At 33.6% G+C, this 144,179-nt stretch overlaps 1 protein-coding gene across 6 annotated transcripts; it reads left to right on the plus strand.

Moving 5' to 3' along the window:
* The first annotated feature begins 3,881 nt into the window (after positions 1 to 3,881).
* Positions 3,882 to 119,121, plus strand: LOC138309869 (uncharacterized). 6 transcript variants are annotated; one of them, XM_069251114.1, is made up of 5 exons: positions 3,882 to 4,070; positions 108,474 to 108,630; positions 114,532 to 114,675; positions 115,408 to 115,689; positions 116,377 to 119,121. In XM_069251114.1, exons 1-5 carry the CDS (start codon positions 4,062 to 4,064, stop codon positions 116,418 to 116,420), a joined length of 636 nt encoding a protein of 211 aa, XP_069107215.1. In that variant the 5' UTR covers positions 3,882 to 4,061; the 3' UTR covers positions 116,421 to 119,121. The 6 variants fall into 6 exon arrangements, with proteins under 6 accessions (XP_069107215.1, XP_069107213.1, XP_069107217.1 ...); XM_069251112.1 differs by lacking the exon at positions 3,882 to 4,070 and adding an exon at positions 19,388 to 19,423; XM_069251116.1 differs by lacking the exon at positions 3,882 to 4,070 and adding an exon at positions 54,805 to 54,940.
* Positions 119,122 to 144,179: the final 25,058 nt, after the last annotated feature.

Below are 144,179 nucleotides of genomic sequence, written 5' to 3' on the forward strand. Positions count from 1 at the left end.
CACAGTTTTATACGTTTAGTAATGATCTTAAGAGTCACCTTTAGAATGCGAGATTTCCGCACTTTCAATGATACATGATCCTGAAACCCCTGACGTCATAAAGGAAGTTTATTTTATGTGTGTGTTTTTTTATTGAGTTACAAAAATGTATAAGGAACAGTGAGGGAGCCGTTTCAGTCGATACAAAAACCCTTTTGTTGACATACGCGGTATACATTACCATAATACGGGTAATGTATTCGTGTCGGGTATTGATTTCACAAGCCTCCTACGTCATAGGCTAATTCAATTTCATATATTTATAGATGCTTTAGAAATCTCCTACTTTATTTTTGAATGGCGTGACCTGCTGTGATACATTTCAGGGTGTACTGACAGTTGTACATGTGTGGTAATGCTATATTATATTGATATAGTAAACAACTTTACAAAGTTATCAGACTTTCTGTTCGTATCGATGTATTTTACCCTTACACAACGAAATGCAAGTCATATAGAATACATTTTTGAATTATTCGAGTCAGAGTTAACGAAAGCATTAGGACAAAAAGAGTAAACCAATTTTCTTTCGCATACGATTTACTTTCGCGAATTACTTGGAGCGCAAAATCATATCCGCAAATTACCATTTACATCGTATTTATTGAAAGGAACTTCTATTCAATTATTCAATACGCGAATTTTGATATTTCGCACTTGTTTTGTTGTGAATATCGCGAAATTTAAAAGCCGCGAAAGTTGGTTTACAGAAGTCCGGAGTGCCATAATGTGAATAGTTTACTTTTGTTTGGAAATGTTTTTAATTACAGGTTTTTGGGACTCATGTTCAAATTATAGACGTGACTACTACCAAGAATGATAGAATGAATAGGATGTGGAGTTATCGATAGGAAAATACATACACACCTTTTGTATTCCTGTAATTTTAATCTTACTTAAGTATTTGGACACATTTTCTGCGCCCTCAGTTATTATTTAAGTGACTTTTCCCGATGAATTAAGTATATCTCACAGTTTAGAGGTGGTCCGCACCACGCTTTATATCATACTGAAAATTTATAGATATGCTGGGATATTATTAATATTTTAATATTGCTTATATAATATATTACAAAACCCATGTTTTCCGTTGGCTACAAAAACTCTTCATTCTAAGTATATGGTTATCTATTTAAAAGCATTTCGTCAGCGTCAGAGTAGGTTAGATGCGTTTAGAAATAATTAATTTTAACAACCCACTTTTTATGTCCTTTATTGTCTTCATGTATTGTTGTGAATTTACCCCAGTGACTCAATCTGACCTAAATCTATCCACAGACGTCAAGATGTTTTTTACAAAAATGTTTACTGGTCGTAAGGAAAACAGAGAAACACATACCATTGATAGATATCTACATTCATAGCTTTGGGAACATACATGTATTAGACCGTATATTATTTCAATGTCATCTATTTACGGTATACCGAAGTCAAATAGAATCACATTTGTTTTATTACGATGAATTGTTTATATAACATTATGTGACGTATGCGACATATTTGATACATGACCTTTGCAACTTGATACATAAACTTGTGACGATGACTATACAGATGTCGTGCATTAGAAATGGTGATAATTGTACAGTGCACGCAAACTTTGCAAAAGAGATTCTGTATTGTGTTTTATTTACTAGTGTATACTAGTAAATGTTTCAACAACCAGGGTCATGCATTTAAGGGTATGTGATGTTGAAAAGGTGGGGTAAGGTTTTTAACCTGGGGAAAACCATTTACCTATAGTTATTATCCTGTCTCTTGCTCTCGTCGGGTAGTATTGGTAGAATGTCGAACAAGCCATACTAGTACTATTTGCGCGATTTGGGGTACATGACTTAGCAAAGTAAGCTTTTGATGTATGAAATGAACTTTAGATCCTTCAATAGTTGTAATGAAGACTACCTATGTTTGATTGTATGTTTATACATTATTAAACACATAAGTATCAGTGACAGAATGTGTTCACAAACGTCTTCATGCTTCATCAATGATAATATTAATGTTTGGGAATTAATCAGGTAGTTACTCTCAGTGTATCACCTTTGACATAAAGTAGCCAGCTAACTACAAACTCACACTGTAACGTGTGAATACTAGAAATGAGGGAAATCCTTATCTTTTCTCTTTATATTATCCAGTTTAATTTAACATTCATCAACAAACTTAGCACAAACATACGAAACAATCGACTTTGTCAAGAGTATAATGAAACGTTTGATATCATTATATCTCAACTGACAGGATTATGTGTCATTAGGTGTGGTAAAGTGGCGATCCACCTTCAATAGTTGTCAGCCAATGTTTACCTAAAAATGAAGGTTAATTTATATGAACATGTATATGTGGTCTATTAAGATCCGATTTGTACATGAAACGAAAGGCACAGATAGGAAGTTCTTCTACATGGATATAGGAACACATGAGCTTCCAGGCATATGATATACGTAGATTTGTTTTATTTTTCGAATCTAGATAAACTTCGTGAAATAAGGGACTCATGTTGTAGTTTTACCCTGACCAAACAAAAATTCAATTATGATATGCAATAATAACCAAAATGATAAACAATCAAATCGAGCGCTCTTCTAAACACCAGTTTTGATGTTACAGATAGTCATATTCTGACTAAAATTAGAAACACAAAACTTATTAGTCAGTATATTTTGCCTGAACCGAATACTAAGTCTGCAATTCGTATTTTAGTATACGCCGTTTTGGAAATGTGTAATGTCGATATATCGTTACACTTTACTTTTATTCACTTTAACGACATTAGTGAAATTAGCTAATGTATGATTTGGTTTGCTACAGGTATTTGTGACCCATGGTTTTAAAAGATATTCGCCAATCGTTACCACAAATATAGAATGTTCTGAATGAAGCTTGGAAACATTAGACTAAATATAAATTGTTCTGAATGAAGATTGAAAACATTAGACCAGACTCCACAGGTCACTATTACTGTAACAGGTACCGAGAGGTGTACACAGCATTTGTTGTACATGTAACTATAACTAGAGTCCGCTGTAAATGAATTATGACAGTTCATGTTTTAGGAAATCATTGCTACATATACATGTATTTGTATATTACTGATATGGTGACGTCATATGATTGTTACATACGAATACAATTGTGTATAGTTACGATTCAAATTCAAATGTGTATTATCATCTTAGCCTTATAAACTCAGTGTCGATGTACTGAAAACTCAGTAGTAAGATTACTTTAGCGCTTTCCACGTCAGTATCATTACGCTAAAGTATAATTGTGATTATTGCATTTCTGTATGCTGTCTACATAGCCGTCCACATAGTTATTCCTCATTGAGGTTATCTGTTGAAGAAAACATTTTAGTTAAAATTTGATTGCGCCAAAACAAGAACGTTCTCTGTATAACAACCCCGTTCAATATATAAACAGTCCATTTAACTTCAAGCACATGCAGGCAGAGGTAAATGTTTTTTGCCTTTGAGTGTTTTTGTATATTTATAAGCCTTGTCTTATTTGTGTTTTTGTGATTAACCTTTATTTTCTTGATTATCCAAACCAAATCTCAACAAAAACTTTGGATCAAATAAATTGAAACTATTAATATATCTTTATAAAAAGAACATTTCTGAAGCATGGGCACTGTACATAATTATACAACCGTACTGACTAGCCGTTTGTTTTATTTCCACAAACAATAACGGCCTGCGATGAAAAGGCAATGTTGGCAGCGTGCCATTAAAAGACCTAGTCATTATGGCTGTAACATTGGTAGGTACGCACACATAACATTAAGTTTAACAACTTCTACATCTCTCCTTAAAATCCCGACCAGCCCGTCTCTGTAGCCCGTTCCTCGCGCTCCGTCCTGACGTTTACCTCTGTATTGAAGTCTGTAGTTTACTTTGGGCGCCGTTATATGGATTTACCGACTCACCTACCATCGGGGGAAATATGAAATTTAAGTGACCATTAAGAGTGATTACGAAACAGTATTGACTGATTTCATCTTGTACCGAAGATCAACCATAATGTCTTTCGTAAGTACAATTTTATCTTAATCATGCAAGACAGATGCTATGTACTGCATGCACATTCATTTCTAATTGACGAAATATGGAGTTATAATATAGCTCTTTTTGATACAGACATTCAGGTTGAATTTTCAGTGGATACTTGCACTTAGGGATGACCTTTATTTCCCAACGAGAGCACATATTTCGTTGAACTATCTTTACATGATGTATACATGCGTATTCGATTAGAAACATTGCATAATAATGTTTTCTCAAAAACGCAATAATATTGAAATCGCCTTTAATTGTTACAATATACCGTGGGTGTTGGAAACGTTAGAGAAAATAGTTATGATTAGGAAAGAGTCATGCACACATCGTGAACAAATACCTTGATCAATCAATCATCATCATCCGATATGGCTCTCTCTTTTACTATAGAACATAACGTAATGTGATGCGCATTTCGGAAGACATATGAAAAGTCTGTTGTTTGTTGGAGAACTAAACTTTTAATCAAGAATTGTTACCATGTCTGATGTTCGTTATAATGCGAAACGTAATTTTCGTACAAATATAATGCAAGATTCCGGAATCACCACTAATAATTAAAAACAGGTAAACTACACTATGCACACAGCGAGAATTCATGGGTTAAATTGAAGCTGGAGAAGATATCGATGGATTTGTATGTTTGGACATTCTGGATTCAGTGGAAATGGAGTTTAGTTTGGGGGATATAATGGAGTTAAGTTGATGTAAAATGGAGTTGATGTGAATATATATGAAGTGGTATTGGTGGATGGAGTTGGGTTGGGGTGAAATGGAGTTAATTTGAGTGGATATGGAATGGTCTTTTGGGATATGTTTGGTTGGGGCGAAGTGGAGTTAATGTAGGTGGATATGAACTTGCGTTTGGAGAATGGAGTTGGGTTGGGGTGAAATGGAGTTGATGTGGATGGATATGAAGTGGTGTTTGGAGGAAGGAATTGGGTTGGGGTGGAGTGGAGTTAATTTGAGTTGATATGGAGTGTGTTGTTTGGGGGATGGAGATGGGTTGGGTTGGGGCGGAGTGGAATTAATATGGATGTTTATGAAGTGGTGTTTGGGGGATGGGGATGGCTTTGGGTTAAATGGGATAAATATGGATGGATATGAAGCGGTGTTAGGGGGATGGAGTTGGGTTGGGGTGGAGTGGAGCTGATTTGAGTGGATATAGAGAGGTGTTCTGGCAATGGAGTTAGGTTGGGGTGGAATGGAGCTGATTTGAATGGAAATGGATTGGTGTTTTGGGGATGGGGATAGGTTGGGGTGGGGATGGATGGCGGTGGAGACGTTGATGATTTAGAAATTTAAAGTTCATGGCAGTGAAAGTGGGTTTGGATGGGATTTATATTATTGTACTTCAGCGGGGAAGATGTAGATTTTGATAAAGCTGGTAGACGTAGGTGAGGACATATTTAAGCAAAGTTAGTTGGAACAAAGATAGAGTTGGTTTGGAAGGGGTTAGTGTAGCAAAAAGGGAGCGCGGGTAGCGATGGAGATATGGCTGTGGGTAGGATGGATATAGATACAAGAAGGTAATATAGAACTTAACACTTAACACAAAGTAAATATAACTTGTATATTGTACACGAAATAGGATACTTCTGTGTAACTTGCACAATACTGTATTGATGTTTATAAAGCTTTTTGAAATATTTCTTTACCATAACTTAATACCTTGAAAGTCTGGTTTTCGATAACGTTGTTCCTTGTTAAAGCCATAGATAACAGAGGATATAGACATCGTTTAAGGAATATACTATTCTATACAGATAATCAAAATCATTTCAAGTTCCTCCGTATACTGACATTTTCTGTAAAAAAGTACAAAACTGAACTTCAAACGAACATTATGATAAATGGTTGTGATATCTATGAGATGATGTATAAGACCACTTGTTTACTGTTGAGGAAGTGAGCCTGGGAGATGTTGATATCATGATACTACCATGCACCTGTCTGTGTTCTGTTACATACGGGCTAGGTAATGCACGCGCGCAAACTTAAAGGCGTCCTGTGACGTCATGGCTCATATCTAAACCACACGCAGGGTAAATATCTCACAAAATATTACAGATGATGAATTTCAAGTATTCGTCTAAACATAATGTATTGGAGAATCGCACCAGACATAAAGGCCCAATCGCGTGTATTTAGAAAACTGTTGTATACATTATTTATTATCCGATGCAAATAGTCTTAAAGACATTTTATCGACATATTCTTTGAATGTGGACACGGATGTCAGATCCGCACGGGTGATCGGCACGGGTATATGGTGTTGTAAAACGGCATTAGTTTTGTTGTGGTATAGATCAATCGACCAGCTTTATTGAGAATTTAAGAAACTAACGACAGATCGATAGCGTCACGGAACAACCGAATCTCATGAACATATAACGCCATATTATCATTCTACAATACGATATACATCCAATCATGTTACATACTGCGGTAATGTTCTCTGCGCGTGAACCTGTTAGAATTTTATGGTTTTTTTCACGTAGACTTTAGACCGTATGTTGCCATGGACGATAACCTATCCAGTTATACCAGTACCAGTTTATCGATATATACCAGTTATATAACGTTTTCAAAAATGTTTAGAGATAGATATTTGTTAAACTGTCAGAGATAAACCACTATTAAATCTAGACACGTGCGTAGTATTTAGTCGTATGGGGCTCACCTAGGGAAAATATTGTTATCTGAAGTCAGATGTACTGGAGCTGATCCCTCAGTCATCCATCAACTTCTAACCTTTGATGATGATCCACCGCCGACAGAACATAAACAATACCCATCATTTGAACAATAACTGTGATGTTTAATGCTATATATTATAATAATTTGTTTTGCTGTTGGTACATGTGCAATCAGTACTTCATTCCATGTAGGGCATAGTGACATGCATTTTGTTCGGGGCCCAAATAATTATTTTTATAATTTTTGTCTTAAAGTTTATGTAAAATAAGAAGTTAAAACTTTTCAATTATATTAATGATGTACAGTAAGTAACTGAAGAAAAAAACCTAATTCGTCTACTACTGTTTTTGATAGAGATAAAAATACTATTCGTCAGCGGTGGAGCATCTTTAACAAATTTTCAACATTCGTGGATTTGGCATTATGTATATACGTTTGACGTTATATTAACGGAATGTGTCATTTATAAGGAATTTTTTAATACAGAAGACGACGTTTAGTTGGATTAACCGGATATAACAATCGACATGTGAATGTGATATTTTATATGGTTATTATTTTACAATAGTTTCCCTTTTACAACACAAGTATTTGGATAGCGCTATAGACTAGAAAGTTACTCGTTGTCGCGTATGGGCTAGTCTTTACCATAGTGTAATACAATGTAATCATATTAACACTGCGCAGTCTAGTTGGCTATGGACGTTAAGCAGATTCAGGAATTAAATATTAATTTCTCAGAAATCTGAAGAGTCAAAACAGATGACAAATAGACATGTACTTCAAACTCAAGAGTCAAATACGATTTTTAGGAGTCAAAACATACTCTAGAGGGTCTACTGGATGCCCTGACTGTGGTAACCAAACTCTGTGACCTAGTTATCTAAATGTTGGGGATTTTTGGACAAAAGTTAAAACTCAATGTGATGCACAGATGCATTCAACTTATGATTAGATACGGAACTGAGATATAGAGTATATAATCAAAATGTTCTACAAACATTTCAATAAATCAATATTAGTTATATAAACCAGATTGCATTGTAGAAAATATTGCATGCTGTTGTTTTCAAAATTGAAAATTCACATCAAAAGCGAAATTGAATGACAGCACTAATCAAATTTTATTGAAATGGTTTGTAATACAAGAATGCCTTTGATGCAGTCATAACAGTGGTGATCAATATCATGCAAACGCTTGGAGTTTGCATGATATGGCTTCGGTTTTAGTGCAAGTGTACGCAGTAATCTGAGACAAGAGATGTGATAATGTTTGTGCACGCACATATATGTAAATAATATATAGTTATGTGCCATTATAGAGAATATAAATAATACATTTTCTATCAGATAAGTTCACTCCAACCTTCGAACACAATCTCTAACTGATTTTACATCACCTCGTTGAAACTATGTTAAATAAATCATTCTACCGTGTATTCACTTTGCATACAGGTATAAGCTGTCATTTTCAATGCATATATGTATATATATCAAATATCGGTTTATCTGTATTTGATTCCAATTGATGTAATATTACCATATTTATAAGTCTATGTACATAAAGTCCAGCGTATGCGCGGATATACTATATCATAATGTGGAATAAAAAAATCTTCAAATCCAGTGTAACAAAGCAATGGAGGTCGGTGAAACATATATGTCAAATCCAGTGTAACATACAAATAAAAGTCTGTATCAAATCCAGTGTAACATACAAATGAAAGTCTGTATCAAATCCAGTGTAACATACAAATGAAAGTCTGTATCAAATCCAGTGTAACATACAAATGAAAGTCTGTATCAAATCCAGTGTAACATACAAATAAAAGTCTGTATCAAATCCAGTGTAACATACAAATGAAAGTCAGTATCAAATCCAGTGTAACATACAAATAAAAGTCTGTATCAAATCCAGTGTAACATACAAATGAAAGTCAGTATCAAATCCAGTGTAACATACAAATGAAAGTCAGTATCAAATCCAGTGTAACATACAAATAAAAGTCTGTATCAAATCCAGTGTAACATACAAATGAAAGTCAGTATCAAATCCAGTGTAACATACAAATGAAAGTCTGTATCAAATCCAGTGTAACATACAAATGAAAGTCTGTATCAAATCCAGTGTAACATACAAATAAAAGTCTGTATCAAATCCAGTGTAACATACAAATGAAAGTCTGTATCAAATCCAGTGTAACATACAAATGAAAGTCTGTATCAAATCCAGTGTAACATACAAATGAAAGTCTGTATCAAATCCAGTGTAACATACAAATGAAAGTCTGTATCAAATCCAGTGTAACATACAAATGAAAGTCTGTATCAAATCCAGTGTAACATACAAATGAAAGTCTGTATCAAATCCAGTGTAACATACAAATGAAAGTCTGTATCAAATCCAGTGTAACATACAAATAAAAGTCTGTATCAAATCCAGTGTAACATACAAATGAAAGTCTGTATCAAATCCAGTGTAACATACAAATAAAAGTCTGTATCAAATCCAGTGTAACATATAAATGAAAGTATGTATAGCATCTACGTGTAACATACAAATGAAAGTCTGTATCAAATCCAGTGTAACATACAAATGAAAGTCTGTATCAAATCCAGTGTAACATACAAATAAAAGTCTGTATCAAATCCAGTGTAACATACAAATGAAAGTCTGTATCAAATCCAGTGTAACATACAAATGAAAGTCTGTATCAAATCCAGTGTAACATACAAATGAAAGTCTGTATCAAATCCAGAGTAACATATAAATAAAAGTCTGTATCAAATCCAGTGTAACATACAAATGAAAGTCTGTATCAAATCCAGTGTAACATACAAATGAAAGTCTGTATCAAATCCAGTGTAACATACAAATGAAAGTCTGTATCAAATCCAGTGTAACATACAAATGAAAGTCTGTATCAAATCCAGTGTAACATATAAATAAAAGTCTGTATCAAATCCAGTGTAACATATAAATAAAATTCTGTATCAAATCCAGTGTAACATACAAATGAAAGTCTGTATCAAATCCAGTGTAACATACAAATAAAAGTCTGTATCAAATCCAGTGTAACATACAAATAAAAGTCTGTATCAAATCCAGTGTAACATACAAATAAAAGTCTGTATCAAATCCAGTGTAACATACAAATAAAAGTCTGTATCAAATCCAGTGTAACATACAAATAAAAGTCTGTATCAAATCCAGTGTAACATACAAATAAAAGTCTGTATCAAATCCAGTGTAACATACAAATGAAAGTCTGTATCAAATCCAGTGTAACATACAAATAAAAGTCTGTATCAAATCCAGTGTAACATACAAATGAAAGTCTGTATCAAATCCAGTGTAACATACAAATGAAAGTCTGTATCAAATCCAGTGTAACATACAAATAAAAGTCTGTATCAAATCCAGTGTAACATACAAATGAAAGTCTGTATCAAATCCAGTGTAACATACAAATAAAAGTCTGTATCAAATCCAGTGTAACATATAAATGAAAGTATGTATAGCATCTACGTCAAATCCTGGATAATATACATTTGCAAGTCGGGATAGTTGTCTGGTTTATCTAACGTTTGAAGCGTGGTTCCATTTGTGATATAAAACCTAATTAGGATATCCTTAAGTTAGTGATTTAATCTGACAGCAATCTTAATAATCTCTTGTTCTAGAAAATTACTAATGTGTTAGAAAAACGTTACAAAAATGTTTAGATCCGCATCGATTGACAAAAATAGGCTATTAAAGTTGGATACAATAACGACAATGATATTTGTCGAGATCAACAGAGTAGGCTCATCTGAGTAAACAAGCAACCCAAGCTGGATCTAGCCACAGGTTGATTGCACTTACTGCCCTGTTGTAGAACCTTGGTCAGAAAACACGTTTCTGCCTCAGGACCAAATATGAGCGGAATATTATCCTACGTGACATTATATTGTCCTAATACACTACAAAACTAATCAGCTCTTTGTCCCTGTACTCTCCGCATTAAACTTAGAACATGTTATGATCCTATTAGCTATTATTGAATACACTAAATCTTTAATCACCTATACGACATTACAGAATCATTCGATTTTCATTATAATGAGTATTTTCATTGGCTAAAAAATACTTTTTTCATCATTAAGGAAAAATGGTGTCGCCATTTGTAACAGCGATTCTGATTGGCTGAATTAACTGCATAACGATTTCATAGAAAGAAAACTATCATAAAATGAATATGAAGAATACTAAAGAGATCAGCTGTAGTACATTGAATTATAAAATAAATCTACTTTGTCCGACAGAGTCACGACAGTGATAGTAACCCCTGAAGTATAGTCACGACAGTGATAGTAAATCCTGAAATATCGAGTAAGTCATGACAGTGATAGTAACTCATGTACTACTTCAGCGCAATTGTAATCAGATAAATAAATCCGATTATTTGTAAGGATGGTAGTTCGTCATATAGCAACCTAGAGTGATTTATCATACTCCACATTAGTGTAGTCGGAGTTCTGTTACGTTGTCTAGCAATAGTGATGATACTAGTTGTATCTGTAGGAGATAGGATTGCTATCTATTTGGCAAAGTGATACACCTTATTGATTTCGACATTCGATTGAAAGCTAGCGAGTTTGCCCTTTTCTCTAAAAACTAAAACCACGTCCGATAAAAGAGTTTCGGAACCAAATTAATAAACAAAATGTCAGTGCCCCCACAATTTTCTTTATACAGCTTCAGTTTCAAAATAATGTAACTTACTAAGTTTGAATAATTTTATTCATCGCCTTTGGCAGTATGATTTAGATGTCGGTAGAGCAAAAATACAAAAATATCACAACGGGACACAATTCTGAACTTGTATTTTAAATAGTTATTTACCCTTGCGTGTAGGTGTTGATTGTTACGTAATGTGTTTGTGACCGTATCATCATTCTGTTGTGATTTTCGAGAAAATGACGCTAGTTTCGCTTACAAAATGATGATATCACAATCGATATCTACCCGCAAATGAAGTCTGTAATGTGCAAACACGGAATGCACACACACACCGAAGTATTCCAAAGTATCAATTATACTGTGCACTTCAGACGTATTATTTTGGCGGAAATCTAATATTAGGTCAAATGTAATCTTAAACAGGTTATCACATCAATGAATTGATTTATTCAGCATAATGGTTAAAATATACATTGAATAGTACAGCTATATCGTCTAGCCCGAAAATAAGAATACCGCTAAAACGTGCACATTTACAGTAGTTAAGTTATTAGCGACTTCATTGTTTAACTGTTTTCACAGTTAGCGATAAACAATGGTTCTTATAAACATTAATCTGGGATTTAGCAACACGTACATGTATTGTTCAACTAAGTTTTAATTTTTGATGATCTAATATTTGCGATTACTTACATGCTGCGCGAAATATTGTGAATATGGCGGAAATAACAGGAGATACAGTAATTTTCGTTTTGTAAAAAACAATTAAACAACATTTTATAAGAAATAAGCTCTTTACTAATCAGTTAATACGAGACAGAAACATTCACCACAAGACTCTCTTCGTCAACAAACGACATGCTACATGTCCAGCGTCACACTTTGACATCCACAAAGCTTATTACTATAATCTGCTGACACACTAACGTATTGTGCGAGTCAGACATCACCAATCACAACCAGGCGACGGCATCTAGGGAGATTCATGATTGATAGAACCAGGACACTAGACAATTCAACCGTAATTACTGTCATTTTATCAATTTGTGATAAAAAAACGAGAGCTCCCAAATCCCAAACCGACAATTAGTTTAGGATCACACCAAATAAAAAAACCTGACAATCAAGACTGGAAATATCATTCATAATTTCGGCCGAAAGGGATTCAACCTTCACTTTGGATTTCTACGGGAACATTTCACGAATTTCTCAGAGAAATATGCGTCATTATTGGATTTAAATTCTGCATAAATATTTAAGTACAGCCATTAGTTTCCACTTGTATTTGTCTTGTTGTCTTGCTAAATTATATGTTTTCTACACTGTTCTACAAATGATGTACGCATTATACTACCTTTTACTGATTTTTGTTTTCTATTAAAAACAAACTCGCACCATTGCAAATCATATATTATTATTCTTGCGATGATTTAAGCACAGGTAAGGAAAGTGTCGAAGATAACAATACACGTCAACGAAGATGTTTGGACGCTAGCGTCAGACCAAATCGACCAATACATGTCAATGAAGATGTTCGGACGCTAGCGTCAGACCAGTGCATGTCAATGAAGATGTTCGGACGCTAGCGTCAGACCAGTGCATGTCAATGAAGATGTTCGGACGCTAGCGTCAGACCAGTGCATGTCAATGAAGATGTTCGGACGCTAGCGTCAGACCAGTGCATGTCAATGAAGATGTTCGGACGCTAGCGTCAGACCAGTGCATGTAAATGAAGATGTTCGGACGCTAGCGTCAGACCAGTGCATGTCAATGAAGATGTTCGGACGCTTGTGTCAGACCAGTGCATTTTTTCTCCACATAACATGCATCTCACTGACAGTGGCACTTAAAAGTTTCTCGTATATTTCGTTATGTCTTTGCTCCATCTTCTTTGACGAAAACATCTAAAATGATGCCGTGTGCAAATTACAACAACGCTTGCTAATTTAATTACAAAATATAATTCTGTGGCTGTTCCAAAATAATGTGCCGAAAAACAAATTGTGTTTACTTATTCAACAAACAACTTACACAATAAACTCTACCTTTTGTTCATTTACGTCTTCCTGTGATTACGTCATATCCGGTTGAAGGACTAATTTCCGGTAATAATGGGATGAAGAAGGCTAATTAATAACATGCAGTTACCGTTGATTGCACGGTTTTATTAGTACTAAGTGTAATTTTATGAGCTACAGGAATTATGTGATGGCGTTTTGACAACTTCTGTTTTTCCGCCAATAACTCAATGTAAGAATGTCTACTAACGCACATCGTAAACCTTGAGTATTGCCAACTTTTTATATGTACTGTGTCGCTGTTTCTCATAGACCTAGATTATTGTCAACTTTTTATAACATTGGAATAAACGTTTGATTTTATTTATTTGCATTCCTCAGTCATCTAAAATAAATAATGATGATTTTAAACCAATTTATCGTATGATTTTATTACTACAACAATGGCGTTGCATGAAGATTTGGAAACAAACAATCTCTTGATATTTAGTTTTCTAAAATATAATTTTGAAATTGATGTTACTACTTTAACGAAAGACATTAATACTACTGGAAGCATATTTCCACAAGCTGAAATTAAAGGCTCAGCTCTACCGTTCTATATCTAGAAATACCTTTTGACTTCAATGGAACTATGTATAAGAAGAAGACCTTTACTCTGTATGCATATATTTAAAGCCCTTTGGATCATTTGATGTAGTATTTTTTACACATGTCCAGGATGAGTAAATGATAAGTATAATAGATGATAGGTAGTAAATAGATATTCAAACTGGGTCATAGACCTCGATGTTTTGTATGCATGCTCGTTGTAAAATTACTTTCATCAGTTGCAGTCAATAACATTGTATCATTTACTTGTTTAACTTTGTTTATTATGGAAAACAATATTGTAAAGGACCATGTGTGATAAGGGTCTTTTGTGGTCCCGAAATCCGCTATTTTTCAAAGTCTGTTATTTTAAGATTTTAATCTTGCATTTCAAATAATAACTATACCTGACATATTTGATAGTGATATTGGGTAATATAGCAGTTCTAGTTGCCATGGCAACCATTTTTATTATACATAAATTATGCAAAATGTGAACATTTCATCAAAATTGGCCATTTTATGCAGTTTTTCATCTAGTTAACATAGAACCCATTCTTGAACAAACTTTATATTTCTCAAAATTATGTTTTCTTCGTGTCTGCTAATTCCCTTGTAATATAAAGTTTATTCTAGGTTGTGCTCTATTGCTTTTAAAAGAAAACTATCAAAAAATATGCCATAATTGACCAAATTTTCAAGTTTGCATAATTTATGCAAAGTTACCATGGTTATATAGCAAAAACATACTTTCTGTCAACAAAAATATCATTAAGTTTTTATCTTAATTTGAAATTTGGTAGATTTAGTGGCCAAAAAGAGTCATTATCATATCTAGTCTTTTATTGATTTATTTTACGATTACGGAAACTGATTATTTTACTTAAAGATAAACGATATGGTAAAATTGATTATTTTATTTTTACGAAAAACGATATTATAAAATTAATTATTTTATTTTACGTAAAACGATATTGTAAAATTTATTATTTTATTTTACGAAAACGGTATTGCAAAATTTATTATTTTATTTTACGAAAACGATATTGTAAAATTTATTATTTATTTATTTCACAAAAATGATGTTTTATTTTTTTCCATAAAAAATGATATTGTACATTTTTTTGTTTTATTTTACGAAAATCGATATTGTAAAATGCATTTTTATACGAAACGATGGTGTTACCAATTATGATACCTCCGATACCATTATCAAATCTACAGATCTTTGTTAGAAGCATACCCTACCATTCTCTCCGAGAATAATTCCAAACACAAAATACAAAACATCCTATCATCTAAAACTCATTTGACTATTCACAAATGCAGATTAATCATCTAAGAAAATGCGACAATTACCCACGAATGCAATTAGAGACGTGAACCATTTAGCTTTAACCTTCAAAACATCTCCGAAATACCTTAGAATGACGGCACGCGGCGTGAACATGCCCATTACCGGCAAAAACCGGTATGTACACCTCGCACCTCCGGCGGCTGTACGAAGAACCACGAGTCGTGAAATTGGTGCTGACGTCACACCAAATACTGTAATTACTGGTGATATGGTAAAGCTACGTCATTAGCTTAATTAACATTCCAGCGCGAGGCCTGCATCACTAATTACCATGTCATTAAGGAAAAGATATTAACATTATTGGACTTACTGGTGGAGTAATTAAGATATATTTTTATAAGTGTGTAAAAGCCATGGAACATTTGTAAGTTTAATGCGTCCGATGTTGCATGGGGGATTCTAATATTTAAAACATGTGATACAATTTCCACACACAATATATAGATTAGATTATACGGCCTTTATATATGTTTCAAAGAAATTGATTCACTAGTCATCACCGTTGATAATAAAGTAATAATGATTATTCTCATTGTTTCTTCCAAAATTGAAGATTGCATAAACTATGACATTTAACGTGAATATAATAAACAAAACAGCAAATATATATTTACAAAATATTTAGAAGTTCAATGTTGTGAGTAGAAATAAACACATCAGGTCTACGAGGTAGGAGCATAAGTATTTAAACGTATTTATAAGTATCTAAGTTACCTCGTTTACTGGGCTGAAACAAAATAAGGAAATTATATGACATTATGAGTTTAGATTTATAAAAACCTAACAAAATAAATTCCGATAGAGCTGGTTTGGTGAAGTTTGATTAAGTTAATAACTTTCAAGGTCATTTACGGACGTGCCAGAGTAAGATAGCGGAGAAAAGCCGGAGTACCCGGAGAAAAGCCGGATTTATAAGAGACTACCATGAGAAAAAGTGAATCATATAGAAAGCTGTAAAACATTTAAAAATCATCTGAAATAAAAAAAAACAAAAAAAACCCAGAAATTCAATTTCTTCTTGCATTCCAGATTTATATCACAATGTTATAAACTATGAAATACAGCGTTATTGTATGTTATGGCTTAGGTACACAGAAAAACAATGTGTTTGGAAGTTTTTTAGGGTTGTGAATTTGTGAAACGATAATGGTGTTGTAACATGCACTAAAGGCAGGTTTGCGTGTCAAACACCAGTACCAGACTAAATAACCTGCAGTTGGATACTTGGTAGGATATAACATTGGCTCGATGAACAAGTTCGGAAAGGGTACATGTTTGTATACCAGTACACCGGACACGAGGTTTTTTTTTTACATCTCAGACAAAGTGTTTATTAGGATTTATCTGAAATATCTCTACAATCACATGTATTTTATTGACTGGTAAAGAGGTTATGACTCTTGTGCTGGACGAAGAGTTTCGGTGTACCGACATATCACCACCCTACATCCTTCATTTGGCAGTGAGTTCGAAATCTATCAGCGACAGGTTCGGTGTTTGTCGCAGAAAGCCGGTTTCTATGTCTTCTCAAACTTAAAGTCCTTATTCTATATTTGGATATTACAGAGTTATTTGCCCTTGCGGGTAAGTATTCATTGTGACGTCATATATTTGCGAGAGAAACATCACAATTTTCGAAGAAAACGACGTAAATTGCGCTCAAAAATAACAACGTTATGATTGATATCTACCCGCAAGGGAGCTAACTCTGTAATATACAAAGACGGAATACTATCCTTGTTGTTAGAATGTAAATAAATAAACGAATGCATCACATATCCAATGCCCAAGACAAATAACCTACCTCCAGCAAGGTCCTTGTTGTTTTACTCGCTGCTTGTGTCCATATCCACATTATGATACATAAAGCTCAATTGGCGTATGTCCTCGATAACAGTTGTTTCCATCTGAAGGTCATCACCTGAGAGTATACCGATATAATGGGATTCGATAATGTGCAGTCTACACAGAAAGCTTTGGATAAAGCTTGCGCTTTCGTTTTTGTCCTTGACAAATATTCGTTTTTATTGATGTTTGTTTTTTATTGATGTTTGTTTTTTGTTGATGTTTGTTTTTTAAGCTGGCTTTCAACATATTGTGTTAGCTCAGCCTTTCTTACCGTTCCATCAATTACATTGTTTGATGTCTTATTTCTCTCAATATAATTGAAATCTATAGGAAGTCTATCGACTGATGCCTTAGTTCCATGTTCCATGCTTGGTTGAGGGATGCTTCCTAATCTGGCAATTGATTGGCTACTACTCTCAACCAAGCGATTTTTTTAAAACATGATATTCCGATTATTTAATATCTTAAAGTATGTTTCTCGGCAATTTACGTTAACACTATTGACAAGCCCATTTGTTGATATTTGTTTTATGTACGATAATCTTATTTGAAATGAGATTTAGTTAAACTAGACTGTGTTATAACCGCAATTTCCCATGCAGAAAATCATGGATTATCAAGAAGGAGGGTGAATGTGTGCAACCATAAACTACCCTGAGAAATTCAGCACTGGTAAAGGTTCGCTGGGTAATAAAACTCAATTCTCTCTTAACTTAAATATCAGCTGATTTCTGTTCCACTCTGTTGGCTGCTTGCCATTTCTATATTAAAAATTTGTCTGACGTAAAACGAGGTTTGGATGTAGGTGCAGACGAAACATGCGATCGTTTTATCTGGTAGCTTTGTGTCCTCTTTGTTCTGTAAAGAGAATGTAAGTCAATGGCTCACCGTTATAGAGCTGGGAAGTCGGACACAGTGTATCGGTCTGCTTTTAATTTCCACCGATATAATTTGGAATTGTTAATGTGTTAGATTCGTACTAGTTTGGGATGCTGCAGTGGTAATAGGGAAATATATGTACATATATTTACATCGTTCAGCAGTATCAGTGTACTCTTGTTTAGGAGAAGCGAAAAGTAAGGATATTTACCTGATTCAGTTTTGACTTATAAATTTGGAATTTCTTGTCGTTGATGTACGCGATGTTTTATTAGACAACACACGCGGTTGTTCTAGCACAGTTGTAAAATCTATGTTATCCGTATGGTTCTTAGTCACGTGGAAAAGAACATGTAGATATATTTGTATTATCATTACGTTATATATAGCTTCACGTTTGCCTTAGACTCATAGTTTAAGAGAATTCAAACAACGTGCATTATTGAGTCACGTGATGCGTACACGTGCTTCCATAAGGAATATATAAGGAATCAGAGTTTGTGGTTTTCAACTTTGTTTCACGTTTAACACATCAGTGCTATTCCACTGAACAGTGAGCATATCAATGCCCAATTCGCTATTATATAATTGCATAAATCGTACGCAAGTAATTACGCGACAATCTCATGAGCTGCCTCGAACAAAACGTAGCTAAGCGACATTCTAACAGACGGAAATGGAGTGTTTCCGGAACATTTATTCGCGAGAGTTATCCCAGTTCAGCACTACTAAACCAGAATAAGAGACAATCACTGTATGTTGGGCAATCGTTTAACTCAGCGTGTTTATTTGTCGTAAAGGCAATTCCTGGCCTATAGTGAATCGATCACCTACAGACCGAGGAATTAGACCGACGCAGGGGGTGTATACCTATTTATATATATCTACGTAGACCGGGTGGTGTTTTTGTTCGCCAGGTATATAACACAGAGTCTTACCTGTCTGTATACCGCAACTCGTAAAACAGTCAGAATGCATTTAATAAAGGATGCAGCAGAAAGCTTTGCCAGCCTGCTGGTTCCGCATCACTCTTACTGTACTGCTTCTTGAGACTCCGTTGTGGACTATGAAGGGCTGCCGAGGCTGATACAGCTTTATGTGCAATGCCGACATTCTCATTGTGAAATGGTTCCTTAAAAACCCGTGGAAAAGATTTTGTGTAATATTAAATTCAAATCATATCATAAGAATGGATTGCATCGGGCATAGGGTAAGTACATTATTTATTTATTATTTATCTTTATTGTCACAAATTTCAATTACGTAATGTTTTTTTAGAGTTTATAGTCATGTGTCATCCTTGTACATAGTTAACTAACTAGTTTTAAATCTGAAATGATCAAAAACCTTTTCATTGCTCAACCAGGCGTCACAAAATATATAAAATACAACTTTGTTTGTTAAAGGCCCATTACCTTTCCAAAACGGCTTTTAATTTTTAAAATGGGAATGTAAAACGAGATCGATAATTTTGTAGAGTCGCAAAAGTTATTAACTCATCTTTAATACTACACTCATCCTCATCTTCAGAAAATTTTAATTTAAATAAATAAAATGTTAATTTTCATAACGCGGGTCGTCTTATGTTTCCCGCCGTCGTCCTAAATACCGCACAGTAGTTGAATATTACTGCGCCAGACGGCAAAACAGCGAAATGAATCTCCATAGTTATCATTATTACGCAGGAAATCTTGCATATGTTTGGTGTTGTTACCTCATCTTAGGCCATGGATAGGCATTTTCTTTTGTTATTAATGTTTTTAGGAAGCCTTAAAATTTTGCTTCGGAAAGGTAGTGGCACTTTAAACTACCATACATTGATATATCATCAATGCAACCAACTAATTATTAAGAGGACGTCTTGGCTTACTCTTTTTCGACAATTGCAATTTTATCATTCAGAAATATATGTACAAGCATTATCTTGTTGCTATACTGATAAAAAAATCATGAAACGAAACTGATATTAAAAATGCGTAGATGTATTTCATTATTATATAGCTTGTTTAGATATTTCTGTGTTTTTTACCAAAACTGAATGGAGCTAGGAAACGCTGTATGATATCTTTATAGACCGTAATTGGGTTATATATGATAGTTGCTGTGCTGTAGATGCTATTTTGAGCATGGAATCGATACCAGAGTTGATAGATGTCTAGTTTTATTCTTACTGTGCTGATGTTGGTTTTCGAGATGCCTTTTAGTGACAAATTAATAAATATAACCTTATATGGCAGGCTTAAAGTTATATGCGCCATAAATTTCATATTCACGAATCAAGTTGAGCTTTGCATATGATATTCATCACCAAACATTACCAACATTTTGAAAATTACAATACTTTCAATGCACAGGTTTTGATTTACATGTACAAATAAGAGCTGAAAAGGATTTTGACTGTGAGAACTAATTATATTTACATCAATAGTGAAGAGAAATGCGTACAAACGGTCAGACAAGGAAGCCAAATTGTGGTTTACCATTTCATTTCACATTTTTACAGTGTTATTAGTAATTGCAAGGTGATTCCTGCAGACATGTTTCAATCTAATCATATATATACTTGAGGCATAAAAAAGCAATTTTACAGTACACAACTTCTGTGTTGTAACAAACGTTTATAGGGCATCTAAATCCATTTGAACGATTTTTTACATCTTAATTTACCAAACCTTATGGTTAGATGAACGAAGAAAACATACTAGCATGTCAAAATTTTTACCCAGTTACGGCACATATGACTTAAAAAACATACCAATATGCCACGGGCAATATACCGATGTGCCATCGCCTTTATTAGTAGGTACGCTGTTCTATACCGATCAGCTCGGCGATAAATATTTATGGATTTTTTTCGTCACTGATTCTAATTGCTGTGGGTTAAATATAGACCGGCGTTTTTGTAACACATGGCTTCATATTAACAGATGTAAAATAGGTCTGGAGTGTTATAGTGTTACTTAGTGATGTACAGAGTGGGTCAAAACAGCAAACTATATAAAGATAGCACTTAATCAATTTCTACTTTCATCTATCACTACATCAAAACCTACATCCATGTATACTTAAAAGATCGTTATCACAACCACATATCACTCGAAGCATTGTGTTGTTGGAAAAGTAATTCGAATACTCGATAACTTTAATTGAAAAGTGAAGGATAAACACGGAAAATATGTATAGCTATAAAACTATTATAAGACAGCATTTAATTACTAGTATATTGCAGTAGAGTATAACTATTGCTATATCAATGATCATCTATGTATTAAATAAATTTCGGCATATCGAACACTTAAAACTCGAAACACTCTGTAAGTAAACACATTGATACATTTTACTGCAATTATTGCAAACCCTCTGGTAACGCGAAATAATGGCATGCATGGTACCGTCTACTTCGAGGTACCGAAGTTTAACTGTAATAAAAAAAACATAATCAGCATCTACTGTTTAGTTTTATATCACATACAAAAAGTGCTTCTAACAACGTTTCACTGTAAACAACTGTTATCATGGTCGAAATCTGATTTTTACCTCTCAGCAGAACAGTACTTATAACGATTTTCAATGCAATCAAATTTAAGGGTTTTTTCACCGTAGGCATCTAATATATAAAAAGTAAAAAAAGGTTTTCGTGACAAAAAAATCACTGTAAACAATTGACATCATAGTCGACATCTGGATTTTAGCTCGCAGCAGAACAGTGCATATAACGAAGTTTTATATGGCTGAGTTTCACTGTAAAACAACTTTTATCATAGCCGACATCTGAGTTTTACCTCTCAGCAGCAATTGTTATAAAGAAGGTTTAATGCAATCAAATATAAGTAAGTTTCACTGTAATCAAAAGGTGTCCACATCCAAATATACCTCTCAGCATAAAGGTATATGTGATTAAGATTGTAATTAAAAATAAAGGTATCTTTCACAAGCGCATTAAATGTTTACTTCTCCGCACTAAAGTGCATGGCATATTATTTGTGATTTATCAATGAATGTTGATATTGTATTAATGCTGCCTTGAAGGGATTATACAATAATTCAGTCCGGTTAACAATACTATATAGCTACTTAATATGTTTTAAAGAGAAACATTTCATTTGAGTAAAGATAATGATTATAATGTTGATGTGGTTTTCATGTTGATATTACGGGGATCCTCTGTTTTGAGAACATATCGATATCGCGTAAAATTGAAAAAAAAAACCACAAAAAAGCAAAAAAAAAAGCAAACAAAAAACAAACAAAAAAGAAGAAAAAAGAATTATTCAAGCAAAAATTAATATCTGCTAATTAAAAAACTGACATATAGTAATGTAAGTTTGTTATCAGATGTGCTGTGTCCGTTACCCTCACTAATATTGAATAAATGCCAAAGAAGAAAGACAGTGTATCGTATAGTGGTAATGGTACGGGTTGTAACACTGCAGTATATACATTAGTCAGATAACCGACAGTTCTATATTTCATTGGTCAATTGTGACATGAAACCATTTATCTAACATATTAAAGTTATGTAGTGATAAGAATTTATGTATTATAGAATTCTATGAACAAAATCATCATCGATGCATTCATGAACAATTTATTTTGAAGGATACTTCAATTCTAAGGAAATACATATAATCATTATGGATAGTGTGTGCGTTCGATTTGCATGTATCCACCAAGTCGACAGAAGAACTCACACGAATATTGGAATGAAAGTACGTACCTATTCTTCGTGTTAAAGAGGATCTATGTATTTTTCATTTTTCTTGTTAGAATATATTCGTATAATAGGTAATAAAAGTCACCAGAATTATACATAAGACCACAAATAAACCAGTCTTTAATTCATGCTCATGCATTCAAATCGAGTACAATAACATTACTTAGAAGTAATACATTTCCATTTAGATTACATATACATACAAACTTCCCTTTATATTATCTCTAACTTAGATCGATTTTACTTATGTTTCAAACATTAACCGATTTCAGTGTATGAAATGTTCACGGAGAGGCAGACAGCTATCAAATGAACACCCGCAATCGATCGATACAGGCACGTGATTGATAAAGAGAATAACGCATGTGTAGGAAGATTTGAAACTTTTTTTCTGCGGGCGTAGATTTTCGTGTAGACAGAACTAAATCCTGGAGATTAACGTCATATCATCACAAAATGATTAGACCGATCGTTTGGGTTGGTAATCATCATTATTGTAGGGGTTAGACCTTTACAAAAGATTTGTGTTGACCGTATCGGATGTAAGGGATACTGCAAATGATAAGTAACGGCATTCAGGTTATGTAATAACCCTGATGGATTAACGCAACTAATACAAATGTCGATCACATTTCCTACGTAACGACTTGAAGTCGTAAAATGTGACTTAACAGTACATCGGTCTGACGAAGACGTCTGTTCGATAACCATTAGTGCTATTGATTATGTGGTCGGGGTTTGTATATTTATATCATTAATGGTTTTTGTTTGATTATAAATTGAGGAGAAATGGAAATAGGAACAAAAAATGAAATAAAAAATTAGAATGGATAATTCAGCTTTACAAACATGGAAGGCGGGGACCTAAAAAGAGATGTGCAGTGTGTTTCTTATAACAAGGCTAAGTAGCCGAAAATTTTAAATGAAAGACGTTGTTGGTTATATGTGATTTTTTGGTGTATATGTATTATTTTAATGTATTATATATCGTAAAAATACGGTCCAGTCAGTCGTGCTGTTGAAACTAGGTTGGTAGACGGCGACATTTTATGACTAGCGATAATGCTGCTTTTAGTTGTCTTTAATCTCATCAAACTTTATTACGACAAACAAAATGGAACGAATAATAAGCGTTGTCTAAAACAGTTTTCTCTTAGTTGTCTTTCTTCATTGTACTGATTTAATCATATATTGTTATGAATATGAGGTTGTATTTACAACTAAGTAATAGCGTGCATTCCTTTTGATACTTGTTTAATTTTCCCCGAAATCGTTGTTGTCAAAGGAACAAGAATTCTCTCGAATTGTATATATTTCAATTCTAACTGAAGTTAGTCTTAATGAAACAATTTAAAAATCCTGTCTCATTTACTCATGAACTTGGTTATCTTTAAACACCGGTCTCCACGCAAGATTATTTCGGACCTTCTTTTGCCTAGGAAGGTGTAGATTCCTACCAGACATACAGTAGGCCAAGATCGAAACAGTGGTGTTTTAAAAAAGGTGCAAAAATTACAGATTTCCACAATTAAAATTGTCAAGAACATTTTTATGAGCTCTCATTTTGTAGTTTTAGCTTTAGATTTGCTCTTGTCGTCAGCAAAGAAGGAGTGTGAGACATTTAACGTTAAGATTACTTTCGGGGGTTGAGGAGTGTTGGTGTTGCAGCCCTAATCATTAGCATATTATACACATTTTAAGGTTAAGTTATGATTTGTATGTTTCTGTCGGATCAAGTTCTGTCCTTTTATCATTTAACTGACCCAAGTTTATCGTTGGAGTCAAGCAACATTATTGCGGTATCGAAGAAGAATAAAATTTGGCATGTCCCATTGTGACGTCTCTGTAACAAGCAAATGATGAAGGCGAAACGACGACAGGAAAACTATATGAAAGTCAATGAAACAAATTTAACATGAACTGCCTCATTCAATTTGTTTCAAGAGGAACTCAAATCATCACCCCATGAAATCGACCAAAGCAAGATTCAATCCTTAAATGGTACGTTCTTCAGCCTCTTTGAACTGATCTATATCCATTTTGAGTTTTGTTTATTTGTTTAACGTCCTATTAACAGCCACGGTCATATCAGTGCATGTCAGGTTTGTTGGTTAAGGATATCTTTGAGAAAAACCACCGAACAGCGAAGAAAAACCAAACATGATAAAAGAAGCATCTGCACTAAATACTGTAATGTCGAGCTCTTAACTACTCGGCCAGCGCAGCCCCCGTCTCCTTAAATTTGAGAATGTTTGCTCTTCTGTGTGTTTATGATTGTTAAGGAAATACACAACGTGACGAAACCTATGGTGTTATTTAATACTGTTTTACAATTCCTCTAAATAGACATACGTGATACTTACATGGCAGTCGTATACTGCGGTACAATATTTCATCTGTAGAGTACGTTCCCTGTCTAAAGAAATATACAGTAATTTTGTTTTTTTATCTGCAAATTATGTTTGTGATAGATTTTATTACCGTTAATCCTTAATGATGCTTAATCATCATTATCTATGAATTGCAAGTTTTAAAGATAAGTAGGACAGTCGTCGAATTTCTTTGTTATTGAAAGTCTGGCGTGTACTTAATTGTTAACAATATGCTAAATAAGATATAACTTTCAATATTTTTTGTATAAATTGAAAGATTACATTGGTATTTTCCTCTCATTTGATTTATTTTGACATTGTGAAAATTAATTTCGTTTTAGTTTGAAATATGGTTGATGAATACATCATCAATATTAATTGTTATTAGCCTTAACTCAAAATGAAACACTATCTTTTTAACCTAGACATCGGTCAGGCAATGTCTTGCGTGATCACATTTCAGCCCACTAACACGGTTTGTCGGCGGACGCTTTGCGTGTTCAATTTTCAGTACAGCTTCCATGCATGTTCATATTGCAGCCCACTAAAATATTGTTCCAATTTCAGCTCGCTTAAAAAGGTTTGTTGGCGGATGCGCTGCGTGTTCACATTTCAGCCCGCTAAAACGGTTTGTCGGCGGACGCGATGCATGTTAAAGTTTCAGGCAGCGTGTTTCTGTCAGACTGAATCATGGAAACAGTAGTTGTAAGTTGTCGGATTTACCCAGAATGCCATGGACCGCTGGAACATGTCCAGGCGACGGTATCGATGTAGCGTATCACTGAACGGACCACAACATGGGACGAGCTGGTCTAATTAAGTTATTAGACACCTTTACTCCATCCAATTAGCTCCATGCTGTAGTCGGGCTGTGAGTAATATTGCCTTTTTCTTTCGATTAGTCTACAGTGTAATGTAATAAACAGCCAGACAGTCGGTAACATTTTGTTGTAGAACATAAATAGTTTAAACTTTATATTTAGAGATAAAATAACACCATTGGTGAATATTTAAGAACACATCCGTTAAAATTTCTTTGCTGTAAATAAGAAAAATAAAGCCATCACGCAGTGATGGTTTTTTAATGCTGTTTTAGCTTGTTGTAGATTTCAGATAAATATATGAAGTCATTAATATGAATATGCATAGTTTATTAATATTTTATTGATATTATAAAATATATCTTTTGGAATGTCACTTATAGTTAGATTTTTTTTTTTAATATTTTCGATATTTTTATTTCTTTCAGCAAAACTGTACTATCAGGCCTAATGTCGATCATTTAAAACACTAAACTATCACCTTAACTTATTCACATATGCTATTCGTTCCTTAAAAGCAAATCAATATCCCCCAAATCGTCAAAACACGGTGTTAGAGCTGGTTTGTGAGACATGTTTGGGGACCGATGGCTAGACAATGACGTTCTCCCTAACGCTCCTTTAAATGGCTAACTGTGTCTCATAAAAACAGATTTAGAAAACCAATATTTGACCAGACGAGGCAGTGCAACCTTACGCCATAGCAACACTATCAGTCATTACAGTTATTACAGAATAATTCCCCAATCAATAGGTCGTCAAATTTGTTTTAGGATGTCAGTATATGTGATTGAGATCTATATTTAGTCCTAATTCATTCTCTGTTTGTTATCTATATTAAGTCCCGATTCAATCTCTGTTTGCTATCTATATTTAGTCCCGATTCAGTCTCTGTTTGCTATTTATATTAAGTCCCGATTCAATCTCTGTTTGCTATCTATATTTAGTCCCGATTCAGTCTCTGTTTGCTATTTATATTAAGTCCCGATTCAATCTCTGTTTGCTATCTATATTTAGTCCCGATTCAGTCTCTGTTTGCTATTTATATTAAGTCCCGATTCAATCTCTGTTTGCTATCTATATTTAGTCCTAATTCATTCTCTGTTTGCTATCTATATTTAGTCTCGATTCAGTCTCTGTTTGCTATTTATATTAAGTCCCGATTCAATCTCTGTTTGCTATCTATATTTAGTCCCGATTCAGTCTCTGTTTGCTATTTATATCAATTCCCGATTCAGTCTCTGTTTGCTATCTATTTTAGTCCTGATTCAATCTCTGTTTGATATCTACTTTGTATATTTAGTCCTGATTCAGTCTCCCTTTGCTATCTATATTAAGTCTTGATTCAGTCTCTTTTTACCATCTATATTAAGTCCCGATTCAGTCTCTGTTAGCTATCTATGTTAAGTCCCGATTCAGTCTCTGTTTGCTATTTATCTTTAGGCCTGATTCAGTCTCTTTTTGCTATCTATATTTAGTCCTGATTCAGTCTCTATGTGCTATTTTATATTAAGTCCCGATTCAATCTCTGTTTGCTATTTATATTAAGTCCCGATTCAATCTCTGTTTGCTATCTATATTTAGTCCCGATTCAGTCTCTGTTTGCTATCTATTTTAGTCCTGATTCAATCTCTGTTTGATATCTACTTTGTATATTTAGTCCTGATTCAGTCTCCCTTTGCTATCTATATTAAGTCTTGATTCAGTCTCTTTTTACCATCTATATTAAGTCCCGATTCAGTCTCTGTTTGCTATCTATATTAAGTCCCGATTCAGTCTCTGTTTGCTATTTATCTTTAGGCCTGATTCAGTCTCTTTTTGCTATCTATATTTAGTCCTGATTCAGTCTCTATGTGCTATCTATATTTAGTCCAGATTCAGTCTCTGTTTGCTATCTATATTAAGTCCAGATTCAGTCTCTGTTTGCTATCTATATTTAGTCCTGATTCAGTCTCTATGTGCTATCTATATTTAGTCCAGATTCAGTCTCTGTTTGCTATCTATATTTTGTCCAGATTCAGTCTCTGTTTGCTATCTATATTTAGTCCTGATTAAGTCTCTGTTTGCTATCTGTATATGATACATTGATATTGAGATTTGATGGTCGACTAGCACAGTCCTTCTGTGTGACGTCATCACTCCACGATCGATCACCACGCATCAATGGAATGCTTTTACATTGTTACAATTTCGCTATGTGTACGGTATTTATTTTCTTTGTTGTTATTTTATTGTGATTTGTGGATCTGTTGATGCCTTAGAAGGCTTAGTTCTGCGCTATACCAGAACCATACCATGGTTATAAGACTGAACACCAATCTCTAGAATATCTAAATTATCACACACTAAAAATGCTTGATATTTTTTGTCTTGGCGATGTCTGTTTCCCAATTTTTAAACTAGGGAATGATCTAGTATAAGAACTCGGCTGGGGCAACCTTACGTACAACTTAGGGTATGGTGGCCAGTGTAGGGGGATAATCTAGTATAAGAACTCTGTTGGGGAAGCCGAACGTACAATCTTGGCCAGTTTGCAAAATCATTCAAAACGGTATGTACTAGTTCTGCTCGTCATTTAGCACAAAATGAATGGAATGGCTAGTTTGTCTTATTTATTATGGTGCATACATGAGTAGTATCCTGGTAATTTCACCAGTAGGTTGTTAAATCGGACTTTGACATATGAAGAAATGCGTAACTGGGAGGTAAGGATATTCCTGCCGTTGTTAACACCAACGATCACGTCACGATCTGAACACCTTATGTAATTGCTTTCTGGTGTTATAGCATTGCACGAAAACCGATATGGCGTAATCGACGTTGCTAAAGTGAATTGGATACTAAAGCAGTGGAACAATCGCCAGATATTTGGGGGAACTATGTTCGAGTCTTGGACAAGTTGATGTAGCCTACCTATTGACAAACAAGCTCGAAAATCTTTAGGAGAAGTGAGAGGTCAGTGGGGAAACTGGGAGACAAACCTAACGAAACTTTACAAAATCATACCAACATAATCTTTCTTGTTGTAAACAAGGTAAACCCATGTGTTAATGTGAATATCATAATGAAATGGAATTGTGGGGAACTTTCAACAACGAGAGAATCACTTAATGAAACATTAAAGTTGGATTCCAAACAAACGTTCTACGGATCATCCTCGTCTTAAATAAACAATGTAAGGAATTGTTGCTGCGCAATAGTATCAGATTATGTGTTGATATGAATATGACATCTACCTTTATACAATGTCGTATCAATGTTGTGTTCCATGGAATTTATTGTAAACAGTCAGCTGTAATAGCGATTAGTCCTGTTTACAAACACAGTCTAACAGCTCACTGCCAACCGGCATCATCTCCACTTACACATGCACTTAAGATTGCCATGCGCAAAACGCTTTATTATTTCGCTTGTGTGTGTATTAAGCAGGTTGGCACGGGCTGTTCACGTGAAACGTGAAGCATGAAAGCTTTTCCCAAACAGAAAGGTTAACTACTTCATGTTATCAAAGAGTAAATCGATTCCTAAATATCACGGTGTTATCTGCAAAACTTGTGTCATTATTTGTCTTCATTTTTATTTCGGTACCTACTGGATCAGAGCCAATCGCTTGTTTGGGCTGTTTATCAGAGCAAGTGTTTATGTGAATGTAGCCTGGTATAACGGTTAAATCTGTCTTAACAGCGCAAAATAGGGTGCAGAATGGTTCCTCGGTAAAGACTATGTAGCTGTGAATTCAGAAGAAGAGACTATGTTGTATACACGGGCACTTGCAGACCAAAAGAATAATTTGACAGCATATCTTGGCAAGAACATGTGATCGAGAATATCATCAAGTTATTTATCATGATCTCTTTCTTAAAACAAAATGTCCATGGTTGTAATTACAACGCATGGCTTAATATAAATATAACCTCACTCATACAGTATCTTTGTCCAGCTACCATTCATTTTGTAAGTTTACTTTTGAAAGTGGGGAAGGGAAGTCAAGAACTTTTAATTGCTGAATGGCCCTCGGCTTCGCCAGAGAATGATAATATGTAATCAAGAATGGCTTAAAATCCCATGTATGGTATGATTTCCGTGCGGTTTATTTTTCTACATTGTGGTGTGGTGTATGGATGTCTGGATGCTTTGGGGGGTTGCGATATATTGGTGATATCTTTTTTATAGTTTAACCCATACTCTTTCTGTAGTGCTGCTTTACTAACAAATACAACCAAGGACATCAGCAACACCTATATCGCTTTTATTATATGTCGAAAAATCGACTTTCCTGGTGGTACTGTAATGACGGATGTAAACATGCCTTACATACCTATACGTTACACATGGTCAACAGTCTCCAACTATGACGAAACTTTCAGATTTCGGACAAGATGGGCAGGACATTTAAGTTATTGTGAGATGCTGACCGTTGGTCAGTGGGATACACAGGTAAGGCATTCTCGAATCACCGCGGGACACAAGTAAGATATTCTCGAATCACCGAGGGACACAGGTAAGGTATTACCGAATCACCGAGGGACACAGGTAAGATATTCTCGAATCACCGTGGAGATATTCTCGAATCACCGAGGGACACAGGTAAGATATTCTCAAATCACCATGGAGATATTCTCGAATCAACGAGGGACACAGATAAGATATTCTTGAATCACCAAGGGACACAGGTAATGTATTCCCGAATCCCCGAGGGACACAGGTAAGATATTCTCGAATCACCGAGGGACACAGGTAAGGTATTCCCGAATCACCGAGGGACACAGGTAAGATATTCTCGAATCACCGAGGGACACAGGTAAGTTATTCCCGAATCACCGAGGGACAAAGGTAAGGTATTACCGAATAACCGAGGGACACAGGTAATTTATTCTCGAATCACCGAGGGACACAGGTAATTTATTCCGAGGGACCGTTATCAGTACGGACAAACAGATTAATGAGATGTATCTCACCAGTGTAGTACAACATTAAAAATCGATAAAATCCGGGATTAGATCTTTATGTCCAGGGGGTGTTACTAATTACAGAGTCACCAGTGGTCATTTATAATGAAATACACACCACAGTATGGTCAAAATTAAAAATTAAAAATGGAAGGAAAGTCATATCGGCAATCAAAAATCTTAAAATGATTATCATTTTGAAGTTGGAAGTGATCGATAAGAGCGAACAGGGAATGCATAGGAAAAACAACATAACTTTTTATTTAGCTTGAGCGTTAACCGAAACCATTTTTATATTAAATATAATTTGTACAAAACATACTATACCATACAATAATATAATGTATATAAACATACTATACCATACAATAATATAATGTCAATAAACATACCATACCATATAATAATATAATGTATATAAACATACCATACCATACAATAATATAATGTATATAAACATACCATACCATACAATAATATAATGTATATAAACATACCATACCATACAATAATATAATGTATATAAACATACCATACCATACAATAATATAATGTATATAAACATACCATACCATACAATACTATAATGTATACAAACTTACAACACCATACAATAATATGATGTATATAAACATATAATACCATACAATAATATAATGTGTATACATACCATAAACATAATTGTATTCCATACACATACAATAATATTATGTAAACAAACATACAATACCATACAATAATATAATGTATATAAACATACCATACCATACAATAATATAATGTATATAAACATACCATACCATACAATAATATAATGTATATAAACATACCATACCATACAATAATATAATGTATATAAACATACCATACCATACAATAATATAATGTATATAAACATACCATACCATACAATAATATAATGTATATAAACATACCATACCATACAATAATATAATGTATATAAAACATACCATACCATACAATAATATAATGTATATAAACATACCATACCATACAATAATATAATGTATATAGAAACATACCATACCATACAATAATATAATGTATATATAACATAGCATAACATACAATAATATAATGTATATAAACATACCATACCATACAATAATATAATGTATATAAACATACCATAGCATACAATAATATAATGTATATAAAACATACCATAACATACAATAATATAATGTATATAAACATACCATACCATACAATAATATAATGTATATATAACATAGCATAACATACAATAATATAATGTATACAAACATACCATACAATAATATAATGTATATAAACATACAACACCATACAATAATATAATGTATATAAACATACCATACCATATAATAATGTAATGTATATAAACATACCATACCATACAATAATATAATGTATATAAACATACCATACCATACAATAATATAATGTATACAAACATACAACACCATACAATAATATAATGTATATAAAACATACCATACCATACAATAATATAATGTATATAAACATACCATACCATACAATAATATAATGTATATAAACATACCATACCATACAATAATATAATGTATATAAACATACCATACCATACAATAATATAATGTATATAAAACATACCATACCATACAATAATATAATGTTATATAAACATACCATACCATACAACAATATAATGTATATAAAACATACCATACCATACAATAATATAATGTATATAAACATACCATACCATACAACAATATAATGTATATAAACATACCATACCATACAATAATATAATGTATAAAAAACATACCATACCATACAATAATATAGTGTGTATAAACATACAACACCATACAATAATATAATGTATATAAACATACCATACCATACACTAATATAATGTATATAAACATACCACACCATACAATAACATAATGTATATAAACATACCATACATACAATAATATAATGTATATAAACATACCATACATACAATACTATAATGTATACAAACATACCATACCATACAATACTATAATGTATACAAACATACCATACCATACAATAATATAATGTATACAAACACACCATACCATACAATAATATAATGTATATAAACATACCATACCATACAATAATATAATGTATATAAACATACCATACCATACAATAATATAATGTATATAAACATACCATACCATACAATAATATATTGTATATAAACATACCATACCATACAATAATATAATGTATATAAAACATACCATACCATACAATAATATAATGTATACAAACATACCATACCATACAATAATATAATGTATACAAACATACAACACCATACAATAATATAATGTATATAAACATACCATACCATACAATAATATAATGTATATAAACATACCATACCATACAATAATATAATGTATATAAACATACCATACCATACAATAATATAATGTATATAAACATACCATACCATACAATAATATAATGTATATAAACATACCATACCATACAATAATATAATGTATATAAACATACCATACAATAATATAATGTATACAAACATACCATACAATAATATAATGTATATAAACATACAACACCATACAATAATATAATGTATATAAACATACCATACCATACAATAATATAATGTATATAAACAAATCATACCATACAATAATATAATGTATATAAACATACCATACCATACAATAATATAATGTATACAAACATACCATACAATAATATAATGTATATAAACATACCATACCATACAATAATATAATGTATATAAACATACCATACCATACAATAATATAATGTATAAAAACATACCATACCATACAATAATATAATGTATATAAACAAACCATACCATACAATAATATAATGTATATAAACATACCATACCATACAATAATATAATGTATATAATCATACCATACCAAACAATAATATAATGTATATAAACATACCATACCATACAATAATATAATGTATATAAAACATACCATACCATACAATACTATGATGTATATAAACATATCATACCATACAATAATGTAATGTATATAAACATACCATACCATACAATGATATAATGTATATAAAGATACCATACCATACAGTAATATAATGTATATAAACATACAACACCATACAATAATATAATGTATATAAACAACATACCATACCATACAATAATATAATGTATATAAACATACCATACCATATAATGATATAATGTATATAAACATATCATACCATACAATAATGTAATGTATATAAACATACTATACCATACAATAATATAGTGTGTATAAACATATCATACCATACAATAATATAATGTATATATAACATAGCATACCATACAATAATATAATGTATATAAACATACCATACCATACAACAATATAATGTATATAAACATACCATACCATACAATAATATAATGTATATAAAACATACCATACCATACAATAATATAGTGTGTATAAACATACAACACCATACAATAATATAATGTATATAAACATACCATACCATACACTAATATAATGTATATAAACATACCACACCATACAATAACATAATGTATATAAACATACCATACATACAATAATATAATGTATATAAACATACCATACATACAATACTATAATGTATACAAACATACCATACCATACAATACTATAATGTATACAAACATACCATACCATACAATAATATAATGTATACAAACATACCATACCATACAATAATATAATGTATATAAACATACCATACCATACAATAATATAATGTATATAAACATACCATACCATACAATAATATAATGTATATAAACATACCATACCATACAATAATATAATGTATATAAACATACCATACCATACAATAATATAATGTATATAAACATACAACACCATACAATAATATAATGTATATAAACATACCATACAATAATATAATGTACACAAACATACAACACCATACAATAATATAATGTATATAAACATACCATACCATACAATAATATAATGTATATAAACATACCATACCATACAATAATATAATGTATATAAACATACCATACCATACAATAATATAATGTATATTAACATACCATACCATACAATAATATAATGTATATAAACATACCATACCATATAATAATATAATGTATATAAACATACCATATCATACAATAATATAATGTATACAAACATACCATACAATAATATAATGTATATAAACATACAACACCATACAATAATATAATGTATATAAACATACCATACCATACAATAATATAATGTATATAAACAAATCATACCATACAATAATATAATGTATATAAACATACCATACCATACAATAATATAATGTATACAAACATACCATACAATAATATAATGTATATAAACATACCATACCATACAATAATATAATGTATATAAACATACCATACCATACAATAATATAATGTATATAAACATACCATACCATACAATAATATAATGTATATAAACAAACCATACCATACAATAATATAATGTATATAAACATACCATACCATACAATAATATAATGTATATAATCATACCATACCAAACAATAATATAATGTATATAAACATACCATACCATACAATAATATAATGTATATAAAACATACCATACCATACAATACTATGATGTATATAAACATATCATACCATACAATAATGTAATGTATATAAACATACCATACCATACAATAATATAATGTATATAAAGATACCATACCATACAGTAATATAATGTATATAAACATACAACACCATACAATAATATAATGTATATATAAACATACCATACCATACAATAATATAATGTATATAAACATACCATACCATATAATGATATAATGTATATATAAACATATCATACCATACAATAATGTAATGTATATAAACATACTATACCATACAATAATATAGTGTGTATAAACATATCATACCATACAATAATATAATTGTATATAAACATACCATACCATACAATAATATAATGTATATAAACATACCATACCATACAATAATATAATGTATATAAACATACCATACCATACAACAATATAATGTTATAAACATACCATACCATACAATAATATAATGTATATATAACATAGCATAACATACAATAATATAATGTATACAAACATACCATACAATAATATAATGTATATAAACATACAACACCATACAATAATATAATGTATATAAACATACCATACCATATAATAATGTAATGTATATAAACATACCATACCATACAATAATATAATGTATATAAACATACCATACCATACAATAATATAATGTATATAAACATACCATACCATACAATAATATAATGTATATAAACATACCATACCATACAATAATATAATGTATATAAACATACCATACCATACAATAATATAATGTATATAAACATACCATACCATACAATAATATAATGTATATAAACATACAACACCATACAATAATATAATGTATATAAACATACAACACCATACAATAATATAATGTATATAAACATACCATACCATACAATAATATAATGTATATAAACATACTATACAATAATATAATGTATATATAACATAGCATAACATACAATAATATAATGTATATATAACATAGCATAACATACAATAATATAATGTATATAAACATATCATACCATACAATAATATAATGTATATAAACATACCATACCATACAATAATATAATGTATATAAACATACCATACAATAATATAATGTATATAAACATACCATACAATAATATAATGTATTTATAACATAGCATAACATACAATAATATAATGTATATATAACATAGCATAACATACAATAATATAATGTATATATAACATAGCATAACATACAATAATATAATGTATATATAACATAGCATAACATACAATAATATAATGTATATATAAACATATCATACCATACAATAATATAATGTATATAAACATACCATACCATACAATAATATAATGTATATAAACATACCATACCATACAATAATATAATGTATATAAACATACCATACCATACAATAATATAATGTATATAAACATACCATACCATACAATAATATAATGTATATAAACATACCATACCATACAATAATTAATGTATATAAACATACTACTATACCATACAGTAATATAATGTATATAAACATACCATACCATACAATAATATAATGTATATAAACAAACATACCATACAATAATATAATGTATATAAACATACCATACAATAATATAATGTATATAAAACATACCATACCATACAATAATATAATGTATATAAACATACCATACCATACAATGATATAATGTATATAAACATATCATACAATACAATTTCTATCTACGAGTTGGAGCCTACTATTCATTTATACACAAGACAGCATGTGATATGAAATATCTAGTAGCGGCAAGACATTCTCAAAATGGCAAGAAGACTTATTTTGAAGAAGTCAAAACATTTTAGATTGGTGTGAAATGTAACGTTTTGCTCACAAAAATATCATAACAATGTCATCTTCAATTTAATTATTTCTTATTTAAGTTTTTAGTCTCCAATCGCAGTCCTAAAATTAAGGTAATGTTTCATTAATATCCTGTAAGTGCCAAATTGATTCTTATACCTGGAAGTATTACAATACTGGAGTTCTTTATTTTGCTTTTGATAATCTATCTAAAACTATTTCAAAGTTTAGTAGCGAAGCTTTACACCTCCTCTTTCTTGCTGGTAGGTATCGATTGTGATGTCATTACTTTGTGAGCACAACTTAGTATGACATTGCACTCATAGATATATATATATGGCATAGCGATCAATAGCTACCCGCAATGATATATACACCTCGATAATATGTAATTGCAGATTAGTATAGAAACAGATACGTGTTCTGATGGTCTTCAAAACAGAGAGCCTGGCTTCTCTTACTCGTCCTATTTCCCTGACCTATCAAGTGAAGACCTACGAAGAAACAGGAGCTCTGATCACACATTGTTAATAAGACAGGAGCATGTGGGCAATTCTCCGGCTCGAGTAGTCTTGGACGACACAGTAGATAGTTAGTATCCCAAGCATCCTGACGTGGGATGTAACTGCACAGGCTTCAACCAATTCGTTCTGACGTTACGGCTTGTCTGTCGCGAGATCAGTAGTCGTCTGTGTGCTCTTACATCACTTCCGGGTAACAGACAAGGTCTTTCGGTGTTATCAGTCTCGGGGTGTATCTCGTGGGGCAGGGAACGCATCAACGTGTCCTACCTATCATACATTAGCCATAATCCTTATAAATCCTTCATTTCTAATCACTATGGAATCAGAGAATTAAACATTGATCTTCTGTTCAAGAGTCCACACAATCTAAATCAGGGACAATTGCCACTGAATGTCGGAAATGAATGTAAATACATCGAAGTATATACAAAATCTAAAAAAACATGTGATATTATATTGCAAGCTATGGAAGCGAAAAATTGTTAGCTTTGTGCATGGTTCATTGTATTCTTCAAGACGTGATCTTAAGTATCGAATTGTGCATATTTGCCAAACAGTTTGTAAATAACAAAGTTTGGCTCGTTTGATATTTCAATTGAGCTTCAATAATATACACTTTAATATGTAACAGCAGGTTTACACTTTCTGATTGCTTTAATTACCGATGATATAGCAGTCGTGTACCCCTTGCGTTTTGTAACTCGAATAGCAATGAGTGCATAGCTTTGTACACTTGTTGATTGCTGTTAATGAATAATGACGAGGCAGTTTGTATATCAGCTTATGGCTGTGAAGGAATAATTCATCCCCTAATCTCCCCTCTGTTTTTCTCCATATTAGAAGCGTCAATTAAACACTTGGTATTCAATACCTATTTAGTTCTCTATTTAGTACTACAGGTATATATACTATTTAGTTCTATATTTAGTACTACAGGTATATATACTATTTAGTTCTCTATTTAGTACTACAGGTATATATAAACTAAGAAGACAGATTAAGTGTTTTTTTCTGAATCCTTACTTTATAATATATTGATATTTACGTACTTAATTGAAAGTAAAATATGGTTTAAACTGAATGATAATGACTGAGTAGTTTGTATATCAGCTGCTCTTTATGAATAACGACTTGGCAGTTGTGCACATTATTGCTACTCGAATACAAATGACTGCAGAGTTGATGTCGTTGTGATGGTTGGTGTGGACATTGATTGGCCACTGGTTCTGTCATGTTATTGTTACCAGAGTAGTACTTCGTAATAACAATCTAAGACTGATTAGTGTAGATAGTGCTAGGCGACCCACATCTGATACAAGCCAATCACACACCATGATTGATCTATCGATGTATTAACCCTTTAATCAGCTGATGTAACGGACAAGGATGTAGTATTTTACTTAGTATTGTCACACACCAGTGAGAACATGTAAATCTATAGGAAACTTATAAATGTTGATAAGGTCAATCAATTAGTTTATTTGGTATGAGGGTCGAAGGTTCGAACCTGGTCGCTGTCACACTGATTTAGTGGTTGTTGAGAACATGCATGGTAAAACAGTAATTAAACTAGCAAAAACAAAATAAAGAAATAAAATAAAATAGAATTACAAACTAAAACCCAAGACAAAACAAAAACCAAATATCTCTATGATATCTATCACTAAACACATGTAAAGTATCAGGTGATTTGGAAAGTTCAGCGTTCATGGTTTTTACTATGAATGTCGCCAAACAAATCTGATGATGAAATCTAGATTCGCTAAAACACGTTCTCGTTTGGTATAAGAAGTACATTAACTTGACACTGCCAATGGCATTAGATGGGGATTTTTAAAACTATGATGTTTAAACCCTTAAATATGATCAATACAGGCCATTATTAAGTTTAAATATAGGATATACCTGACTTATGAACACGTAACGCCTTACATACTGCATATATACAAGTCAAAATGTTTGAGAGGTTTCAGTTACATGTTTCGTGATAACATCTAACGTTTTTGTTGTAATATTCCCTTAAGGCCACGCGGCTTACACGGTTAAATAACGACAGTCCTATGTGTGGTATCAGCATTTATATTTTTGATGACCGTGCGATAACGAAGTAATTATGAATGTATCATATATTTGAAAATTAAAACATTTGCGACAAAATAATTTATTTTTCTTTATTTTCATACCAAATCTTGCTTTCTGATTGTCGACTCACACAGTTTGCAAACAACATTTCTATCATACCCCGATGAAATTAAAAAGTGACATCAATGCTTAACGTATATTCTATAATATGACTAAATTCATTTGTTTAGAATTTCTGAAACTGATATATGATTTACGATTTTCAAGACATCTTGTCAATTAATTAAGTTCCATTTATGATAATATGACAAAATTAATGCTATTTTTGTTCTGTTTATCTAAACTGACTCTCGTTTTCATTTTGATCCAAAGTCACGAGTCCGTAGACTATGCATGGAACTTGCTCTGAATGGCGACAAATGACAATTATTGCTGCACATGGTATATCATTTGGCCCCAAGTAGCACCACATCGTGAACATTTCAGTCCCAAAGAAGCGTCCTTTCGGTATATTTCGTCTCTGATAGTGCTGCACTCTGTGATCCGCTACAGTAATGTGGCCTCATCATCTCCCGGAACATTCCAGTGGAGGCGCCACCTACATAACTGACTCGATGTGTTTGGTCAAGATCCAGGCTTCACAATAAAATACGAAATAAAGAATGCATGTGTAGGCGGGTAATTAAGGCATATGCACGTTTCTTTTCTTTAACCGTAATGCCAGCTTCACTCTGAATTAACAAAGACATTAGCTGTAGCACTTCTAATTAAAAACAAACATTATCATGTACATGTAATAAATTTTGTGTTAAATCCTAACTAGATTTCTTGAAACAAACTCACGTAAAAATCAATTGACATCATTTTGTCTGCATAAGTTACATTAGTAGAAAATGTATTGACTTAAGTTTGTTTTAAAGGCCCACTACCTTTCCGAAACGGCTTTTAATTTTTAAATGGGAAAGTAAAACGAGATCGATAATTTTGTATAGTCGCTAAAGTTATTAACTTACCGTTAATACTACACCTGTCATTACATTCTGAACAATTTGATTGAAATAAATAAAATGTTAATTTTCATAACGCGGGTCGTCTTATGTTTCCCGCCGTCGTTCTAAATACCGCGCGGTAGTTGACTATCACTGCGCCAGACGACAAAACAGCGAAATAACTCTCCACTGTTATCAAACATTACGCAGGAAATCTTGCATATGTTTGGTGTTGTAACCTCATCTTAGGCCATTGATATATATTTTCTGATGTTATTAATGTTTTTAAGAAACCTTTATGTTTTCCTCCGGAACGGTAGTGGGCCTTTAATAAATCACAATCAGAAGGAATACAGGAGTAAAATGTTAGGGTCAATATCAGTATCAAAGTTAAGTACTGTGTACGGTGCATGTTGGAATACAAAGGCTATGAAAAATATTTTGATCACATACATGTAGAAATATTGTTTTTAATAGAGGCTCGTATCAAAGATTGTGCCCACATACGTATTGTAAACTCTATTCCTGTTTGTCATGACTTTGTATGTCACATATACGGTAAATGTGATGTATGACATTTTAATAAAAATATTTTGATGTTGTATAACTGTTTGAATATTGATATCATTGATGGACAGCGACTTCATTGCTATATTTAGACAACGTAGTGTCATTGTGTTAATTATCCATACCACGTAATATGCACGTCATGATATTAAATACCATACCCTGAAATGATACTCGTTAAAACATTGGTACGAGATTACTGTCGGACAAAACCCGAACATCCAAAAAAAGAATAAGCACATCAAGTGCAGCAGAGGTTGTGCTTAATTGACCTTAATTGTTAATAGAACGTAAAGAATGATCAACCGATCCATGGATGATTTTGTAATAGACAAGTAAGACTTTTTGCTTGTTATGTGTTAATCTATGATGAATCCGACATCTACAATTTATTGGAAAACACCAGTATGTGCCATCTACCAATGTGTGATAAGTACATGACAGACAAAGTGACTCAGTCAGATTAGGCACAGCGTTTCCATGGAGACTATGACTGATGTATATATCTATTGTGACGTGATATCACCTGCAAGAGATGGTTCCAGCCACTAAGTCAATCTTAAATGGCGTTTTCTTGGCGGAAGTGTCGCAGTGCAGTGTAAAATCAGGAACCAACAATTAACCGAGAATTGGGATTATACGGGTATTTTTATATCTATTTATTCTTCATTGGCAACAAAAACTATCTTAAAGCAATCTGAAGTTTTGTTTTCCTTCTGATAAGATGATGCATATTTCTCATTAAATTTCACTCGCCCACATGCAGTTTAAATTACTTTCAGAATTGCTTTTCATTAATGTCAATGTTTATAATTTCTGACGAAATGTTGAAGCAATAAATGTCGCTACCTGTATTTCCATAGCCCATGTTAATTAGCGTACGGATAAAAAATGTTCATTAATATTTAATAAAGAAAATGTTTGTGTTATTGAGGGTTCGGTTCGTTGGTAATGAGTATATATTGCAGGACACAAAACGAAGAATTCAAGTGGAATTTGCTTTTCTCTTGTATTGTATTTCTTTCTCATATATCAAACATATGTGGCACATTACATAGAAATAAAATGAAAGTTCACTCGTATTGGTAATCCAACGTGTAGACACCGAATTAGTTGTCCGTAGATGGCGATCCACCTTATAAAAGTTCAGAATTGGAATAATGTTCACACACAGTTCACTATTTGGTAATCCAAGAAATATCCGTAGTGACCGCCTTGAAGGTTGGGAATCCAACTGATGTTCATAAATCAGACATGGGTTTTTTATAATAAAATGACCATTGTCCAATAGGTAAACCCGGATGTAATCAAGATTAATAGCATAAAGATATTATCACAATTAAACGACTTGACAATATATCGACAGTTTGATATGAAATATATCTACTTAAGCTTATCGATGACACCATTGCCTCAAGGAAGGTTATAAACACTTTGGCATGTGAATACTATATGTAATTGGTGGTCACTCCACAAAAATAAGACCACAATGCCTTAGGGTAGATTTTAAACTGATCAACACATCTATAGGTAAAATATACAATTATATAACAACAAAGAACATCTCAAATTTCTCTATGACAACTTCCTTCTCGCTCAGGAAGACTCTGTCCCAGAGTCTAAATTATTTGTCAAACAAGTTAGTGTTGATAATCTAAATACACCTAGGCTTTTCTCAACTGTATAACGTTCATTCAATAGATTGTCCATCAAATTAACACACATGTAATATAAGTGGATACTGTTGTTTTCAAGAGACTGTCATTGAATTTCATTTACTTCTTCAAATCTAGAAGTAAAATTAGCTTAAGCATGGGTTAAGCAAAACCGCTAAAAATTTAATAATAGCCGAATTGATTTCCAAAATTTCCTCGTCTTCGATTTGGCCGAAATGGTTGGTTATGTTTGGGAGGTGCGTAATTTTGACAATTTTGTCGAGAGATTTGAAAATTTACAAGCGAAGTTTTCTCTTTCAAAATTCTGAATCTTGCTTTCAAGATTAGCGATTGTTTCCTTGTATTTTGTTATATCTTTTTCGAGACGATCTATTTGACCAGATTTATCGTCGTTTCTTTTTTCAAAATATGCATTCTCCCGTTTTAAACGCTCATGTTCACTCTGGTACAAATTATAAGTTTCTGCAAAGCTGACTCTTAGCTCATTGGTATAAGTTTGATTCTCGTTTAGTTCTGATTTCAAGCGTTCATTTTCAGCTTCAAGATTGTCATTGGTGTTTTTGAGCTCTTTAATTTCCAGCTCGTTTTCATTTGTGCCAATTTTGCTTTTGATCTGTGGTACAATTTGTACTTGAATTTGATTTCTTTTGTTCATTTTTGTGAATTCTGAGTCAGAAAGGTCCGAAAATGGAAATTCACATACTATTGATTTTCGCGAGATGAACTCTGACATGCGTTTTGCGTCCCTGCTTTTATGAAATTTACTTTTTGATTTATGATTTTGGTTTGATTGGTCCGAAATTGGGCGCTTTGAAAAACAAGCCCGTGAAAAATGTCCGAATTTGCCACATTTGAAACATTGGGCTGATTTTGCCTGACAAGAGATATTAACGTGCTCTTGAAAACTATGGAATACCCACTTACCACATCTAAAACACTGATTCCGAGGCGACGATTTTGGACCGATTGATGACATTGGGGGTCCCTGGTGCCTTGTAGCCGTTGTTTGACAGGCTTCGTCAGGTGAACGTGTCCATCTTCGGTTGAAAGGTAGATTTGGTAGGAGCGTTGTTCGTGTCGCTGAGGGAAATGATCTTTGGTGCGACGTGTTGTTTCGATATGTGGTATCCATAGTTAAAATGCGGAGCAAATTTGTGGCAACAGTCTTGGTGCTCCAAGGTTGGGGTCTCGCTGAGGTTCCCGGGGATCTTGTGCGTAACTTGGCTTACCTGTGGCAAGTTACTCCGAATTCTCTCACCAATTTTAATAAAGAAAATGTGTGTTGTTTTAGGTTCAGTTCGGACCGTTGGTAATTATATAAATCACAGGACACAAAACGAAGTATTCAAGTGGAATTTGATTTTCTCATGTATTGTATTTCTTTCCCACATATCAACATATGTGGCACATTACATAGAAATAAAATGAAAGTTCACTCGTATTGGTAATCCAATATGTAGACACCGAATTAGTTGTCCGTAGATGGCGATCCACCTTATAAAAGTTCCGAATTTGAATAATGTTCACACACAGTTCACTATCTGGTAATCCAAGAAATATCCGTAGTGACCGCCTTGAAGGTTGGGAATCCAACTGATGTTCATAAATCAGACATGGTTTTTTTTATAATAAAATGACCATTGTCCAATAGGTAAACCCGGATGTAATCAAGATTAATAGCATAAAGATATTATCACAATTAAACGACTTGACAATATATCGACAGTTTGATATGAAATATATCTACTTAAGCTTATCGATGACACCATTGCCTCAAGGAAGGTTATAAACACTTTGACATGTGAATACTATATGTAATTGGTGGTCACTCCACAAAAATAAGACCACAATGCCTTAGGGTAGATTTTAAACTGATCAACACATCTATAGGTAAAATATACAATTATATAACAACAAAGAACATCTCAAATTTCTCTATGACAAATAACCACAAACATTACGATTCTATCTTATCTCGCTGCGGACCTTTGTTCTGAATTGGTTTGATACTAGCAGTTGATTCTTTTGCATATAATGTTCAATCTGTCTTCCTGAGGAAGTTATTGACCAGTGCATGCGTTATTAATAACAAGTTGTGGTCACATTAGTCCATTGTTCTCCAGACGATGATTGCAATGTATGTGTTTACCTATCACACAAAAGACGCCTAAGGAATGCTTTCCAGTGTTGTATTACTGACTAATACTAATTCGCTATACGGGGATTTCTGCCTCAATACAGGGAACAGATATTAGCTCAATATTGGTGTGATACGCTGATAGATTTTACCTGCCTCTTTGAAATCATAATTAGTCTGTTCAATGTCAAAATATTCTGTCAATAATCTAGGACAGATACTTGGATTTATAGCCATTGATAAATGTTTTAATTCCGACGAGCAAAAATATATTTCATTTAATGATTTTCCTTTTCGCTGTAACTGCGTTCAGATATATTTCTTTTTGTAATAATTAATATTTGTGTTTCATCTTAATCCGAGAAAATAATGTTATGATAATAAATAATATTGCTTCCAGGATTAGAATATATATTTGTTTTTGTGATATCCTGAATTCGCGAATATATAAAATCAAAATATTAAAGACAAAAAACCAATATTTATTTCGCTTTTGTAATGGTAACCGTATATTTAGAATGTTAGTTTTTTTTTAATCAATACGTGTTCCTTTGTATGACTTTGTATAATTTTCACGGCTCCAGTCCAGTCGTCCAGTTTATATAAAAGAAGTTCCTATGGGTATCTTTCAAAATCGTATTGCTTTAAACCCTTATCCTAAACCCTGTTCTAACCACAGCACTAACCCTTTTACCCAAAAGCTAAAACAAAAACTAACCCTAATCCTGAATTAGGTTTAATTATCCGTATTCTCGACTTGTGGTATTTTGAATTTGAAAATATAAAGTAGTAAAGACACAGTACAATATTGGTTTTGTTTGTGAGTGAAATTTAGAATACTAGTTCGAAATGCTTAAACTATGCTTTACCGCGATTCCCTGTATAAAATCAATGGCTTGTTTGAAGTTAAATAGTCGTTGTCTGTTATTGGTAGGAAATGTCTCTATAGATCTCACCTTCCACAGATTCCAGTGCATGGTGGATATATCGGTCAAATCGTGGGAGGTTTTACGCTAAAAATGCATGGTGGATTATATCGGTCAAATCGTGGGAGGTTTTACGCTGACAATGCATGTTGGATAAATCGGTCAAATCGTGGGAGGTTTTACAATCACGGAACATATATGATGATAAAAAATCTGCCTAGATCTAAAGGTGTTAATTATTAAACCATGGACATGTGAGTTATCGATTAACACTCAACTAACGTAAATACAACGTATATATACTGTGGGGGAGCACTACACACGAAACCTCATTAATATGTATCTCATAAGTATTACTAAGTTTTTATAACTATCCGAGTACACTCGGGTTAAACATTGTTACACGACTTATTGGATGGTTTTAAATTAATCAATGGTACAATCGCCATCGTATTTAATAGCAAAATACTACAAGTCATATTGCATAATGCGGTTTGGTTTGAATTATTAGATAAACATCGTAGTAATAGCCATAGTATTAAAGGGCGATTTTGTATATGTGCTATGTGCTGCGATGTGTCTGTATGTTTTAGGAGACATGCGGTATATATGTGTTATATCTCCTTGTAATATAAGCAGCAGCAGAAACTATGCATACCACCATTATAGACTATGGTTTGCCACGGCCATGAAAATGCATAATGTGGACATTAATGTCGGGATAACACCCAAGCCTTCTTATACTAAGTTAATGACTAAAAAGTTTGTGTGTCTCAAACATAAAAAAACAAAATGCAACAACAAAAGTATGGTGACGATGGATGATAATTTTTATACATTCAATCATATTTCGTTTCTGTGATGGTATTAAGATTGGTTATCATACAAGTAAAATTAACAACTGCCCCACGCTCCTCTTTCCCTCCTTCCATCTGTAACCTATTCCTCCTTTTTTTTGCAGGTAAGCCATAAATATGTAACATAATTCCCCATAGTGTAACCATGTCTGGTACGAAACAATTAATTTTATATTGTTGGATGCAAAATGCTTTCCTACTCCCTCTGCGTTTGCTGATCCATCTATCCCTCCTTTTTTCTCTAGTTCTCTCTTTCTCCATTACATATAGAAAACATTAGTTTTCTCTACTCCCTTTGACCAAACTAACCACTGCTATGATTTCCTCTTCTGTCTCTCCATCTTTACATTTCTTATTCTATGCTATTCTTATGCCCTATAAGCCAAGACTGACATGGTCTTTCTCCTTTTGTCCCTCCATTTTTCAGTTTTTCTCCACGACTGGTGGAGACATTACTCCGCCCTACTCCTCAGCCCGTCACAGGTGTGATTGTTTCTCCCTCCATTCCTCTGTTTTCTCCTCTTTCTCCGCTACACTTCGTAGGAAGCATCATCTGACCTTCATTTACGGTATTCAGGTCAGTCAAAACTGAGCTTTTTTTCCTCCCTCTGTCCTTCTGTTTTCATTCATATTTCCTCTTTCACGTTTACTGCTAGTGAGTAGAAATCATACATCTACTCCCTATCACCGCTGTGCACGGCGGTGAACTCTATGTTGACAGTCCTGTAGCACAGCTCACAGCTTACTTACTCATCCACACACGATGCTGGTTAACCAGGGTAAACCACGGCGGCCTGTCCAGCACTGTCGTCTTACTCCGAGACTTACTCCAGCGTAACGCCTGCTGTAACCATCTCATACAGACTTGCTCAAGTCCGAACATCACGTATTTGTTATAGAGATTTCATACCTATTTGCACAATAGATGTAAACAAACATGAAGACAAACACGTTGTGTTAGTATTATGTTATTTATGATTTTACTTTGAATTTATTTTGGCCTTTTATTTCGGATTATTAATATACTAGCTTTATACCGTTTTTACCTCATTATGATTGTTATAGTGGACCACGGTAATAGGAAAGTCCTGCAGAGAACTGACCGGTTCTCCAGATTTCAATATAAGGAACAAAGACAATTAATTCGCTTGAAAAGCGATAATAATTCATTTCCGATTAAGCAGATTAAAAATACATCAAATGTCTATTTAAATGCATTCCACTATAGATGTTTTAGAATGAGATAGTTACACATACAACAGCTACCAATCAATAGTAATTAATTAATATTTTAATTAAGTGTCACGTGTTAATATATACATAAAACGATCAACCATATACAATGATATGACATAAAACAAGTATCAACATCCGGCCATATAAGGCTCACGAGACACTATTAAGTATAAAACTGATGCTATCAAAAATAGAAATATTTACAATTTATCACGATAAATATTCTTTATATCAAAGAGTCGAAAATAGTTTAAAACACAATTACCAATAACATATAGTATAGTATTACTATAGCATATACAATGTTTTTTTTTTTAATTTTTAACGTAAACTTGTAATGATTGTATCAGCACTTTAACTGTTTTCTCGTTTGTTAATTTGTGATTATCGGAAACCTACAAACATTCACCACCAAGTATCAGTGATGGATATTCCGAACATACAGTGAGTTCTAGGTATGTTAATATAAATTGAACAAAATAAAATATATATATTGTATATGACATTACTGTGCGAATATTTGATATTTTCTCCAGCGATCTATTGAATGAGGTTTAATGGATAAAGCTGTGGAAATAAATCTTTCAAGTGGACAGAAAAACATAGCTATATTATGCCTTATAAACGTTAGGTAGAACACAGAAGTTCTGCACTGTAAAATTGTAGTTTTGGTATTGCTTATGTATGTTAAGATGCATACCTGAAATCACACATACAAATGAGCTGTTTTGTTTTTACAAGAGAAAAAAGCTAGTAATGGTCTTTTACACCTTTGTGTAACGGTCAAGGTCACAAATGTGACAGAAATAACATAAAAAGAAGTTGGTTAATAACGATTATATTTTAAAACACATACATTGTATGTTATATAATACGATGATATGTGTTCCGCGTATTGCCTACAGAAAATTAACGCAATAGTCACATTTATATAATGTGTCATTTAGTTTCGATTTCCCAGTATTTTGTTGAGAACAACGTGTTAATACGTCGATAGGATTGGACATATATTAATACTATGTTATGTGGAATGTTTTCCACGTATTACCTACAAGATTTATTGAACTATGCAATAGTCACATTTATATTTATATGTGTATATAGTTTCAATTTCTTAATATGTCAATAGGAATGGACATCAGACATAGCCGGTAATTACATTTTATATATTTGTTTAACGGTCAAGGTTACAGATGTGAAAGTATCAAAGTGAAAGAAATTGTTATTAACTATTACAATCTAAAACAACATTTTAATATGTCAGTAGGATAAGACATTAGACATAGCCTTTGTCCTCTCCTATCATATATCATTTCTATAGACGTTCTGCTGTAAACTAACTTATTAACGCGCGACATTTGATTTCGCGTATTCTACAGGCAATAAAACATCGACGAAAATATACAGGCAAAGTAGAATCAAGGAGGTATCGACCGCGAAATTAAATAAATCACACAAAAACAATTAATATGCAGGTAAAATAGAACCATGGAGGTATCGACCACGAAAATAAATAAAAACGTAAAAACATTTAATATTAAGGTAAAGTAAAACCATGGAGGTATCGACCGCAAAATTAAATAAACGCGTAAAAACATAGTATACAGGTAAAGTAGGGCTATGGAGGTATCGACCGCGAAAATAAATCGTGATGAAATTAATTCCCTTAGGAAAATTCATTGTTAGTTGGTTAACCATAAGGTTACCATATAATACATTACGTTAGCTCTTTTTTCGTAATATATATATATATATATAAACCAATTTCTTAATAAATGAAAACACTCACTCAAGTGGCACATCTGTTTACGTTACAATTAAAACATGAAACGTCTAATCTTTCATTTATCAACCATATATGTCCCAAATATGTGTTCATTTCTTCCAAATAAGACAATTTGAACTGATTTGGTAACTTGTTTGTTATAATGTACATAACTAAATTTATTATTATAAAATCCTCGCTTATTTTCTCTTATGAAACTTTTGATAAAACATAAAAAGATGACAATAAAACATTACTAACTGCAAAATACATAAAACTATATTTTAATAGATATCCTGAGTCATCCTTCACGTATATGAAAATGGTGATGTAAAAGTTTAAAACAACCAATCAACGTCTATATTTTGTTGAAATAATGTATTTTATGAATAATGTATTTCATAAATAATGTATTTTATAAATAATATATTTTATAAATAACGTATTTCATAACTAATATCTTTTATAAATAATTTTTTTAATTACGTATTTTATAAATAATGTAGTTTATAAATAACATATTTTAAAAATAATATATGCAGTATCGATATATTAGGGTATTTCCCCCAGTAATGAAAAAAGTACAATTCAAATTCGTTGTTTTGTATGTCAAGTCACATGATACAAAACAAACCGTAGTCTCCCAAAAACACACATGTTACACTATTCACACAACATCAACATACCGCATTCTCCCAAAAACACGCAAGTACTTCATTACACACAACACAAACACACCGCAGTTTCCCAAAACACGGATGTACTCCATACACACAACACAAACATACCGCAGTTTCCCAAAACACGAATGTACTCCATACACACAACACATACCGCAGTCTCCAGAAACACGCATGTACTTCATACACATAACACAATCATACTACAGTCTCCCAAAACACACATTTACTTCATACTCGCAACAGATAGATCGTCCTTAAATGACCCTGGCTGGAGGGCCTCTTATAAACTATTTTTTGTGAAAATACATACATATGGTGATATTCCGTAAATTCCACAAAAAAAGTATCAGAACAGAGATGGGAAACTTGATATTTACAAATGAAAAAACTCAGAAAGCATTATTAAATCTTAATGTTAATAAATCTCCGGGACCAGACGGAGTACACCCACTCACTACGTACAGCAGCGGTGTGGAACAACTTACCAGAGAGTGTTGTTTGTGCTAAGAACTTAAAATGTTTTAAGAATGAACTGGATAGACATTGGAAAAATGTCGACCAATTTATGTTTTCAAGGCTAATTAACAACCTGAGGTAGTATTACAATCAATAGCTATATTCATAAAGTATGTACAGAACTTGAGTCTGGTGTAGAGGATATATTATCATGTACCAGAAATCTGCCATTAAATGTCATTAAATTAGATAAGTTTTGAGGACCCATAGAAGAGGGACTTGTTGTCAACATTTATACTGTATCATATACTGTCACAACAATTATAATTACAGAAATAGTCATTAATCTTAAAGCTTATTCTCCGTTACACTTCATAGGACGTCAGTCTCAGTATAGCTATGTGTCCTGTCCAGTATTGGTAATGTTAATGTTTACTCATTCACCCCCGAAGACACATTTTAACTCTTCTAATACAAAGCTTGGAACAATTCATCATGCATATTCAGGGGTGACTAAGTTAATATCATTTGTAGTTAGAAGAATAAATACCTCTAAGTGCAACGTCGTTATTTGGTCCCTAGAACCCATCACCAGACCGTTAACGCTGACTTCAGATAATCCCTGGATTCGTATAACTCCTCTTTCATGGAGTTTTGTTTCTCAGAGGAATGATAGTGCTTGCGTCAGAAACTCTCCCGTTAATGAAAGTTGTTTGAACTCTAGCAAAGTCGTACGACTGATACTGGTTACATTTATCTAACGTTGAGAAATACAGAGAGGAAATGCAAATTGCAAGAAATCTTAACGTATTGATACTCTGTCATACACGCTATATATTATATATAACAATAACGGAATAGAAAAAAATATATATTGCGACTGGGATTGTTTAAGTTACTCACTAGATCAACAAACAATAGATATCTTTGAGTAGGTGTTTTATATAGTTTTCTTTCATTGTCCCGTTTTACTGTTCGTGTCATTTTATGTAATCGTGTTCGTTTTGTGTGTCTTGATAAAGGTGCAGATCGCCTTGAAAATTTGACATTTTTTGTTCACACTGTTGGAATTACTTCTATGTCCCATATTTACCGTTTGAAATATTCGTATCCTACAGACTTACGTTTGATGGGATCCTGTGTCATCTTGAAAATCCTGTTGATATTACTTCTTTGACCCTGTTTTATATTGAAGATACAGTCGAGTCCACATAATGTGACCCGTGATGAAATTGGAAAAAGCTACACATTTTGTAATGATGCAGAATCCTTATCAACCTGCATTTATTGTTTTTGATATGTTGATTATAGATATAGATAATTATAATGATAATGAAATCGTGGTATTTGGAACACAAAATTTTAGTCTTGGTGATTTCAAGTATTTACTTTAAACTGAAATAACGCCATGTTTCTTGATGTTGACGGTTCTGGTGCAGTCAAAATATAAAATAGGTAACCTAGTATGGTATCATCCAAAGTTAAATTGTGATAAAAATGTGATCAATACGGTACATATCTCTTTGAATAATATCCGTACGTAATAATCCCTCCACACAGGACGAAGACCGAGCTACGACCTAGAAAATCAGGTACATAGATCGTGACAGATCGTTACAGCATGTTCAAAATTTACGTAGCAAGGTCGTGGTGTTTTAGGGTCGTAGTGACATCGGATCAAGGTCGTGGTCGGAGCGTAGTGGAAGCGGTTGCAGCGTAGAAGAAACGTACATGTAGGACTCGAGTGGCGTGGTCGTCAAAACTATGATGCAGCACTCCCTACGCTGGTCTGTCTGGCGTTTGAACTTTGATCGCTTGACGCTTGCACTACGAAGACTACGTTCTAACTTCGATAGCATTAAGTCTAAGCTACGCGCCTCCTACGGAAATTCCCGTTCTTACTACGGTCGAGAGAACCATGGTACGCTTTCACGACAAGACCCTCACGAGCCTTAACCTGGCTTAAGCCTGTGACCAACTCACATCCTGACTTCAAATATACCTTGTAATAGCGCAAGGTGCATCAAAGCTTGTTTTCCCATTTTAAGATGTTTCCTCCTCAGCAAAGAATATAACTGAGAGAGGAGGCTCAAAGACATCGTATATATAATAAACGGCGGTCGGTCCTGACAAAGTTGTGGAAATAACGTAGCGCAAACGTGATACTCGTGGAAGCAGCGGAATACTAGCGTGATGCGATCTTCCAGAGCATAGCAGCATCCGGGACTAGTCGTATAATATCGTACTTACAGCATGGATTGTCGTGGTATACTCGTATTAAGAACGTACCGTTGACGGTAATAATTTGGCGCAAGGCTATTTTTGTGCGCGGAGCGTATCAGTGTCGTTATAAAAGTCACACTGAAAATGGTTTTCAAAAAGTTTGAAGATCTCAGTACGACCTTAATGGTCGTGAAGGTCGTGGAGAGCGTAGTAAAGTCTTCATCAAGTGTGAAGGGGCCTTTATCTATCACACGTCACAACTAAATCCAATAGTTTACATAGCTTAATTAATCTAAATGATAATTTATCAGGTACAAAAAAAAAACACAACATTTTACGTTTGGAGCTGTACACCGAAATATTCTATAACGTTATACTGTACAACGCTTGATGTACAAAATTTCTTGGCCTCACCATTTTCAGCATATTGACGATCATATAATGTCGCGATCACAGAATGTCGCGATCAAAAAGCTTAGTACTAACATTTTATTTTATTTGCGAGACATTTGAATTAACGCGTATTTTTTTCTCGAAAACATGATTATAAAGTACTTAATAGTACCATAACTTCAAATGAGAAACATTTCATGCGTTTTTTAATGGAAATTAAAAAAGAGACACCAATTGATCAGTAGGAGCGTCAGCGTACTTGGAATACTAAATAATAAAAGTGAAGTTTAATATCTTGAAACGTATTTTTGTTTTTAAAAACATTAATTTGAATTTTTTAACGAAGACTGAGAGAGTAATAATGTAACCGTAGGCTAAACTGTTTTGTATATGTTAAGTTACAGTTAAATAACGCCAACATTTTAAAGTTATAAACATATGTGATAATAAAATGTCTGTGAGATTTATTATAAACTGTGATATCCCGGAGTTTCAATAAACGTAAAAAGGATAAAAGATACATTCCCTGTGTTTTGTTACGACTGAAGATTTGTTGGCAGGTAAGCTAATATAAAACATATTACAATAGACATTTAGAGCTGAAGTTCGCTCATGTGTGACGGGCCGGAGAATAAGGTGCGTTCGTCTACAAACACAATAATGTGCCCTGACACCCGTCCGTCAGTGTTACATGGGATACGTCAGTGTCGTCAGCAAGTGTTTTAAAACGTGTGCAATGAGGACGAGTGCACTACATGTGCTGACAGCCTCTGTTGTGTACGGTAAGACCTTCTAATCTACATTTATAATGTAAATGAAACTTATGTATCATTGCTTCGGTTACAACTTAATGAAGTGTGCCTAGTATTATTTCATATGCAATTACAATTGAAAGCTTGTTCATTCTGTTAAATACATATTGAAAACAAGTGCAGCGACATTTACATACATGTCGACATTTTTACCAATGGTGTTATATAGATGAGCATAATCATAATTGCAGTCAGAGGTACTTAGAGAGAATGCGTATTGTAAGATGTGACATGTGTGTATGGACTGTGATCGCTGCTGTTGCTATATTACGAATGGTTGTTTTTTGTAATGGACGTTTTATTCAACTTTAAGCCTCACGACTTTCAAGGATGTATAGAGTATAATACCTTAGTAGTCGGTTACATTTATTGCAGTTATAAAGAATATTTTTGTTTGGCCGTTAATTCCATAAAATATACATTTACTTGAAGTAGGTATGGTACTTTGTGCTGAAGGTCAAATCCACAAACCTGTACACGATCCCTAGGATAATAACTATAGTTATATGTAACTTAACAATCATAGTTTTAAAGATCTTTTGTGTTAGCAGGCATTATCGTCATACATTTCCATAACGTCAACTTTTATTTGACTTTTTTTTTTAGTTTTGACGAATATTTGTTTCTTGAGAGTCTTGTAGATTTTAGTGGATTTTATTATACGTGTAATTATGTTTCTTGAGAGTCTTGTAGATTTTAGTGGATTTTATTACACGTGTAATTATGTTTGTTCGTGAGGTTCCTCGCGCTGAAGATGCACATAGTTTTATAGCAGATGCAGGTACATCGCATGTTTGATAAACGTACATCAGACAAGAGACTCCCGGTTACCGCGTGCTTGCATCACGTGCAGTCATTGGTATATACCAGCATAGATATCATGATGAATATGACGTCACTGAAGTTCAAAGCAAGGGATAAATACTGCGTAATGTCAGAGTGAAATGTATGTGTAATATTTTCCGTTGCTTGTATAACCAAACGACTTCCTTCAAAATACATGTATATTTTCTAAAACTCCCTATTTATGCAATGCAAAGCTATTATGCATTTTTAACATTCAATCTAAATTGCGCAAATGTTATACCGTCGGAAGTTGAAATGAAATTAGAATTATTTTTAACATTAAGTGAAATTTTATAAAAATGTTAAAATGTTTAAGTTGTTTATGAATCAACCACTTAGCATGTAATTGTATACTACCTAAGAGTCCGCGTTTTCCATAGATATACATATTAAACATGAACTGTTAATGTATATTGTGTATGCTTAGAAGCTAGGCCAGTTAATTTAATGTCTATTCAAATTATTTTGAAAATGAGACAAACATTAGCATTTACGTCAATGTATGCCCTAAATATAGCATATTGTGTATTTAAAATCTTATCGCCGGTGTACCTGTATGCTTAAGGGTAGTTTTCTTTGAGGTGTGATTTAGCCTTAAATGTCCATACATAAAAGTCTTCATTATACTTATGTGGGACTGTATCTTCCCGGTGTTATAACCCGATATAATAGTTTACTATGCTACGCTCTGATGCTGACTTGCGTGTTCAGCGCTTTCCTCAAATATTCTCGGTCATATTGTACTTACGGGTAATATACTTTAAATCTGGCGGGCGTGTTCAGCGCTTTCCTCATATATCCCTCTAGCACAACGAACTTAGGATACAATACTAAGGATCAGGCGGGCGTGCTCAGCGTTTTCCTCATATATCCTTCTAGCACAATGTACTAAGGATACAGTACTAAGGATCTGGTGGGCGTGTTCAGCGCTTTCCTCATATATCCCTCTAGCACAATGTACTTAGGATACAGTACTAAGGATCTGGCGGGCGAGCTAAGCGCTTTCCTCAAATAATCACTGTCATATTTTACTTAGAATATAGTACTTAGGATCTGGCGGGCGTGTTCAGCGCTTTCCTCATATATCCCTCTAGCACAATGTACTTAGGTTACAGTACTAAGGATCAGGCGGGCGTGTTAAGCGCTTTCCTCATATATCCCTCTAGCACAATGCACTTAGGATACAGTACTAAGGATCTGGCGGGCGAGCTAAGCGCTTTCCTCAAATAATCACTGTCATATTTTACTTAGAATACAGTACATAGGATCTGGCGGGCGTGTTCAGCGCTTTCCTCATATATCCCTCTAGCACAATGTACTTAGGTTACAGTACTAAGGATCTGGCGGGCGTGTTAAGCGCTTTCCTCATATATCCATCTAGCACAATGTACTTAGGATACAGTACTAAGGATCTGGCGGGCGAGCTAAGCGCTTTCCTCAAATAATCACTGTCATATTTTACTTAGGATACAATACTAAGGATCAGGCGTGCGTGCTCAGCGATTTCCTCATATATCCCTCTAGCACAATGTACTAAGGATACAGTACTAAGGATCTGGCGGGCGTGTTAAGCGCTTTCCTCATATATCCATCTAGCACAATGTACTTAGGATACACTACTAAGGATCTGGCGGGCGAGCTAAGCGCTTTCCTCAAATAATCACTGTCATATTTTACTTAGGATACAATACTAAGGATCAGGCGTGCGTGCTCAGCGATTTCCTCATATATCCCTCTAGCACAATGTACTAAGGATACAGTACTAAGGATCTGGTGGGCGTGTTCAGCGCTTTCCTCATATATCCCTCTAGCACAATGTACTTAGGTTACAGTACTAAGGATCTGGTGGGCGTGTCAAGCGCTTTCCTCATATATCCCTCTAGCACAATGCACTTAGGATACAGTACTAAGGATCTGGCGGGCGTGTTCAGCGCTTTCCTCATATATCCCTCTAGCACAATGTACTTAGGTTACAGTACTAAGGATCTGGCGGGCGTGTTAAGCGCTTTCCTCATATATCCCTCTAGCACAATGTACTTAGGATACAGTACTAAGGATCTGGCGGGCGAGCTAAGCGCTTTCCTCAAATAATCACTGTCATATTTTACTTAGAATACAGTACTTAGGATCTGGCGGGCGTGTTCAGCGCTTTCCTCATATATCCCTCTAGCACAATGTACTTAGATTACAGTACTAAGGATCTGGCGGGCGTGTTAAGCGCTTTCCTCATATATCCCTCTAGCACAATGTACTTAGAATACAGTACTAAGGATCTGGCGGGCGAGCTAAGCGCTTTCCTGAAATAATCACTGTCATATTTTACTTAGAAAACAGTACTTAGGATCTGGCGGACCTATTCAGCGATTTCCTCATATATCCTTCTAGCACAATGTACTTAGAATACAGTACTTAGGATCTGGCGGGCTTTCTCAGCTATCTCACAGTCATAATGTTTGACCTGAGGACAAGGTGCGCAGTGTAGCGGCGGCGGTACGCTTCAATGAGATAACACTACAAAGTTTTAATTCAGATTATACCACGTGGTACACACGACAGCCAGACAAGCCGAGTGTCTGCAATTATTATATCTGTGCACAAATAAAATTGGTCAGTAATGTATAGCATTAATAATCACAAATAAATATATATTTCTACATAGTACACAATGCAAATCCATTTTTAACTAATAATATATCTTTACCGACTCAACTAATAACCGCAATGTTTGCATATGATCGGTAAGATTGGTATATTATTTACTTGATTATGATAACTCGCTAAAACATCAAAAACTGAGAGAGAAAAAAAAAACCCATAACATTGTACAATAATGTAACTTTCTAGTTATAGATGTCAAAGAAACTGTTCTTTATTTGTCGAATACATTTGTAAATATTTAAGTAATTTGCTGTACAAAATCAATTAACGACAACAATTCTTAACATTAGAACAAATATTTTATTATTTATTTTGAAATACGGAAGATGTGTCGTAAACATTTTTTGTTTGTTTTGTCCTTCACAATAAGTATTGACTGTATCAATCAATTAGGGCAATACTATTAAGCTTAATTTGACGACGTGTGTTGCTGTGAATTAAGATAAATATTGACAGAATATTCATACTGCCGTTGTTGACAAGGATAAATGGCAATATCCCTGTTATGAATGTCGTACAAACTTAAACAAACAACATTATATGTAAGCACAGAGCTCACGCCAATTAATCTTTAACAACCGAGGAAAAGTTTCACATGTTAACAAAAGTACCGATGCTCGTTATCTAACGTAAATGAGACACAGAAACAAACAAACTGCAGACTGCCAAAAGACACACGCACTTCACACACACAACACATACATAGGACACCGTCCTTAATTGGCACTGAATGTTAATTGATATGACGTTTATACAATAAATCAACCAACCAAATGTAGCGTATTTTATAGCATATTCATTTGAGACATTTTTGCATTATGCACTATGTGCGTATTTGTTTAGGACAACATAAATTGGTATAACAAAAGAACATGCTGGCCATTTACGGATATAATGGCATGTTTTATAAATAGAACAGGATGATCAAATATATCTAATATAAATGTGTGTTTTTTCTTAAATATGTTTTTTTTAATAAAATGTTTTTTTTCTGGCGTAGATCCAATGCACCTGAGTTGTGTATTATTCCGTAAGTACCAAGCTGAAAACATTCGTAAATAAAGGAGACAGGGGTTTCCCTTTTAAAAGACGAACTTAAAGTTTATTTTTAGATTACAATTTCACCTGGTTAACCAAAAGTAATTCTCGCTCAGGTGTATCGTTGTTAGGGAAAGGTGACACTGGCGATGTGGGGGTCGTCTATCTACTTACGTAGTCACTGGGTAATTCGAATGGAGGAATGTTTATTGTATGTTTGTATTACCTCTTATACCTATATCAGACCCGTGTCCTTGAACCTGTTTAAACATGAATCCCAAAGAATGGTTTGCTTGAACAAAATAGTATTATTCACCTATTCGTTTTTATGAGTTATACTTATCAGATATAGCAACATGATAATGTTCCTTTGCTGATATTTTTGGTATTTAATAAACATTATCGTTTCAGTTATTTATTTAGTATTACACTAGGTTTTAACTATCTAAAGTTTGAAACGTTATGTTAACAATACTCTTTATAAATAACGATTGAAATGACCTTGGGCGGAAGCTTAATAACGGTAAAAATAGTAAAAGTACAGATTTACTCAGAGTCGACCAATGGAGCATTAACTCTCTTACGTGTATTTTATAGGAGAAACGAAAGTAGAAATTTATGAATATTACAAACAAAAGTCCATCATATGTTTAAAAGGATCATGCTTGAATGCATCAAGGCCATCAGATTAACTTTGAAGTAACTTTAGGCGTATAAATCTTCAACGATCAGAATTTACAGTGAACATCACTCGTTAAAGTGTGTGCTTCAGGAACTACATCATACACATACCAGAGGAATAAGTACCATGAACAAAAAGGTAAACCATTTACTTATATAGATAAAAAAAGACTTATATGATATACTATACCGTATTATACTGTAATTTATGGTATATATCTTTATACTGTAAATCTTCATTGGCTTTATATCGATTGATCTGTTATATCACTAATACACATACTATATATGGGCGTACACTCGGGAGGAGGAAGGAAGGACACAGTTCACGAGAATATGGAATGAAAATAGAAATGTAAACGGATGTAACCTTAGGACATATAGAACTTTTAAGAAAGATTTAAAAACTGAAAGTTATATTTTCTGCATTTTGCCTAAAAATATTTTTACTACTGAAGAATAATTTTTAATTGTATATGTTGTGTAAAACTGTGCGACACGTAGGTAAAATGTATTATTGTTATCATTATATATTATACCCTAAATTATATCGTTATGTGTTTACTCTGATTAATACTGATAAGGTGAACGCATCCCGAAATATTTAATGATAGGTGCGATTAATAAAATGGTTACAATACTTTCTACAATAGAATCTAACATTAATAAACAGCAGAGGAATTAGATTATGCCTAAATTCCAAATTATTATCGCGCCTTTAAACAGCGCACCTAAATTTACCACTGTAAGTTGTTTTTTGTGTTTATTTTAAAGCATCAGTTACAAAGATGTAGATATCACCGGTGTCGCAAAACGCTGAAGTCAATTGTATGATCAGAATACCATACGAGACAGGATATACATAACTACTCAGATATATGTCAAAAATCTTATTCTATTCACAAAACATTAATATCAAACACTAATTCAAATTTTCAAATATTCTTCATAATGCACGAATAAAACAAGAGACAAATCGAGACATCACTGAAATCTATCGTCATTCGCATTATACAGAAATTAATAAGCAACTTTCCAAGCCAACGGTAATGTATTATTTATGACGTTTATGATCTATTCATTTATCTTCCAATGTCAAAACACCTGCAAAAGCACATATAGTCCTTACTAGTATAACTGTTTCCCACAAATGTTCATAGTACTAAAGCAGACAAAGCCATAGCATGCTGATTCTAATTCACATTTAAATTGTTAAAATTAAGAAAACTCCTTCTGAGTATAGACTATATATGCATTCCCTATCATACCAAAGACACTATTCGATGGAAGTCTATTATAGACTATACACACAGCAATTGCATTCCCCATCATACCAAAGACACTGGGAGATAGACGTCAATGTTGGCTATATCCTTCATATGTAGACTATAGGTAGTAATAACTATACACCGTACCGACTTGGTGATCTCCTACTGAATTATGCAAGTATGCTATTGAATGTACAAAAATCGTTATCAGCGCTTATAGAAAGATGTCCGCAGACTTAGGACACACTAGACTATTTAACGCTTCGCATGGCCTTCGTGATTCATGTATCACCAAGGTTAATAATCCGAAAACATCTCCAATCTCCTGTTTATAACATTTCTTTGTTTTCATATACTGCCCCTATGAGCAGATGGATGGAACCATTTGTATATTATAACTAGTATGTCTGTTTTATAGGCCAAGCCAAAAGGTCATATACGGACATTGTATTCCTTACAGTAGAACAATTACTGACGACTCGTAAACACGCGCGTTGTACTTTGTTAATATGATTTATTGTTAAATATGTACCGTAACTGAGCGATAATTTTGACATGCTATTTTTCATCATTAATTTATTAAAAACCATAAGGTTTGATGAATAAAGCTGTAAAAATCATTCAAATGGCTTCAGATGACTTATAAACGTTAGTTAAATTGTTGTTTTTATGCCTTAAATATGTTTAAATGAAAACATACCTTCAGAAGTCACTTTACAATTATTAAAAACATTGTAAAAATATGTAATGAAATTGCAGACCACAATTTGGCTTCATGGTCTCACTGTATGTACTCATTTCACTTCACTATTGATGTAAATAAATGATTTTTGGCAGTACTGCCACAAATCATTTTCAGCTCTTATTTGTACATGTAAAATTAAAACCTATGCATTGAAAGCACTGTAATTTTCAAAAAGTTGGTAATTTTTGGTGATGAATAACATATTAAAAGCTCATCTTGATTCGTGAGTATGAAAAATACGGCACATATAACTATAAATTGATAAATGTGATTGTTTTTGTTTGTTTTGAAATATGTAAGCAAATAATTCCAAATATGTTCCATAGATTACAGATGTAAAATGTCAAACGATGTATTGTATATATTGTATATTATATATCTATCTTTACCATGAGTAAGACGAGCTATTTAGCTAAACATATAATCAAGTTTTATCAAAGTCTGTTATTTAAGTATTATCATTAATGACATCATTAGAGTATCTACGATGCTATGGTAACCAATCATCACCTACAACCGATTGTCGTCCAGGTAGGCGTTTTTAAGCTACAGCACGTGCTCTAAGAATATCAAATTTAGTGTTGTACTACATTCGTACTATATGTTAAACGATGGATGAAAAACAACACCCTGTATATCATTGACATGTATGTTGCAATTTTAGCTCTGAAAAGAATAAATCCGACGGCATTTTATACTTTTATAAGATTCAATTATGTGAAAGTATGGCTATAAATATGTAGGTCATGTTACTATTTTTAGACACTGGTAATTAAATCTGTACATTTTGGCAGATGGCTATACCCATGGAATGTTTGCTACAAATCACTGTACGTTTCAACTATGCATTTACAGATATAACCAGGTCAAGTTACTATATTTAAAAATTTTCCTAATGTTAATGATAATATTGTAGTGAATGGCTACCAATAGGGTATTACAGATACAATCAGTTCAAGTTACTATATATAGACGTCACCAAAAGTAAATATATAGATAAACGGCGTGGCTAAAATGTCCTGCTGGACGTCACAGGTCATTGCATTTATCGCTATAAATAGCTCACCTTTAAACCCTATTATGTTTATAGACTGACAGGTGATCTACTGTCCTCCTGACCTATATTTGGACTGTTGTGAGTTTGAGATACAATTTGTTTTATTGATTTAATTCCCGGGCCTTGTCTAATAGGTGGGCCAATTAGAATGTCTATGTTCCAGTTTATATACATGTAGGTTGGTGTTATTAACATCCCAGGCTATTTCTCGTTACCAAGGATTTATAAGTGATACGTCCTTGCTCGGTAGATACAGACCCTGTTTATATTACTTCAGACGTTCAGGAGTCAGAGTTTAATACAGTCTAATTTTGAATTAATGCAAACAGCATTTACAGTATCGATGTGGGTCTATATTTGAAGATTAAACAAATATTTTGACGGAGTAGTTGATTGTAATAAGTTTCAAACAAGAAATGTTATTTTTACGTCATTCTGTCTATGATCCAGGCTGCACATAAAATTAAACATACTATACATGTAAAGTGTAAGTTGAATATCGCCTTTTTTATTTCGCGATCCAGACTTCTGGAGTTGAACTTAACTTGTATTTGAAACCTATTCGCGGTGAATTATTCTCGCGATGTATTATTTCTCGATAAATTTAGTTAGTTTCCAGTGTAATAGCTAGCTTACATACCAATTACTTTTTATTCTAGTTTTGCTGTTAACGTACTATTTCAGTAATTATCTAGATCTGCTTTTATCTAACTGATGTTGTTTGCCTCACAAACACATTGCATTTTATTCTATGTATCCAATATTCCACGTAAAATAAAAATGGAATACAATTAAAGTAAAAATTAAATGGAATAGAATGAAAGGAAGACAAAATGATAAAGAATGAAAGCAAACATAACATGGAATAGATTGGAGGTAAAATAACATTGAGTAGAATGAAAGTAATGATACATTGCGGTGAGTGGAATTGTAGTCTACTATGACAATTAACAACAGACGCGTATCATGTCCTTCAGCAGCAGTTGATGGGGATACAGTTTGCATTCGTATAATGGCCTAGAATGTGATATTAGTTTGCTATTTTAAGGTTCTGTGCCGTTCTTTGTGAGAAAATGATATGATTAAGAGAGCTGGTGTCTGTTTCTCCATTTGGCTTGCTTATTTTAAAGATTGTGAGGTTATAACAGCTATATATCTATCTTTGAGGATATGAGGGAAATATCATTATTGTGGATTAGACAAATATTGTTATATTTTTAAGACAATCCGTCTCTGTATCCAGACCTATACCATACTTTCCATAATTACCATTACTGGTAACCTGTATCCTTCAGACACACGTTTGTAAGGTCCCGTAATCCCTAATGTTACTGGATGTGATCCTTTGAGATATATATTAATTGTTCATTTTAATTAAACCAATGTTATTGGCAAGATGTTAAGTCAAAAGGAATTAATAGCAGGCAAAGCCGAGATAAATTCGTTACTTATGTGGATAAAGTGCAAATATTTACACATATTCAAATTAATGATTATGTAAAAACAAAACAAAGGGGAGGTAATTAATTAGATAATATATTCATATTACGCAAATACATACACTCATACACAGCATTATACAAACATACAAACTGATTATAGTTTTAGCGATTTGTAACTAAGATGTCACATTTAATACAATATATGTGAAATATAGCATTAAAATAAACAATGAGTTTGACTAAATGTCCATGTGCATTATTGATGCACATCTCATAACATCCTCACTATTGTCTTGATATATTTACTAATTACATGTTAATTTTATATGAATACGATTAGTTAGCAGGTGTCATAGTATAGACTTTTAAAGAAGCACAAACAAATTAAGTGACAAATTGGTTTATTAACACACGAACAAAGCAAAATTGATTATCCGAGTTCCAATTCGAGGATTATACTTCATTTGATGGGATAAATAGCATATAAGTTAATCCCATGGCCAGTGCAAAAGCTTATATTTTCTAAGGTTAAATCGCGTAGACTTTCCAATGAAGAGATGACTATCATTAAACATTTGTTTGTTTATATTATTATCGCAATTGGTATATCCATATATGTTAATTGTGGTGTCATTGTGTCGTTTTCGTTTGTAAATTATGTTGTTAGCTCTACAAATTACAATGACATATAATCTATATTCCTTATAGTTCCGGGAACCATATCAATTAAGATCAGAACCTGAACAAACGTATACACATACATTTGATTACATGTAATTATACACCAATAAAGGAAAACAAAGAGGTGTTTTAAACGTATACATTGTAAATATAAAAATATACAGTGTATTTCAGAAATGACATTCTTGATATATTTTGGCTGATCTAAAAATAATCGATACGGAATATGAGGACTTGTTTATTGATGATTACAGCTAATTGTATTTCTGTTTATTTGGCTTTATTGCGCACGTAACTCCGCGGTCTTAATACATGTTACATCTTTACCGACACTCATTGGCAGATCTCCTCAGTAAGAATGTCTGAGTAGAAAGACGTCTGACCTTGAGAATTTACCATTACAAGGTATTTTCATAATGACTTAAGATAGTCTCGTCCTCTTTTTCACGTGATCGAGACTTAAATATTTTAAATAACGCTTAAACTACTTGCAGGGTAATTGGTTATTTATTGAAACATATATCTCATTGTGTAGGATCTTTCGTCATTGCAAATGACTGATATCGTGACGTCATTACTTTGTGAGCACAAATTATGTCGTTTTCTCTTAAAAACAATATGACGTTACGCTGACACATACATAATGTTAAAATCACTACCTACCTGCTAAGACATATATAACTAATTTGCAAATGCAAAATACAGGTAAATGGATTAAAAATGACAAATGAAGGTTTGCATGCATGTGTTGTTTATATTACGTGTAAATTATTAGGAGAACAACTAAGCGATGTGACGAATGGCACTACCAACTTACACGTTTGTGATAGCACATGGTGATATCATTGAGGGAAAATAAACTGCATTTCAGTACCTATCCCATTGAATTAAGTTTTTTCAAGTAAATGAGAGAACCTCTCATTCAAACCGTAGACACTAGAACTTTACAGGAAGACGAAATTAACTGGTAGAAATAAAGCGAAAAACTAATCATGGTAAGTTGTACAAGAGCCCGGGTTTGGTAGGAAAGGCCAAATTCTGCTCTGACAGCACAGTCTATGAGATACTGAGACTATACAGTAAACATTCCCGAGCACACACAGTCACACCAGGACGGAATAGGCAGGCAGCGGGAATACACCGCCAGTACCAACCAAACATCTCGGTGTGGGGAAGTCTTACTTTATTATCAGAACCTGTACATTAAAAGCGTCCACGTGCAACCTATCAATGTGTATAGTGCATTGTGTTATTAAATGAAAACAGGACACGGTCGAGAAATATATATATACATCACGTGGGTCTCTAACACTGCACGAGCCTCCAGTACATTTGTTTCTCGGTACACCAGGAACTCCTATTCCACGCCACTGGGATGTACCGATAATCATGCCGTAGCATCCTCTTACTCCGAGATGTCCCAACTAGAACCAATGACACAGTAATTATTTTTGGATTTATAAAGGATTAATACTGATTCTACCCGCCAAGGTAAGGGTTATGTTCCTCTATGTCTGTTGTTATAACTGTCACAGGTAGTTAGTATTGGTTACTAGCTGACCTCATACACGTCTACAATACGTAGATGGAATAACAATCAAGTTGATTTTGGAACGTATTTGCTTTAATTGGTGCACATTATTTTGAATTTCGGACTCAATTCATAAAAGGGCTCAAGGGAATGATTCAATGTAGTTTTAGGTCATCACTGAGATATTGAAGGGATTTGACTTGTATTACACATTCTGTGTATACATGTCTGACCATACAAAGGTTAAGGGACGATTTGTTTATGTTTTATGGTGCAACGTTACAGTCATCTATTACAATATTCATTGTCGACGTTGTAATGTACAGTACTGAATGTTTAGCTTTACTAGACTGACCATACTCAGTCCAAATATTTACATTTTTCGTTTCTCTGTAACAAAACCGGAGTAGACATTTTCATCCCCATACAATGCGTATACTTGGTTATTAAGGAATAGTTTCTGCAATATTTCATGTTATATTTTGTTTTGTGAAACATAACGCTATTTTTTTTCTAAATTAACACAGGCTTTATGTCACTGTATAAAGTGTTGCAGTCTATGCTAGTGTTCCGACATCTCCTTACTGTATTTTGTATTTTACTGGAACTTATTCTTCCCCATACTAACATCAGTGCTTAGGACAATATATAATTTTATTCCATGTAGTTTTGTCTAAAGTAATAAAAATTGCATGCATTTAGCTACACATTATGCGAATATTTTTTGGCATATGCACTTATCTTGGAAAGACACTATTTAACCTCAACTAGCTCTTAGTACTTTGGTGCAACGCCGATTCATGGAAATAAAGTACATTCTAAAAGGTATACTGTAACGTACTCTTATATATGCATATCTTTGATATTGATTTTTTTTATTATAACCAATTGATATAAGTAAATTTCTCCAGAATAAATGATACAATTTATTGATGTACTAATACCGCAGCTATCAAGTATCTTACTAGAACCTGTGGATAGGTACATCATAGAGAACGTCTGAACATTTTTACAAGGATATCGTGGCTATTGAATACTGTGAATCAATTTATTGTCACCCAGCTATACAGCATTTGACGTCTACGTTAACGTTATTTTCAACATATTTATTTAAAACATGAATACATTTGTGAACAAGGGTTATTTATTCGAGTATATATTTGAATTCGCTTTCGAAGTCTTCGCAAATTAACGCGAATATTTATATCTCGCAAATATATCTCGATATCTTACAATAACCTTTGATACATTTCTGGTGCTGAACCCATTTACGGAAGTAAATAATATTCATTGATACATTGCTATGTTTTTATTTGTATTGTACACTGGATGAGTAGGTATATACGTGGTATTGATCCTGCTATGTGGGACAGACACACTTACCGTATTCTTACTCGTAAATATAGCATCCCATTTCAGTTGATTCTGTCTGTAAAACAACATGCTTCACATCGTGGCCTGTTTTTAGATATGGTATAATTTGTGTAAACATATTAAAGCTAATAGCAAATCTAATGGCGTCTTGGTGTTACTGATTCTTTGCGTAATAAAAATATTTGATTCAATTATTTTCAAACTATGATTTAGACTTCATCTTCTTATAAAAACGCACTGTCTGCTTCACATAGTCGACGACTGTTGTTCATTCTAATGATAAAATGAGACAGGCACTGTTTAATCCTAAACTACCCCAGTGGAACGCCATATCCGTACATAATACCTGCCTCTTATCATGACAGTCTATGTACTATGGCTTGATCTATGTTGGAAATAGCACCATTGTTGTAGTAACATAATTATTCCTAGGGTTATGAACACATTATATCTACGATTCACTTCCTGAAAACGGATTTTTCGCTGCTGATGGCTTATTCGGAATTAACTGAGCAGATGAAACAAATCAAAATATAGCATGTTAATGCATATGTTTTATGTCCCCAGATTACTGATCGCCTTTCCAATTCATTTTTTAATTGACCGCAGTTCTGCAACATTGCTTTCATAAGAGACATTTTATTTTGGAAAGTAGGTTTCGGTGAATAGGTCCAAATACAAAGTGACATATATAAACATTTAATATAATATTTAAGTTGTTCAATATTGTTTTCCAACTGACTTCATCATGTTACATTTAATTGTGTGTCTCCATGATCATTTGGTCAATATTTATATACATAGTTTTATTTTTAATGTCAGGTGACAAAGGCACAATTGTCAAACAGAATAACCATAAAAAATTGCTTACTTAGATATTCATTCTAATGACTTATCGCCATATCGCGGTTATTGTTATCAACATTGAACCGTTTAGATATAGGACATTCTTGATGGAAAGAACCACAGTGTGTAGGATGTTTCGTGTATATATCATATAGGATACCTTTGAAATTATTTACTTTTTTTTAATATAATCCACCTTAGTTGTATTGCTGGGAATTGTCACTAATAGTTAAGTCTTTACTGTTGGAAGAAAAAAGACATATCTTGAAACCTAAACTTTTAAACAAAAAGACCTCTTGGTGTTACATTTACTAACACCTCTTGCTTTACATAGAATTGCATAGAAAAATTTACTAATGACGTTTATATGTAAATAAGAAGATGTAAATATAATGGAATTATTTCTTAATTCAGAATATAAACTTACTATAAAAGTAAAGCTCATTTGAGGCCTATATCATTTTGCATACTCACAATTTCTCTTTGATATTTATTTATCGACTCTAACTCATTAGATGATATAGCGTATTTAAACCATCAATAAAAAATGACTATTTCTGTTCTCTGCGAGGGTTGCAGACCTACTTTCCGACGATGACCTACTTTCCATTGATGACCTACTTTCCGATGATGATCTACTTTTCGTTTCCCTTTCTCTTTGGAGTTTGTAATTCAGATTGAATATAAGTCGGGGCTATAAACTAAATGCACGTGCGAGTTACTATGTAGTAACACCGGGTGAACTTTGATGTCATTAAAAGTAGATTTTTCAATAGCACTGATAGTGTTACAATACATTTATAGTGATAAATGAGTGTCTAACGAAAACAATTAAATACCAAGGATTATCTGCAAATGTCGGCACATACATTTTATACCGTTAAACAAAACTGGTCCACTAACGACCTAAACAAACGGGAACAGATGTTCTATAATAGAAGCTATTTATAGCTCTTACAACCTTGATATGCATACTTAAGCTCACGCGATGAACGTATACCAGCGCGCACCTCGCGTGCCATATGTAAACCTGTTGAACGCACGTGTGCAACTATATTTTACAATAATTTGAATTAAAATTGTTTGTTGTAACAACATTTTACACTAAAGACGCCATGAAATGTAATAGGTATTATACGGATCTAATGGCGATTCTTATTTAAACACAATGACTATAATGTTTAAATTAAAAGATATGTTGAGATACTAGAATGTTTGTCCTATTAAAATACACATATGTTGCACATGGACAAGGAATCCAGGTGCGAAAATTCCCAATTTTTAAAGTTCTCAATAATTCTAGCTTGTTTTTGAATATAAGATATAGTGACCGATCAAGCATGTGGACGGATAACTCATTTTGGTCTTATCGTGCCTGGCGATTTCTACTTACGGCATATTTAATATTTCTATATGGTTGGACCATACATATTTCAGAAACATACGCGCCTAGCGGTTTATACTTACGATATGTTTAATATTTCTATATGGTTGGACATACACATTTCAGAAACATTACGCGCCTAGCGGTTTATACTTACGACATGTTTAATATTTCTATATGGTTGGACCATATACATTATATGGTGGGACCATATACATTTCAAAACATTACATGCCTAGCGGTTTCCACTTAAGACATGTTTAATATTTCTATCCAAACAAGAGTCAATCATACACATGACATGGGTATGTAAACACTAACCCTGCGGTTTACCTTTCTGCACTAACGCTCCACGGGCAAATGACCGAATTTCGATGTTTTTGTTCAGACTTATGGACTCCAGTAGTTTGCAGCATATATGTTTTTATTTTGTGGCGTAAACTTGATGATTAAAAGGTTTGATGTAGGTGTGGCTATGAAGGAGAAATCACCAACTGCATATATTATATTACACTCAATAATCACTGATGTTTGGTCAAACTGAAATTTACTTTGTTTGTCATGTTTATTTTATTCATTATATGGTGGGACCATATACATTTCAAAACATTACATGCCTAGCGGGTTTCCACTTAAGACATGTTTAATATTTCTATCCAAAGAAGAGTCAATCATACACATGACTTGGGTATGTAAACACTAACTCTGCGGTTTACCTTTCTGCACTAACGCTCCACGGGCAAATGACCGAATTTCGATGTTTTTGTTCAGACTTATACTCCAGTAGTTTGCAGCATATATGTTTTTATTTTGAAACTTGATGATTAAAAGGTTTGATGTAGGTGTGGCTATGAAGGAGAAATCACCAACTGCATATATTATATTACACTCAATAATCACTGATGTTTGGTCAAACTATTCACTCTAACAGTATATTCATATAAGACTCTTTCATAATAATTATGTGGATATGAAGGATAGGGATATTCTACCCGAAGGTCACAAAATGTAGTAAAACCCGAAGCTTGCCGAGGGTTTTGCAACATTTTGTTATCCCGAGGGTAGAATATCCCTATCGTATCCATTTATGAAAGAGTATTTTTCTTTCATACCTTGACTCTTTATTGCAATTTTACAACTATAATATCCCGCTATTTTGAAATAAATTCGAAGAAATCCACGACTGGAAGTCAATTCCCATACATGAAAAATTACGTGATATTTTCAACACAAATTTCGTTGCTTGCATCTTTTATAGTAAAACAGTCAATTTTGTGGAAAAAAAATGTTAAAATTTTACCGAGGAAATAGAAAATTTATTGACGCCGTGACATCATGAGGCTTTATTGCATGGGTAGCCATGCAATACAGCCTCAGGCGACATGAGTGTATTGCCCTAGACCAGCCAGTATTACACCCGTAGGTATGAAATAAATAAACTTATAGATCTATAGCTGTTATATCATTAAAATGTAAAATAAAGTTGTGTGCATAGTTATTCTTTCCGCTCTTTGTATTCTCTTTGGATTCCACCCCGGAATTACTTATTAGACTCGCTCCCGGAGGTGTTTCAGAATATGTCAAAACAAAATGTCTAGTTGTTGTGTGCTAATTCATTTAATTAAAACATGCTAAGGTAAATGTTATTATACGGACTTCCTTGAAAATCAGTTTATGAATTATTTAAAACCTGCATCACGACTTTTTGATATTACAATTTGGACCGATGGTGTAACAAACCGCCATTTGTTTCCATGATAACGTCTATTCTGTTTCGTTCATCTTGCTCCTCTACCATAACGATATACATTGAAATAAAATATGTATTGAAAATTCAGAAAGTGTGTTCTAACCATAAACTACGTTTCATTGTATTGAATATTTGAATAGATTTATTGTGAAGAAAGACGTTAATATTTAGTGTCGACAATTGCTGACAATAAACGGGGGACATATAAGAATATCTATTTTAAGTCGATGACACTTCGAGCCAGAGATTCTTCTTCCAAGTGATCGACATATGAAAATTATACATTATACATTTATTATAGTCGACAACGTAGGGGAAAGAGGGGGTTAAAATCCTGTCGACTACAGTGGACAACGTTCTGGAAAGAGTTACAGGTGTTTAAGTGAGTTGACACTATATAGTTATCTGAATTGTTCAGTAGACCTGTATGGTGTTCTCTTTTGAAATCTGTTGATTACAGTAAGTTTGTGACTTCAGTTAGACGATATGCATGTATTTTGCTAGTACAATGTACAATGGTCTGTATTAAAAACTAGGTGTCTGTAGCGACATCGTAATATAAGATGTAAAACAAGATGATGTCTGATATTGGTCGTTAGTGTGTAATGGTGTACGATTTAATGTCCAACTGGACATTATTTTTGTTTCGTGAATGCAATAAGCTATTTTGTAAAATGAAACGGATTTATTTACACATCATTTTGTTTTTACCAAAATAGTTGTAGTAGTTTCATGAGCTTCTAGATTTGTTGAGTTGTTATATTGAGTGCCTAACCTTTATTACATCATATCAGGTTGGAGGTTACGTAACATAACATGCAGTATGTTAGCATTTGAATTTAAGGAATCGTTCAATTTTCCTGGAAGGTTGTTTATATACGTTACATATTGATGTTTTAATATCCGTCTTTTAGGTAGAATTATCCAAACATACAGAGCTACTAACGGCTGTGTCGTTAACGTTTCTCTCGTATAAACCCTTAGATGATAATTTCTTCTTCATTGGTCGATAAAGCGAATTCCATCACACAAGATTACTCAATTTGCTATCAAATCTGTCACAAACAGGACCGGAAATTATTACGCGTGAAAGAGAGTGTGCCGTACATGTATTAATACGCCCACTCACGTCGTCTGTAACGCTGTGTCGAACCATTTCGCCAGTTTTACGCTGAGTAAGGCGAACAGAAAATCTATAGATATGTCTATCAATTTGTCAAACATGTTCAATTGATCGTGCCGTTTTAACTGACGATGTAGAGGACGGTTGCTCACCATTACCACCTGGTCCTTTCCTTACAAATACAATTATCTGTACAGATTCATATTCTCTACATTGTTCAATATTACATCGCCTACACGTATAGGTTTAAATGCATGCCGACATTTGTCGGTAAGGGTTTCATAAAAACAGTGATAGCGGCATTTACTTATTATTTTTTAAATTATATTCTTCCTTCGCATTTTCATTTTAGTGAAGACATTTTTTAATGAAAATGCTTATTTTGGAATACTGCGGTACGCTTGTGTTTTGTGTATGTATTTGTAAAAGCGAACTTCTTGTTATCCCAATAGAGCATACTGCCAAAGGCATTAACAGTGCATGCACCCCACCCGGCGTTGTGAAGTAGCCAGATTCGATGTCTGTAATGTAACTATATGGGACTGACATCATTGGCAATAATCTGTATCGGTTCCTTGTAACCACAGTGGAAAGGATAGCCTATCCACAGTTCTTAGTGTACACTCTATAGTCACAGAAAATAAACCTAGGAATTAGACTTTACGAGTTACTCCTATTTCCATATATCGGATTGCCCTATTCATAAACCAAGCAGACTTTATTTGTGTAATGTTTTAGAAGGTGGTACTTTCTATTTCCGTAGTATCTTGCTACTTCAATGTCGTTAGTAGTACCAATAAAGTTATTGTCCCTCGACAAGATACATTTTATCTGTATACAGATGGTTTCTGGGTATAGACATTGTCTCCTGATGTTGTACCGGCCATACGGCTGTCGTAACGGAAGACTTGAGTGTCGTGGGCGTTAACCATTCAACAATGTTCCCAATTTTTATTCTTGCATAGCAATTAATGTCTTTGTGTACGACGATTCTCCGTTTGGCAGATAAACATGCATTCAGCTTGAGATTGTACTTTTAGTTAAGTTGTTTTGAGGAATTAAAGCAGACCTCTTATATTTATCAAATTTGTGAGAAAACAATTCTGTTAATGTACTGCAAAAATAGGTCAGGTCAAGGTCAGGTCGAGGTCAGGCGGGGTCAAGTGTGCGATAAGACAGTAGAAAGTAAATGTACAGACTTCTGGCTAGCAGGGTCGTGGTGATGTATAACGACCATTTTCTGTTGGCCAGCTTTCAAATCCCCTGATGGTTTACACTTCCTCCCGATTGCTTCTAAATTTACCTCCGAGAAATTGGCTCTTGTAACAATCAGATTATGTCGGCTCAGACTGCCCCAGCTGAATCACGTGGACAAGTAAAATGTAAAAGTCAAGAACCTTTTTAGTGAGAAATATATGTTGATGTTTATACAAAAAATATATCTACATAATATAATATATATATATATATTGAATCTGCGTTTGAATTCGTGTTGTCGCGATTTCGAAAAATGAATCCGCGAACTATTTAGAAATAGTTTAATCATACACATTCTCAAATCCTGCTTAGGAGAATTTATATCGAGGTTATCGGTAAAAAATGAAATTTTATCGCTGTCGTTAAAATCGCAAAATATAAAAAATGAAATTGAATTTAATGTTTAGCAAGTATATCTACATTTTGAATTAAGAAACTGAATTTAATTATGTTTGCACGCATTAAAGAACAAATGTAATTTTTACTTTTCCTGGTATATAAAGCCAAGGAAATCTGTTTTTTGTAGGGTCTGAAGTGCCGCTAATCTTACTGATCTGGAACAAAACATTATGTTCATACATTGTAAATACATATGTTAGCTAATATCACACAGTTTGGTACCCTTAATATATTAATATGTTTGTTATTAATTCTATCCAGTTCATGTTAAAATGTTTTGTTGTATTTATGAATATTAGTGAAAAGGTGATTTATTCCACGTCAATAATTAAGGAGCATGAGATAACTTTATCACTCAAGGCATTGAAATAATTAAAAAAAAGACCTTATCATTTGTCTTCAATGATACAAATATAGCGTATAGTAGTTTGAAGAACACATTACATTATGATACATTGTAGTTCTAGTAGCTGAGATATTAAATTCAGACCACTGTTCATCCCTTAAACAATTTCTGAAGTATACATATTCCGACTGGACAGTCTATCTACAGCCAAGGAGAGGTGTTTTATGGGTGTTTTCTGTCAGGCCTCAGCATTATAGAGGCGCCTGGTTTATTGTACGTCTATAGCTTTTTATTACGTGTTTAGTTTATGTCTATGGCACTGTAACCTTCTAATCCATAAATCTCATCCAACGGAGATTGGCTTTTTTGTATTTTTATATCTGCAGTAAAAATATGCCAAAACATTCGATGTGGATTGATTTAAATATCAATATCATCATCTTCATGACTTCTGTATAGTGTCAATCAAATCCTGACATCAATATATACATTCTACCTAAACATCTCTGAATAACTCATATACAGTTATAAAGTGCTATATTGCGCATAACGAATCTGAAATACTATTTCTTTTGAGTTTGGTTAATTTGGTAAAATCAAATTGTTCTTTACAAGTTGTATATCATCATCCATATGTTTTTTATTAAACATCTCACAATGATTTATACAAATAATATGTTTTCTCAAAATGGTATAGTTTTTAACTTTTAGATTTATTTTAAGAACTGAATATTTTAAATCCTGAATCGGCGATATATAGGTAACAATATCCCCGTCAATGTGATCCTGTATTTGTTAATGTGTTGATATACAAGGAATCCTAAGCTTAAAAACCTTATGTTGTAAAACAACTGAATGGTAGAATCTTCATACAGGTGTATTTTTATAACCCGCCATTAATGGACCCATCTTTAATGTCAGTGAAAACTACATTGTACATGTACATCGTATTGCTGTTTTATCCTTTAAGAACAGTTCATTGGTCGCAGCATCATTAGATATGACATTGCACATTTGACATTCATACCCCATTAAAGATGCTCCACCGCCGACAGAGCATAAATGATATTAATCATTTGAACAAAAATTGGTGTTTAATCGTGCACATATATGCCTAATTAACACAAAAAATAATATAAAATAATTTATTTCGCCTTTAGTGCATGCGCAATCAGTACTTAATTCCATATAGGATATAGTGTCACGGAATTTTTTCGGGATGCAATTAATTATTTTTCATATTTTTAACTTGAAGTAAAATTAGAAGCTCAAACTTTTCAAAGGTGTTAATGGTGTAAAGTAAGTAACTTTTGTAACAGAAGAAAAATACTAAATCGTCTGCTCCTGTTTTTTATAGTGAAAAAAAATACCATTTGTCAGCGGTGGAGCATCTTTAATTGCAATCTGAATGAAGTTTAATTCTTAAATATAAATTGAAATATTTGAAGCGGATTTTATTACGATTTTTGAAATTGGTTGACCAAATGCTGACCACACGGATTGCTCTTTATCTTGATGTTGTACAAATTTGTAAACTATGTCTGTTATCGTGGCGCGTTATGCAGAATGTTGTTGAAATTGAGCCTTGCACTTTTGTTTTGGCATTATTGAATTTTCGGTAACCTGCGTCAGAGCACAAAACTGTCGCTATTATCTGATAGCGTTTTAATTAGGGCTTGAAGGCAGCTTCCTCCTCCTGTCTTCATGTTTCAGTAAATACCAATAAACACGGCATTGCAAAATAGATTCAACGAGGAAGTTCACGCAAACCTCCAAAATACAATATTGTCTTACCCGACATACCGGGTACTAAGTGTCTCATACAGAAACCAGCGAGACAAACCCTCATAATACAGTATTGTCTTACCCGACATATCGGGTACAAAGTATCTCATACAGAAACCAGCGAGACAAACCCCCATAATACAGTATTATGTAAACCGACATACCGGGTTCTAAGTGTCTCATACAGAAACCAGCGAGACAAACCCCCATTATACAGTATTATCTTACCCGACATATCCGGTACAAAGAATCTCATACAGAAACCAGCGAGACAAACCCCCATAATACAGTATTGTCTTAACCGACATACCGGGTTCTAAGTGTCTCATACAGAAACCAGCGAGACAAACCCCCATTATACAGTATTATCTTACCCGACATATCCGGTACAAAGAATCTCATACAGAAACCAGCGAGACAAACCCCCATTATACAGTATTATCTCACCCGACATATCGGGTACAAAGAATCTCATACAGAAACCAGCGAGACAAACCCCCATTATACAGTATTATCTCACCCGACATATCGGGTACAAAGAATCTCATACAGAAACCAGCGAGACAAACCCCCATTATACAGTATTATCTCACCCGACATATCGGGTACAAAGAATCTCATACAGAAACCAGCGAGACAAACCCCCATTATACAGTATTATCTCACCCGACATATCGGGTACAAAGAATCTCATACAGAAACCAGCGAGACAAACCCCCATTATACAGTATTATCTCACCCGACATATCGGGTACAAAGAATCTCATACAGAAACCAGCGAGACAAACCCCCATTATACAGTATTATCTCACCCGACATATCGGGTACAAAGAATCTCATACAGAAACCAGCGAGACAAACCCCCATTATACAGTATTATCTCACCCGACATATCGGGTACAAAGAATCTCATACAGAAACCAGCGAGACAAACCCCCATTATACAGTATTATCTCACCCGACATATCGGGTACAAAGAATCTCATACAGAAACCAGCGAGACAAACCCCCATTATACAGTATTATCTCACCCGACATATCGGGTACAAAGAATCTCATACAGAAACCAGCGAGACAAACCCCCATAATACAGTATTATGTAAACCGACATACCGGGTTCTAAGTGTCTCATACAGAAACCAGCGAGACAAACCCCCATTATACAGTATTATCTCACCCGACATATCGGGTACAAAGAATCTCATACAGAAACCAGCGAGACAAACCCCCATTATACAGTATTATCTCACCCGACATATCGGGTACAAAGAATCTCATACAGAAACCAGCGAGACAAACCCCCATTATACAGTATTATCTCACCCGACATATCGGGTACAAAGAATCTCATACAGAAACCAGCGAGACAAACCCCCATTATACAGTATTATCTCACCCGACATATCGGGTACAAAGAATCTCATACAGAAACCAGCGAGACAAACCCCCATTATACAGTATTATCTCACCCGACATATCGGGTACAAAGAATCTCATACAGAAACCAGCGAGACAAACCCCCATTATACAGTATTATCTCACCCGACATATCGGGTACAAAGAATCTCATACAGAAACCAGCGAGACAAACCCCCATTATACAGTATTATCTCACCCGACATATCGGGTACAAAGAATCTCATACAGAAACCAGCGAGACAAATCCCCATTATACAGTATTATCTCACCCGACATATCGGGTACAAAGAATCTCATACAGAAACCAGCGAGACAAACCCCCATTATACAGTATTATCTCACCCGACATATCGGGTACAAAGTATCTCATACAGAAACCAGCGAGACAAACCCCCATAATACAGTATTATGTAAACCGACATACCGGGTTCTAAGTGTCTCATACAGAAACCAGCGAGACAAACCCCCATTATACAGTATTATCTCACCCGACATATCGGGTACAAAGAATCTCATACAGAAACCAGCGAGACAAACCCCTATAATACAGTATTATGTAAACCGACATACCGGGTTCTAAGTGTCTCATACAGAAACCAGCGAGACAAACCCCCATTATACAGTATTATCTCACCCGACATATCGGGTACAAAGAATCTCATACAGAAACCAGCGAGACAAACCCCCATTATACAGTATTATCTCACCCGACATATCGGGTACAAAGAATCTCATACAGAAACCAGCGAGACAAACCCCCATTATACAGTATTATCTCACCCGACATATCGGGTACAAAGAATCTCATACAGAAACCAGCGAGACAAACCCCCATTATACAGTATTGTCTTACCCGACATACCGGGTACTAAGTGTCTCATACAGAAACCAGCGAGACAAACCCCCATAATACAGTATTATCTTACCCGACATATCGGGTACAAAGTATCTCATACAGAAACCAGCGAGACAAACCCCCATAATACAGTATTATAAACCGAACCGACATACCGGGTTCTAAGTGTCTCATACAGAAACCAGCGAGACAAACCCCCATAATACAGTATTATCTTACCCGACATATCCGGTACAAAGAATCTCATACAGAAACCAGCGAGACAAACCCCCATAATACAGTATTGTCTTACCCGACAAAGGAGGTGGCAGAGTGTCATATCATCTGGTTTAAACGCCCGAACAGCGTCGATGTTCTGACATACCACGTTTGTATCAACTCGATATGGGGAGGTTAGCGATAGAATGACCAACCAATCCGATGGTGTTGATAGGAATCTATAATCTGAATTTCATAAATAGATTATCTGCCCCTAGTTTGAAAATCAGACATATCTCGAGACAAATTAATCAAGCGAAATTTTAGTGATAATTTTAATATTCCAGAGACTGATGAGACAGTCTAAGTTAGTAATGTGATATGTCAGGACGTCTTTGTAACACCATAGCATTAATTGTGTAGAAAGTCTTAAGACACCTTGGCTCCGATGTAGGCCCTGTGAATGCACATGTAATAGTTATTATAATTAAATGTCCGACCCTCATCCTATCGGCCTGTTGATGATATTCCCTGTAATTGATGAGTAGCTGACCTTGTAATACGCCCAATAGATACACAGCATTTATTTCAACTGCTGTCTAATTACACAACAGGTACGTGAACAATTCACTGTAACAATATAAAGATTTCCATGGTCTTCCATTCTGATCTACCTGAGTTACTTCCCTTACACTCCAATGTAACAATGTAAACAAACAATATGCACTTAATTTATACACGTTATCCGTAGAAATTATTATTGAATAAACAAATGTTCAGTAAGTTGATTTCCATCACGTATATCCGAATGCACTTTGACTGTAATAACGGAAACTATTGCAGTTATTTATTTCCACATACACCGGTTGTCTCAATCCCATATATGTGTCGATGCGTTTATTCAAACTGCCCATTTCATTAACATAACTATTTTATGTAGGAAACTTATGTCAGGATCATAGAAAATACTTGTGAATAATTTTCATTGATGAAAGATTTGTATAGAAAATGTTTGAGTCAATATTTAGCATAGGTTATGTGTTCTTAGAAACTTTAACATATACATTGTATGTACCGGTTATAAAATAAAAACAGAAGATCTATATTGATACGTTTAAATGTTAACTAAATTTAATTGAAAATAAACTTGTACATTTTTAATGAATATTTATATTCTGTTGTTTAGTGATTTCATGTCGTGGTGAATACTATATTTTTATGTTTTATTCGAATGTTGAGAAAATGAAGATATTAGATTAATGAATTCGCACAGAACTGTTCCAGCCTCCCAGATTTGGTACAGTGTACGCGTTCTGCTCACCAGCGCTGGCCCACGGGATGCCAAGGTCACACAGCTATAGATGATAAGTGGCCTGTACTATACGCTGTAATTGGCCTGGATATGTTACCAGGAATAACTTCACCTTGAAAGCGGCCTACTATCTGATAAATACTTAATTGTGTGTTAGGCTAATTACTAACTGCTAAACGATCTCGTGAAAGTGGTATTAGACTCTCACAGGAGGAAGCGGGGTGTAAATGAAGGCTTGAGAGAAGATGCATCATTGATTCAGGCATGTTTACCAAATCATCTACACTCGTCAGAACACAATTTGTTTTTAACTCAGTTCTAACTGATTTAGTAACCGAAGTAAAACAAAACAGACCTAGTCATACTCTATAAAACGTCAGTTCTTTGTTTTACAAAAAATCGTGAACCGTTTTCAAAGTAAAAAGAATTCAGATTGTGATGGAAGTCTTTTGGTACATAGTTTTGATATTAACAGATGTAATATGTCATAAGGTGTTCCGCGTGCGTCACTGTGTATAGAATAACAATAAGCCGTAAATACCGATGCATACTGAACATATTTCCTATCTTGAACAAATAGATGTTAACGTTTAGTGATTCGAAGGGCGTGAGTTACGTGCACACGCGTGAGAGCGCGCGATATAAAGGCAGTTTCTATCACAGTTTATAATTAACACCCGCAACACGTGCCAGAGTTATAGCATGCACGTGTGGTCGTAGTAGCGGGGATAGTGTTTATATAATTATCGGAGCACACGATAACATCAATCTAAGAACTTTATGCTGTTGGGTACATGTAAATAACAACAATGACCCTTTTTTGTTGTTGTTGGGTACATGCAATAGACAACAATGACCCATTTTTGTTGTTGTTGGGTACATGCAATAGACAACAATGACCCATTTTTGTTGTTGTTGGGTACATGAGCAATAGACAACAATGACCCATTTTTGTTGTTGTTGGGTACATGCAATAGACAACAATGACCCATTTTTGTTGTTGTTGGGTACATGCAATAGACAACAATGACCCATTTTTTGTTGTTGTTGGGTCATGCAATAGACAACAATGACCCATTTTTGTTGTTGTTGGGTACATGCAATAGACAACAATGACCCATTTTTGTTGTTGTTGGGTACATGCAATAGACAACAATGACCCATTTTTTTGTTGTTTGGTACATGCAATAGACAACAATGACCCATTTTTGTTGTTAGTTTTTGCAGGTCTATTATTTGTTGTTTTCTCTTTTTGTTTTGTAATGCATACATATGTTTTATTTGTTTAAAAATAAATTCAGTGGCGCTTAACTCTCAATATAATCACAAAGCAAAATATCACATCAAATAATTTTCTACATCTTTTATGGAAACAAATAAGCAAATGATAAACTGGTGAATGCAAAGGTATTGTTAACGACTTTAGAGAGTATCATAGAAATTGGTTACTGTACCTTAAAGATATACGATTGGATAGGAACCTATGTACATTGTACCCATACCCTCGTCGGATTCCAATAATAATGGTATAAATATAACAAATCTCACTTTAGGGTTACCTTACAGACATAATCCTGGAACTGAAGATGATAAATATGAGTGAAATGTGTACTAGTTTTTGTTTTACATCACATATGCAGGTTTGGGACGAGGCAACAAGACGTACACTGTTATAACTAACACCAATGTGTATTAATTGTATAGTGGAGAACCAGCAATGCTTACTTATTATCATACACGATTTGCGTGCAGGTTACGGGAAAAAACAAATAAACAAACTATTACAGTCAGTTTGGTTTGAGAGTTCCAATTCACTCTTACGTTAAATTGCCCCGCTTCTGTTAAGTCCAGTGACTGATAGGCACAATGTTGTTTGTTTTTCATGTTCTCTTCATCTAACGTTTTTATCAATCAATACGAATTTGTTTTGCCTATAGAAGACCAGACAAATAGATGTTGATAACCTTTCAAAGCATTACTACTTGATACAATTAGGCGGAGGTGACTGTTCAGTAAACCCTTTTTTTACATTAGATTATTTTGCGTTGACATTTGACTCTGCGTAATATCATTAATTTGAAAGACATGGTTATCGAATGTGCCGTATGATGACGTCAAAAATCTCTGTACCATCCGGGACCTTCTGGGACTGTGCAATGCTTTCATCGACCCAGACTTACACACATTGATAACATGTCCTTCCTTTAGATATTTTTATCTATTAACAAAGAAAGGAAAAATGAAAAAAAAAAACGGAAAAAGAAAAAGTAGGACAACGGAAGATCGTATTACAGAAACTATCCATCTAGTGAAATAGATTAAGTGTTCACTTAGTGCGTTTGCACAAGTCCCTCTCAAGAACAGCACATACAGACCTTACACATTATAAAGGTTTATTTGACTATAAAGACACGTTGTTTCTTAGATTTTATGAACAAATTTGATCACTGTGACACGAATATGAAGTTTTTGGTTGAATTTGAGATGTCTAATTGAGTTTGAGAAGGGATTTGTCAATGGCTATGGCAGGAAGAACAATTGACTTGATTATGTGCATAATTCCTTAATGGGCCTATTCCATTTTGGTGAGTACCAACAGTTATACGACTAAATATGGCTATATCGTTATTAACATATCGCAATGTCTTCGAAACCCAACATCTTTTAATCAATGTTAAAAAATAAAAAAAAAATAAAATGATTATATTATGTTTGACAATAGCTGTTGTTTCGTGAAAATTAGTGCTAAATTGAGATCATGAAAACATGTAATATGTTAATCGATAGTAATTAACTACAACTTCTATATATTTACTGGCACCATTATACCTTCTATAGAGGACCTTTAACATGTGCTTCTCCTTTGGATAATTTAATAAATATAAAGTGGATGCTTCAATAATTGAGTGAATGCTTATATGTAAGTATAATTGATTGGACATTCAAATAATTGATTAACATTCAATTGATTGATTGAACATTTAATGAATTGACTGAACATTCAACTATTTAATTGAACATTCAAATGATTGATTGAACATTCAACGGATTGACTGATTGATTAAATGGTATATCTACTGAATAATTGGTTTATTGGTCGTATTTATAAACATGTTTACCAAACAAGCAAGGACTTTCATGCAGTGATATGAATTTTACCCAAACGTTTCTAATTACAAATACCAGTGCCTTGTTCCACTTACTAACGTTCTGACGTCAGCACACTTGGACTCCTCATCTGTTTTTGTTAAATGCCAAAAGTTTCCGAAGTGAACTGAGTTGGAACTGATGGCCTGGCCGTACACGTCATTATTTCTAATAGGTAGTACTTATAACCGACTGATGGTATAAACAATCACAGACCTCTATACCTGTGACCCTTTGACCTTCCCCGAACATGTTTTGTCAGCTTAACGTGTAGATTGCATAACCTTTCATGTGTTTATATATTCCATCGATTTGGGAAAACAAATTCTTTGCTTTCTTTGCGTTTTGTACTATCCCTCCAGAACGAATGTAGACGTTAACAATACAAAAGTATGCACGGACATGTAAGACAAATGATCACTGTCTTTATGAATTTTATTGTAAGCTAACCATTCTTTCATAAACGTATATTGTACAACCTTCTATCAGGAAGACAGAGCTATCTGACCATCAGACTTCAAGTATTAAAAGCAATAACATGGCATTAACAATTACCCGAAAATCGTATCTGTACAAAAAAAACCAAATTAGATGGGGGATATCCTAGTGTTTGATTAAATCTGCATAAAGAGAAATGTGTTGTGATCCTACAGATGGTTTTTTTAAATGTTAAGATGACTATGCATAAAACTGTAGCAATGACGTTAGCTGTGTTCTATTGCCACTCAACGTGACACAAACATAGTGTTGTCTGAAGTACTGATGAAGTCGTATGGCCAAAAGCCTGGAACTAATCGGACTTCTCAACCTTCAAAGTATAGGGTACCTGGCCATAGTGTTTACGCTTTCTAAACGAAAAAAAAATAATAAAAAAAAAACAAAAAACAAAAAAACAAAAAAACCCACAAAGAACCTGGAACTAATCGGACTTCCGAACCTCCAAAGTCTACCTGGTCAGAGTTAAGGCTTTCTAAACATAAGCAACAAACACCTGGAACTAATTGGACTTCTAAACCTCCAAAGTATGCCTGGTCAACAAAAACAGCCTTAACATGCTTTCTCTGTTTTCGTTCTGGATACTGAAAATGATCATTTTGGTCTATTGCGAAAACATATTTCAACTGTTCATCGATTCAGGAGAATGAAACATAAATATACTTTTAATGTGAGTATCCATGCGTCACAATGACTTTCCCAAGATAACAACTGTCTGGAACCTTAGAATCTGTTTGGTTATAGGATCCCCCGACAAGGAAATTGTCCCGCTTACCATCAAATTCACTTGTCCGCTAATAATCCTCTGTCTCGTTATCTCCAGACTAAGTAATCCCATGACATTACGACGCTTGTTTTTACTATCAATATTTCGCTTCAAAGCAAAACGTAACAGTGACACAGGCAGTGCTGTAAATGTGGGTACTTCCGGTTACTGTTTTGTTTTGGAATGTCCAGTTTTGAATTCAAAACGTTAAAAGAAGTTGGGAATACGTTAGGCACGGGCATATAGGAATATGTACAAACGTAGGCCTACCGATGTAATGTCTTTAAACGATATTTGCTATTGTGATAAACAAAAACAAAAACAAAAAACATTAAAGAACAATAATTGGAATCTGCATCAAACGAGTTTATACTGATGTAAATGGATGTATCTACCGATGCATGTGATGGATATTTTATCTACACGTTTCTTATTAAAGGATTAATACAGCATGGCGAAAGTCAATAGATTCGACAGACATTGATAACAAAACGAATGATTAAGATGTGTAGTATTAAGTTTCAATGTGATATTCCGAACGATGAGATCCATGGCTGGTCGTGGTAGTAATTTTACTGTTACAGGACGTCTGGAAATATAACAGTCAAAGTACACCGACATCGGTAGTAAAAGTAATACGTTATAACACAAGTGTATCATAGATAAATAGACTGCAACAGATAAATAGATACAATAAATCTCGAATAAAATCAGAATAGAAAAGATAATCATTTACACTGTTGCAGTGAGTGTTGAAGGTGTACGTGATGTTGTTAAAGGCCCACTACCATTCCGAATGGGGATGAAAACGAGATCGGTGATTCGAGTCTCAAAATATATTACGTGTAATTTACCGCTAATGCTACACTTATCATCACCTTCGGAACAATTTAATGAAAATAAATAAAATTTTCGTAACGCGGGTCGTCTTTTGTTTCCCGCCCTCGTCCTAAATATCGCGCCTCAGACACTGCTTCAGACGGCAAAACAGCGAAATGAATCTCCAATATTATCATATATTACGTAGGGAATACTTAACATGTTTGGTACTGTAACTTCATCTTAGGCCATCGATATATATATTAGTATGCTATTATTTTTTTTAAGAAACCTTGATTTTTTTCGGAATACAGATTTGATTCTTGTATGCATAACATATATATTGATATATACTCCTGTACATGTACATTGTATTGATTTTTCATTTAACCAACTCTTGAAATACTTCAACACGCCTGATAAGTAATTTAATACCTATCTACCATGTCCTGATGTAAGTACTGTCAAATTATGTTACGAGATATTGTTTCAAATAATTTTGCACTTGTCCGTGGATAACGGGTTTTCGCTGGAAATAGAATTCTATGTTTATTTAACCATTAAAATATTGATACAAATCGATGCTGATATGTAAGGAATACTGCCGGTTCGAGTAGATAAGAAGAATAGGTGTGGTCCTGATGGGAATCTAGTATACAATGTATATACAAACTACACCGCATTCTGTCAATAAATTCCACTGGCGTTTTTGGCACTCAGCGAAAGTCTCAATCTGTCTCAAGCGTGTTAAAGATCATGATTGGCGTGTTGTCGCTGTGTTTCGTTGTCAAACTGAAGACTTGCGTGCTAAACATCAATTTCTCTGCCAAGACAGCGAAACAAGTTCGTGGTCGATACCAGATCCATCCGTTAAATTATGAAATGCACGCAATCATTTTTAACCGACATAATACGCGTTTTGAATGCATCACTTAATAACACATTTTGTACTGTTTAATAACGAATGAACGAGCCATTATCGTACTACTATCAGAAACACAAAACTTCAGGATGGCCGAGATAAGAATATTTATAAGCACCTGTCCACACATTGTCTCGACAAGTCGTTATGGTAGTCTCTACCTATGTATTGTCTTCAACCTGATTCTCTTTGGGAAATATATTTTTTATTTCGCAACACGTTTATGGTTGCTATGTTTCTCCACATTGACAACCTGAAGATGTATTTTTTGAAAGTTGAACATATTTGCATGCAATAAGCTAGGAAGATGTAATTATAAAATATATTTTTCTTTCTTTTAAAACGCAGTTTTTCATTGCTCAATAATATATTCCTGACAATATCCTTAAGATAGCCCGAACAATTTCAAAACAAAATTGAGTATGAATTGTGTAATATGAATGACGAAATGTGTTAGCTGAGAGGGCACCTTTGAAGAGTCGATATGCTTGTAAAATCGATGAATGTTTCCACCTTGTTTTAGACGGGGAGTCACTATGGATGAGCTGTAATTGGATGTTATTTGTTAGTGCATTTTTGCGTAATGAATAAAAGCTCACATGGCGTGATCTAATTAAAAAATATATATATAAAAATATTACTAATTATCTTATTGAAATAGCAAACTTAAGAATTAATTGGCCTGTAAGCATGTGTAGACAATGTTTAATCGTGCAGCTAATGCATTTCGGGTGTGGTAAGTCGAATCTACCTTATAAACACAACGTTTGTGTATTTGTCTAAGACGAGCACAACTACCCAGTGTCGACAGAAAGCACGCGACGTTCATTGTTTACCCATCGTCAAACTGGTTTACAGAGATAAGAGTTTATGGACAATTATATTAAAGCTCCTTCATACAATACACAAAGTCAATTAGCTTCAGAAGACAGTAAAAATAATCTTTATTTTCTTATCGCCAGTAGCGAGGCCCTGACGAAAGATTGAACCACTATAGTTACCACAAGGACAGCATAGTTAGGTTACAGCGAGGCCCTGACGAAAGATTGAACCACTATAGTTACCACAAGGACAGCATAGTTAGGTTACCTGTTACAGTACCACTACATTATATGTAAAACTTAATGAAACAACTGGTTATGCCGTTCTTGCAGTTCGACTAACTATATTCTCATTAATACAACCTTCACAATATGTATTTATATTTACAAAAAGTCAATACCTTTGTGTTGAATTCACTGTTTCGTTTGAAGCGTCTTCCTCATGAGAGTGCCTCATTTTGCTACTTTCGTCGATGAACTCTGTTGTTTGTCTGCGGAACGTTTTGCTGTGTTTCTTTTTTTAAACTTTAAATTTTAACACTTTTTAATTGTATCTTTCATCAATGGTTTATTATACTCTTATTTTTTTCAGCAAAACTTTTATTCTGTTAAACCTGTTATATTATTATTTATTTTATTATCTGATATCATTAATGTGTTATTTAACAATATTGCAATACATGCTACTATTTGTAATTTTGAAAAAAAATACTATTTCAGTATTTGTCCCATGTGAAATTGCATTGTTTAGTTTGCTAACTAACATCCTATAGACAGCCGTATGATGATGTCTGTGTTTGCCAGTGAAAACTTTTATTTGTTTTGTGTGATTGTATACTTCCTGGTTTTTTCTGTCACTATTAAATATTATATGTTGCACTGTCAAATTCGAATTAGCCTATTATACAATGTGGTCATAGAAACTACGCTTTAACCCTCATACACCCTTTGTTATAATGGATGTCTAGATAAAACAATAGGGTATCAATGAAGTTGTATGCTATAAATATGTATGATGATAAATTAAATCTCCGTGTAAGAGCATTTTAATTGACTTTAATATTGTACTTCATCAGTCGTCATCTTTAATGAAGGTTTATGCTGTAAATAGGTGTGGTGATATAATAAATCTCCGTGTAAGAGCATTTTAATTCACTTTATATTGTACTTCATCAGTCGTCATCTTTAATGAAGGTTTATGCTGTAAATAGGTGTGGTGATATAATAAATCTCCGTGTAAGAGCATTTTAATTCACTTTAATATTGTACTTCATCAGTCGTCATCTTTAATGAAGGTTTATGCTATAAATAGGTGTGGTGATATAATAAATCTCCGTGCAAGGAGCATTTTAATTAACTTTAAATGTACGTCATCAGCCGTTAACGGAGACAATGATAACGTTGTTTCCCGACGGACTGATGCAACGGCGTAATATTTTCGTGATGGAATAATTAATTTTTCTTTGTTTTCATACCAAATCTGGCTTTCTGATTGGCATACCACTATGAAAAAAAATCCGAGAATGGCGCGAAACCCCGACGTTATCGTGACGTCACAATGGAGACATTGACGTTTCGTATTGATTCGGAAAAAAAAAATTCCTTGAAAAACCACTATAATGTTACATTTAAACATACTTCATTTTATCAAATAGAGTATAAGATAAATTATAAGTATTGATTTCACTATTTTTCAATTTTATCAGGTTATGAAAAATAAAGTTTTGCAAACTTTTGTGAGAATCCGCTACGCGGATTCACACAGTTTGCAAACAATTTCATAACCCGATAAAATTAAAAAATAGTGACATCAATGCTTAACTATTCTCTACGTCAGTTTTCTAAAGAATTTTTCTTGTACATTGAAGTCTGTGAATTGTGTGTAATTTACATTGACGTATGGTCTGGGTAGAAATGTTAATAAAAGTCGGGTATAAGACGACATCTGTATACAGGGAGGCGTTATTACGGTTAAAATGCCCTTCGTACTACAGATTGTTATTCACTTCATACACCCACTGGTTCACGAGCACAAATAGAAAGCTATTTAATATTACTTCTGTCGTACACCAGTATACATCCGACATTTATTTATTGAATCCATTTGATATGAAGTGTGGGAAACCCCTTATAAATAGGATTTTCTTTTTCCCGCTATCGTGACTAGCATTGTGGTCATATCGACATCTTTGTGGGGGAGGTAGTTGGTGCTATATTATATATATAAACACATGCAAAGGTCAACATGAGTAGATTTGTCGCTCACATTATGTGCATAATATTTTGCTCGTATTTGGTGTACATTATATTTTTCATATTAGGTGCATAGATTATTGTTCATATTAGGTGTAAAGTATAATGTTCATATTAAATGTAAGGTATATTGTTCATATAGGGTGTAAAGTATATTGTTAATATTAAATGTATAGTATATTGTTCATAACAGGTGCATAATACAGTGCTGGTAATATCAAATCCAAATCCAGCTGCAGTCGACATTTGAATACTGCAATACATGTTGTAGGGTTTTTTTTCATTGTTTGCCTTCACATTAGAATTAGACCTGATCACTTAGACCGGACCACTTTTAATCACTGACCTCCACTCTAATAATGTGTAATAGTGTTACTGGTGGAAGTCTATCCTCACAAGGCCTCCACCAGGAAGCTGATCATAGTGTTACTGCTACACTATTATCCCCCGGAAAGCCTCCACTCTAATAATGTGTAATAGTGTTACTGGTGGAAGTCTATCCTCACAAGGCCTCCACCAGGAAGCTGATCATAGTGTTACTGCTACACTATTATCCCCCGGAAAGCTTACGTAGCTATAAATAGCCGGTCTCTAATCAGGTATAGGTATTCTCATGGAGCTGGTTTATATTCTGTCGAGAGTTTGTAAGGAGAGCTCTATATGTATCATGTAAAGTGCGGATCTCCAGGCAAGTTATGATCCATACTGGAATGCACCTAAATACATCATTATTTCGGGGCTACGGATTTCAGATTAGACAGTGGTGGAGTGAAAGTCGTAATGCCGATGAATACATTTATAATGTATCGTTACCATGTATATTACTGCCAAACTCTAATTCAATTGCACAAGTGTTTGTCTTCAGCAAAAATAAATAACCTGAAAAAGGAAAGAACTTGCGGTTGGTGTCTAGGAGGTGAGGCAGTCTTGGTGTACCTAGGGCATGTTATTGAAATAGTCTTGGTGTACCAAGGGCAGGTTCATCAAATAGTCTTGGTGTACCTAGGGCAGGTTCATGAACAAGTCTTGGTGCACCTAGGGCAGGTTCATGAAATAGTCTTGGTGTACCAACGGCATGTTCATGAAATAGTCTTGGTGTACCAAGGGCAGGTTCATGAAATAGTCTTGGTGTACCTAGGGCAGGTTCATGAAATAGTCTTGGTGTACCAACGGCAGGTTCACCAACGGCATGTTCATGAAATAGTCTTGGTGTACCTAGGGCAGGTTCATGAAATAGTCTTGGTGTACCAACGGCAGGTTCATGAAATAGTCTTGGTGTACCAACGGCAGGTTCATGAAATAGTCTTGGTGTACCTAGGGCAGGTTCATGAAATAGTCTTGGTGTACCAAGGGCAGGTTCATGAAATAGTCTTGGTGTACCTAGGGCATGTTATTGAAATCGTCTTGGTGTACCAAAGGCAGGTTCATGAAATAGTCTTGGTGTACCTAGGGCAGGTTCATGAAATAGTCTTGGTGTACCTAGGGCAGGTTCATGAAATCGTCTTGGTGCGCCAGGGACATGTTTATGAAATAGTCTTGGTGCGCCAGGGACATGTTAATGAAGCAGTCTTGGTGCACCAAAGGCAGGTTCATGAAACATTCTCGATTCAAATATTACGTTGGGGTTTTTAACGTCATTTGACAAAGTAATAGTTTTGGAAACTGCATAAATCTTTGATAAAGGATTATATATATATATATATATAATTTATGGAAAAAAAATGAAAACTGATTTTGTCGTTTACCATAATAAAAAAACTGACCTTGCCCCATGTCATTTTTTGACTTGAAACGAGATTGGACTGGGTCAAGCATCATAAATATAGTATCTCAGTTGATAGAGCATCTGGCTAGTATTCGGAGGTCCTGGGTTTGAGCTTCAGTCTGACCGCTGCATTCTCTCCTCCTGTTACATATTTATGTGTACCAATATTATTTGTATCGGCTTGTTTTTCATAAAAAAACAAACTCATTGATATATTACCTTGTAACATACATTTACGGATATAAACACTTAGTCTGATCTCCTAATATCAATACAATAGACGACCAGTTTGAAGTATAAACCTTACTAGATCCCACCCTCGACTTTGCGCTAAATGCTATTTACCATTAGTAGTTTCTTTTGTCTTCTTGTATCTTCTATTGTTAACTATACATCATGTTACCGTGTTTGTTTCAAGCAATACTTGATAAAGGGATATACTGCCTTAAAAAAGTTAACAATCTATTTAGTCTACAAGGCTGGAATTACTTGCTTGTCCCACTGCTTGAAGTAATTTGTATCCTACGTTTGTAAGGGTCCCATCTAACCAGGACGAAGCGTTTATACTACTTCTTTGATATACACTGTCCGCAGGTCTTTATCTATCTGTATCATACTTATAAATGCTTCTGTTGGCTCTATAAATAGCCAAAATCGATCTCAGTCTTAGCTGACTCATTGTTGGCCACACTCGTTACTTTTGCTATATATCTATTTTTAAAATGTTTCTTATCTAGCCGTGCGGTAAGTATAGCTCACAGCACGTGCATGGCATCTTCAAAAACGCCTGTGCATTCAAAATAGATTTCAGAAAGATATAACTACTCTTGACGTCATAAACCGTGGGAGTGCCTTGTTCTCTTAATAATCCTTTATTTAAAATAGAGCTGTTTAAGGATATAATCATTACGCCTGGTCTTTTAACTTCCGGCATATCTGCAGCAAAACGTTCGATCGATATTATTGGTTATTTTTGGCCTATTGATAAAGGGGATCTATTTTTAAAGTTTTGATGACGTCAAAGCTACACTGCCGACAGAGCGTGGTAGTGGTGAGACCATTGGGTGTTTGTATCCTTCTGTGGAAACTACGGGCATTGTTGTTTTGCTGAATCATTATACGTCTGTTTTCGTGAAATCTCTTGAAAGGTTTTCTTGAACGGGACTACCTTTGACTGTGTGCAGAACTACTAGCGATTCCTTCAGAGACAAAATCCAGGACTGAGACTCTGTAGCACGTGTACTTTTCATCTGTAAAGTTTGATAAGTGTTTCATGTTTCATTGAAACCTATTTGTGTGCTTTGTCTGAGCAACTTTGTCTCATGGTATCAAAAAGCATACTTTATAACAACTTTCCGTTGGAGGTCAGACAACTAACGACAGCAGTTTTCATTTGTAAATTAATCCTCTGCATTCATGTTTAGACCGATTTTCACTGAGTACAGGAATCTGTGTATCTTTGCCGACGGATATTGTGATGTGTCATGTGAAATGTTCGCCAAAACAGTGGCATCTAAACATAGGTCGTAGATAATAACATACAATTAAAACAGTATCGGGTGACGAATTGGACCAGTTTTACCACGACCGGACTTAATTTTAGTATCTCCTTTGTCGGGACTGTTTACATACTCCGTACGATTTCATCGACAGACCGATTTTAAGTGCACTAAACAATGTGTCTGTTTTCATCGTCAGGTTATTATATACAATCTTAAGATTGATCTTTTTCACACGCATTCACGCAAGCTACTTCACACACATTTCCTCGTTCCCTTAACACGACCTGGTATTGGAAGGAACCCTGACGCAAATTCCTCTGATATCTATAGACTGTTTATTATGAGTCATTTTCAGTGTATACAAACGATACACAAGATAGCGAGTTTATAAACAACTGCCCAGCAAAATTAGTTTTCCACGCACGCGCGTGATCACGCGCTCATGTGTCTTCCACGACTTATGATGAGACCTACGTCATTGAGGTGAGAGATAGGAAATCCCGTTATTAATAAATCTTCGTGAAAAGCCTTTACCTGTCAGTGGAGCTCTACTGTCTGCAAATTAAACGTCCGGATCAATGCTACTTCATTAGTGCTTAGCATCTGGCAAATTGTCCGTACCGGTGTGTGACGTCACACCTGATACATATCGAAGGCAAAGTACTGATAATGTTAATCATGAGTTCTGACGTGAAGTGTGATTGTAGTTGAGAGGAACAGCACTCATTACCACATCTAGAGGTGCATGAGTACTAAGACACTGTAAAATCACTACAGAAACTTCAGGAGGTTTTCCTTACTCGCCAACTGTGATTGACAAAGTGATCAACCGAACTGACATAGTGTATATTTATTTCTAAAATATTCTTCGGATTTAAAACAAAAATCCCTAAACAATGAAGAGTGAAATGAGTACTTCCAAGGTAGGTTATATCCGTGGTCTCCGTTTGATACATATAATGCATTTCATGTCTTCATCAGCAACTGATGATAGGACTTCTGAAGCTTTTTATTTGATTTCCGTAGCTTTTTATTTGATTTCCGTATGTTGTATTTGATTTCCGTATGTTGTATTTGATTTCCGTATGTTGTATTTGCTTATTATAGACTTATCTGCCCTTGTCGTAATGAAGTGATTGTTACGTCACGTTTTATTATTGTAGCGTCATATATTTTCAGAGAAAACGAAGTTACTTGTGTTTATACAGTAATGGCCTGACAACTGATACCTGTGTGATCACCTGTTGTAAATTTCCACCCACCAATAACTAATTATCCTTACTCGTTATAAACCGTCAGAAGAGTTATTTATTTGGAGGAGGTATTAATTGTAAAGACATTTATTCAAAAGTAACCAATCAATATCTGCTGCCAAAATAACTATAATATTTACTTCACTCGCCTTGTCGTTCACTTCCAAAAGCTAACGTTTTGTTCCGTTTTGCTAATCTCAGCTTTGCTCGATCTAGAGACGGATATCCAAACTTCCTCTAGTAGACGGCACAGACGAGTGTCCCAGGTCGGGTCTTTCGCTTGATAAACCAACAGCTCTACCGAATGGGGAAAATGAACGTGCACCTTTTGCACTCGTTTGACATTCATCATCAGCAAAGTTACTTAATTAATATGATTCTTTTTTTTCCTTTATACGACGTCAAGATGATGTTCAGGTAAATATGTAGCATGTAAAAATATAAATGAAAAGCGACTCAATAGAAAGAAAAGGAAGAAACACCGCAAAAAACAATTCAATAGCAGCTACAGTATCTCACTTCCGATATCTTTCTATGTGTATAAATGATTTACATGATGTTTATCTACAGGGCATCCATTAACCCGAGACCTCGCGTCATTGACGCAGCAAAATTTATTTTGACGCATGATCTTTGCATGCCGTGCGTCAATCTGACGCTTCACATTTTTACTACCACTGCCCATCAGACTTGTGTATGTGTGTATTATGTGATGTTCAGCCCTCAATAAAGTGTATATTAGCAAGGGTCAGTGACACTAATTGGTAGAATACCCCAAGCCAATTAAAAGATTCACTCAACTGTGACATAGTCCGACCGTAATTTGCTAATTGGAGCACAGGTAAAGAAGTCACACCTGTACTGAGTACCTACCCGCCTCCAATCCGCTAAAACTGCACATTCTTATCAGCAATCACATTTTAATCAAAGCTATATTAGATTCCAATTGCAATAAATTAATGTTATATAAGTTGTAAGCAGGTATACAACAGAGATGAGATCGTAGATATGCCTAGTTTGATGCATGCTGCAGTAGCCATTTTGTTGTTAACCTGAATAACCCTACATGTACATTACCCACAAACCATCGGTGTTGGAGTATGAGAAGCGTAAATCGTTCCTGTTACAGTTTCTAATTTGTTTTTGGCGGCAAATATGAAAAGTGGTTTGACGTGGAAACGCAACACAAAATAAATAAAAACAATTTCTTTATTTTTAAAAGATCGTTTTAGAAATACATTGAATTAATAACATTTGATTTCAAACAAAAAATAGCAGTCGTAACTATGATTTATAAAACAGACTTTTTTTTTTTGTAAAAAATCTTTTTTTTTTTTTTATAAAATGATGTTGTTGATTAAATAATAGATTTATGATCAGAAGCTCAAAACTGTCCTTTAAATATTCCAGAATTTAGATAATCAAATATAATTAAAAATTTAAAATATTTACATGAATACTGAAGTTAATCAATATTTTATACAATAATTATTATCATTTTTTTTTACTTATTCTATAGAAACATAATAAGTCATATTAACTTTTTTAACCATTATCAATGTTATTGGTTATAAAATTTAATATTTAAATATAACTGAATTTTAACGTGATTAATAATTGACCCTTAAGTTTAATATTTTGACCCTCAGGAATTTGATTTGACCCTCAGGATTTTACAGCCAAGGGTCACTGACTCTTGAGATTTTGATCCTACTGGATGCCCTGATATATTTACGTATATTGATTGTAAACCCACGATCACGCTAATCTTATAAACGTCATGTTAGGATTTATGTTACTAATTGGGATTTTTTTTTTTGAATTATCATTTTCCAAGTCATCATTGCCTCGCTGAGAATGAGAATCACGAGAATGTTTTATATAACCGTCACAGCCTAAACATTACACACAGTCTGTAATATGTTTCTCACTCTCGTCCTCATCGATTTCCCTCTACCACTCAAGTATTTCTCTTTTCCTTACCAATCCTTAAATATACCTGACAAGATTAATGGCACAACGTAATTCGGTTTAAAATGCCGATTGAAGTGTTTTGTCGACATGGGATTCCATTCAGTGAGCTTCATGCAATGTTTGGATCGATACGGCGGTTTATACGATGCCAATACTGCATTCTACGTTTGCTCTCGATCTTAGATTCTCATTCACTGTTTGTATCGTTTTAACATTTGCCTTCTTCTAATATCGTTGCTTATATATTAATGTTAATACGAGCGGTACATAGATCACTTTTATAAATATGTATTGTAAACTGGCCATCGTTTAAATACAATTTACTTTCACGATTCTCTCGTCAACGTCAATTTGAAAATCTTATATCATCTTTACTAATTTTGAAAGATATTTCAATTTATTTTTGCATTGGTGAACTATATTTATAGCCACGACTTATGTCTTTTTTTCAAATAACAAAGGCTTAATTAAATCGCCACAAAATTTGATTTAGATTGATTTAGTTTGTTTAGTTTGTTTATATGTTTATAATTTGTGTTTTTTATGTTTGAAAGATCAACCGCAGTCTCCCAAAATACGCATGCACTTCACACACGCAACATTCAGTATACACGTGAGTCTGTCCTTCACTAGTCCTTAATATTTATAGGACGTTTATTTAGTTTAATATGTTTACAAGAGGAGACAGTAACGGTGTCATATGGAACAAGTGGCTGTTATGTAAATAAGACTGACGTCATCACTGTCAGAAGTACGTGTTTATAACGATTGATTTCTGTATGAATAAAACCCAAAGGTGTTCTCTCTTCCGTTTTAAAGAACACATTCAAAGTAAAAGTGTTCTTGCTATCATTTTATATTATACATTAGCGTAAAAGTGTTCTTGCCGCCGTTTTATAGAACATATTAAAAGTAGAAGTGTTCTCGCTAGCATTGTATAGAATACATTAAAAGAAAGAGTGTTTACACTACAAATTAAATGAACATATTGAAAGAAGAAGTGTTTGCGCGACCATTTAATAGAACACATTAAAAGTAAAAGTGTTCTCGCCACCATTTTATATAATACATTAAAAGTAAAAGTGTTCTTGCTAAAAGTGTTCTTGTTACCGTTTCATAGCATACATTAAAAGAATAAGTGTTCACATAACAGAAATAGGGAACATGTTAAAAGTGAAAATGCTTGCGCTACCATTTTATAGAACACATTAAAAATGAAAGTATTGTCGCTACCATTTATTGAACATATTAAAAGTAAAAGTGTTCTTACTACTGTTTTATATAACACATTAAAATTAAAGTGTTCTCGCTACCATTTTATATAAAACATTAAAAGTAAAACGTGTTCTCGCTACCGTTTTATAGAACACATTAAAATTAAAAGTGTTCTCGATAGCGGTTTAAAGAACATACATGTATTAAATTAAAAGTTTTCTCGCTACCGTTTTATAGAATACATTAAGTAAAAGTGTTCTCGCTACCGTTTTTATTGTAACTTCATTCATTGATCCAAACGCGAATATTTGTGAATGAAATGACGTCAAAGCGAAACAAAAGGAACTAGTAAAGACTTGTTATCGATCGATAAGTCTACAGACAGATCCATTAGAACAAGGCAACAGAATGTTTGAGACTCTTTCATTCATGAAGCTGTGACGTACTCTTTTGTTCGATATCATTGCACTGTCGGGTGATCGACGCCTTCTCGGCTTTCTATAATATCGATTTAAATAAGATCTTTTGATGTGTTATATGACTATTTATAACCAACAATGACTTTGTACTGATTTCATTGCCACGGTGTGCTCTAAATTAAGATCATTATGGTCGTTATAAAGATAGCTGGTCCTTCCTCGTTATGTCCTTCTCGTCAATGAACATGTCAGTAATGATGTTTATTTAAGTACCCTTCTAAAAACACTACGTCACGTATACTGATCAATATATACTGACTATTACGACATTGTATACTGATGACTATTATGACATTGTATACTGACTATGACATGTATACTGATCACTGGTATACTGACTATTATGACATTGTATACTGATCAATATATACTGACTATTACGACATTGTATACTGATCACTGGTATACTGACTATTATGACATTGTATACTGATCACTGGTATACTGACTATTATGACATTGTATACTGATCACTGGTATACTGACTATTATGACATTGTATACTGATCAATATATACTGACTATCATGACATTGTATACTGATCACTGGTATACTGACTATTATGACATTGTATACTGATCACTGGTATACTGACTACGACATTGTATATGATCACTGTATACTGACTATAGACATTGTATCTGATCACTGGTATACTGACTATTACGACATTGTATACTGATCACTGGTACTATATGACTTTATACTGACATTGTATACTGATCATTATTCACTGGTACTATATGTTATGACTATTACGACATTGTATACTGATCACTGGTATACTGACTATTAAGACATTGTATACTGATCACTGGTATACTGACTATCATGACATTGTATACTGATCACTGGTATACTGACTATTATGACATTGTATACTGATCACTGGTATACTGACTATTATGACATTGTATACTGATCACTGGTATACTGACTATTATGACATTGTATACTGATCATCTTGCGTTTCTGGTATACTGACTATTATGACATTGTATACTGATCACTGGTATACTGACTATTATGACATTGTATACTGATCACTGGTATACTGACTATTATGACATTGTATACTGATCACTGGTATACTGACTATTACGACATTGTATACTGATCACTGGTATACTGACTATCATGACATTGTATACTGATCACTGGTATACTGACTATTATGACATTGTATACTGATCACTGGTATACTGACTATTATGACATTGTATACTGATCACTGGTATACTGACTATCATGACATTGTATACTGATCACTGGTGTACTGACTATTACGACATTGTATACTGATCTGGTATACTGACTACATGACATTGTATACTGATCACTGGTATACTGACTATCATGACATTGTATACTGATCACTGGTATACTGACTATTATGACATTGTATACTGATCATGGTATACTGACTATATGACATTGTATACTGATCACTGGTATACTGACTATATGACATTGTATACTGATCATGGTACTGACTTTGACATTGTATACTGATCATGACACTGTATGACTTGTATACTGATCATGGTTACTGACTATAGACATTGTATACTGATCACTGTATACTGACTATGACATTGTATACTGATCATGGTATACTGACTATTATGACATTGTATACTGATCACTGGTATACTGACTATTATGACATTGTATACTGATCATGGTATACTGTATACTGACTATTATGACATTGTATACTGATCACTGGTATACTGACTATACATGACATTGTATACTGATCACTGGTGTACTGACTATTACGACATTGTATACTGATCATTGGTATACTGACTATTATGACATTGTATACTGATCACTGGTATACTGACTATTATGACATTGTATACTGATCATTGGTATACTGACTATTATGACATTGTATACTGATCACTGGTATACTGACTATTATGACATTGTATACTGATCACTGGTATACTGACTATCATGACATTGTATACTGATCACTGGTATACTGACTATTATGACATTGTATACTGATCACTGGTATACTGACTATTATGACATTGTATACTGATCAATGGTATACTGACTATTACGACATTGTATACTGATCAATGGTATACTGACTATTACGACATTGTATACTGATCACTGGTATACTGACTATTATGACATTGTATACTGATCACTGGTATACTGACTATTATGACATTGTATACTGATCACTGGTATACTGACTATTATGACATTGTATACTGATCACTGGTATACTGACTATTATGACATTGTATACTGATCAATATATACTGACTATCATGACATTGTATACTGATCACTGGTATACTGACTATCATGACATTGTATACTGATCAATGGTATACTGACTATTATGACATTGTATACTGATCAACTGGTATACTGACTATTATACGACATTGTATACTGATCACTGGTATACTGACTATTATGACATTGTATACTGATCAATGGTATACTGACTATTATGACATTGTATACTGATCACTGATCAATATATACTGACTATTATGACATTGTATACTGATCACTGGTATACTGACTATTACGACATTGTATACTGATCACTGGTATACTGACTATTACGACATTGTATACTGATCAATGGTATACTGACTATTATGACATTGTATACTGATCACTGGTATACTGACTATTATGACATTGTATACTGATCAATATTACTGACTATATGACATTGTATACTGATCACTGGTATACTGACTATTATGACATTGTATACTGATCACTGGTATACTGACTATTATGACATTGTATACTGATCACTGGTATACTGACTATTATGACATTGTATACTGATCAATATATACTGACTATTACGACATTGTATACTGATCACTGGTATACTGACTATTATGACATTGTATACTGATCACTGGTATACTGACTATTATGACATTGTATACTGATCAATGGTATACTGACTATTAGACTGTTACTGATCATTGTATACTGACTATGATGACATTGTATACTGATCACTGGTATACTGACTATTATGACATTGTATACTGATCACTGGTATACTGACTATTATGACATTGTATACTGATCACTGGTATACTGACTATTATGACATTGTATACTGATCACTGGTATACTGACTATTATGACATTGTATACTGATCACTGGTATACTGACTATTATGACATTGTATACTGATCACTGGTATACTGACTATTATGACATTGTATACTGATCACTGGTATACTGACTATTATGACATTGTATACTGATCACTGGTATACTGACTACTATTACTGACTGACTATTGTATATACTGATCACTGGTATACTGACTATTATGACATTGTATACTGATCACTGGTATACTGACTATTATGACATTGTATACTGATCACTGGTATACTGACTATTATGACATTGTATACTGATCATGTATACTGACTATCGACATTGTATACTGATCACTGGTATACTGACTATTATGACATTGTATACTGATCACTGGTATACTGACTATTATGACATTGTATACTGATCACTGGTATACTGACTATTATGACATTGTATACTGATCACTGGTATACTGACTATTATGACATTGTATACTGATCACTGGTATACTGACTATTATGACATTGTATACTGATCACTTGACTATATGACTATATACTGATCACTGTATATGACTAACATATATATGACTATAGCATTGTATACTGATCACTGGTATACTGACTATTATGACATTGTATACTGATCACTGGTATACTGACTATTATGACATTGTATACTGATCACTGGTATACTGACTATTATGACATTGTATACTGATCACTGGTATACTGACTATTATGACATTGTATACTGATCACTGGTATACTGACTATTATGACATTGTATACTGATCACTGGTATACTGACTATTATGACATTGTATACTGATCACTGGTATACTGACTATTATGACATTGTATACTGATCACTGGTATACTGACTATTATGACATTGTATACTGATCACTGGTATACTGACTATTATGACATTGTATACTGATCACTGGTATACTGACTATTATGACATTGTATACTGATCACTGGTATACTGACTATTATGACATTGTATACTGATCACTGGTATACTGACTATTATGACATTGTATACTGATCACTGGTATACTGACTATTATGACATTGTATACTGATCACTGGTATACTGACTATTATGACATTGTATACTGATCACTGGTATACTGACTATTATGACATTGTATACTGATCACTGGTATACTGACTATTATGACATTGTATACTGATCACTGGTATACTGACTATTATGACATTGTATACTGATCACTGGTATACTGACTATTATGACATTGTATACTGATCACTGGTATACTGACTATTATGACATTGTATACTGATCACTGGTATACTGACTATTGACATTGTATACTGATCACTGGTATACTGACTATTATGACATTGTATACTGATCACTGGTATACTGACTATTATGACATTGTATACTGATCACTGGTATACTGACTATTATGACATTGTATACTGATCACTGGTATACTGACTATTATGACATTGTATACTGATCACTGGTATACTGACTATTATGACATTGTATACTGATCACTGGTATACTGACTATTATGACATTGTATACTGATCACTGGTATACTGACTATTATGACATTGTATACTGATCACTGGTATACTGACTATTATGACATTGTATACTGATCACTGGTATACTGACTATTACGACATTGTATACTGATCACTGGTATACTGACTATTATGACATTGTATACTGATCACTGGTATACTGACTATTATGACATTGTATACTGATCACTGGTATACTGACTATTATGACATTGTATACTGATCACTGGTATACTGACTATTATGACATTGTATACTGATCACTGGTATACTGACTATTATGACATTGTATACTGATCACTGGTATACTGACTATTACTGACATTGTATACTGATCACTGTGGTATACTGACTATTATGACATTGTATACTGATCACTGGTATACTGACTATTATGACATTGTATACTGATCACTGGTATACTGACTATTATGACATTGTATACTGATCACTGGTATACTGACTATTATGACATTGTATACTGATCACTGGTATACTGACTATTATGACATTGTATACTGATCACTGGTATACTGACTATTATGACATTGTATACTGATCACTGGTATACTGACTATTATGACATTGTATACTGATCACTGGTATACTGACTATTATGACATTGTATACTGATCACTGGTATACTGACTATTATGACATTGTATACTGATCACTGGTATACTGACTATTATGACATTGTATACTGATCACTGGTATACTGACTATTATGACATTGTATACTGATCACTGGTATACTGACTATTATGACATTGTATACTGATCACTGGTATACTGACTATTATGACATTGTATACTGATCACTGGTATACTGACTATTACGACATTGTATACTGATCACTGGTATACTGACTATTATGACATTGTATACTGATCACTGGTATACTGACTATTATGACATTGTATACTGATCACTGGTATACTGACTATTATGACATTGTATACTGATCACTGGTATACTGACTATTATGACATTGTATACTGATCACTGGTATACTGACTATTATGACATTGTATACTGATCACTGGTATACTGACTATTATGACATTGTATACTGATCACTGGTATACTGACTATTATGACATTGTATACTGATCACTGGTATACTGACTATTATGACATTGTATACTGATCACTGGTATACTGACTATTATGACATTGTATACTGATCACTGGTATACTGACTATTATGACATTGTATACTGATCACTGGTATACTGACTATTATGACATTGTATACTGATCACTGGTATACTGACTATATGACATTGTATACTGATCACTGTATACTGACTATTATGACATTGTATACTGATCACTGGTATACTGACTATATGACATTGTATACTGATCACTGGTATACTGACTATTATGACATTGTATACTGATCACTGGTATACTGACTATTATGACATTGTATACTGATCACTGTATACTGACTATTATAATTATATACTGACTATGACATTGGATCACTGGTATACTGACTATTATGACATTGTATACTGATCACTGGTATACTGACTATTATGACATTGTATACTGATCACTGGTATACTGACTATTATGACATTGTATACTGATCACTGGTATACTGACTATTATGACATTGTATACTGATCACTGGTATACTGACTATTATGACATTGTATACTGATCACTGGTATACTGACTATTACGACATTGTATACTGATCACTGGTATACTGACTATTATGACATTGTATACTGATCACTGGTATACTGACTATTATGACATTGTATACTGATCACTGGTATACTGACTATTATGACATTGTATACTGATCACTGGTATACTGACTATTATGACATTGTATACTGATCAATATATACTGACTATTATGACATTGTATACTGATCACTGGTATACTGACTATTATGACATTGTATACTGATCACTGGTATACTGACTATTATGACATTGTATACTGATCACTGGTATACTGACTATTATGACATTGTATACTGATCACTGGTATACTGAATATTATGACATTGTATACTGATCACTGGTATACTGACTATTATGACATTGTATACTGATCACTGGTATACTGACTATTATGACATTGTATACTGATCACTGGTATACTGACTATTATGACATTGTATACTGATCACTGGTATACTGACTATTACGACATTGTATACTGATCACTGGTATACTGACTATTACGACATTGTATACTGATCACTGGTATACTGACTATTACGACATTGTATACTGATCACTGGTATACTGACTATTATGACATTGTATACTGATCACTGGTATACTGACTATTATGACATTGTATACTGATCACTGGTATACTGACTATTACGACATTGTATACTGATCACTGGTATACTGACTATTACGACATTGTATACTGATCACTGGTATACTGACTATTACGACATTGTATACTGATCACTGGTATACTGACTATTACGACATTGTATACTGATCACTGGTATACTGACTATTATGACATTGTATACTGATCACTGGTATACTGACTATTATGACATTGTATACTGATCACTGGTATATACTGACTATTACGACATTGTATACTGATCACTGGTATACTGACTATTATGACATTGTATACTGATCACTGGTATTATACTGACTATTATGACATTGTATACTGATCACTGGTATACTGACTATTATGACATTGTATACTGATCACTGGTATACTGACTATTACGACATTGTATACTGATCACTGGTATACTGACTATTACGACATTGTATACTGATCACTGGTATACTGACTATTATGACATTGTATACTGATCACTGGTATACTGACTATCATGACATTGTATACTGATCAATATATACTGACTATCATGACATTGTATACTGATCACTGGTATACTGACTATTACGACATTGTATACTGATCACTGGTATACTGACTATTATGACATTGTATACTGATCACTGGTATACTGACTATTATGACATTGTATACTGATCACTGGTATACTGACTATTACGACATTGTATACTGATCACTGGTATACTGACTATTATGACATTGTATACTGATCACTGGTATACTGACTATTATGACATTGTATACTGATCACTGGTATACTGACTATTACGACATTGTATACTGATCACTGGTATACTGACTATTGACATTGTATACTGATCACTGGTATACTGACTATTATGACATTGTATCTGATCACTGGTTACTGACTTATGACATTGTATACTGATCACTTATACTGACTATATGACATTGTATTGATCATTACTGACTATTATGACATTGTATATGATCATAAATACTAATTTTGTAATCCAGTACACATCAGTACACATTATGCATCCTCAGAAGACTATTCCATTTCTCGAAACAAAAGTGCAGACTTAAATCAAATACTTATTTTTTTTTTATCGCTTTATAACTTTTAAGTAGTTTTAGACTTAATGTATTTTGAGAAATCGAGGCCAGATAATTGATTCAATAATAACAATCAACCATTCAAATTAGATTTACATAATTTCACATCTACACGTCTGGCAATAGACATTATATGTTTTTTCTCGTTTTGTTTTGTTTGTGTGTTTGGGTGTATTTTGTCTTTTTCTCTAATGGTGTGTTGCTTTTTGTATGTCTTGTAATATGTATCGAAAATTGATAAAAACTAAATTTAAAAAAATATTCTCCTCCTTTTATAACAACAAAGAAATATTCACCTAGAGAGACAATGCTGTAACACACCATACTATAGATAAACATTCGCCTTGGACACAACGCGGAGCGTCTTTATACCAGCCACTGATATAAATGTACATCAATAGATCACCACGATGTGTATTGTAAAATTGAAATCTTTGCTCAGTCAGCAAAGTTCCTTACAGTAACAATGCCAACTGAGGGATGATGACTGAATGCTTGGCACACGTCTCCTCATACTCCCAAGAGATTTGTTACTCGACAATAAAGTATGACAAAACGTTATAACTAGACAAAGAGCTTTATAATGTCTTGGAGCATCGCGTTCACAGAAACGTTTGTCGCTAAATAGTCTGCTTCATGTCAGATCTTAACAATCATGGGCGGGAAAGATTAATGTTGATATGGCAGCTTTATGTGTTGCATTATGCAATGCGTTTCTATGAGGAGTGTAGGAGATTTATAACAATTTACATCTACGCACCTCTTTCACTTCACACGTAGTTATCATCAGACAGACTGGCATGTATTTCTCCTTTCAAGGTTATAACTTTATGTTTCACAATGCTTAATCACAAGGGCGATGTACTGACAAAATTAACCTTCATAATGCGAATTTACTTTTGAAAGTATTGAGGAACTAACCACAGTGAATGTGCTCACTTACCCGGCGACTATTGTCATTATATAAAGTAACTCGCTTGTGTGATTACAATTCATTAATGGGTTCAAATGGAAATGGGAGGTAAATTTTGAATAGGTAAGTTATTATCAAGTCACGTATTTGTTGTTTACATAATTTAAAAGTGAGACATTTAATCTTGGAAAAAACGACGGCAGAAACAAAACATCGAGGAAATGTTCACTAAAACAAATCGTTGTCGCCATTGTAGTGTTTCTACAGATAAGGTGTGCATCACAGCAATGTAATACTCCTAGTAATACTAATGGTATAGAACAAAAATGAGTAAATATTCTATCGACAGATGACAGCGTGTTCGTATCACAGCTCGAACATCCTTATTTCGTGTACAGCGCTCTGGTAGTTATGAGCTACAAACGTTTTAAATACAGATTTTTATGCTTCCACGAACTTTATAAAACGTTTAGCCCGTTTTCTCATGATATATACATGTTTAGGATCATCCTCTATCAAGTGATGCCAATATCCTTTTTTGGTTCCAATCACACTGTTTATACCAGCCTGGATAATGTTAATCTCCTTCAAACTCTCATGACCTCTCTTCATTTGTCAGGTCCCTAGATTACTAGCTGGTAGATATATATAGGATCTTACATGAGTGATCATTTCATATTAGTTTATATGAACCGAGTCTATTAAGTTTTTATTTTTGCGAGCCTTGGCAAAATTTAAGATACACTTTATCACATAACTATCAAAAACCTACATTACAAAGAATTTCACGTCAAAATGTATTCCGAAAATTCACCGGAGGTCGCCATTTCGTCCCGCCGTCCTAGTCATTCTGACGTCATATCATTCTTTCTGTCTGACGTCAAAATGAATCTCCATCCAATGAAAATCGCTCCGGATTATATTACACTAGTGACAAAACTAGTATACGGGCGAAATCACCGGATATCAGGCGAAAGAGATATCACAATAACTTATAATACGACAGATTCCGCAATAAAATAGTTCTTGTTTCATATTTTTCAGTCCACGAAGTGTAAGAAGCTGATCCGGCTCAGTCCAAAGTCAAAGAAAAAGCGTGTTAAAGAATCGAACGGAATGGATGGGTGTCATAGCGCCGATCATAACGATAGGAAAACAAGAAATACATTACCGAACGGCTTCACTGACAAGGAGAGCCAAGGTAAGTTACCAAGGGGAGCAGATAGATATTTATTTCTAGATTCAATTCGAAACAACACAGACAATTTACCATTATTTCACTTGAATGTACCTAATTAATGACCGATCGCCACTCAGTATGTAGTTATGCTCGCAGACGCATGTGCGCTTATTTAATGTCGTAGCAAATATCGTAGCATACATAATACAAAATTTACATTCACGTGCGGAAATTCTGATTGATAGCTGGCGATCCGTCAATAGTCCACATTACTATATAATATGTTGTCAAGAAGGTCTATCCATAAACAATCGGTTGTGTAGATGACTCATGCTTTCAGTAAAGCTTGATTTATCAGATGAGAGATACATTTGTCTTAGATGCCCCTTCATCCTGTACAAATGTACTTCCATACTGTAGTGGCATTGCAAAACACGTGCACATCCGTACTCGCACCCCAACGATGTCTTTATAAGTGCCCACGACGTCGACTTTAAACGACAGCAACGTCACTTTTCATTAATTTAGCTAAAGATGAAGTTGGTTTATAAAATTAATAGCTTTATTATCTTTATGACGTAATCCCACAAAGTTTATCTGGAATGTCGATATTGTCATTTTTTGCGTCTCGTTTATGATCAATATGTTTGTCTGAAAACGCACTGCCTACCGACACTGTTTTTACCCCGACACATCATTTCCTAGACCAGGGCCATGTGTTGGTATTTGTACCGATTCTGTTTCTCCTGATACATTGCCAGTACAACCATGACCGACAATTCCGTCAGTAACATCCACATTCTAAACGTCTTTGAATGGTAAGAAGAAAAATCAGCTTTGTTCAGAACACTGTCCGTCTAGACAAATCGAAATTACTAAGCGTGCTATGGAAGTTTGCCGTGCTGCGTGCTTGACGGTTCTAATAATGGATTCTTCAAACGGCTATGAAGCGACCAACTAGTCAACCGTGCTAACGAATATATAATTTTGTAAAAATGAGTTCAGTATTTACGATGGCCTGACTATAACCACATGTCCAAACGCCATCTTGGCTTCGGAACAGTGTTACAGTGAAAAATGGTCTCATGGTGCATTCGAAAGTGTTTATATAGTCTCTTGGTGCATTCGATAGTAATATGGTTTCGTGGTGCATTCGATAGTGTAAATATGGTCTCGTGGTGCATTCGAAAGTGTTAATATGGTCTCGTGGTGCATTCGATAGTGTAAATATGGTCTCGTGGTGCATTCGATAGTGTAAATATGGTTTCGTGATGCATTCGATAGTGTAGATATAGTCTCGTGGTGCATTCGATATTAATATGGTTTCGTGGTGCATTCGATAGTATAAATATGGTCTCGTGGTGCATTCGATAGTAATATGGTTTCGTGGTGCATTCGATAGTGTAAATATGGTCTCGTGGTGCATTCGATAGTAATATGGTCTCGTGGTGCATTCGATAGTAAATATGGTCTCGTGGTGCATTCGATAGTAATATGGTTATTCATTGTAACAAATAACACAAACACAATACTGAGGAATGACCAAATAAGGAAATCCTCAGTTTGACGTCATCGGGAAGATGAAGGACAGACATAAACGCTACTATTTTGATCTTGTTTAGGTTTCTCCAGAGAGAAGAGCATTCTATGATTGGATTAGTGTACGTTAAGGTGTGTTACGGAGACATAAACAAGATGAGAACCTGTCAGCCACCACCTGACGTGGGCGGTCGCCAAAACCTGTTTTGTTTAACGCGTGATATTCTTCAACCTGGTGTGAAATTGTGTATTACATAACATAAAATACAAAAAATATAAACCCAAATCACTTTGCATCGATTATTGAAAAAAAAAGTTAATGGTGTAAGAACTCGGAGGTCTTAGAATGGAAGGAAACCTGAGTCGTCCGGTTTGTTTTTATGCATAATCAAAGACGATATGCAGAGCGAATACTTATGTTTAAATTTCTTACATTGTGCGTAAATACGCAAATACACAAAACGGGAAGTGAAGCATAAATACAAGAGGTGTCGATTTGGTGTATAAATATGTTTTTTAATAAAACCTAAAAACACATGAAACGTTTACTGAGTAATAAGCATAAAATACATGAATTATTTTATTTTCACGTATACAATATCTTGCTTCCTGTTTTCCCATCATGTTCGCAAATATAAATGAATTCGTGACCAAGGCTCCTGACTGACAATCATACATTCATATAAATGTCTAAACCCGCCTTTGATCTATCCCGCGAGATGTTACGAGAAATGTGTGACTCACGAGATTTAACCAGAAATGTATGTCTCGCAAAAATACTATGATTTACAGCACTTTAACACTTAATAATAATGATTTAAAAAATGATAGGCTATTGAAATCATGTACAAGCTACATATCGTTTAAGTAAAAAACCGTCTCCCAATTTATTGCTGCAAAAAAAATCCATGTTCATCTGTTGAGTATATGTTTGACACAACTCATTGCCAACATCTGACGGTCACTACTATGACTAAATAAAACTTTGTATTAAAGGGATTCATAAAATAACTTTAAAAACATAAAAAAAATCATAAATATTTGTGTAATTATGATTTCATTGACAGTGATCAATATAGATGTTGAGACACGTGCCTTATTGTAAGACACAAAATCCCACATCAATTGAAACGTACTGAAATGTAAAGGAAAATGAGACTAAATATACTAAAGGTGGAAATTAAAGCTATACGGAATACTGATGGAATGATCAATGTGTGTATTTTTACGTACTAGGAGATTCTAAGTAGTTCTAAGCAGTAATTAGCGGCTATTTTACGTAATTTGTAAAAGGCGTAACACAGTATTGTATTGATCCCTTTGATTATACGTAACATCACCGCCAATATAGTACATGTATATAAACAAGTAACTATCAGTCACATGGCCTGGTCTATATCCAGACCCAATATATTATATACTCAATATCCACACCAGTAACTATGTATAACATATTCTTGTCTCACTCACCCGGCCTGGTCTAGTTCTATATATAGACCATATATCCACACCATTAGCTGTGTGTAAATATTCTTGTCTCAGTCACCCGGCCAGGCCCCGATTTCTCGAAACTTAAGTGCAGAATTAAGTCAAAACTTAAGTTTTTCTCCTTATGTAACTTATATGAAAATTATTGACTTAAGTCAGTTTTTGACTTAAGTTTGATTCGAGAAATCGGGGCCAGATATATTATATACTCAATATCCACACCAGTAACTATGTATAACATATTCTTGTCTCACTCACCCGGCCTGGTCTAGTTCTATATATAGACCCAATATTCACACCATTAGCTGTGTGTAACATATTCTTGTCTCAGTCACCCGGCCTGGTCTAAATATAGACCACAACATCAGCTATATGTAACATATTCCCCAAATCATCTCGGTGAGTCATGCTCTTGACTTTAACAGACTGTTTACCATGTATGATTTCCAGCACTTGGCTCCATTACGCCAGTACAAAGATGCCGTATGTATATGTTCGCTACATGTTCAGGAAGACTAAGTGGGAAATAAAAAAAAAGAAACATGTTTTTTATGTCCATTAACATTATTTTACGTCCAGTCGGAGTGATATTGAAACTTGTTTTCTAACCAGGGTTACACCTGTTACCTTGTTTTCTAACCAATGTTACACATATAAGCGTGTTTTCTAACCAGGGTTACACCTTTGTTTTCTAACCACGGTTACACCCGTTAGCTTGTTTTCTAACCAGGGTTATACCAGTTACCTTGTTTTCTGCCCAATGTTACACATATAAGCGTGTTTTCTAACCAGGGTTACACCTTTGTTTTCTAACCACGGTTACACCCGTTAGCTTGTTTTCTAACCAGGGTTACACCCGTTAGCTTGTTTTCTAACCAGGGTTACACCCGTTAGCTTGTTTTCTAACCAGGGTTACACCCGTAAGCTTGTTTTCTAACCAGGGTTACACCCGTTAGGTTTTATCCGTTAGCTTGTTTTCTAACCAGGGTTACACCCGTTAGCTTGTTTTCTAACCAGGGTTACACCCGTTAGCTTGTTTTCTAACCACGGTTACACCCGTTAGCTTGTTTTCTAACCAGGGTTACACCCGTTAGCTTGTTTTCTAACCAGGGTTACACCCGTTAGCTTGTTTTCTAACCAGGGTTACACCCGTTAGCTTGTTTTCTAACCAGGGTTACACCCGTTAGCTTGTTTTCTAACCAGGGTTACACCCGTTAGCTTGTTTTCTAACCAGGGTTACACCCGTTAGCTTGTTTTCTAACCAGGGTTACACCCGTTAGCTTGTTTTCTAACCACGGTTACACCCGTTAGCTTGTTTTCTAACCAGGTTACACCCGTTTGCTTGTTTTCTAACCTAGGTTACACCTTATAGCTTGTTTCTAACCAAGGTTATACCTGTTAGCTTGCTTTTATTCAGTAAAACAATGCAAAGTTGTTTACCATTTACACATATCCCAATTATAAAATTATCAATATATCCATTGTCAAACTGTTTTCTACAGTCCATTAAAAACTGATTCCTCAGTGATATTAAACACCATTTTATTTACATTTACTGTTTTATTGTCTATAATTTGATCGACTGAATGTGTTACAAATTAGAAATGAAATCATAAAACAAAACAAAAAAACATTTGTATATATTAACACTCTGCTCAAAGGAAATGCTATGGTAATATCAAACTAAATGACAATATTGTATTTTTTTTTATAAAATGAGTAGATAAAATATCAAACCTCGATATTTATCTCATTTAAATTCAAACAATAAAAGAAACCTATCGTAGGTACTTAATGATTGAATCCCACTTAAAATCAATATGTATACAGGTAATAGATGGCAATAGTTTGTCTGATAACAACGTTATGTTTCGTCAATAAAGAGAGCCAGTATATCTGATGCACGATACCTTGATTTCTCCTTCCCGTTATACCACATCCTCCTAATGCGGTTTTGCGGCGAACACTTATTGTGATATGATTGGATTTTGCTTGTAACGAGCATTTTCATTGGCTTACATATTTCCTTTATCAGCCCATAAGGGAAACAAAGTGACATTTCCGTTTGTGACGTCCATTCTGATTTGCTGACTCAATAGCGTAATGATTTCATAGAAATAGTCCCAAGTATGCATTTTGAGGACAGAACCTATAGTAAATTGTTTTAATGGTTAATTGTAATTTATCTTATGAACATAAACAGGTAACTGTGCTTTATTAAGACTACACTAAGATGTTTGTGATATATCTGTTTAGCATGTAAACATATTCGAAAACGTTTGTATATGGAGTTAATATTTATGAACGTTCTGTAAAAGTGGGACACACTGACGTATCAACATATCCAACATTCAGTAGATACAAAGCACCGACATGTTAACCCCACCATCGGTCTGAACGCTCAGGCAAAATAATCCCAGATTTCCATCACTAGAATTCCCACCACGTCATCAGTTATAAAGCTAACACACTGCATTCATTTTCGTTATACTTTAATCCACTTTTATTTACCATGTTTTACTATTTTCTGTATTACAACAAACAATATGTGTGTAAAGGTGACCTTTTAATATTTTACTTTGATACACTATTTACTACTTTCGTATTCTTATGCTGCCTTGCGATTTGTCAAAAGGTTAGAGTGAACTAGTCATAGAAACATCGTAGGGAATGATAATCGTTGTCGAACTAATTTAATTGAATACATGTTCTTATTCGTTCAAAATAAAAAGACGAGTATTTTGTCCTTAGTCAGTTACTGTGTTTTAATTATACCAATGTGTTATTTCGTAGGGAGAATAACTACATAGACAATGCCTGTTGTCTATTCCCTTTCACACTTGTTAATAAGATTGTTTATGTTGTAATTAGGATTGTGTGTCGGCCTGATTTCAGAATTAAAACAAGCCTTTAACCTGTTTGATAAGAACAATGACGGTAAGATCTCCAGTGAGGAGCTGGGTTGTGTGATGAGGATGCTCCGACATAACTACTCACAGGAAGATATAGACGACATGATCAAAAACGCCGACACTAATGGTATGTTAACAGTTACTTAATTTACATCATTACTATCATTGTAAAGATTGAGCTTTTTATTTTACTTCAAGGTGAAAATATTTAACAGAATTATTTGTGTCCCGAAACTATTCCGTGGCACTTTGCCCTATAAGGAATGAGAAACTGATTGTACCTGTACCGAAAGCAAAATGCGTTATTTCAGATGAATTTTTGTGCTAATTAGACACATATAAACACGATTAGATATCAGTTATTATCCACATTATTATCTATGTTCTGTCGGCGGTGAACCATTTTTAAATGTAGCACATACTTTAATTCATCAAAGGTTTAAATCAGACAACCATATAATCTTAACAGAATACCAAGCTTTCTATTACATTTTATCACTAGTTTAATCTGAAACTGGAAAATGTGAGTCCTGGCAAGATCAAGTGTATTCAAATGTTTTTGATGAAAACAAGACATTCTCATAAGACGTGATGTTGATATTATGTATACTGAAATATTTTATGCCGGAAGGGAGGCAACTTCTATTGCTTTTGCAATTTAGCTACTGTTCAGCAGATCCGAAAACAAACTGAAATGTTCTGACTGTATTTTGTATTTGTCCCGAAATTAATTTTGAAGTGCAAAGAGTTTAATTGTTCCTTCAAAGATTGAATTGGCAATATGATGCTAATTTTAAAATTCTAAAGTGGAAATCTTGCCTTTATACAAAAACGATTTAATTCGTTTCGTTTATTTCAGAAAATGGTTTCGTGGAATTCGATGAATTTGTAGTGTTGATGAGACGGTGGCATCAAAACACGGAAGTAGATGGCGCCGCTGCATCTAATTCCGTTTCTTCCATTAGCAACGAGAAACAATTGGAGGCATTTAAAGTGTTTGATATGGATGGCAATGGTTATATAGATAAACATGAACTTCGATACACTATGCGGAGGCTGGGAGAAAACCTATCAGAAGAGGATATAAAGGAAATGTTTAAAGAGGCGGATCTAAACGGGGATGGCATGATTGATTTCAATGGTAATATATCCAACTTGTTATATACACCAGCATACCTTTACGTACAGTAGAGTTATTAGTGATCCGCCGTATGTAGGTCAGTGCAGACGAGAATGTTTCCAGGAATATTAAAAAATTACAATTATAAGTGATAACAAAGTAAAGATTATTGTTTTTCTTTCCTTTTAAACATAATATTTTCTCTTTTGTGATAATCGAACCCTCCCTAACCTGTCCGAAATTATATCATCAACCATGATCGGGTTAGGGAAGTTCCACCTTATATAGTTATATAGATATGTATTGAATATATGTAACAAAAATCCACAAGCAACGTTTTATAAAAAAAACATAAAATTATGAAAAGTGGTACTGAACTGTATTGCTTAATTCTACTTGAATGGTATCTTTCTCTACAACCTTTATCTGCTATTCTTCCTTTGATATGAATCTGGAAGTATTGCAGAATTTACTATCCCCAAAAGATTTCAATATATATCCATAGCATACTATACAGTCAAGCCTGTCAATAAAAGCCACTCAAAAAATGGTTGAAGCTGATTATACGCGCCTCAAAAATTGGTAATATTAGACACGTGGTCTTTATACGGAGATGGTCCTTGAGTAAGGTTTGAATGTTTTTGCCTCAGGTTGAATATTGATGTAGTTTAGTTTACATTTTAACAATCTTCTTTTTGTTTATTCCAGAATTCACACGACTACTGCATCACCTAGTACCGGAGCCTGAATAGACCGAATACTTCCTCCGTATATTTATAAACAATGACATTAATTCCCCTTTTTCAATGTCTGTTCACGCAGTTTTTTTTCTTTTTGACGTTATTTTTCATTTAAAGAAAACATTTAACTTTATCGCAAAATTACCGGAACCGGAAGCTGATATTAAATTCCGGTACAATAAAATAACAACGAGAGAAAAGGAAGTGCTTGCATGGTGGTATAAAGTGTGTTTAATTCATACACAACTTTGTCAAGTAATACGAAAACATTATAAGAAATATATCGAAAGGCATAGCGTCATAAGGGACACATGTGATGTTTCTTACCTGTTAAGGAAGGAAATGCACGCTGTCATTGATAGGTCAAGGTTACTGTGTGGTTTCGCACAAAGTAAGAGATACAGGTGTGATTGAGAAAACGGTGATGGACATCCAGATTGACAGTCACATAATTAGGAGCGGATTGGAACCAAGTGAAGAGCAGACACATTTCATCATGTCCGTAGTCACTGACGACTGACTGCTACATGATAAGATGGTTGCTACAGAGACGTAGACCAGGCATCCTTGAAGACACAATGTGAATAGAAGGCTGACCTTCCATTATCATACCAGAAGAATTCCTGGTTGTAGTTATACACAAGACGCCTCGTCTGGCAAATAGTTTGTTTTGCGAAGATTGAATGAGTCAATTTGAAATTTAAAAATCTATTAATATTCTTATAACGTTTTTACTTAACACTCACGGAATATGCTTAAAGCACAAATTAAGCTTAACCATCACAACCACCTCTAAAGCATGGTTAGAACTGACGCTATTTTTATAATAAAAATTGTTGAAATATCCCTTTTATATACTCATATTGCGGTGGCATCAGCTGACACCAAATTAAATCATCATACTGATCTGTAACAATCTGAAAAATATTGTTCACTGACAGGATAAACCCTATTACCGGATACATAAAACTTACCTTCGGTTGTCCATTGATAAAATAAAACCTACTTCAGGTTGTTCACTGAAAGGATATATCCTACTTCCGGTTATTTGATCCCAGAAGTAGTTTATAAATATCATTGCAATGCATTATAAGTAATCTTTAACTCAGCATTCAACAATGAGGCTTTAATTATTTACTTCAGTTTTGCAAAGTATATATTGAATGACGTTATACGGCAGTGAAGGGCAGATCTATATCGATGTGGTGTGGAGATGATATTTATATATATGTGAACTTTACATAAGATTTTGAATTGTGATATTTACCTCTTTGAATACTCATTATTTCCCTATGTATTTTATTTCCCCAAGAATGGTTTATTTCGTTGTCAATATAACATTCCAAGCAAAGATGATGACACTTAGGTACTCTATACTCACCTGCTTTTTTTATAACGAGTTTCATGTAACTGTATATCTAGAGTTATTTCCCTTGGTTTGACATTTATCTGCAGGTAGTTTTAAATGCTGCTACACATTGTTTGAAGGAATGTTTTTGTTGATATGTTTGTGCTTTTAATGGCTCATTTTTAGATAGGTGAAACGTTGGGTTGATGTTTTCAAGCAGAACTAAAATATTTTTGTTAATATTCTGTTAAACCTGACACAACAAATCATGCATCCGAACTATGGTGTTGTTATCATTTGCTCTGTTAAAGCGTACTATTTTTATACTGGTCTTAAATTACAGTGGACTTGCGATGATCCGAACGCCGAAAGTCCGAAAAAATCCAGACGGGATGATCAGGGAATGGATTTGAATATTGTCTAAATATATGAAATCGGACAGTCTGGAAAATTCGCGATCGGTGCTGTTTGGGGCATAAATGTTCGGATTATCGAAAGTCCATATAAACGTAGAAAACAGGTGCTGTTACCGTAGATAATGTTATTGCATAAAACCAAAAATTTCAAATTTAATGTCAAAATGAAATACATGATTACCTTCAATATGTTATTAAAGTTAAATATCCATTTTTATTTATTTCAAAATATGCATATGAAGTTCTGAAAGAAAAATTCAGATATTGATTTAATGTACAGTTCATGGCGAAAAATAATCTGTACTTGTTGAAAGACGAATATAATTTATGAAGTGTGGAAAAGTTTGTATATCTTGTTACTTGTTGAAACAAATATCTTGTAAATTGCATATAGGTAATTACAGTGAGTGTAAACATACATGTAGGGTTATGTCGTCGTAACAATTTAAATAACACGGGCACTGGTTTAATAAAACTGTGACAGAGGTGGGGACTGATTGATAGTGAGTCTATGTAGACATGAGAGAAACATTCGGCCAGTACTTGTAATTACTTTGTATAACATTAGTTCTAGTCTTGAAACATAATGTGTTTCATTTTAGTAACACATTGGTTGTTTGTACGTCTATAAAACAATTCGTAGTGATTTTAAGTGGTTTTGAGTTTGATAATAACCACAAAAAGAGAAGGTAAATCTCCATAGTCTGGCAATGCCGATGTTTATCTTGTATTATTGTGTATTATGCATGAATAGAGAGATGGCGTAACTCTACGCATGCGTACTAAAAATGTTTGATACATTATTGCTGAGGTATCCAATGTATTCTGTTAGCTGTTAATCCCAGTAGCACACATTATTTTCATATGTAAATAGTTGTTTGTACAAATTCAACATGTAAATAGATTTCCTACCTTGATTAAAATGTTGTTTAAAAATCTCATTATAAAATGTGTTGTGCTCTATTTCATAGATATTCAAATATGTATACATGCTAATGCTGTATATCGGAATTCAAATACACTCTGAAATAACCTTTACGCAAACACAATATAATGATGATACTGTCAAGGATACCCTTTCTATTTATTTCTTGTTGTTTCTGATATAACATTTGAATCAAAGGAGATAGGGATACCTTTAGTAGTAACACAGTCACACGGGGTTCCGATTAAAGTCAAATTACAAGTATTGAAATAACTTTCTGATTCCTTAAACGATGACTACAGTATATTGACCTCACAAAAAGGGATCATTCAATATTCTTACGCTTCAATCATACCTTCGGATACATTTTTCATACATTTTACCTCTAAACTACAGTCTAAATTTCAGCAGAAAAGGTCGTGGATGATGGGATTATAAATTCCTGACAAACATAAAATCATTTTTAGTGCTATATTACACTTCAATTTCTTACCTTGACAATAATATTTTGTCCGTGTGTGCGCTGGTCAAAACATTTAAATCGTCATCGTAAAATATCAACTATATGGTACTAAATATTTGTGCCGTCATCGTGAGCTAAAGTCATACGAATATCCACCTTACAAAGATAAAATGACTTTTAGTAAAACCAATACTTTTTCGAGGATTATTTAATATATAGAAATGTAACTGCCGTGGTTAAAATGACGTGGTAGAACGTGAGTTATCGTTCTTAAACGGAATGTCAACACGGCTTAATATAATTTTCATTCCAACATATAATTATTGAATCTTAATTTATCCGACTAGTTGTTATTATATTTACTTTCGTTATGATAGTATGTACCAAAAAAATTGAATTTAATTCTAATTAATAGACAGAATTTAGAAAGTTTAAATGTTACAGATGTTTTGGTGGACAGAGTATAGTGTATACAAGAGCTGTTTGAGAACAACAAAGCTTGCCTCTGGCAGCCTTTAAAGACCTAGAGCTTATCATACAAGTACATGTTTACTCATTGAGCCTCTAAGAATTCTCAGAATCCTGGTTTTACCCCCAAAATAAATGCCCATATCCACAACATATGTAATCCTAAGCCCTTATATCATGGTAGAAATCATAGTCAGCTGTATAAAATAAAGTATGAATAGGCGCCTTAGGCATCTTTGTCTTCCTTGAAATATTTATCCAACCAAAAGCAAGACCTATAATCCTATATAAATGTAGAAATCAATATCAGTTGTTATTCATAACAAATTTTTAACACTTAAATCAAAACCTTAACTTTGTGACGTCGGACCATTGGGCTTCTTTCTTAAAATCCAGCATTTTTTTTCTTAAAGTTAATACCCATTACAACACTTAAAATCCTAAATTAATGAGGAAATTAATGTCAATATTTATGGAAAACAATTTTTAAATACTTGAATTAAAACCTTAACCTGGTAATTTTGGCCCCTTGGGCCTCTTGCAATTTTATAAACCCTGCATTTTCTTCCTGGAAATGATAGTTCATACCCATCATAACACTTATAATTCAAAATTAGTTAGGAAATTAATGTTAATTGTGAGAGATAATAGTTTTTCAACACTTGCACCAAAACCTGAACCTGATGCTTTTGGCCCATTGGGCATCTTGAAGTAATCAAAATCCTGCATATCTCCCTTAAAATGATAGTTCAAAACCGTTTCAACACTAATAATTCTAAGAAACTGATGTCAGCTGTTAGAGATTTCATTTTTTCAACACTTGCACGAAAACCTGAACCTGGTGATTCTCTTGAAAGTATCAAAATCCAACATATTTCCGTTTAAATGATAATTCATACCCGTCAAAACACTTATAATCCTGAGAGACCAATTTCAGCTGTTAAAGATTACAGTTTTTCAACACTTACACCAAAACCTTAACCTGGGACGCTGACGCCGACGCTGACGCTGACGCCGACGCCGACGCCGACGCCAGAGTGATTCCATAATTATAAGGCCCCCTCTCTTCGAGAGGCGAGCTAAAATAAATTACAGAAACAAAAAAAAAGAGTATAAAATAGACCGTGTAGCTGATGGCTTACACGGGTCAATATATTCGCGATTTTAAATAAAGCGATAAATTTAACTTTAAGCGACATCAACATTTCGTGGTAGTATTTTCGAGGTATATATTAATTGATCATTCTTCAATACTTTGTAGATCAAATGTTCGCGGTTATAGCAACATCGCTCGAAATCCGGAAAATGTTCATCACCGCTAAAATTGTCGGTTATACGGTATAGAAAAATGTAAACAATGAAACATAACAGAAACAAAACAAATTCTATTCCTAAAAATCATTTACCAAAATATGATAGACAATTATCATCATAACAATGACGACAGTTATAGTGGTGTTGTAAGTATAGGATTCAGTAAATAATTCTGATACAAAAAGCACATTACTATAAAACCATTGATATTCTTAACAACATCATCACGGTACATTATTATAACAGGGTGCATGATTTATAATAGATTTTAATCACTGTCTCTGTCAGAAATCAAACTGGAGACCTCTGAATTATTATGACGTTCAACCGATCGAGCTAAAGAGAGCTTCTCTCTAGTCAAGCGGTATATTGCGGCTAGTATGCAGCCAGGATTACCTATTTATCACACAAATTGACACATGCATGGAAATCAATGAAATAATAACTTATAATCAGGCACAGACATGAAGACAAGATAGAAAATAGAATATGATAATTCCCTGGTTATATTACATATTCTGTATTTGCATATTACAGAAATATCTGGCCTTTTGGGTAGGTATTGCTTGTGACGTCATTGGTTTGCGAGCGTAACGTCATACTTTTCAGAGTAAAAAACGAAAGTTACGCTAAAACAGTTCTCCCAGGGCTCATTGCGGTCCCCTAATTTATCTCTGTTAACGACTCACGAACTGGCCGTCTGTTGACCTCGGGTCACGGAATATTACGTCATGACGATTGTTTAATACATAGCGCCCCCTGTATATACAATGTATGACGTCACAGTGAAAGTTTTTGAAACGGCGGAAGTCGTATGCAAATTGAGACTATTTACTTACAAGTAAATCTAATGTATCCGCAAAAGAATCCATTATTGTTTGATTTATTGAATGATCAAATTATATTAATTTGGAACAGACAGTCGTTTACAGGAAAGGGATACAAAAGGAAACTTACAATATCTATTTAATAATTTAGTATGCATCAAAAATACGTTTTTCAAGAATCTTGAAATTTCGCTGGACCATTTACAAAGGTGAAATTGTGGGGACAGCAATGCATCCTGGGAGAGATTGACGGTAAACAAACAATGACGTCACTATGGATATCTTCATGTATCTGCAAGAAAAGTAATTCTGTAATTCGCATAGATGGAATTGTTTAGACAATATCTGAAACATGATGATGCATACATACGTAATTCATTACAAATGTTCTAACAGACGTCCGAGATATACCACAACACTATACAAAAATGCAGGATGGTATAACAAATCATATGATAAACCATATATGGTTTCTTTATATTAATGAATAAGTGCAAACAATTGAAAATGCACGATAAAAATAAAGCAAATTACAAAAGCAGAATAAAATCATTACAATGTGTACGGTATCACATTATAATGAATCACCATAAAACACAAATCATAAAAATAACATTTATTTATTGTAACTTCAATATTTTAGATGACAGTAATGTAAATACATGAGAATTTTTTAATAAGGTTCAACTATAGAGAATACATGGTCAGTGCCTTAAAATATAAGCTGTATTTTGGGGAGGGTTAGGAGAGGCAAAAGTGGCGCGAGCCTCTGTCAAGCGACATTTCTCTTTCTGTACCGAGCCAAAATACAGCTTATATCTTAAGATATTGATCATGTATTTTTGTTATCCTGCAACATTACAAAAATGAACAATACGTTTTTTTATATTTTTTACCATATTCGTATTGCAACAATGTTCAACAAACATGTCCGACTTTCAAACAATGGATCAACCAATAGATTGTTGATGGAATCGGCACACGTGCATAAATACAGCTGTTTTACATCAGAGCCGATTACAGCAAAAATGTATGACAATGTGGTATGTGTATTACGACAATGCCTATGCTGGCTGCAGTATAAAGCAAAATAGCAATATATAAAAAACAAGAGCTGCTAACAAAAGCAGTACATCAGAGTTTGGTAGTCTGTTTTTTATAGAGCAAAAATACCATTCGTCGGCGATGGAGCATCTTTGACTCGAAGTGCTGACTAAATATTACAACGCAACATGTTATAACTCTGTTGTTCAACGCGACCTTTGATAATCCGATGAGAGATATACCATCACAGTCTGTTCACTTAAAAGATTTTACAGTTTATTTCACATAACATTATCGTTATTAGTACAGTACTGAAGAAAATGTCCACCCAAGTAAAACATGTATAACGTTAACACCTGGTTAAGCCGTTAGTAGTATTTTCTTCTGGTTCTGTCAAAAAACTCACCATCATATGTTTTCGTTTCTTGTTTTCGCTTTATATAAGGTCTTTATTCCAGAAACATATTAACATCTTAAGTTGTAGGCGACATTCAGGAAACCTCCAAACATATAGAAAGGGATTCACAAAACTGTTCAACACTGTTAAAATGCTGGCGATCAGGTATACACCATGTGCATCATCAAATTTGTCAGGATAGATCAAAACGAACACGTGATGACAAAATAGCGGTGAATACATTCCGTGAAATGTGAGTCCAATTACTAAAAATTTATACGTGGTTCTGAAAATACCTCTTGTTGTTACACAGTTTAATCGATCTCTAGCTCTCATTTTCTTTATTTTGGTGCATATCAATGCGAAAGCTATGGCCGAAATGAGTCTAAAGAATATACTGTAGTAGATGTGGATAATTCGTCCGTATTTACCTACGACATATCGATACCGACAGGGCGCGTCCCAATTAGTATCAACAAAAATTAAAATTGCAAAGAAGAACGAAACGATCCAATTAATGGCTTGCCAGATACGAATGAGTTTGGTATTTAGTCTAGTGATGTAGAAATACTCGTAATATATACAGATACATCTGTCGATAGCCAGCCCACCGACGACAGAGAAGGAGGCAAACGCAGAGGTCAAAGTCCAGATCTGAAGGAAGCGACAAGAAGATTTCAGCATAGCTTCAGGTAAGTCAGAACTCAGTACGAATATGTGAAATATGAATGACAATCCAGTGAGCAGGTCACTAAAGGTCAGGTTCATGATAGGAAACTTTATCTTCTTAGGAATATTTTGGACTCGCTGCTGTGAAATAAAGGCTAACGTATTTGGTATGATGAGGACTAATGCATGCATGACACATATGACTGCTGTGACATTTCCTGTGGAAGATCTGTTTTCATCCGTATATGTTATGTTATTCATGCTGAATTATATGTTGGTTTATTTTGTGAAGAAAAAAGTTTGGTTGATAGACATCAGGTGTAAGCAGAGGAAAGAAACAGATTGTTTATGTATTGATTTATATCGAAAACTGTATGTAATTAACTCTGTATATAGACTGACTGAGATGACGTGTTGTTTTCTGATGATAAATTTGATTGGTTTTATCTTATCTTAAAACGCCTATCGGAAATAGTTTAACTTAATCGTGTATATGGAATGACTATACACAATTTTAAGTAAAATGCTAAAGGCATGGCCTCTAAACTTTACTGGCACATATCCGTATTATCTATGTATACTTACAGGCATATATCCACATTATCTAGGTATAATTACAGTCATGTATCCCTTTGTATTCAAGTATATTTACAGGTATATATTCATATCATCTAGGTATAATTACAGGCATATATCCATATTATCTAGGTATAATTACAGTCATGTATCCCTTTGTATTCAAGTATATTTACAGGTATATATTCATATCATCTAGGTATAATTATAGGCATATATCCATATTATCTAGGTATAATTACAGGCATTTATCCACATTATGTAGGTATATTTACAGGCGTACATCCCTTTGTATTCAAGTATATTTACAGGTATATATTCATATCATCTAGGTATAATTACAGGCATATATCCATATTATCTAGGCATTATTACAGGCATATACATATTATCTAGGCATTATTACAAGGATATATCCATATTATCTACGTATAATTACAGGCATATACATATTATCTAGGTATAATTACAGGCATATCATATTATCTAGGCATTATTACAAGGATATATCCATATTATCTAGGTATAATTACAGGCATATACATATTATCTAGGTATGATTACAGTCATGTACATGTATCCCTTTGTATTCAGGTATATTTACAGTCATATATCCATATCATCTAGGTATAATTACAGGCATATATCCATATTTTCTAGGTATAATTACAGGCATATACATGTACATATTATCTAGGCATTATTACAAGGATATATCCATATTATCTAGGTATAATTACAGGCGTATATCCATATTATCTAGGCATAATTACAAGAATATATCCATATTATCTAGGTATAATTACAGGCATATCCATATTATCTAGGCATTATTACAAGGATATATCCATATTATCTAGGTATAATTACAGGCGTATATCCATATTATCTAGGCATTATTACAAGAATATATCCATACTATCTAGGTATAATTACAGGCATATCCATATTATCTAGGCATTATTACAAGGATATATCCATATTATCTAGGTATAATTACAGGCGTATATCCATATTATCTAGGCATTGTTACAAGAATATATCCATACTATCTAGGTATAATTACAGGCATATACATATTATCTAGGCATGTTACAATATATCCATATTATCTAGGTATGATTACAGGCATATACATATTATCTAGGCATTATTACAAGGATATATCCATATTATCTAGGTATAATTACAGGCGTATATCTATATTATCTAGGTATGATTACATTCATGTATCCCTTTGTATTCAGGTATATTTACAGGCATATATCCATGTCATCTAGGTATAATTACAGACATATTTCCATACACCACATCTCAATAACGTCTATAATTTAACAATAAGATTATTATTCAAGGTAAAATATGTGTTAAATACTTGTGATATCATCCATCTTCAATTTCTTTCATGTGCTTTGCATGACATTATTTATGGCTTTACCGTACAAATTAGAGGCATGTTAAATAACCACTGTTTATCCACGTACTACGTATAACATTATGAATAGTTATAACGTTCGATTTGAAGCATGCTTAAATTCAATGTAATTTACAAACCTCAGTTGTTATATATGTGGATATCAACGTATTTTAGGTCAGTGAAACAAGTGCTTGGATGGAAGTCTAATTGTCGCCAGTTTACCATTTCTTTTCCACTTATGTATAGGGTTTAATGGCAGTAAGATAGATGTCTAATGGAGCCCTCGCCCTTCGGTTCGATCTTCAAATCTATTTCGTTGTTGGGTACGAATACAATTCTCAGTACCACAGCATCTATTGGTCAGATTCACTCCTCGAGACGCGTATGCTCTTCAAAACAACGCTCTGTGACTAAACCACGTACTGCTATAGTACTCGGTTTATGTAGTATCCAAGTGGGATATGCTCTTTCTTACTTATGATATTTGGGGATATGCTGGGATAACTGTCTATTGCAGAAAGTCCTCTTGCTCTGTTCTTTACTTTCGCACATATTTCGTCATCATTTTTAGCTTCGTGTTTAAAATTGTATATTTCAACAATAATCTGAAATGGAACAAAAATATGCTAGATCCCACCATATATCTCATCCGAGAACTATCTAGATTGAGAGGATATCAGATATTAGGTTTTCACCTGTTAGGATACATCATATCTTACCCTGGACAAAACAGGGGTTACTATCACTGTCGTTATATCCATCCCTGGATTATCTCATACGAGAAAGCGAAAATACTTACGTCATAATCATTATCTTATTTCAAATTCAAATGATTATATAAAGGCGGATTGTTCTGTATTTGTATATCAAAAATCCTTGCAAGGAGGTATTGATTGTGACGTCATGTTTGTTTTTCGCTCGCAAAATAATTAGGTCTACGTCACTTTCTATACTTTGCTCCAAGGGAGGTAATTCTGCAATATATCGTAAGGACGATTGATCAATGAGCATATTCTTAAAGATGTTCCACCGCGGACAGAGCATAAACGATACCATTCATCTGAACAACAGTTTAATAGTGTGTCTAATAAACAGAAAAAATACTTATAAAATATCATTTCATTTTTTTTTTTTTTTTTTTTTTGCTTTAGTGCATTCTCATTATTTTTTTTATTATATTTAGGGTAGGGCGTAGTGCCACGGACTTTTTTTCGGGGCACAATTAATTATTTCTAATATTTTAAAGATGCTCCACCACCGACAGAGCATAAATGATATTCATCATTTGAACAATAATTGGTGTTTATTCATTTGAACAATAATTGGTGTTTATTCGTGTATCTGTATACCTAATTAACACAAAAATAACATAAAATAATTTATTTCGCCTTTGGTGCATGCGCAATCAGTACTTCATTCCATATAGGATATAGTGCCACGGAATTTTTTCGGGATGCAATTAATTATTTTTCACATTTTTAACTTGAAGTAAAATTAGAAGCTAAAACTTTTTAATGGTGATAATGGTAAAAAATAAGGAACTTTTGTAACTGAAGAAAATTACTGAATTGTCTGCTCTTGTTTTTGATAGTTAAAAAATACCATTTGTCAGCGGTGGAGCATCTTTAGTCTTGAACAAACATAAGAACTTTTCATTGGTGGTAATGATGTAAAGTTAGTAAATTAAGAGAAATACTAGTTAGTCTGCTCATCCTTTGATAGTGAAACAAATATCATTCGTCAGCGGTGAAGCATCTTTAATAATTACATCCTCTATACAACCTTATTGGAGGTGATATATTTTTCTCTAATTACAAAAAATAATAATTAATTTTCTCTTTGTTTCTGGCTTTCTGATGGGCATATTCATTTTTTCATTCCACGATAAAAAAAATCCGAGAATGGCGCGGAAACCCGACGTTATCGTGACGTCACAATAGAAACACTGACGTTGGGTATCGATTTGGAAAAAAATAATCCCTTGGAAAAAGTCAATGGAATCGTACGTCTAAATATATTTCATTTTATAAAGTAGCCTGAAAAATTAATTATAAGTATTACGCAGATTCACATAGTTTGCAAACAAAATTTCTATCATACCCCGATGAAATTAAAAAAGTGACTTCAATGCTTAAATATTGATAAGAATAACATCTGTGATCTATTTAGTAGACAGATAGTCTACCAGGCTATACGACACATATACTATACATCTGCAGACCCCGTACGTCTGAATGTTATGTATCAGTATAGACTGTGCCTTACCTTGATCCGGCTGCTGTTGATACAGATGGTATGTAGGAGATGTTCAATAGCACACTTCATTATCTCAATGCAAAATTAAAGAACTCATAACGCATTTGCCTAAAATATCTTTTTATGACGTTTCTTACTACATCGCTAATTGGCTAATACCAGTCATAGAAGATAAACACAATAGGCCAGGACTGTGCAAAGCCAGCCATTAGCAGGTCAAGCTCCATGTCTCATTGTTGTGTTTCACCTCGGACAATACTATAGTCTTCACATAATGGCTTAGTCTGGTTGAAGATACAGTGTCAGCTACGTGTTATGTGTTATTATAAACAACCATATACATGCATTATTGCATCCATGGAAATTTCCATGGTCAACGATCACGGGGTGAAAAAATGTGCTTTCAATTGTCAAGCCAACACCTACTCATTATTTGAGAATGGAACAAATGCTCAATCTGATGCTGTTTTGCTATCATCGGACCACATTATTGCTGATGTGACAAGCGCTTTGGAAATGATGTCTGTCATCTATTTGAATCATTGACATACATTTTGAGCATTCCTAAAGAGGGACTCCAGTGCAATTGCTTTCAATTGTCGATCTCCACAAACATCTGTTTTTATTCTTTATATTGTATAAATTATAAAACAGCGATGCCAATTTAGACCCTTAGGTAGCCATGACGGATAGGTATTTATTTTGATGAAAAAAATCGTTCAAAATCTGGACCAGATAGAAAATGCCCGACCCCCCTCCTGTTAACACCCCTCAAATCTGACCTAATCCTAAGTATGTGTAAACAAAACATATTAGCCATTGCCACCAGAGGGATATGCCTTCTATGTTAAGTAATGTGTGGTATATCAGTGTGTATTTATTGTATAAATAAAATAATTCTTAGAAAAAGACACATCTTTAATGACTTGGACTTCTTGTTACGTGAATACAATCCAGAAGAAATCCTAATGATAAAGGTTTCCTGAGAATGACACGAGAGGAGTAATTTTTAAAGTTTAGAAAAATGGAAAAAATAAGAATGTACAGTTTCTATTCGTTGATGTCAGGCGAAAAAATTACACATTTTTCATCTTTTTTCTTCCGGACCATCGAATGCATACACCGGCCTTACGTGTTGACGGCGGATTGTCACGGACTGTCCCGGATTGATGGTTCGCATCATCCTTGAATGTGTGAGAGAGGCTTTACATGTGTTTGCATGATACATTAAGTGCAAAATAAATTAATAACTATGAAACCATATCCTTCAAATTCATCCATTATTGTTCAAATTTCTCAATACATTCTTTTCTAATCGACACCTTTTTCAATATCATGTTTTGTATACAAAAGAACTCCCAGAAAGAACCTGTTACAGCTACCATTGAATTCTGCCAACGAGCCAATTAAATCAAACCCAAAAGCATTTCGTAGTACTATGACAGAGAACATGTAAGATACGTTTAAAAATTTCATAAGACCCCTGGGGCCTGTGTTAGGGATGATTCAATTTTGCCCTCCTGAGGTGTACTCCAGGGTTCCTTTTTTGGTCCAAAACTATATCAAACTATTGTTCAATTTCGTTAAACGATATCATAATCTTAGCAGTACATATTTCTACAAATTTTGACCGAACATGTGTGGCTCAAATAATTTAAATAAAATTTTATAGAGTCTCGAAACCAAAAAATGACTAAGATTTTGTAACATCCAAACCTTGGCTAATGCCTCGTTACAAAATATTAGCCCTCGACTGAGGTAACCCGATCTCGATCATTTACAGGCAAGATATTTTATCAGTCTGCTTTGCAGACTGAATCTAATTAATACACAACATTGTGATAGGTCCTTGGTGTAATAATAAGTAAACGATCTGGTAATAGAATATTTTAATGTATCCAGAACAAAAAGCTTGTAAAACTACATGTATCTAAGCCAGGAGATTTACTGTTATTCATGTTTTAAGAGCAAAGTGTACCTCTGTGTCCGCCGATGGCAACTCTAATTTTATTTTATGATCATTACTAAACTTAACAAATCAAAACCTGATCCAGATTTTTTATGGACCAAGCTACATCTTTTATGGACCAAGCTATTTTTCTAAGTTTGTATGTTAATTGCCAATGATTGTTTAAGGCTCAATTCTTGTGTCTCTCCTCTTTCTTGCATTATACATTCTAAATAAAGCCATCGGTGTAGTTCTCTCAAAATGATATTTTTCTTGTTTAATTTGCCACCAGACTGTGTGTTAACTATGACAATATTTGTGGAAAGGTTCCTCATTTGTGTTTGGGTGTCAGTTCGACTGTTCATGCTGCTATAAATTGTCTATAATTCAATCCTACTTGTATAAGTGATTTCATTTTTATTACTTAAATACTTAATTTTACTTTTTGAAGAAGTAAATTGTTATGTACTTGAACTTGTGCAGTCATTCATGAAGTCCAGCAGATTTTCAATATCATATCATTGTATGTTAAAAGGACAATTCAGTCTAAGAGTACATTAAAGTTTGCACATATTTCTGAAACAAACCCGTTCTAATAGAAATATGATTAGTTGGTTTTACTGTGATATGCATGAAAAGCCCACTGTAGTGAAATGTATGTGAAATGTTCAAACTCGCTTACTGTCCGCCATTAAACATAGTGTTCGCATAGTCTTATATGCCGAATCCTGGCCCTTGCAGGTGTAGTAAAGATATATTTTGTCTAGAACTACTCATATCGCTCTTACAGTAATGTGTTTACCTTATTGATTCATGTTCTTGTCTAAAAATAATTTCATCAACTCCTCAGTGGTTATGTTTGCATTTAACGTGCGTGACTTTTGCTCGGGTATGGGTGCAGCGTACATGTTGTACCTGCTTAATTGTATTGATCAACGATTTAGAATTTCGACAGTATCAATCAAAATACTTAACAACGTCGTGGAATTTGTCAATATTTCTTGTTATACGTTTCGCCATATCTTGCTTCGTGGTTATGTAACAGAATTAGCTTCACTGAGTTAGCTTCACCATATTTATCCATTAAGTGTCATTACATGTACATATTACCATGTTGATTGGAAAGGCTACATACAGTGAGATAACTGTTCCTGTACAGATAATAAAATATTGTTTAAATGCCTAACATAATTAAGTCTGTTCCTATGTTAGATTTGGTATTGATTGAAATAGAAGGGATACAATGGACGATGTATGCCTAGGCCAAACTTCTGCTACTGTGAAAAAGGAAACATCAGAGGGAACCTGTGAAATCCATCCAGTACATAATTATATATATATATATAATTAGCCGATACTTGAACTGCTCTTATATGTCAGAAGTAATGAGGGGTGGTTGTGGAACTGTAATAAAGATCCATTGTAATGTCACCGACTGCAACATATCTAGTTTATTATTGATAACATCATAACACAGTACACTCGACAACGATAGCATGGGCTTTTTGTTAAAAGTGTGCGTCATCTATTGTCATACTTTTTAACGAGATGGGGAAAAGGATCGTTGAACTAAACAGCTAATCATTACTTACATATCGAGACCTTTTTCATCATGATTTACAGTCTAGAGAGGCCAATAGTGTTATGAAACTGGCCTTTGATTATACAATCTTGAATTGAGGATAGCAGTTGAAACTTCAGCTTAAATAAGATAAAACTGTTATCGCTTGATAATTATCAACAATTTTTAGATCGCCATCTTTGTTTATTGGCTTGATAACTCCTAATGTCAACGATTCATGTACACAACCAGAGTTCAATGTAACACTGAGAAGGATTTCAAATCGTGGTAGTAAATTGTCTGTTTATTTTATATATAGTTATTCAATACATTGTAAGTGGCATGTACTTGATAATTATTCACTATAACTACCTACTTGTCATCTGTTGTAATTAGTGTAATTAGTTTATAATGTTATACACAGGATCGCTAGTATCCGGTGTTGCAAATATCATCAATCTAATCTTTTTTTAGATTTATTAAAATTCTTAAAATAATCATACAGTTAATCATGCGTAATGTCCATATTATTTTGTACATTATTAGACTGATTAATTTTATCTATAATATCCCAATATTCCTCAGTGTTTGACCTTGACTTTGTTCGTATCTTATATTCAATCTCCTTCCCACGTGAATTTAACTGTTCTGCATCACGTGTTTTATTCATATTAGTCTTATTTGTGCTAGTTTTGTTTTTTGTATTTATTTAAGTCTCAAGATTCTGCTGTAAACTATAACTTATCATTACTAGAAATTTGTTCATGCCATTTATAACTCGAAAGTTTCAGTGGCCGAGAATCGAAATATTTCTGACATAGAATTAATTACGACATTTATTTAAGATATATTAACCACAGGTTTTCCTGACATACCTTCAAGAGATTAATTTGTTTGTCCTAGAAAATCAACCGACATATTTTTACATGGTTTGTATTTTTTTCTTGTTACCATACCAACATATATATTGATCAAATAAAATCAAGGAGCTCATTTCATTAAATACTTCGGTAGAAAAGATTCGAGACTTTTGTGGGGGTATCTAAATACAGCTTATAGGTATACATGTATCACTCCATTATGAATCTTTTTTGATGCTGTGAAACAGCATTCTTAGGTACGCTCGGCGAGCCTGTGCACATGAAAACAATGAAACCACTCCGCGATGTATTGTAAAGAGACTAAGCACGTGTTACCATCCAAACACTGCTAATATTTCCACGTGTACTATCGGCCACATGTGGGAGATGTACGCCCACGTGAAACTATAAACTTCCGGTTAGTTTATTATCTCCCTTACATTTAAGGTTACATAATACCATTTATGAACGTAAGGTATGTGTGTGATAGAAAGTGCGAACGACGAATAAGTCTCCTCCTTTGAGAGGACAGATGTGTATTGTGTTGTTATGCTTATTATAAATAAACATTTATTTTGAGAAAAAAAATGCAGCCCATGTTAGTTTTCTAAAATGGAAACCAAAATATATCCGGAAATGATAATATTTCCAATGTTATACTTTTCCGAAAATATGCTTAAATGTTAAGTGGATATAAAGATACGGACATGTTAACTTTTTTTTGTCTTTGAAGAGATATTGATGAAATTAATAATTTTAGATATTAATAAAGATTTTCTAAAAAAAGGATACTCAGATTCTGAACGGTTTCATTGGTGTTGAAATCGTCATTTCAGAAATAATTTAGATAAAGAAATAATTTCAGTTATTTCAGGAAAATGAGTTATTCAACTTATTGTTCTTGAAAACCTGTAATTGTCATAAAATAAATACGGTATACCGTAAATATATTTTGTTAAACTCCGAAATTCAACACCGCACACTTTAAAAGTATACTAAATTCAATATTTAAATGAAAAACCAATTTCTTTATTCCTTTTTTGAGCCCTTTATTCACAGCATCTATCAGTTTATGATTTACCCATAACATCTATTTTTTTAAATAATAGCCATACCCCCTGATTTGTCCCGTATGATTTTGACATCATAAAAGCAGTCATCTGGTAACTTAATAACATCGAAGTCGTCAATTTTTGCTTAATATCGTGATTTAAAAGTAATTCTATACAATCGGGCTGTAACTACTTGGAATTCATGCCACCAATATAAAAAAGTTAGATTAGTATGATGTTTAACGTTAACATATAATTATTAGGTCAATAATTTGTTGCTAAACTGTCTATTCTATCCCTAGGCTAAGACTGTTAGACTGGGGTTATGCAGGGCTTGATGTCACAAGTTCAATGTCCCAACCTGGAATTTCTTTGATCCAAAGACATTATTGTCTCTGGGATCCCTTGTCTAAGGAGAATGGACTTCAGATATAAAATAATATGTGTCGCTGTTTATTTTCCAGCACACTGATTTCCGAGTATTTCGAGTAGAAAACTACCAGCTAATTTTTCAAACATACTCGAAGATACCCATGCTTAGTTCCAGCCAAAGGCGTTCTTGCACCTCTTGTGGTGGTATGGATTGTTTTTTTGTTTGTTTGTTGCCTTGAAACATATACCTGTTTCCAGGTACATACGCTATGTTTATGTCATACGTTTGCAGTTGTATAAGCATTTTCTGAAACATTGGAGGTGCATTTACTTAGCAAATGCTGTAGCGCTGGGTTGTCCTGTAGAGATCGTACATTTTATCTCTTGTAATATAGATTGCTACACTTTCTGCATGTCATGTTTGAGACGCTCTGGAGTGACTATCTGTCCAGTATATAGGACTGTATATACTTTAAACTGTATTTTGACAGGATTGAACTTCACGTTTAACTTCTGTTCAAGTGCCCTCTGCTATTTTTACAATTTTGTTATGTTCCTCTGTTGTTGACCACATCAACTGCAGTCATACTCACTCCTTTAATACGTCAAAAGATCTGCCGATTTTCTTTTGAAACTCTTCGGTTGTAGAGTTACATCCAAACGGCATAATTTTAAATCTGATACTTCCCAATTCCGTGATGAATGTGCATAGTAGGACGCTTCATGGCAGTATTGACCTTTCTCATCTAGGATTAGGAACACTTATTTCCTATATAACTCAGGGATGGTGAAGATGTGTCAGTTGTTTATGATGGTTGCAGTAAGGTCATTTAGGTCCGGACACAGAGGCAGTGATTCATTTTATTTTCAACTATTTCTAGACTGTTGACCGATTCAGTTGGTTTTTTCAACAGTGGATATAAAATCTTTTGATCTAGCTCTTAACTGTTTATTTTGCCTGCAAACTGAAAGGTACCTTACGTGGAGGATCGACTACTTGTTTGCTGTTGTTTGAAGCTCTTTTATGTATTTTCAAACCATACAGCCAAGCAACAACGTCTAGTACCAATGATTTCTTTGTGAGAGTCTTGCCCAAGAGCGTGTCAAATCATTCTGTGTTGATTTAACCTTTCAACTACACAGGCAACATTTCAGCATTTAATTTTCCAATGAACAGTTCACGAGAATTTCAAATAAACCGGGGCAAAAAAAGTGACTTTCACGTGAAAAAAAATCACGCGAATGTCACTTGAAATTCAATTTTACGTGATTTTTTTTTTATGAAATTCACAAGAATTTGTTTACATGAATTTCACGTGAAAGGATATTTTCACGTGAATTTCACGTGAAGGTATATTGCTTGTGTAGTGTGAGATCGTTGTATACTCTCAATCGCAGTTTTGACGATGGTCGACATCAATGACATAGAATATAGAACATCTGTGCCATTTATCCTTGTATATTCCACTGTTTTGAATTTCTGACCACCATAATTTCGAGCAAGTTCAGTGCACTGACTTTTAAGGAACTATACTTACATGTACTAGATTTATTATACTTTTTTATATTCACCGCTTCTAGGTTTCTGATACATTAAAATCAAATACCCTGCTTCCTGGGGCTTACATGTTCCATTATCAATTAACCGCTTCGGCTTGAATCTGTGAGTTGTAATATTCTGACGTAGCATACATAACAAGACAGAAAATCCACAGGATTATTATATCATCATTGGTCAATAATACAGGCGTGTATAATGGATGATTTTTTTTTATTTTACTTTGAATTTATTCTGGCCTTTTATTTCGGATTATTAATATACTAGCATATATCGTTTTTACCTCAATATGTATAATAGATAAAACCGATGATCCTGGAATTACTAATAAGTGTAAGACAGGTTACTCTTTCTCACGTATGTGCTTGATAATTATTATTGTATCGAATATGCATATTGGTTTTTTATCATATTAGAATTGAACTAAAGTTAAGTGAAAGAGAGTTGTTTCCTTCTATTTTGTTCCATAAAGAATTGTCTCCCCGGTTGTTTTTTTTCTTGTAAACAATGGGGCTATTAGTTCACTAAGTAAGTTGGGTGTGTGGTTATTTATTGTGATTGTTTATATTGAACAGATGTGAATGTATAGTTTGTAATAAAGAGACATAGAGAATATATTTAAAAATAAAATTATGAAATATGGAAATTGTGTGAAAGTCCTTCTACGAAAGGAATATATATACACTGTATATATTTGTATTTACAATGCAGTTTTCAATATAGAAAATTGTGAATATTTGTGAATAATGTTTTGTACTGTACTGAGATCAATCAAGAACCATCATTCAAGAATTAAAATGTTCATACAACTATCAATTACATTATTGTAATTGTGGTTACCTACGACAGCAGAAAATCAAGATGTACAATTGGATAAAGGTAAATAAACATTTGATAGGGTTGTTTGTCATAGCCATAATAAAAGATGTGTCCCATATACATGTCACAAACTTGACATGACGTGTGCAATATATTATCAACCACCTGTTATACATAATGATGCATATTTTTGTGTGTGTGTTTTTTCACTATATTTATAAATCATAGAGATAGTGGGTATCTAAATACTCATACATGTATTTTATATTATATAATCGTGATCTCCTAAGTTTCCCCTTCCTAATTGATTCAGATATCAAATGTATTTCTATGGCTGCTTACATATGTAGAAACCCCGAGTTTATAACTAATTTTATGGTATGATCAGTATATGAATTGTAAAAAAAAAAACAATAATTAAAATTTGGTGTGAATGTTTTCCCGAATCGTTTATGGGACGTCCCCCTTTAACATGATTTTATAAGGAAAGCTTATATGTGAGCGCAGCAGTGCATTGTGGAGTTGTTAATAGGATTTCCATCGTAGAAAACGAAAAAAAAACAATGTCAGATAATGAGTTTACCTTTAATGAATGTTTTATTGCTAATTTCTAAAATGTGAATATGTAGCCTCCGATAAGTGTGACTTAGAATACGGTCTTGCGCAAAACTAGATCTTATTGTGACTTCCGGCTTCCGGTTTCTGATACAGTTTTATAGCTCTACATCATACGGATGATTTACATAGATTATCGTTACTGAGACACCTCTTTCATAAGAGTTTATTTTGGCCCGCTCGAGCTGTCTCTCTAATATGAATCATGCACGGCATAGGAAGAGCGAAACATTCCTTGTTTATTTACTTTTCTATTTCAAGTACATTTGTAGAAGACATACATTTGGACGTTGATTTTCTGTGCCCATGCAGTGTCACAGGCCTGGGGTGCCGCGCAATCAAATCCTATGATTTCGCGCCATTTGTTAACGTACTGTGACGTCATGATTCCTTCTGCAGCTCTTTCGCTTGGTGGATATTTTGATTGAATATTCCAAAGCTTTTAATTTTCACAATTGTTATTATAAATATTAAAAATAAAAGATAAGTTTTAATTACTCCTGTTGCATTAGTTAAATATACTTACTGTGGAGAGCAGTACCAGAGCAACGCACAACCGGAACAGGTTAAACTGGAAGTACGAATTTTCTTATCATCCATGCATGCAGGTCATTGATCTCAATATGTACTTTTGCTTACGTACATGTTACCGGAACAGAGCTTCGGTTTTGACGCACTTCGCTTTTATAATACATCTAGTTAAAAGATAGAATTGTATAGATGAGAGTCTATTAATGAAATGATAGACATGAGCCGATATGTCTCAGTATATATCCGGGCATGACTGATACACACAACAGAAGCAGGATTACGTATCCGAAACGATTCTGAATCATAGAAAAGACAACAAAATGTGATCCTATAAGACGTTTTGCATAAACGCATTCCTTTACATTGGAAAAAAAGAAAAATAATGAACAATATCTATCTAACTCGGATACTCTATGCTGACCGCCTCCTTATATTATACCGACATAACTCGTGGAGTGTCGTTTCGTTTATTTTTGATTGACTCTTAAAGTCTTGACTTCGACTGTTTGTCAAACAGAGGGTATTGCTAGAACATGCATTTATTCTAATGAAGATAGTCATTCGCAAATACAGTATTGTTTAGTGCATTCGACCAATGTCAAATAAAGGGAAAAAATAAACGTGCAAATTATTCAAATTCTTAAGATTTTTGGCAATTATGGTCAAGTTGACCCGGTTCCTAAAAGCCAAACATTATTTTTGTAGGCCTTGGATATTTATCAGAATAAATTGTAATAAGATGGAATTATATAGATATTTAAGATTTTATGTAAAATGGGGCCAGTTTTGGTCCATAGAGAGTTTGTTGTTCTTTTTCATTCTTTTCACGTGGAATTCATCATCCCATAACTCTCCACTCGATGTAGTGCAATTCTTAAAAGAGTTTACCTCGTCTGAAAATATGTAAATACATTAAAATGCACTTTAAGACAGTGAATTTGGTCGTGAATTGTAGACTAGTACTAACACAGTATGTGGGTTGCTAAAGGCCAAACACATGTTTGTTATATAGAATTGATAAGGCGAGCGTGTCCGGATAACAAACGATAATCACACGTAATATTAACACCTCGTACTTGTGAAATGGAAGCCCTTTTTAATTGGAAGGATTGATACACATTTGGTCTGTGTGGATAATTTGGTCAGAGCTGACATAATGGTGTTATTGTGTAGTGTCTATAATATACATTAGAGTCTCTATACAAAAATTCACGTTGATAGTATATTCTCTATGATAGATGTGTGCGATATATTGTGTAGTGTCTATAATATACATTGAGTCTCTATACAATATTCACGTTGATAGTATTTTCTATGATAGATGTGTGCGATACTTGTGTTGTGTAGTGTCTATAAATATACATTAGAGTCTATATATACAAAAATCTTCACAATGATCACGTGATAGTATTTTCTATGATAGATGTGTGCGATACATTGTGTAGTGTCTATAATATACATTAGAGTCTCTATACAATATTCACGTTGATAGTATTTTCTATGATAGATGTGTGCGATACATTGTGTAGTATCTATAATATACATTGAGTCTCTATACAATATTCACGTTGATAGTATTTTCTATGATAGATGTGTGCGATACATTGTGTAGTATCTATAATATACATTAGAGTCTCTATATACAATATTCACGTTGATAGTATTTTCTATGATAGATGTGTGCGATACATTGTGTAGTATCTATAATATACATTAGAGTCTCTATACAATATTCACGTTGATAGTATTTTCTATGATAGATGTGTGCGATACATTGTGTAGTATCTAATATTCACATTAGAGTCTCTATACAATATTCACGTTGATAGTATTTTCTATGATAGATGTGTGCGATACATTGTGTAGTATCTATAATATACATTAGAGTCTCATACAATATTCACGTTGATAGTATTTTCTATGATAGATGTGTGCGATACATTGTGTAGTATCTATAATATACATTAGAGTCTCTATACAATATTCACGTTGATAGTATTTTCTATGATAGATGTGTGCGATACATTGTGTAGTGTCTATAATATACATTAGAGTCTCTATACAATATTCACGTTGATAGTATTTTCTATGATAGATGTGTGCGATACATTGTGTAGTGTCTATAATATACATTAGAGTCTCTATACAATATTCACGTTGATAGTATTTTCTATGATAGATGCGTGCGATACATTGTGTAGTATCTATAATATACATTAGAGTCTCTATACAATATTCACGTTGATAGTATTTTCTATGATAGATGTGTGCGATACATTGTGTGTAGTATCTATAATATACATTAGAGTCTCTATACAATATTCACGTTGATAGTATTTTCTATGATAGATGTGTGCGATACATTGTGTAGTATCTATAATATACATTAGAGTCTCTATACAATATTCACGTTGATAGTATTTTCTATGATAGATGTGTGCGATACATTGTGTAGTATCTATAATATACATTAGAGTCTCTATACAATATTCACGTTGATAGTATTTTCTATGATAGATGTGTGCGATACATTGTGTAGTATCTATAATATACATTAGAGTCTCTATACAATATTCACGTTGATAGTATTTTCTATGATAGATGTGTGCGATACATTGTGTAGTATCTATAATATACATTAGAGTCTCTATACAATATTCACGTTGATAGTATTTTCTATGATAGATGTGTGCGATACATTGTGTAGTATCTATAATATACATTAGAGTCTCTATACAATATTCACGTTGATAGTATTTTCTATGATAGATGTGTGCGATACATTGTGTAGTATCTATAATATACATTAGAGTCTCTATACAATATTCACGTTGATAGTATTTTCTATGATAGATGTGTGCGATACATTGTGTAGTATCTATAATATACATTAGAGTCTCTATACAATATTCACGTTGATAGTATTTTCTATGATAGATGTGTGCGATACATTGTGTAGTATCTATAATATACATTAGAGTCTCTATACAATATTCACGTTGATAGTATTTTCTATGATAGATGTGTGCGATACATTGTGTAGTATCTATAATATACATTAGAGTCTCTATACAATATTCACGTTTGATAGTATTTTCTATGATAGATGTGTGCGATACATTGTGTAGTATCTATAATATACATTAGAGTCTCTATACAATATTCACGTTGATAGTATTTTCTATGATAGATGTGTGCGATACATTGTGTAGTATCTATAATATACATTAGAGTCTCTATACAATATTCACGTTGATAGTATTTTCTATGATAGATGTGTGCGATACATTGTGTAGTATCTATAATATACATTAGAGTCTCTATACAATATTCACGTTGATAGTATTTTCTATGATAGATGTGTGCGATACATTGTGTAGTATCTATAATATACATTAGAGTCTCTATACAATATTCACGTTGATAGTATTTCTATGATAGATGTGTGCGATACATTGTGTAGTATCTATAATATACATTAGAGTCTCTATACAATATTCACGTTGATAGTATTTTCTATGATAGATGTGTGCGATACATTGTGTAGTATCTATATCTATATACATTAGAGTCTCTATACAATATTCACGTTGATAGTATTCTCTATGATAGATGTGTGCGATACATTGTGTAGTATCTATAATATACATTAGAGTCTCTATACAATATTCACGTTGATAGTATTTTCTATGATAGATGTGTGCGATACATTGTGTAGTATCTATAATATACATTAGAGTCTCTATACAATATTCACGTTGATAGTATTTTCTATGATAGATGTGTGCGATACATTGTGTAGTATCTATAATATACATTAGAGTCTCTATACAATATTCACGTTGATAGTATTCTCTATGATAGATGTGTGCGATACATTGTGTAGTATCTATAATATACATTAGAGTCTCTATACAATATTCACGTTGATAGTATTTTCTATGATAGATGTGTGCGATACATTGTGTAGTATCTATAATATACATTAGAGTCTCTATACAATATTCACGTTGATAGTATTCTCTATGATAGATGTGTGCGATACATTGTGTAGTATCTATAATATACATTAGAGTCTCTATACAATATTCACGTTGATAGTATTTTCTATGATAGATGTGTGCGATACATTGTGTAGTATCTATAATATACATTAGAGTCTCTATACAATATTCACGTTGATAGTATTTTCTATGATAGATGTGTGCGATACATTGTGTAGTATCTATAATATACATTAGAGTCTCTATACAATATTCACGTTGATAGTATTCTCTATGATAGATGTGTGCGATACATTGTGTAGTATCTATAATATACATTAGAGTCTCTATACAATATTCACGTTGATAGTATTCTCTATGATAGATGTGTGCGATACATTGTGTAGTATCTATAATATACATTAGAGTCTCTATACAATATTCACGTTGATAGTATTCTCTATGATAGATGTGTGCGATACATTGTGTAGTATCTATAATATACATTAGAGTCTCTATACAATATTCACGTTGATAGTATTTTCTATGATAGATGTATACAATATTCACGTTGAAGTATTCTCTATGATATGATGTGTGCGATACATTGTGTAGTATCTATAATATACATTAGAGTCTCTATACAATATTCACGTTGATAGTATTTTCTATGATAGATGTGTGCGATACATTGTGTAGTATCTATAATATACATTAGAGTCTCTATACAATATTCACGTTGATAGTATTCTCTATGATAGATGTGTGCGATACATTGTGTAGTATCTATAATATACATTAGAGTCTCTATACAATATTCACGTTGATAGTATTCTCTATGATAGATGTGTGCGATACATTGTGTAGTATCTATAATATACATTAGAGTCTCTATACAATATTTCACGTTGATAGTATTTCTCTATGATAGATGTGTGCGATACATTGTGTAGTATCTATAATATACATTAGAGTCTCTATACAATATTCACGTTGATAGTATTCTCTATGATAGATGTGTGCGATACATTGTGTAGTATCTATAATATTACATTAGAGTCTCTATACAATATTCACGTTGATAGTATTCTCTATGATAGATGTGTGCGATACATTGTGTAGTATCTATAATATACATTAGAGTCTCTATACAATATTCACGTTGATAGTATTCTCTATGATAGATGTGTGCGATACATTGTGTAGTATCTATAATATACATTAGAGTCTCTATACAATATTCACGTTGATAGTATTTAGTAGTATGCGCATAATTGGCCTATATACATTTCTGTAGAGTCACTAAAACAATACTATATTCACGTTGATAATTTTCAGAAATATGATATGAATGTGTGATGATACAACTTTTTTTGTGTAGTATCTAACTTGATATATACATTAGAGCTAGAGTTCTATTCCAATATTCACGTTGATAGTATTTTCATGATAGATGTGTGCGATACATTGTGTAAAATATCGCAACATAAATATACAATTAGAGTCTCTTGAAATGTAAAGGAATGTTTAAATATTCACGTCTATTACATTGTTCTATAGTATTTTCAATTGGACAGATATGATAGATGTACGTGCTGTATACATTGTGTAGTATCTATAATATACATTTACACACCAGAGTCTCTATAAAAATATTCACGTTGATTTTACTACACACACATTCATATGATAGAACGATGGCGGTTACATATACACATTGTGTAGATAATGTTTCGTAAATGTATTCAGCTGGATCTGATAAATACATAAATAGAATCTGGATAATTTGTATATTGTACTTGTCACGTTGATAATCGTAAATTCTATAATATAAGACTGTGGCGATACATTGTGTAGTATTTATAATATACTTATAGTCTCTATACAATATTCACGTTGATAGTATTTTCTATGGTCAATGTACATGTGTCATGCCTTTAATGTCAGTTGTGTATATTGATAGTATCATTCATAATAACAAACAGATACTTGATTGTACCAGTGATTCGCGTTGATAGCTTCATTCTATGACAATGATGTATAACCTGGCCAATTAGAGGACAGCATTTTCATAACAAAATACCTAGAGTAAACTGTATAAGAACGCATTCCCATTAAAACCGACACACTAATAGTTTTCTATAACGGAGTGTGTAGAAAACATTGTGTCAATCTATAATAGCACATTAGAGTCTATATACAATATTCAATAGTATTTTCATATGATAGATGGTGCTTCCTTGTCAGTCACCCTTCATATGGTATGACATTAGTGTCTCTAATTATTATAAATGACGTTGTACAACATTCACCTATAAATGACTGATAGTACCATTGTACTATGTAATGTGT

This window comes from Argopecten irradians, chromosome 15 (genome assembly GCF_041381155.1).
Source record: "Argopecten irradians isolate NY chromosome 15, Ai_NY, whole genome shotgun sequence".
NCBI classification, from domain to species: Eukaryota; Metazoa; Mollusca; class Bivalvia; order Pectinida; family Pectinidae; genus Argopecten; species Argopecten irradians.

Coding starts and splice junctions, on each gene's coding strand:
- LOC138309869 (XM_069251113.1), top strand. CDS start 94,353: ATGAAGAGTGAAATGAGTACTTCCAAG. Junction 108,631..114,531: donor CACTGACAAGGAGAGCCAAG/GTAAGTTACCAA, acceptor GCCTGATTTCAG/AATTAAAACAAGCCTTTAAC. Junction 115,690..116,376: donor TGGCATGATTGATTTCAATG/GTAATATATCCA, acceptor TGTTTATTCCAG/AATTCACACGACTACTGCAT.